At 41.1% G+C, this 116973-nt stretch overlaps 4 protein-coding genes across 6 annotated transcripts; 3 read left to right on the forward strand and 1 right to left on the reverse strand.

Moving 5' to 3' along the window:
- Window positions 1–4409: 4409 nt before the first annotated feature.
- Window positions 4410–22113, forward strand: nt5dc3 (5'-nucleotidase domain containing 3). Its single transcript, XM_061720977.1, has 14 exons — window positions 4410–4732; window positions 7210–7382; window positions 7494–7568; window positions 7670–7725; window positions 10276–10366; window positions 10465–10602; window positions 11332–11392; window positions 14088–14190; window positions 16857–16958; window positions 17074–17155; window positions 17237–17323; window positions 19398–19538; window positions 19662–19726; window positions 20867–22113. The coding sequence occupies exons 1-14, from the start codon at window positions 4510–4512 to the stop codon at window positions 21123–21125; spliced, it is 1656 nt and encodes a 551-aa protein (XP_061576961.1). The 5' UTR covers window positions 4410–4509; the 3' UTR covers window positions 21126–22113.
- Window positions 22114–25206: 3093 nt separating this feature from the next.
- Window positions 25207–28848, forward strand: parietopsin. Its single transcript, XM_061722746.1, is given in 8 exon segments — window positions 25207–25312; window positions 26097–26278; window positions 26281–26305; window positions 27874–27983; window positions 27985–28206; window positions 28350–28597; window positions 28670–28730; window positions 28732–28848. Coding segments are annotated over 8 exon segments (1071 nt in total).
- A 4606-nt stretch (window positions 28849–33454) lies between these two features.
- Window positions 33455–35815, forward strand: LOC133444846 (tyramine/octopamine receptor-like). Its single transcript, XM_061722747.1, has 2 exons — window positions 33455–34915; window positions 35660–35815. Exons 1-2 carry the CDS (start codon window positions 33455–33457, stop codon window positions 35813–35815), a joined length of 1617 nt encoding a protein of 538 aa, XP_061578731.1.
- A 3717-nt stretch (window positions 35816–39532) lies between these two features.
- On the reverse strand, window positions 39533–107716 carry LOC133443771 (potassium voltage-gated channel subfamily D member 2-like). 3 transcript variants are annotated; one of them, XM_061720978.1, is made up of 7 exons: window positions 107367–107716; window positions 105899–107071; window positions 45753–45915; window positions 45200–45298; window positions 44166–44264; window positions 42850–43070; window positions 39533–41117 (listed from the first exon to the last, which is right to left on the reverse strand). In XM_061720978.1, exons 2-7 carry the CDS (start codon window positions 107008–107010, stop codon window positions 40943–40945), a joined length of 1869 nt encoding a protein of 622 aa, XP_061576962.1. In that variant the 5' UTR covers window positions 107011–107071; window positions 107367–107716; the 3' UTR covers window positions 39533–40942. The 3 variants fall into 3 exon arrangements, with proteins under 3 accessions (XP_061576962.1, XP_061576963.1, XP_061576964.1); XM_061720979.1 differs by lacking the exon at window positions 45200–45298; XM_061720980.1 differs by lacking the exons at window positions 45200–45298; window positions 45753–45915 and having other exon boundaries at window positions 106162–107071.
- Window positions 107717–116973: the final 9257 nt, after the last annotated feature.

A 116973-nucleotide genomic window follows, 5' to 3' on the forward strand; every position in this document is an offset into this window, starting at 1 on the left:
TAGCACAATTCAACACAAGGTAATTCAAAATGCTTTACATCACCTTTAAAAGCAGCAAGACACAATTAAAAAGTAAATAACAAATAAAATGAAATGATAGGAAAAGAGATAAAATAAGAAAAAGCACAAGTTGTTAAAAAGTAAGGGCAGTACAGTACAGCAGGTAAGTATTTAATTTAACAGTACGCTTCAGTAAACAGTAATGTTTTTATCCTGATTTAAAGGAGCTGACAGTTGGAGCAGACCTCAGGTCTACAGGAAGTTTGTTCCACCGGTGAGGAGCAGAATAACTGAACGCTGCCTCACCTTGCTTGGTTCTGGTTCTTGGAACCACAACAAACCAGATCCAGATGAACCTCAGGGGTCTGGGAGCTTCATAGGAACTAACAGATCCAGCATGTATTTTGGTCCAAGACCATTCAGGTCTTTGTAGACCAGCAGTAAGATTTTAAACTCTATCCTTTGACTCACTGGAAGCCAGTGTAGTGATTTCATGACAGGTGTAATATGGTCCAGTTTCCTGGTGTTTGTTAGGACTCTGGCAGCAGCGTTCTGGATCAGCTGCAGCTGCCTGATAGATTTCTTGTTAAGGCCTGTAAAGATGCCATTGCAATAATCCAACCTACTGAAAATGAATGCATGCAATTTTTATATGTCTTGTTTAGACAGAAACCCCTTAATTCTAGCAATGTTTTTCAGGTGGTATACTTCAGTGTGACATGAATGTATGGGTATCATTCTTGTACTGCATGCTGTCTCAACCCCAATATAGCAAACACACAGGTAAACACAGATCCATGCCAAAACCGCCAACACTATCCTTATGAACAACACTACTCTAGAGGAGGTACAATCTTTTACCTATCTTTCACATGCTGACATCAAAAGCAGAACCAACAAGGCTACAGTGGTGTTCAACATGCTCAGGAAGATCTGGAGCTCAAATAACATCTCCTTAAACACCAAAATGCGCGTGCAAAATGCAAAGTGTGAAACAGGTGCTGCTGTATGGAGCCGAGACCTGGAGGACAACAACACTCACAACACACAAGTTGCAGACTTTTATAAACACCTGCCTCAGGAGAATCCTCCACATCTGGTGGAGGGACAAAGTAAGCAAATATGGACCTGTGGAAAAGAACAAGCCAGGATCCCACTGACTTACAAATCCGAAAGAGAAAGTGGAATTGGATTGGCCACACCTTCAGAAAACCGGCGACAAACACCACCAGACAAGCCTTGACGTGTAGCCCCCAAGGAAAGAGGAAACAAGGTCGCCCCAGCAACAGCTGGAGAAGAAGCACCGAGGCAGAAATGGTAGAGAGCACGCTCAAATGGGGAGATCTCAAAAGAACAGCTACAAGCCGAGTGAAATGGAAGACATTTGTCAATGGCCTTTGCACTCTAGAGGAGCAAAGGGCTTAAGTCCAAGTAAGTCATGCTGTCTTTCCTTTATAGGCGAGGATGAATACTGTATCCACATGGATGTATATGTGTATCTCCCTGGAGTCTGTCTGTCCAGGGTGCAACCTTTCCAGCTGATATATTTACTCTGGCTCTTGCCCCTACAACTCTTAATAAAACTGTAAAACAACTGCAAACCCATACCAAAACTCTACAACAACCCTTAACACTAGAAACCCAAAAGAGTGTAAACCTACTGTAATCTATTCAAGTGTAAAATCTATTAAAAAAAAGGTAAGGACTAGATGAATGGGGTCGTCTCAAGTGCAAGTCTCATATTTCTCCACAAGGGGGCAGCATTTATCTGATAGTGCGTTTATAAACGGAATGATGACAGCAGTTCCTTTTCTCTCCCAAAATAACACCGCAGGATTACGTCAAAAGGTAGGGTTGTTGTTATTATAACCTGTATGGGTGAATACATACATGCAAGGTTGTCATACAATTATGCATGTTAATGTATCTTTGTTTTAACTCATTTCATGGATGTGTATGAAAAACACATTAATATGAATTACTATTGGCTTGTTACGTGTGTGTGTGTGTGTGTGTGTGTGTGTGTGTGTGTGTGTGTGTGTGTGTGTGTGTGTGTGTGTGTGTGTGTGTGTGTGTGTGTGTGTGTGTGTGTGTGTGTGTGTGTGTGTGTGTGTGTGTGTGTGAGCTTTAATACTCTACTATAATATTACAGCAGACAGACTAAACACAGTATTCACCATCACGACTCAATCATCTATAGTATTTTTCTGTCTTGAAATCAGTCCCTGAATATGTGGATGTGCAAATACCACTGGGAATTCCTCAACTGCAGGTCAGTGGGAGAAATTGTTTGCGCTCCTACTGGAAGGTCTGCCGTTCAGTCCCGATCCCCATGTGTCAAAGTGCCCTTTGGCAGGATACACTCTAAAGTGCTTTGTAGAACCAAAACAACATTAAAAAGGCACTAGTCCAAACTCACTTACTATATCCAGTTAAAAGGTCTGGAGCGCTCCTATTGGAGCTGACATTTAACATGAGGCAAGGTGACCTATGGACGGGTCACGCGCCACCACAGGACTGCATATGTGTCCACCCGTCTTGAATCTACACCTGCTTATATTCAGGGTCATGAGGGTCTGCAGGAGGCTATCCCAGCGTTCTCTGGGCAAAAGGCAGGGGTCATTTCTGCTGCACCTGTTACTGCAGTATTTTCTATTCATTTAAAAGTTTGGACTCATTTCCTTTTGCCTGAATCCAGTTTTTACTGAAAGCACCAGTTCTGATGCTTTTATTTCCCCCTATAAAAAAATTTGAATTATCTCTATGTTTGAGCTACTGTATAATTAAAGTTGCCTCATCTTTAACCTTTTTGGAGCATCAACTTTGTAAATTACATAATTTCAAGCAAGTTCCCCTGCGTGTAGATGAAAAATCAAATAGAATTAAGAGTGTTAAGATGCTGTATCGAGGGTTAGATTCACTGAGTCGGAGTTATGAGACTGTCAGTACAGTTTTTAGTTGTTTATGTTCTTTAGGGGACAAAAGCATCAAGAGGTGCAGTAAACCTTGGATAGGTCACCAGTCAACCAATGTTGTTATTTTTACTTTTATCTGATTTTAACATTCTAACTTCATTTATTTATTGAAGGGAATTCATATTGATGTTGCAATGTCAAGTTGTTTAAATGTTTATTTTCTGCTGCAGCACTTTGTAATAATATTATAAATGATTTTTTAAAAGTATTATCATTAGTATTACTATTGCAGGGCCCCATATAGAGAAACCACCACACACCCTCACACATCTATAAGATAAATGCACAGCTATAATAGCTTTATAAAACATGCAAAGGCTCCAGCTGAGCTTAAAACCTTCCTGTTACTGTGTAGTAATAGTGACAGTGCTAATACAAGTAGTTTCTTGTGTTTTTATATTCTTTATTTTCTGTTTATGTATTCATTTATTCATTGTGAGTTTTTTGTCCTGCTAAGGATCTTGAGTTCCTGATTGATATACAGTATAAGGTGCTATGTAGTTTAGTTAGTTTTAATCTATCTATCTATCTATCTATCTATCTATCTATCTATCTATCTATCTATCTATCTATCTATCTATCTATCTATCTATCTATCTATCTATCTATCTATCTATCTATCTATCTATCTATCTATCTATCTATATATATATATATATATATATATATATATATATATATATATATATATATATATATACATATATATAAAAAATATATATATTAATGTGCAATATCATTCTCTGCAACGTGCAATTATGCAAATAACATCTGTAAATATTCATCTGTTATTTTTTTATATACTAGTATTTCTTATTACTTATTTTTATTCTCCTTCTTCTTATTATTATTATTGTATATACTGTTTATAGTGTTTTTATTATTATTGTGTGATATTGATGCCTCTTGTGTTTTGCTGTAATCTGGAAATTTCCCTTCTGTGGGACTATTAAAGGATTTCTTATCTTATCTTCTTATCTTATCTTATCTTATCTTATCTTATCTTATCTTATCTTATCTTATCTTATCTTATCTTATCTTATCTTATCTTATCGATATAGATATAGATATACATATATAGATATAGATATAGATATACATAGATGGCTAGATAAAGCTGTGGGCTAGATATGCATAGATATGTATATCTATGCATATTTTAATGTGTGATTTGTTTCTTATCCTTTATCTTTTATCTCTTATCTTTTTTATCCTGTAGTTTTTCATTTTAATTTTCTTGCTCTCGATGTTTTATCTTTGTGCCTGTGAAGCGTCTTTGAGATCTTTTAAAAGCGCTATATAAATACAATGGATTATTATTATCATTTAGTAATAACACCACATGGGCGGGGCTCGGGACCGGAGCAGCAGACGCACCGCCCTCCGATTGGCTGGTCGTTCGGGACCCTTCCCAGACGCGGAAGTGACGTCAGCGCCAGCAGAGGGCAGTTTACAGTTTCATTTTTTTCATTCTGGTATTTGCAGCCGTGCCTGAGACGCGTGCTGGTGCCGGGACTCCGCACAGACCAGAGCCATGGCGGCTCTGCTGAGACACCGGGGCTGTCTGCAGAGGGCCGGGGCCCTCTGCAAGGTCTTACCCCGCCTCACGGCCAGGGACTTCAGGGCGACACCCGGGGGACCCTGGTCCCGGTCCCGGGGCTGGGCGCTCCGCTCCGGAACCACTAACTACAGCTCCTCCTCAGACGTCACAGAGAGACTCTGGTCTGTTTACAATCACACCAAAAACCAGATTGACGGTAGGAACATTTGTGTTTGTTTTTTTTAAACAGAAAAATCCAGAACCCTGCTTTAAAAAAAAAAACATTAAATGGTTTTCTCACATTTTCAGCAGGTTATTATTGTACAGAACCGCAGAGGCGGGGGGGTTTGGGGGGAGAAAACGATGACGATAATGACGATGAAGCTGATGAAATGATGACATGGAAAGGAAATAATCAATAATTTATCATTGGAAAAGGATGGAAGTTAACCATTGGCATATATTTTGGGAATGTCCAGTAATTGTGGGTTTCTGGTTAGAGATGCACAAAATATTAGAAAACATGTTTCATATGAAAATACCATATCATTTCAAAACTTTTATTCTGGGAGAAACTAATTTTCTCAACAAATATCTATTTGGTGCTCTGATTTCTGCTGGCAAGAAAACCATCACACGTCACTGGCTGCATCCTGACTCCCCCACAATAGAGGAATGGACTGATATTGTTAATGAAATATATAAAATGGAAAGGATTACTTTACTCACTTTGGCTACAAATGGATAAATTCACAAGGTCATGGTCAAAATGGGTCTCCTATATACAAAAGTCACAATTGGCTAGAAACTAAATCACTTGTCTCCACTCACTTACTTTCTCGGTCATTTCCCTGTTGGTTTGAAGGACTGCCAGGTTTTATGCGTTTTATACGTACATAATTTTATGTGTGTGTATATCCAAACCCTTATAATATTGTAGTTTGGTCTCCCTACAACTGAATGTAGTCGCTGTTACAAGCCCGTACATCCCGTTTTGGTTCATCATTTTTTTTTTGTTTGTCTTTAGTTAGTTCTGTTTGTTCATCTTTCCTTAAAAAATATAAATGTACGCAGGTTTTGTTTCTTTCAACATTACACAACTATAGGGCAACAGCTATGTTTTGACATGCTGATGTTTTTCTTTCTCCCTGACAATAATTGTAATCCAATTGTACACCACCTGTGTAATGTAAGATGTGAGGATAATAATAATAATAAAGAAAACTAAAAAAAAAGAAAAAGGATGGAAGTTGACCCAACGTTAGTGGAATTCAAAGATGCTCCTGTCATGTTGTCCTCTGATTAGTCGAAGGCAAGGCAAGTTTATTTATATAGCACCATTCAACACAAGGTGCTTTACATCGACATTAAAAGCGGCAAGACATAATTAGACAGTAAATAACAAATAAAATGAAATAAAATTATGAGAAAAGAAGGTAAAATAATAAAAAGCACAAGTTGTTGATTTAAGAGTATGCTTAAATAACAAATAAATGGAATAAAATGATAAGAAAAGAGGTAAAATGATAAAAATCCCAAGTTGTTAAAAATAAGGGCAGTAGAGTACAGCAGGTAAGTATTTAATTTAGGAGTACGCTTGAGTAAACAGTAATGTTTTTAGGCCTGATTTAAGGAGTTGACAGTTGGAGCAGACCTCAGGTCTACAGGAAGTTTGTTCCACCGGTGAGGAGCAGAAATCCAAGTGCATCAGTTTTGGTGTCTAGAAAATGTGTTTATGAGAATACTCTGTTAGATCCAACTTGAAGTACCATTAATATCTATTTGTCATATGCATTTTTCCCATATGGTGTCAGAAATATAACAAGCATGTAGTCTCTATAATGGTGCATACTTGCACAAACTTAAATGAAGGCCATTTCTACATTATTTTGGAGGTTTATTATCAGAGTCCTCTGTCTTATGATGCTTTGTTTTCTCAGAAACATATACGTTCAAGTTCAAGTTTATTAATAAAGCGGTTTAAAAACAACAACAGCCGACCAAAGTGCTGGACAAGCGAAAGGAAAATAAAAACAAAACAGGACGACGTAAAACATAAAATGGATAAATAAAATAAAACAATCATCGTGAGTTAAATGCTGGTGAATAAAAAAAGAGTTTTAAGATGAGATTTAAAAACAGCCAAAGAAGGAACCAGGAGCAGTTACTGCAAAGGCCCGGTCACCCCTGCTCTTTAACCTGGAGGGGGAACTATTAGGCGGAGTTGGTCAGCTGACCGTAGAGCCCGAGAAAGGTTTATGGACATTTAAAGGACCTGAGATGTAAGAAGGTGCAAGACCATGAAAAGATTAAAAACAAATTAAATAATTTAAAAATTGATTCTATAACGAACGGGGAGCCAATTAAGAGCACAGGTGTAATATGGTCTCGCCTTCGCGTTCTGGCGAGGAGGCGAGCTGCAGACGGGACGGGGAGGAACAGCTAAGGCCTGCATACAGTGCATTGCAGTAGTCTAGGCGGGATGAAACAAAGGAGTGTATAACTTTCTCAAAGTTTTCGAAAAATAAAAAGGGTTTAAGATCGGACAAAAGCTTCAACTGGAAAAAACTAGATTTTACAACTGTGTTAATTTGTTTCTCCATTTCAAAGTAAGTATATATATGTAAGTAGATAGAGATAAGAGAAATACTCTGTAACCTTTGGCGTTTTTTGTCTCTTCAAATTTGATCCCAGTTACATTATCCAACTCCATGGACCCCGACACCATCTTTGCGAACAACGAGATGTGCCTGAAAGACATCGAGATCTACGGCTTCGACTATGACTACACCCTGGCCTTCTACTCCAGCCACCTCCACACACTCATCTTCAACATCGCACGCGACATCCTCATCACCAAACACCGGGTGGGAGCCGCTTTTACCTGCATGCCATTCATGGACCAGCCTTATGCTGAACTGTTGTAAGGTTCGGTTGATGAAAACTTCATGTCCTTCCTGCTTTTATTTTGTTACTAGTATCCAGAGGGCCTGCGGAAATACGAGTATATCCCAGATTTTGCTGTAAGGGGACTTCACTATGATGTCCAGAAGGTGAGAGTCTTTTCTTTTTGTTTTTAACTTTGAATCCACATTTGGCATACGTTCTAGTATACGATCAGTGTTGTCTTTTGAAAAAAAAAAAAAAACTTTAGGCACTGCTGATGAAGATAGATGCTTTTCACTACATCCAGTTGGGAACTGTATACAGGTACTGTGTTACTTCTCACATGAAGGTACTTAGAAATTTTAAAATGATCTCAACCTCCAGTACCTGCTCTTTTAATCCTGAATAATGTTTTTTAAGTGTAAAAAACATAGTTAAATATCATCTTATTATTGTGGGTTTAGGTATTAGCCAAATGCAACCAGTGCTAAGTACTCCCTTACTGCTCCAATGTTACTCTAGGCAGTATATTATTATCAGCAGGCGTGAAAACATCTAAAGAAAGGCAGACGCATTGGCAGTTTGCCGGTCTGGAATATTCAGGTTAGTTTTAACACAATGGCAAGAGGGAAAGACATAAGTAGGGGTCTAAGAGTAGCGATTGTTGCTGCAAATCAATCTGGGAAGAAAGTTCAGCGTCCGCTGGTGAGGAAAATTACTTGCATTAAGTCACTTGCCAGTAAAGTTGCTTTCGTCAACGAAAATTATGACTAAATATCGTCGTCAACGAACCTTTATCACTTGAGGAAGACGAGACAAGACGCAACAAAAATGCAGGTCATGTGTTGATAACGATAATTAAATATATAATGCAATATTGTAGACGGATAAAAACGAGACTACAATGTAGATTACAAAATAAAAACTATGCTAAAATGTGTCTTCATTTTCGTTGACCAAAACGAGACGAAATGTTCTAACAAAGATCTTTAATGTTCATGTTTTCAGTAGTTTCCTCTGGTTTAGTCGCTGCTACTGGGTGACGTCACGTCCTCCATCCCAGTCGCTGCCACAAAATCACAGGAATAAATAAATATAATGTAAACTCAAATTAGATACTTCTGTATCTGGAATGAATGTATTCTTGAGTCTATAAGGTAACAATAATATAATAATAGGATTTGAATTGTAAAATGGGTTTGGCTAAATACAATCTTTGACTAAAACTAAACTAAAATGTCATCAGTTTTCGTCGACTAAAACTAGACTAAAATGGTCCTGGACAAATCTGACTAAAATAAGACTAAAATGCTCAGACTTTTAGTCGACTGAAACTTGAAATGACTAAAAGGAGTATGAACGTCACTTAAACTACTAAAAACTAAAATGATAGCTTGATCCAAAGACTAGACTAAAACTAAAATTGAAACAGACTGCCAAAAACAACACTATTTGCCAGTGTTTGCAGGACAGCACCATTAAAAGACGGCCAAGTAAGTACAGTTTGTTTGAAAGGTTTTCTAGGAAAAGTGTCTTCTGTCAAAAAAAAAAAAAAGAAAGTCATATGAGACAAAATTGGAGTTGTTTGAAGAAACCCAAATACAGCACTTCAGCAGAGACGCGGTGGGGATTTTTGGGTTGTTTTGCAGCCGCAGGACCTGAGGTCCTTGAAGTCGCTGAGTTAACAATGAACTCTTTTGTATACCGGAGTGATTGAGGCAAGTGTCAGGCGATCTTTCTAAGAGTTACAGCGTTGGTGAATGTGGGTCATGCAACAGCACGGCGATTCAAAGCACACCAGCGAATCTGCATCAGAATGACTGAAAAAACGACAGGTTGGAAAGGCTTTCCCAGAGTCCAGACCTCAACCCCATTGAAATGCTGTGGCGAGACCTTGAGAGAGTGGATAAACCCAAAAACATCAGTGAACTAAAGCAGTGACGATGGGCCCAAACTCCCAAATCTCAAGTTATTGCTCCTAAAGCAGATTTTTATTAAGTTTTTGCAGAAAAACTAAAGTTTTATATATCATTGATTAGGGATGGGCGGTATGGACTAAAAAATGTATCACAATAATTTCTGGCATTTATCCCCATAACGATAAAAATGACGACAGAAAAAATACCAATTCAACTCCATCTTTTAACTATAAATCAATCACCACATTCAGTCTTTGGAGCCAAAACACTGCTCTAAATGCTACTAAACTACACCAATTAAATTGAATTGATAAAAACCAATTAAATGAGTTACACCTGTACTGCAAAACTGTAATGACTCAGATCCACCATGTTTGTTACACAAACACGTATCAACGGGAATTTTTCTTTCTTTCTTTCTTTCTTTCTTTCTTTCTTTCTTTCTTTCTTTCTTTCTTTCTTTCTTTCTTTCTTTCTTTCTTTCTTTCTTTCTTTCTTTCTTTCTTTCTTTCTTTCTTTCTTTCTTTCTTTCTTTCTTTCTTTCTTTCTTTCTTTCTTTCTTTCTTTCTTTCTTTCTTTCTTTCTTTCCTTCCTTCCTTCAGGCTCATTTCTTTCTTTCTTACTTTCTTGCTCATTTCCTTCCTTCCTTCCTTCCTTCCTTCCTTCCTTCCTTCCTTCCTTCCTTCCTTCCTTCCTTCCTTCCTTCCTTCCTTCACACGTACGTTGTGCGTCGATTTAACGCACTACCATAAATCAGGCTTTACAGAAAAATGTCATCAACGGGAATTGATGGTTTTTACCGCGAGATGACAAATTCTTAGCGTGGGGAATTTTTTTGAGGGTCTATCGTGAACGGTAAAATATCACCCATCCCTATCATTGATGCATATCTTTGTTTAGGCGAGTGCACCTGCTACAAATTAAACACTATAAATGAATTCTGTTTGTGGTGCAGAGGCCTCCATCCAGTTTCTGATGAAGAGGTCATTGCCATGTACGAAGGGACTCATGTTCCACTGGAGATCATGAGTGACTTCTACGGCAAGGTAACGTTTCATTCCTTTATTTTGTCCCCACATACACATCTATTTGTGCTCATTTGCTGCATAAACAAGACATAACAAGAACTATCGCTGTCCTGCAGAGTTCACACGGCCTCAGCATGAAGCAGTTCATGGACATCTTCTCCCTGCCTGAGATGACCCTCCTGTCGTGCGTCAACGACTTCTTCATGAGCCACAACATCGACTACGAGCCCGTGCATCTCTACAAGGACGTGAAGGTGAGGCTGCCGTGTTGTTATCCTGCTCATTTCCCCTGCCTTTGTCTACTAATGTGCGTGTCTGATTGAACCAAATGTCTTCATGATCCAGCCGTTCATTCCCATTTTAATTTTAGCTCCCAAACACGGCGTCTAATTTTAGCCGAACAAGCCCACCCCCCCGCCCCCCCCCAGCCATGTGGCTCTGCTACTTCACAGGAAGAGTGGCAAGAAACCGGCGCTGTGTCTTTCCCTTTGAGGCCAGCTGTCATGCTGCTCCTGTCTGTTCTGCGTGACGCCGCCGTGTTTTTTGACAGATAGCTGACTTCAAAAGCTCTGACGAGTGCTCTGTTTGAAAAATTCCTTTCATATCTTTTCAAGGACACCCTCCTTTATCTTTTTTTTTTTTTTTTTTCTGCTGTTCCTGCTTTGTAATTCAGCATTGACCTTAATATTTTAAAACTTTGTATTCCCTTTTGAAATGTTCCCTTTTAAATGTTCAGGTTTTTACGGGGGAACGTGTTTATTGGCTTCATTGGTTCCCTCGATTCAAAAGTTTTCTCACTTCGTCAGCAAAGGAACTAAGCTCCTGCTATCTTCACATTTCATTTGTTTTCTTTTGGAGATTCTTTTGTGGCTCCAAATCCGCTGTTTTCATTCGGAGCGACGTTGCGGCTAATATTGTGCTAGTTTGGCTCAGTGATGTCGTGACTTCCTGCCTGAGACCTGTTTGCTTTTTTCTTTTCGCAGGAGGCTATCAGAGATGTTCACGTTAAGGGCATCATGTATCGGGCGGTGGAAGCAGATATCGGTAACTTTCTTTCAATTATTTTGTTCAGCTTTAAGTTATTGGGGAGAAATATTTCCAGTGACGAGAGAAAATATATGAGCCACTTGGAATTTAGTGGTTTTCAGGATTCATTTACCAAAAAACTGATCTGATCTCCATCTAAGTAAGAACAACAGACGAGTGCTATGTGCTTACATCTAATAAACCTTCCTTGAACTCCAGGAGAAAAAGAACATGAACCTCTGGAGTGTAAATGGCTGTTTGAGTCTCCAGCAGCAGGGAGTTCAATCGGCTCTGCATCAGACCTGCAACCTGTTCAAAAGGAATTCTTTACCTTTCCTCTTCACAGCGCCGCTCCAGCTTAGACACGTTAGAAGGATGTCTGGCGTGAAAGGGTCTCTCGAGATGCCTCCACAGCATTTTCGAGGTCTGGGCTTTGATTTGGCTGTTCCAAAAGGCGGATTCTTCTTTTTCCAAAACAAATCTGTGTGGTTTATTGGGTTGGGCACTTGTGATCATCGTCCTGCTGCTTCACCCAACGTCCACCGAGCTGCAGCTGGCTGACAGCAACGTTGGGAGTATCTTGTGGGTTATTTTGGGTAATTTGGGTATTCAAGTTCCTCGCCGACTCGTGAACACGGATGTTTGCCGGTTCCTGGGACGTCTTCCAGCCGTCACCTGTTACTTGTGGTTTTCTTCTTCACCTTATTGGGGATTCTGCATCGTGCCTTTTTGGGGTCGTCTTGGCTTTACACCCACTAAACTAGGGCTGGGCGATATGGACCAAAAGTCATATCTCGATATTTTCTAGCTGAATGGCGATACTCGGTATATATCGATATTTCTTCTGTGCCATAATTGGGGTTTCCCCCAAAGCATTATAGCATAGCATCTCTGTTAGCATCTCTGTTAGCATCTCTGTTTTTGCTTTATCTTTTTCTGTGGCAAACCCTTAAAAAAACAGTCAGTTTTAATACAAAGCCTTGTGCCAAATGTCACACAGGTTCCTTTATTAACAGAGGTCTGCACAATATCAAAATGTATAAAACAAATGAAATAAAAATAAACTGCCTGCATATATAGAATAAAAATGCTTCTTGAATAAAATAAAACAAATATCCCTTTCCTGCATAACAATTAAATTAAAATACACTGTGCAATTAATACAATGTAGACAGTAACAGGCAGACTTTTCCCCTGAGGTTGACAGTTGTGCAAATAACAAAACATTTGTGCAAATCTCAAGTAAAACATTCAAGTCAATTTGTCACAAAATAAGCTATATCAAAATCATATATATATATATATTTTTTTAAATCGATATAAACGATATTGTCTCGTACCATATCACGTTTGAAAATATATCAATATACGGTATATTAAAATCTCGATATATCGCCCAGCCCTACACTAAACCCTTGGAGATGGTTTGCATCCGTCCCCAGCCTCGTGCAGATACATGCTCTTGGCCGTGCGTCTCCTCCTTGAGAGGCAGGGATCCCGTCAAGCTCCTTCTGAACACCAAACTTCACATATTTGAGTGTATTTCATCACCCAGAGTAGCTCAAAACCACACTGCTAAACTCATTAATGGAACTCCCGCTGTGCAAACTAATCACTCTAATTAGCTTTCATTCAAATATTTAGACACTTAATTTTGACTCCAGCGCTGAGAGTGTCTAGTGGGGATGTTCAATACAGAAACAGAATTATAACAGTGTTCATGTTGTTGGCTTCTTTTCGTAATTATTTTGACTTAAATGAAGATTTGATGAGATTTTAAATCGAATTAATGCGGTTTGATATGTATTGATGCCGTAATTGGTTACTGCACATCGATGAAGTGCGTTCCTTGTGCTGGTCCCACGTCTGGATAAATGCAGAGCAAAACCTGCACCAAATAAACAATGGTGCCCAGTTTGGACATGTACGGAGGAGGGATGGAGAGTTTATTGGGAAAAGGATGCTGAGGTGGGAACTGCCGGGCAGGAGGCCTGGAGGAAGAGCTAGAGGAGAGATATGGATGAGTTAAGGAGGTCGTGAGGTTGGCTGGTGTGAGAGAAGATGACGAGGGGATGGGGGCAGGTGGAGACGGATGACTAGCTGTGGCGACCCCTGAAGGGAGAAGAAGATGAGAGGATTTTTATGAAATATTCGCTATTATCCATTCATAAACTAAATGTTTTTTACTCATGCTTGTTTGTGCATAAGTTTATCAATAGAAAACATGTCACTTCCTGTCACTTTCCAGCTGTTTTTACTTCTTCATCTGATTTTAATTCATATCCAACTAGACACAGTGGCAATCTCCATTTACCCTTCTGTTGAACATCTGGTCATCGATTTAAAATTACATTTAGATCCAAAACTCTGGAATGACTTGAATGTGTCGCTGAAGTCAACGTTATCTTTTACCTCCTTCAGAAAGTTAAAAAAAATAAAATCTTATTCTGTCTTAACCTTCAATGTCTTTATCTTTAATGTAATCCAGACCTTGCATCCATGTTCTCTTTTACGTTTATATTTATATTTTTTTTAATTTGTTTTACATTATGTTTGTTATTTCATCACAGTTGTTGATGGGAGTGTACAAGCCCTTCAGGCTTCATTACCTCCATGCACTGTTTTAAAAAGAATTGTGCTAAATAATTAAATGAAATGAAATGTCATCAACATCAGACCAGCATGAACCTTCTCTCCTCCTTCCTGTTTCCAGGGAAATACATTTGCTACGGTGAGCAAAGTCACGCCGTGCTGAAGAAGCTGTCAGCATTAGGAAAGAAGATGTTCCTGATCACCAACAGCCCTTTTGATTTTGTGTGAGTGAGAGCAAACAGAGAGTTTGTTTGTTTGATTCTTTGTTGACTAGATTAATTAACAGTGTCATGTTTTGGAGGACTCGCATTAAACTGCTGCGCAATTTAAAACATCCCAGATTTAATGACGGGCAAGTGCGCATCAACCCGCTAATATTCGCAGCTCTGTACAATAAATCACTGACGGCGAGGTCTTTTGAAGTCGGGGTTGTTTGCACAAATTACCCAGCTTGCATTTTCAACATCAGACGATTTCCCAGAGCCTTAAATCCTGCAGTCGGACTTGTTTTACACCGAGTTACCACTTAAAGGAGGGCCTGACATTAACTGCTGCTCCAGTTTTTAATGAAGTATTAACCAAGGCAATGTCAGACAAGCGATAATGTAAGACTTTTTTTAACTATTATTTATTTAATAAAAGTGAAAGCAAGAAGAAAAAGCTTGGTAGGATTAGAGAGCATCAGGTACATTCATGTGCTGCTGATCATCCGCTGGTGTTTAAAGCTCTAGAAAAGCAGACGTGGCGGCAGTTTGCTGTCTGGAGCATTCATGTGTTTGTTAACATACTGCTAAAAGGGAACGATAGAGGAAAATGGTCTTAAAGAAGCATTTGTTCATCTCCTCGAGTTGTGACAAATTTACCGTAATCCCTCGTTTTTCGCGGGGGTTACGTTCCTAAAAGAACCCGTGATAGGTGAAATCCAGGAAGTAGTAACCTTTATGTTTTTTACAATTATTATACAAGGCTTCAAATTGCAGAGATCAGCCCCGCCCCACCGCGACCCGAGTAATTAGATTTGAACGGGAGAAAATGAAAAGAATTAATGAAAAAAAAAAAATACAATAAGTACAGTAGGACAAATTGTGACGTATTTCACTGCTCTTCTGACTGCCGCTGCATCCTGACTCGCTCTGTAGCGTCTTTCTTCTAAAGCCCCCCTTCTAAAGGTGCAGGTGTGTTTTTTGGAGAGAAGAACGTAGTTATGGGTAGTTGTTGTCGCTCTTTTTTCTTCTGGGCAATAAGATTCTTATAAACCAACATGTCACCATCGATTATATTTGAGAACCGTAGAGACTGTTGAGCCAATCAGAATGCAGAACACGATGCACAATCCAAATCTGTGAAGCAGCGAGACGTGAAAGGAGAACCGCGTTATAGCGAGGGATTACTGTACACCAAAGTCAGACGATGCAAAGCTTAGAAAAATTAACTGGTTTACATTTAAAGTGGTTCAAAAAGACATTTGAATGTTATGCCAGGACATTGAACGATATCCGTTCTTTGATGACATGTTTTGATGCACTACTGTAGAAAAGAACGCAGGAGACAGATGTGAGATGGACTTGGTTAAGCATGTTGCCTGTGCTTGGAAGGGCTGCCGAGAGAAATTCTCTGCTGTCCAAAAAGAGCATGAAAGCATGACTGATATCCACATCCGAACAAATCACCAGTCTTCTCCAGCAATGTCCTGACACCTCGGCAGATCGCCATCTACCACGTCGTGCAAATGTTATGGCGATTTCTGCCCGCCTGCACAGACTTGTCGGCAAGTGTTTGCCGCGTTCAGGAGTTAAATGTCACCAGTAAAACAGCAGCTTCCTTTCTGAACTGTTTGTATCCTGCTAATCAGATTTTCTGCATCGAGCTGGTCTCACAATTACTGAGTGTTCTGCCACTGATGCATGCGACGCATGCTGAGAGGTATCGCTCGTGGTTCTGAATGTGAACCATCTAATCAGAACCGTTATCTGACTGTCGAGCGCTTTGGTTGATAAGAAAAGTATTCTGTAAAATGCCTCTGATTCTCTGTTTCACAAGCTGAAATGGAGCCAAACATTGCTCTTTAGCCCGTTACCAGTGTGCAGTAACGTCTAGGGCTGGGGATCGATTCAAATATCAAGAATCGATTTGATTCCGATTCTTAAGATTCAGAATCGATTATCAAGATTTGATTCGATCCGATTCGATTCGATTCCGATATTGATTTGGGTTAGTGTTATTATATAATATAATAATATATAACTGTTTTTTGAGCTGTTGCATGAATTATATGACTGTAGTTATGCAAAATATTACTACTAGTATTATATTGAGATTAAACAGTAAGTATTGGCAGCTAATGATGACTGTAAGGACCAATCAGCTCCCAGAATGCTGATAGAACTGCTTTCAGAAACATCATGTGGGTCAGAATTACCAAACAGATCCAGGGAGGAAACAGAAACGGATGAAATCGGTTTTATCTTTTCCCACATTCCGTTTTTATTTCCATTTTCGGTCTATTTTGGTTTTTAATTTTTGAGCATTTGGTTTTTAGCATTTTTTGCAAATGTAACCCCAAGACAGTATATAAAGTAATGAAATATAGACAATTTATGCAATTATAAACTAACACTTTAATGTTTTCATACCTTTAAGCATATTTAAAGGCAAAAACATGGCACCAGTTATTCTCGTGTCCAACAAAACATTCCTTTTTTGGGGATAAAGAAAAAAAAAACAACTTGTAATGTAATGATGAAAAAAAATAATACAAAATAAATAACATTTTTAAAAAAATCGATCTTTAGACCTATGAATCGATTTTTAGGAATTAATATGAGAATCGATTTAGAATTGGGAAATCGATTTTTTTCAACACAGGCCTAGTAACGTCTGTCCTCCCCAGGGACCGGGGCATGAGCTTCATCGTAGGACGGGACTGGAGGGACCTGTTTGATATTGTGATCGTCCAGGCGGACAAACCTAGTTTCTTCAATGACAGGAGGAAGTAAGTGCACGTTTGTGTTCATCTTTGCTTCAGGAACAGAAGCCTCGCATCAGCTGCATCTGTGTTTTGGAGCTGTTAGAGGAGGCAAGGGTTCACCGTCCGTGTTTCACCGCAGGCCTTTCAGGCGCGTGACGGACAAAGGAGCGTTGCTGTGGGACAGGATTCACCGGCTGGAAAAGGGGCAGATCTACAAGCAGGTGCCGAGACGGGGGGGTTTGTCATGACCCTTCTTTTGAATTACCGTCATCTATCTTTCCTGACGTACGTTTGATCTACAGGGAAATCTGTACGAGTTCCTCCGGCTCACCGGCTGGAGGGGAAACAAAGTGCTCTACTTCGGAGATCACATCTACAGTGACCTGGCGGTGAGTAGCATCCAGGCGCATTTACAACAGCAGATTCATTATAACTACTTTGTGATTCTGTGATATCCTCACGAACAAATTATGGGAGGGGTGAAGTTACGAGCCGATCCTGACTGGATTAATCTTTTACAGGCGTGCAAATCTCCCTGCTGTGCGTAAAGATGCCCCAAAAGTGAGACACTAAGTGAATATTTAAAACAGAATAATGGCTAGAAAATGAACTGAAGTGAGAATTTAATCCAACTAATTGAATCACTGCAGCGGCTTCGACACATTTTAATCAGAGTACGTGGGCACGTTACACCTGCTGTAAACCTGTAAGGTAGCAAGTGAGGAGCGTCCTTCCCGTTGTAACTGACGGGAGCTGGACCGGTTTTACCGGCCTGGTATAAGTGACTGAACTCTAATTTGAAATGCTTAAAACACAAAGAAACAAAATGACCCTGATGCGTTGCAGTTAAGTTTGACCAGAATCTAAGTAACGTCTTTATCACAAGGAGTCGTGCAGCCCGGTGCCAAAGTCTTAGGCACTCCCCCAGGGTGGCTTTATTACATTTTGATAAACTGATAATGAACAAATGAAATAATCCTGATTTAATATCGCTGCACACGTCAATAGGACTGCCTCCTTCAAAGTCTGAGTTTGGTTCTGAAGGACGTGACTAAATACTGGTTTAAGTTTGTGTACATAATATCTTGTAGACCAGTTTAAAAGTAGTCAATAGTCGATCGGTTTCCCTCTAATATTACAGTTATTGAGCTTTAGATGTAACTGTGTTAAACTAGAGCTTGGATGGACCGGTATCTTAAAGGTTTGGATTTGAATTAAATCTTTTTTGTTTGTTTGTTTTCATCAGTGTTCTCTGATTTGATCCCCCGATGACGATATTGGATTGTGTCGGTCCCATCTCAGATTCACACGGGGCGCATCGGCCCATCGCTCGGTTTGAATCAAATATGGTTTACTCACATGTTCGCAGAGGTGTCAAGTAACAAAGTACAAATACTTCGTTACCTTACTTAAGTAGAAATTTTGGTTATCTATACTTCACTGGAGTAATTATTTTTCAGACGACTTTATACTTTTACTCCTTACATTTTCACGCAATTATCTGTACTTTTTACTCCTTACATTTTAAAAACAGCCTTGTTACTCTATTTCATTTCGGCCTTTAAAAAAAAACTATCCAGTTAAATTGCTCCATCCGGATAGAGTGAATTAGGTTGTGGTTGTTTCAGATGTTCTTGTCCAGTTTTGTTCTTACATCCGTTACCCTCAGATTCCTGCAACTAAACTTGGATGTACATTCCAATAAAGGTTAGGATAAATGATAACATGCCTCTGAAGTTTGACTTTTTGCACCATTAAAATACTTATAGGCAACTAGTCATCATATCTCCTGCTCTCTGAAACACATGTTAATGCTCAATAGTACACATATATGGTTCTTTAATATATTTGCATTATACTAAGATGCATTCATTTTCAATGGCTTTTGTCCTTAATGGCTTTTTTCCCCCTTACATTACTTTTACTTTTATACTTTAAGTAGTTTTGAAACCAGTACTTTTATACTTTTACTTAAGTAAAAAACTTGAGTTGATACTTCAACTTCTACAGGAGTATTTTTAAACTCTAGTATCTATACTTCTACCTGAGTAATGAATGTGAATACTTTTGACACCTCTGCATGTTGGTATCGACAGGAAATAAAGCCTCTGGAGGTCAAAATGCAACTAAACATTAGGCATATAGCATGACCTCAGTCCTGGGGAGGGGCTGTGTAACGGGGATTTCCTTGTGGCGATGCTGCTTTCTTTAAAAAGGCTCGGTGGCCACAGAGTTGAGGGTGAAGGTGAAGTACACCCACAGTGAGGATGAAAGTGGTGAATCCACAGTGGTCCATTCATCTTTGAACTGCACTCTTGACAGAAACTGACTTTAACGTTGTACCTGGCACCTCGTCTTTGTGTTAAGTACCTCTCCTCCTCCTCCTCAGACAGAGCATGAAAATCCCTTAATCATTCACGGTACTCGCTTACATCAAGGATCTTGCGGCTCTTTGTTCACCAGGATCTAACGCTGAAACACGGCTGGAGGACAGGCGCCATCATCCCAGAGCTGCGAAAGGAGATCAAGATCATGAACACCCCGGAGTATGTGCACATGATGACGTGGCTACAGGCCCTGACGGGGCTTATCGAGCACATGCAGGTGGGAGACAACATCAAACGTTGTTGTGACTCTCTTTTTTAGATGTTTTTTTACGTGATTCTTACACAAATTGCTCCTTTTTCCCCTCTCTCCATCTTGACATCCCCGTGCTCAACCGCTCAGGTTCACAGGGACCCGGCGTCTCAAGCTGTAGTTGAGGAATGGATCGAGGAGCGAGAAGCCATGAGGTAATGACGGGAGCTCCTACGTTATATGAAACGTTATCCGGATGCTTTGTTCACGTGTGTTTGCAACGGACAATCAGGTCTGCAGAGAGGATAGTTGGGACTAACCTCCCATCTATCGATGACCTGTACCGGTCCAGGACCAGGAAACGGGCAGGTAGCATCTCTGCAGACCCCTCACACCCGGGACACAGTCTGTTCCAACTCCTCCCCTCTGGACGGCGCTACAGAGCTCTGTAGTCAAAACCTCCAGACATAGGGACAGTTTCTTCCCGCAAGCTGTTGCTCTGATGAACTCCCACAAATAACAGTCTCAGAGTAACCAAACACGTGCAATAAAAATCATCTAGCACAGGGGTCAGCCACCTGCGGCTCTAGAGCCGCATGCGGCTCTTTAGCACCGCCCTAATGGCTCCCGGAGCTTTTTCAAAAATGTTTGACCTTTTTTTCCTTTTTTTTCCCTTTTTTTTCTTCTGTTTTTCCTTTTTATCTCTTTTATTCTTTTTTTTTTCTTTTTTTTCTTTTTTTCTTCCCTTTTCCTTTTTTAATCTCGACATTTTAAATTTTTTCGCTGAAATTTCGACTTTTTTCTCGACATTTCAACTTTTTTCTCGACATTTCAACCTTTTTCTCGACATTTCAACTTTTTTTCTCGAAGTGCATAATGAAAACAAAAATCTTCCCCCAGTTATAACTAATATAGAAACATGCAGCATGTGTTGCCTTCATTCTAAGGCTTATACAAGACATACATTTTTTGCGGCTCCAGACATATTTGTTTTTTGTGTTTTTGGTCCAATACGGCTCTTTCAACATTTTGGGTTGCCGACCCCTGATCTAGCACCTTCTTTAATAATCATGTCTGCCTCACTCTGCTGCACCTCTCACTTTTGTATTTCTTTTTGTATAATTTGTATAATCTTTTTTGTATTTTTAGTATAATTTGTCATGTAAAATTGTAAATAGGTTATTTTTATTTTATTCAGAACTGTCCCTTTTCTTTTCTCTACCTCAAACTGCTGCACCTTTTAAATGTTTATTCTGTACATAGAAATAACACATTTGTTTGGAGTCAAATTCCTTTTTGGACAATGTCCTGGCCAATAAAGCTGATTCTGATTCTGATTGTGTTTTACGCGTCAGGCCGCAGACGAAGGACATCTTCAACGCTCAGTTCGGGAGCCTCTTCCGCACGTACCACAACCCCACCTACTTCTCCCGCCGACTCTCGCGCTTCGCCGACATCTACATGGCGTCCATCAGCTGCATGCTGAACTACAGCCTGCAGCACACCTTCTTCCCCCGCCGCACCCCTCTGCAGCACGAGTCCCCGATCTGGCCCGAGCCCAGCTCCTCCGGCGCCGCTGCTGCCGCAGCTCAGCAGGACCAAAGCAACGTCTGATGCACGCAGATAAGAGACGGACTTCAGCAAGTTTAAAAAAGAAAACAATTTCCAAACCATTTGCTGTTTTAGAAAGCGTATTTTAGACTAGACCGGGTGGTTTTTAAATGATGTATACTTTTAGCGGTAGCGGTCCTGGAGGCGGTTGATGTTTATGATCTTTTAAAACTGTTATTTATGTTTGGCCTTTCAAAGAATTCAGTCTTAAGAGAACAACAGTGGATATAGTGATATTTAAACCAAACGCATGTGATTGTGTCGCTTACTGTAGGAAAGGTTAGGTTTCATTTTTAAAAAGACATGCAGTACACAGTTTTAACTCTAGGTGGCAGACAAGCGCCGTGTGTAACATGTACGTGCCGTTGTGTCCTTTTGTTGTTACTGGTGAAATGGGAATTTTAAATTCTCATAACATACTCTGTTGCCTTAATCTGCCGTTCACATAACTGCAGGGTGTACATTTTTCTAATAGGCGAATATAATTCGTGCAGGTCAAGTTGCTCTAATTTATTTTCCTTTTTTTTTTCTTTTTTGTTTTCCTTCAAATTTCACCAGGCTGCATCTTCATTTTTATTACGTACTTGACATCAACACAGATTGCATCTTTGTGTTAAATAGTTGTACTCATTTTCAGCCTGTACGTTTCATTTCAGGGGAGGAGGAGTGTTAATATTTCTCAGGAAGAGCAGAGCGTCTTTGCTATATTTGGTGTGAATACTGTTATTTGATCTGTGAGAAAAGCCACGTTGAGCTTCTCAGCATTCTGATGGTTTCACTGAGAGGGTGAAATATTTCTACGTGGTCTGATATGATGCTCACAAAGAGAATATATATATACAGGGGGATATAAAAGGGAAAAATAACAGTGGCCATAACCAAAAGCTCAGTTTGTTTCTTCAGTATGAAATATGTGCTGATGAAGTGTATTTTTATGTGTCATTTCACAATTAAAATGTAAGCAGACTGATTCCCTCCCAGTGTTTATGTATTTATTTATAGGCACCTAACAGTTGTTCCAATCACATGTAAAATAGCATATATGTTGAAAAAGTAGGTGAATATCTAGGAATTAACTGGTTTTCTGCATTATTTGACCATAAAATTTGATCCCATTTTTGTCTAAGTCATGGTAATAGATGCATTTGTTGGGCTGAAGCTGATAAAACACAAACATGTTTGTTTCTTGATTAAACAAACCCACGTTAACAGTTCTGGAGGGACAAATAAGTGAGTTAATGGCTGGATGAACCTTTCAGTAGCACTGGCTTTGGATCAGATCTGCTCAACGTTCAGGACGTTTTTTTTTATCAAAGTCTTTTTATTAAAGGTTTTGCATATCACACAAAAAAAACCAAAACAAGTAGAACACGAAACCCACTACCCACCCCAGCCCACCAGACCTAAACCTCTCAAGAGTAGGTGTTTCTTGAGAGGAGAAACAATCAGACAGTGCAAAAGTACACAGATACATGCAAAATGAGATAAATAATGCTACATATTATGGGGTTACATTCTTCGATTCCATACTGTTAACAAATGTCATGAAAGGTTGCCAAATTGCATCGAACTTCGAGAGAGATCCTTGAAGAGAATATCTTATCTTCTCTAACTTGAGATGTTCATTACCTCCTTGATCCACTGGGAATGTGTAGGGGGGAGAGGATCCACTTGAAAAGTACAAGTCGCCTGGCCAACAAAGTGCAAAAAGCCAGCATGTTGCACCCATAAGTGTCCAGGTGCACATTATCTGGTGTAACACCAAAAATGGCAATGAAAGGGGATGGATGGATCGGCTCCTCAAGCACCTTAGAAAAGGTATCAAAAATAGACTTCCAGAATGTATATAAACTTGGACATGTCCAGAACATGTGAAACAGGCTAGCCGGGGCTTGCTTACATCTATCACATGTAGGGTCCAGCTCTGGTCTAATTTTGGAATTCAGGACGTTTTTGACCGTCGGCTCAGACTCTTGTGCGATGTCGGCTGTGAAGGACTCGAGGTCATTTCACTGCATCTGTTCGGGGTAAAGGTCTGAGCTCTGACTGGGACCTTCCAAGAGGTGGATTTACTTCAGGGTTTAAGGTTATTTTATCGTCCTGCGGCATCACTCAACTTCTGCACTTCAGCCCTGAAATGATCCAGTAGGATATTTTTGCAAATCGGTGGTGAAATGGTTGAGACAGTAAAGCAACCCCACATCATGAGGCGCCCTCTGCCGTGCCTTTTGTATGCCATGCTGAGTTCTTCGTGAACAATTAAACCTTTGTCTCATCAGTCTCTGCAGACTTGCAGAATGCCAAGGTGTCTTTTGACAGCCTTCATAAAAGGTCATCTTTTTATTCCCCCTGTGTGCTGATGCTGATGCTGATGCAGGAGGGACACCTTGCCTGCAGCAAACCCTGCACATGGATGGCTGCCAGCTCCGGTGACGTCTTCAGCTGTTTCTCGTGGGTTCCTCTTCCCCTCGTTACGCATTCTGCGTCGTGTCTTTGAAGTGATCTTGGCTGGGCGCCCACTTCCAGGAAGAGTACCCGCAGCACTAAAGTGTCTCCATTTGTAGGCAATTTGTCAGTGGACTGATGTGTGCGTAAACATCCAGAGATGACTTTGTTTACCTTCTCGGATTTCTGCAGATAAACTCCTTTTGATCAATAGTGTTCTAATTTTTTTTTTTGCAAAGCACACTTCACATCAGCAGGTGCTTCAGGAATGAGAAATGTTAAATATCTATGTGTCTTTAATCCATCAAAGTAGCTCCGAACCATCTCTAAACATTTCATTACCTGGGGTTCATGTGAGAAAACTACTGATCAGTGATCAGTGATGACTGCGTGGGTTTACTTTCTTACTCCAGCACTGCGAGGGCTTGATGAGAGCATTTAATGAGGACACAAAAAATAATATATGTTTGTGTCTTATCAACTTAAGCACTTTGTTTTTGTCATTTGTTGTGACTTATGGATTAGATCACACTTTATTGCAAGTTAAGGGGGTTCCCGCACTCTCTCTTGACACTGTTCATAACGGTTTAGGACGGAAATTAATTACGGGGACTAACCGTTGCTGCTGCTGTTATTTGTCAAACTCAACTTTCTAATTAAGGTTTATCAGGTTTAATCCCATCGAATCATGTTACAGACCAATTTCCCATATTGCTTTTAAGGATTTTCTAAGGACAGGGGCACCAACCTAGATCTCAGACATCTAGATAAGCTGATGGGGATCAGAAAATGATGAAGTTGCAGGCACTGGTCCAAGTGTCAGGGGGGTTCAGAGGAGCTTCAATTCAATTCCATTCAATTTTATTTATATAGCGTCTAATACGACAAAAGTTGTCTCCAGACGCTTTCCAGAGACCTAGAACATGACCCCCGAGCAATTATTACATAAACAAAGGCAGGTAAAAACTCCCATAGTGGGAGAAAAGCCTTAAGCCAAACAGTGGCAAGAAAAAACTCCCCTTTAGGAGGGAAGAAACCTTGAGCAGGACCAGGCTCATAAGGGGGGACCCTCCTGCCGAAGGCCAGACTGGGGGTCGGGGACGTCAGCAGCACAGCAGGCAGGTGGAAGCAGCAACGGGGTGACTAGGGGTGAGGACCACAGGCAGGTGGAAGCAGCAACGGGATGACCGGGGGTGAGGACCACAGGCAGGTGGAAGCAGCAATGGGATGACCGGGGGTGGGGACCGCAGGCAGGTGGAAGCAGCAATGGGATGACCGGGGGTGGGGACCGCAGGCAGGTGGAAGCAGCAACGGGATGACCAGGAGTGGGGACCGCAGGCAGGTGGAAGCAGCAACGGGATGACCGGGAGTGGGGACCGCAGGCAGGTGGAAGCAGCAACGGGATGACCGGGAGTGGGGACCGCAGGCAGGTGGAAGCAGCAACGGGATGACTAGGGGTGAGGACCACAGGCCAGCACGCAGCTCCCGAAGCTCAAGCCCAATCAGCAAGCCCTCAGGTTAGGTTCAGGGTCGGGGAAAGGTTGAGAAGGGGCAGGGCCAGGGAGAGGTGTTTTGACGGACAATCCACAAACACCACCACAAACAGGAGCTTCACCACAAACAGGAGAGTTTGAGCATCATGGCAGTCCACATCACGCCGTCTGCCACCTTCCACGGAGAGGTGAGGACCGCTGCAGCCCCCACCGTCTCCCCTGGATTGGATACAGCATCCTCTCCTTGCTCAAGTCCCTCATCACGGTGTTATCAGTTTTTTTTTCTCTCTTTCATAGTTTTTCATATTTTTTATTGATTTTCACTTTCACATAAACAAAACATTAAACATTCCCTCCCCACAGCAAACTTCCCTTACTCAATCAATTAGGCTTACTACTCTGCTTACTGAAATTTTACAACATACAACATACATTACAACATATGTTTGTATAGCAAAAATGTGAGGAAAAAGCCAGTGTGAAACCAATTGCTACCATGCACTTAGTGAAACACAGTATAGTTGAAAACTAAAACGGATTGTAGAAGCAGCATGACAAGGCCTGAGACGTCTAACCCTTGTGTGGAGGGTTTATCAAAAAATGTGTCCACACTTTAAAAAACTTCTTTTCAGAGCCCTGTAGTGTACACCTGATTTTCTCCAGTTTCAAATTTGACAACACATCCCTTATCCAGTGGGAAACTGAGGGTGGGACAGCCTCCTTCCACCCCAAAAGTTACAGGCGTGCCAGAACGGTGGTAAAAGCGATTACTTTCTGTCCCCCTACAGGTACTGTAGCTTCATCCCGTCAGGAATAATCCCAAACATAGACATCAGAGGGTTTGGGTCGATTTTAACTGTTAACACCATGGAGAGAGCTTGGAAGATAGCCCTCCAATACCCCTTTATCTTCGGACAGAGCCAAAACATGTGGATTAATGTTGCGTCCTCCAATTTACATCTGTCCCATATGGGGTTAATTTGTGGATATATTTTAGACAATTTTGCTTTTGAAAGGTGCACCCTGGTGTTATCAGTTTCTAACAATGGCCTCGTCATCGCCGTGATGCTGAGGAACCCTTCTCTCCTCCAGCCCACGACTGCTTTGCTCCTCAGCCTGGCGGTGTCTGACCTCATGATCGCCCTGTGGGGCTCGCTGGCCGCCACCACCACTAACTATCGGGGCTCTTACTTCACTGGCCACACAGGAGGAATTTTCAACAAGGATTTTCAATGAACTATTTTGGTAAGGGTGGACTTTTTTATGTCGGTATGAGATCAATGTAATAATGGGACTTAAAAGGGGACCTATTATGGCATCTAATACCTATTTTAAACAGGACTTGAATGTCTTAAAAACAAGCTTTTGATTGTTTTTGCTAAATAAATTAGAAATTCAGCCTCTGAGCCATGTCTTTATCTTCCCATTCTCTAACCTCATTATCTATGCGGGATTCTGAGTGGGCGGGACTATGATAATGAGGCTCTGTGCTGATTGGCTGCCTGAATGACGTTGGCGGAAGCTCCGGCCGGCGGAGTTAGTTGTGGGCGTGGTTTGATTGATTTGATTTGAGTTTTTTTATTTCGGTCCATTTGGATACAACATAGTACAACATAAAAAAAAGGTCCAATATTTTAAGTGGCACCGAAAAGGTATAGGCTGAAGCCAATTCTTATTATGCCTACCCTTTTATAAACCTCAACTCAGGAGGTTTTATACAAAATAAAACTAATAATTTGGGTTCAAACATTGAAAAAGAATGGATATATTGGACAAGTAACAAGTAAGCAAAGACAAAAAAACAAAGACGAAAACAAAACTAAAAAACATACTATAAATTACAAGAAGTGATAAATTAAGCGGTTCTTGGCAAGAGACTGTACAGCGCGAAGAGCAGAGGTTAAGAGTAGGGTGTGTAAAAAAAAAATAAAAAATTTTAACATACCAAGTGGCTTACAGGGCACCTGGTATGATGTGGTGCTGCTTCACCAACTCCTCAGCTAAACGGCCGCGGAGAGCGGTCATGCAAACACTTGCTTCGATTTGCTACTATCATGGTATTATTATAATATTATGTGTGTGTGTGTGTGTGTGTGTGAGATTGGGAGTGACGTGAGGAAAGAAATGTGCAATAATGTGTAGGTTTTTCTGTGTGGGTCAGTGCAATAATGTGGACATTTGTGCAATATGTTTAGTCGGGCTTTGCAACAATGTGTAGGTTCTTTTGTGTAGGTCAGTGCAATAATGTGGACATCCGTGCAATTAGTTCAGTCGGGCTCTGTGCAATAAGTTTCTTCTTCTATTGTGTAATGGGTTTTCTGGGAGTGGGAACTGATGTGGGTTAATTATAGTGTGGTTGATTCTATGTTTGGGCAAAGACTTCAGGGTTGTTTATATGTTTGTTGGAGTATGATTGTCGCCGTGCCTCGTGTCCAAGACAGATTTCTCCTAAGGGAGACAATAAAGATCCATCTTATCTTATCTTATCTTATTATCATATCAATGTTTTATATTTATTTAATATTTTACGCATCGGAGGCCAACCGATGCAAATTGCATTTTGGTTACGTAATGACGGGAGCAGAATCTGAACGGCTCGTAGAAGCCACTTCACACTGGACGGCTCATCCGGGCGGCTGTACAGACACTGCAGAATTTGGTTGCTTTCCTCCTCCTCTGAGTTGGCAGGCTGAGGGGAGGCCACTTTATATATGTTAAAGCAAGAAAAAAATGTGTTTTTCATAATAGGTCCCCTTTAAATGTTGACCGTATACATGTTCTTATAATCTTTCACTTTCACAGCTCTTGTCCAGGTCTGGTGTCTCTCTGCAGTCTAACTCTTCTTGCCTATGAGCGGTACAACGTGGTGTGTAACCCACAAGCTGGCTCTAAACTGTGCACATGACGAAGCTTCACCGGGGCGGCTGCTCGTCTGGCTCTTGTGCTTGTTGCGGGCCGTCACTCCGTTATCTGGCTGGAGCTCCTCCGCACCCGGAGGGGTCCGGACCTCCTGCTCTCCGGCGTGGGAGGAGAGGTCATGGAGCAGCTACAGCGATCTCATCTTCTACACACTGCTCCGCTTCATCCTCCCAGTTGCCATCATCATCATCTACTGCTACTTCAAAGTGCTGAAATCCCTGACTAAGGTGGGCTCATAATGGTTTTTGAATATTCATCACACCACTCAGACGCTATTTAAAATTCATCCCACTATCCCTGTCTGTTTGTGCTCCATCACATCCATACTAAAAAATAGCTTTTAATAGAGCTCAAATGTGCTTCCCCCCAGCTGAACAGGAGTCTGGAGCGGCAGGGTGGGCGTTCCAGGCGCAGTGAGGATGATCATGCCATCTGCATGGTCCTGGCAACGACTGTAGCTTTTTTGGTTAGCTGGCCGCCCTACACGGCGTTGTCAGTGGCGGTAGTTGTGGCTCCAGAGCCGCTCATTCCTCCGCTGCTCGCCACCAGGCCCGTGCACTTTGCCAAGACTCCATCCTCTACTGCCTTTCCAACAAACAAGGTAAACAACCAGAATGTGTGTCAAATGTGTCATGATACAACCGGGGTAAGAGGAGCACATATTTAAATCGCTTTTAAGCTTCCTGGCAGCGGGTTCATTTACATCCACCGGTTCCGTGACAGCGCTGTGGAGGCGTTATCGTGCGGGGAGCTACATCCCCCAGGGGCCCGGCAGCGCCGGCGTCTCCACGGACCCCCTGAACGGCGGGAGCCGTCAGTTTCCCAAAGACAGGAGCACCGGCACACAAAGCAAAGTGTTGCCTTTGTGAGCGCTGCCAGCCTAAACAAACAAGCTGCCACGGGTGTTTGTTCAACCCGTGTTTCCTCCACACAGGCACGCGCAAGTTAGTACACCCTCTTTAAAATCTTTTTTGTGTGTGTATAAGCCAAAATACAAAAGAAAAGAAAAAACTGATCACTATGCAATTTTATATTTAACAAAAATGAAGTAAAAAACAAAACACGTTGGTAATCTACCTCTCTTTAAGGAATTTTGGTCCACTCTTGTTGAAAACATTTCTTTGAGGTTTTGGGGCGTTCCCTCACATGCCGCTCTCTTAAAGGGGACCTATTATGGCATCTATTACCTATTTTAAACAGGCCTTGAATGTCTTAAAAACAAGCTTTTGATTGTTTTTGCTAAATAAATTAGAAATTCAGCCTCTAAACCATGTCTTTATCTTCCCATTTTCTAACCTCATTATCTATGCAGGATTCTGAGTGGGCGGGGCTATGATAATGAGGCTCTGTGCTGATTGGCTGCCTGAATGACGCGATACACCGCTACGGAAAAATGGCGGAAGCTCCGGCCGGCGGAGTTAGTTGTGGGCGTGGTTTCACACATCGGAGGCCAACCGATCGCATTTTCGTTACATAACGAAAGGGAGCAGAATCCAGGCTCATCCGGGCGGCTGTACAGACACTGCAGAATGTGGTTGCTTTCCTCCTTCTCTGAGTTGGCAGGCTGAGGGGAGACCACTTTATATATGTTAAAGCAAGAGAAAACGTGTTTTTCATAATAGGTCCCCTTCAAGGTCTCGCCACAGCATTTCCATAAGGTTGCTGAGTGGATGTTGACTAACCCACTCCAAAACCTTGATCCTATTATTTCTAAGCCATTCTGATTTAGATTTGCTGCAGTTCTTCAGATCGTTGGTTCGTTGTAGGACTCAGCTTCGACCACGCTTCAGCTGTGGGACCTGAAAGATAGATGATGTTGCATTTTCCCTCTAGACTTCAATGGGACACCGAGAAACTCGTGGTTGACTCAGTGGCTAAAAGATGTCCAGGTCCCAGGTCCCACAAGATAACCTCAAATCATCACCATGTTTGAGAATGAATTTGAAGTGTTTCTGCTTAAATGTTGTCTGGTTTTCATCAGACATGACAAGGCCAAATATTCCATCCATCCATCCATCCATCTTCAATACCCGCTTTATCCTTTGCAGGGTCACGGGGGTCTGCTGGAGCCTATCCCAGCTCATTTCAGGTGAGAGGTTACACCGATGCACACTCACGCTCACACCTATGGGCAATTTAGAATCACCAATTAATCTAATATGCATGTCTTTGGACTGTGGGAGGAAGCCAGAGTACCCGGAGAGAACCCACGCAAGCACGGGGAGAACATGCAAACTCCACACACTCCACACTGGGAGTCAAACCGGGGACCTTCTTGCTGTGAGGCAACAGTGCTAACCACTAAGCCACCGTGCTGCCACAAGGCCAAATATTTACAGTTAAGTCTCACCTGTCCTTAAAACATTGTTCTAAAAGGTCTTGGGGACTGTTTATGTGAAAGTTGAGGTTTCATGTTTCTTTAATAGATAAATGCATAAAAATGTATCAGTTTATTAATAAAACAACCTCACTTTTCAGTTTGACCATGCAGTAAATTTGCTGGGCTTTTAATCCTCTAAGCAGATTTGGATGTTTTCTACTTGTGAAAAATGTTTCTCGCTTTAACGCCACATTGTTTGGAAGCTCTTTCCAGATTGATGCAAAAGCACTTTCTCCAAGACTGCTGCTTGTATCTTCCTCTTTTGGCACTGTGTTAACCCATACCTGAAGGCGCCAAACCCCCCCGACGTTTACTTTTTTGTAGATGTTTCCACATCTGCTGATGATCAGTTTATCCATCCCTGATGGTGATCAGCGCCTGGCTACAAATAACCAGCTTACATCTTATGGAAGCAGAAATCAGGTACTTAGGTGTTGCCTAAATGGTTTTATTTTTGTTAAATAAGAAGTGGCTAGGTGAAAAAAGGAATATGTTTTTCATCTGAGGCTGTGAGCAATATGTTTGAATGAGACTCTTGGTTTCTACGGACAGGTAAATTCTGTAGGACGGTGGGATGACTTTACTACCATTGGTGCAACAGCAGGAGGACGGCTGCAGCTGTCCATACCTCCGCGTCAAGTCATTGTGCTGGAAAACTGACATAAAGGGGCTCCTTGGCCAAACATTAGTGCATAAGGAGTCGGAAATGAGAAAGTGTTGGTTTATTGGTGCCTCAAGGAGGATAGAAACCTCTGCAAGTACGTGTCTTTAACAGTTTCTCCCTGAATAGAGAGTCAATGTCCAGGAGGTGGACTAAATTACAAGGAAACGTTAAGCTATCCAACTAATGCAGCACAACATAAAATAACCATTAAAAAAAAGTATTTTATTTCAGTTTTGCTTTTTTCTATTCATTGCAGCGACCGGTTTGTTTTGCCATTCATCTGAATAACATATTCCAGGGTCTTCTTCTTTTCTTCTTTCATCTCTTTCTTTCTCTGAGAATAACCAATGAGGCAATTTCATTTCTGTGATTTGCTCAGTCATCTTTTATCTTTTTTTTTTTTTTTTTTGATGTTTGGAGGTGCGTATAGATCTGAGCAATTCTCCAGAAAAAGGGAAGATCGTAAATAGGATAGCAAGCCTTCAATCAAAAGAAAGCTTTTTGAGAACTGCAGCTCACATTCAAAATGTTCCATTTGTATGAATATTTAACAAGAATAGACAAAGTCACGGCCACACTACAAAGACAAACAGTGAGGATGTGAAGCCTCTTTTGTTCATAAATTAAATGCAGTGGACCAGATTTCATGCAGTGCTTGAAGACATCTCATTTAAGAGTGTGTATATCTAATATTTCCTGCTATGAACGCATACAGCAGATATTACAAGCCATTTTCTGGAAACAATTGCTCTGATTTTATATAATGAATGTTCAGCAGTGTCTCAATATAATTTAATAGTCTAATCTTAAAAGTGTATGCAAAAAAAGTAATTAAAATCAACAGGGTTCTGCCTCATTGTCCAATCAATACTGTAAGGCCAAATATTGGGTTTCCTGTGGATTATGCAGTACGTCTGATCCTTTCCCAACGTATAAATGCTGCAGATGTCTGCAGGAAAATGTTGCTGCAGCGTCTCATAGATAATAAACAAACATTTCTTGGCTTGATTCAAAAGCAGAAAAATCCTGTCTTACAAGGCACACGCCAGAAAGCCAGAGAGTCACGAGGATTAATGCATCAGAAGATAAAGTCAAAGCCAAGTTTGGGTTTGTTTTTATTATTTTTTCCTGATTCACTGTAAGCAGATGGGATAAATTCCTTTCCCTCTGTGAAACTGAACACGTAGTGTTCTTTTTCAGTATTACATCATTTATTTTTTATCATGTTAAAGTCTCCAGGTAGCCCTCATTGGTTCCCCGCTTGTGCACAGCGGCTCATTCTCTCGTTGTTGATGCTGAAATCTGTATGAGTTTATCCTCAGGCAGTTATCAAGTTCCCACCGCTTTTGATGAATTGGACTTTGACTAATGAACTGTAACTCTGCTGTTAGATGAATCTGGCTTTTTTTTCATTGACATCAGCCTTTTTTTTTCATTACTGTAGTATTTGCAAGTAAAAATAGTCATACTGTATGTTTGTGTTGCTTCGTTGCTGAAATTGCTCCCTCCCATCACTCTTCCTGCAGATACTGTAAATGGGAATCTGCTGCTAAATAAAGTGTTTGCAACTGCTTTCCCTTCAAGGTGCATCTATTTGTCTTATCGTTTTGCAGTGATTTTTGCTCGGCTACAGACCTTTAAGTCAGCCTGCGGAGCTGGCCGAGGCGAAGACGGATGGAAACGGGGAAGAGAGCCCATCTTTCTGTGATTTTCTTCTCCAGAACTTCCAGATTTAATCCAAATTACTTTCGGGAGACGTTTCCTCAGAGTTAAAAATGTAGGATGGTCAGGAATACAATTTATTGTGTTGATCTAATCCTAGATTTGGCGTAGTCCGTAAGCTTGCACATTTAAGCAAAGAGCATTTCACACTTTATCTCCAAACAGGATTACACAATGTCATACTATAATCCTGCAGCACTGCTCCTATCATTCCCTGAGCCAATTCAAGAACTCCCAACTCATCCATCAGGCAAGCCCAGTGCCAAGCTTTTAACCTTTCTGAGGTGCTGTATTAAATGATGCGGACACCTGCTCACATGCATCACAGCACCATGCCGTCGTCATTATTGCCAACCTCTGCTTGGTTTCATAAAGGCGTATAAACCAGGGTTGAGATAACCGTGACATAACAGCTATTCAATTACCGCCATTGCATGTCCCTGCAGTTGCCTCTGCTGTGAACACACTTCTGAGTTTTTAATGAATGTGAACTGTGAGGACTCCCAGGTGGCCCGCTGGTGGTGTGGAGTGTTAATGAAATGGGCGGGTACTTTTTGCACTACTTGTCTAAGCTGCAGCGTTACCCATGATTCATTCATTCATTGGAGATGTGCGGCGACGCGAGCAGAGGGCTCGGTCTGCTTCTGCTCAATCTCTACAGTCAGACTGAAGACAGAAAACTGAGCATGTTGACTCTTTGAGCCTGGAGATGAAAGGCGAGCCCGCACCTGCATGGGACTCTGGGAACGTCACCGTTTGGGAGGAACGCGTCAACATCGCCCTTGCTGCGGCGAACAGCTTGGTTCTCTTAATCACTTCCGTTGTGGGAATCGCGGCAAATGTTTTTGTCATGCTGGCAGTTTATCACCAAAGGTCACTGCAAACGTCTGTTAACGCGCTGGTGGTGAATCTCGCCATCATTGACTTCCTGCGCTGCATCATCGACTGCCCCGTTCTCCTAACTATCATCATGACGGTGAATCAAAGAGGACGTGTGGACGAGCTGATCTGCGATGCACAGACGGCGTCTTTCTCCTTCAGCTGCTGCATCCAGCTGCTGACGCTGGCGTGCATAAGTGCCGAGAGGTACAAGGCGATTGCACAACCCTTCAAAACCGGCCAGCGAAAGGGACGGGTCATGGTGCTAATTCCTCTCATGTGGATATTGGCCATTCTGGTGGCTGTCTTTTGCTTGTTATTTTTGAAGAACTCCCCGGTGTACGTGAGGTGCCGCGGGCCACCGAGAGGGTCGTTGCTTTCCTACGACACCATTGGGCTGTACGTGCTGCTCCCACTGTGGGCAGCTTGCTTCGCCGTCATCATCGGGTTCTACACTGGCATATTTGCCGTTTTGCGGTCTCACAATCGCAAAATATTTGATGAAGGTACTTCAGTCGCACCAAAAGGCTCTGCAGAAGATAAGCAAAAAGAAGAGGAAAATGGAAACCAGGCATCGGAGCAAAAGCAGGTCCCGAGCATAAACGTTGCTCAAACACAGGCTGAACCGAATCCATTTGAGAAATTGACCTCGGGAGAAGCTCCATGCTGTGTTTCTATCAGCTCTGAGAAGAAATCTGAATATAAAAATACAGAGGAGAGAAGTCCCTTAGAGAGCGAACGGCCTCACCCTGTTGCAGTCCAAGCTGGGGAGAAAGCCTTCAAATCTGAGCAATGCAGTCTCTCTTCCCAGAAAATTGAAGCCAGAGCATCAAATCGAGATGCAGCTGCTGGTGTTGACATTTCAAACACGACGGAGAAAAAGGTGTCGAGCAATTTAAACACAGCAGAGCTATCCAGAGAAGGACTGAAACCCGACAAAACGGCCAAAGAGACAACTCTGCCTGCGCCGTTAGACGAGCCCGACTCTAAACCCGTCTTGACTGATCAAAAACAATCTGAGCAAAGACAAACAAAGGATGTTACTCCACCAGATCAAGCGACTTCACTGGCTCCAGTCTCGGCCAATGACCCCATAAAACCGTCTGTAGAGTTGGAAGGTGCCGTTTGCATGATGCCGTCGAAAACAAGTAAAGAGAGAGCGAGGAAAAAGAAAGAAAGTAAAATGGCCAAGCGTGCTGGCTACATAATTCTAACCTTCCTCTTATTCTGGTTTCCGCTGATCACAACAATCCTGGTGAATTTTATTGTTTGGAAAAACAAGAACACACAGGTAAGTCTTCACCCCAAGACCTCAAATATTTGGAAAACTGTCAAAAAGCAAGTTTGAGTGTGGATTTCAAAAGCATGTGGGTGTTTGGTGTAAACTAGTACGTCTATCTTATGGAGCCAAATCAAGGCCAAAAGTTTTGCTAATTTGAAAATAAAATTTGAACCTGAAAATTCTTTTTTACAGTTTCAATTATTTTTTTTTCAGTATCAGATCTTTTTTTCAGTTTCAGAACTTTTTATTTCAGTTTAAAATCTTTAAAATCTTTTAAAACAGCTTTTTAAACAGAAACGTGTCACTAATATCAGTTTTTTCCACTGCCAATCACGTCAATATGGTGTATATACAGTGTTGAATCATACGTCTACTGATAACTTCGGCAACCTACGTTTCCTGAAGGCAACATGACTGAGGAACGTCCTCCGCCTACTCTGTTCTGCTGTCACTCATGATGCCACGCCCCCACGCCAGATCGGGGCCAAAAGTCTGAACCTGAAAAAAAAATTTAAACTGAAAAAAACAGATGTGAAACTGAAAAAAAAAAAGATCTGAAACTGAAAAAAAGATTTGAAACTGAAATAAAAAGTTCTGAAACTGAAAAAAAGATCTGATACTGAAAAAAAAAGATTTGAGACTGTAAAAAATAATTTTCAGGTTCAAATTTTATTTTCAAATTAGCAAAACTTTTGGCCTTGATATGGCTCCATACTATCTGAGGGTCTCTCACAATTCTCTGATTTTCTTCAGACGCTGTTCATTCTGGATGCGGAGATCCTGTCGGTGTCCATCGCCTGCATCACTTCCCTGAGTGACCCGATCATTTACGCCGCAGTAAACCCTCAGTTCCGATCAGAGTTCTATCGGATGAAGAACTGGGTAAAGTCCAGGTTCAATAGGAAATGATCATATCTGACACTTTATATGGACAATATTTGTATTCACTATGCAAAAAGCAATAAACACCACCTTCAAATATTTAACTCATCCGAAGCCTGCTTTTCTGAGAGTGAATTTTCATCTGGGAATAAGAAGCCTATTATTTTCTATGCTGCTGTGCTGCCTCAGATTTGACTCGGGCTGGCGTCTCATAATTTGCTGAGAACTGCGAAGCGGAGAAGTCGCTTGCTGTGAGGAGCTGCCTGGACGAACGCTGTCAGCTCAGCAGGGTGGTGCTCCGGAGCTCCAGGTCCTCGTCTCTGATGCCCGTGTGTGTAAATCTCCAGAGAGCCGGCTACCAGGACCCCCGCTGGGCCGGTCAGGTCCTCACACGCTCTCCGGCAGCTCCTCCTTGTTCCACAATCATGTTATAAGTGAAGCTCCCTCAATCATTAGGAAAATATGATGCAATATTCCCACTTATACAACCACCAATTCAGAAAAGAATTATGATGTGTAAAATGTAAATAAAAAAAAACAAAACAATGCAGTTATTTACAAATATTTCAAACCCATATTTTATGCACAATAAAAGATAAAAAATAAATTGAAAGTTTAAAGTGAGGAAATACACAATTGTAAGAAAAAAAAAACAAAAGAAAAAAAGGTTGTTCTGAATGTGATGATAGACAAAAAGAAAAAAAAAGGCTGGAGGAGGGAAATGTTTACCACTCTGTAACACCCAGGTCATTTTAAAGGAGCATGAGGCAGGATTGAGGCAGAATTTATGAAAAAAATGTGTATACGTTTTAAGTTTTCTAGTAATAATGTCAGATGAAGCGTTCCAAACCAAAAACAATGAGCCCTCTAGTGCAGGGGTCGGCAACCCAAAATGTTGAAAGAGCCATATTGGACCAAAAACACAAAAAACAAATATGTCTGGAGCCGCAAAAAATGAAAAGTCTTGTATCAGCCTTAGAAGAAAGGCAAATGGTGAAAGGCGAAATGTCGAGAAAAAAGTTGAAATGTTGAGAAAAAAGTCGAAATGTCGAGAAAAAAGTCGAAATGTCGAGGAAATAGTCAAAATTTCGAGAAAAAAGTCGAAACGTCGAGAATAAAGTCGAAATGCCGAGAAAAAAGTCGAAAAGGCGAGATTAATGTTGAAGTACAATCTCACAAAAAAGTCAAAATGTTTGAGATTAAAAAGGAAAGGAAAAAGGAAGAAAAAGAGAAAAAAAGGAAAAAAAGAAGAAAAGAAGAAAAAAGAAGAAAAAAAAGAAAAAAGAAGAAAAAAAGAGAAAAAAGGAAAAAAAGAGAAAAAAGAAAAAAGGAAAAAAAGAGAAAAAACAGGTCAAACATTTTTGAAAAAGCTCCAGGGAGCCACTAGGGCAGCGCTAAAGAGCCGCATGCGGCTCTAGAGCCGCGGGTTGCCGACCCCTGCTCTAGTGTATCTCTCCGTTGCCTTGAACAGGCTGTGTGCTGCAAAATGTGCTGCAATTGTGGGGCCGAATTTCCCGCGCTGTCCTGCGGATGTGACGTCACATGACGCTGCATGCGCGTTCTCCCCGTTCTCCCGTGCCGGCTTCACTGTTGGCTGCAGTACCCCCGACGGCCGTCGTGGCGAAGGGTGGCGCTAATGAGTCTCATTTCTTAAAAGGAGCCTCATGCTCCTTTAACAACAGTCTTTCTACATGTGAGAACTGAGGAGACCACTTGGGTTTTGGGAGATAAATGTCCCAGTCGGGTCTGGTATGTGAGTCAAGCTTCTGAGTCCCGGTCTCAGTTCTCTTTTTCAGACAAGATTCATCTGGACCATGACAGAACCAGTTTAATTCTCCAGCTATGAATCCATACTTCTGTAAGCATCGTCTTGTTGAAATATACAAGGCATTGAAGGACGGGAATATATACTGCTCTAAAACCTGCAATTACCTTTCAGCGTCGATGTTTCATTTCCAGATGCGAAAGCCGCCTGGTCCAATGACACTAATACCTCCATACCATCAGACATGAAGGTGCTTTGAGGTGCTGATAACAAGCTGGATGATCCCTCTCCTCTTTAGTCCAGACCAAATTGATGCATCCGGCTTTATAAAAAGAATTCCTGAGTGTAATTTGTCTGACTACAGGACATCTTTCTGCTTTGCCTTGGTTCATTTTTAATGAGATTTGGCCCTAATGAAGATGTTTCTGGATCACGTCCACATGTAGGGCTTTTAGACAAACTCAAAATTGGTGCTGGTGCTAGCGCTGGTGCGAGAGCCAGTTTTCCACTGGCCGGAGGGCACCGGAGACGATCTAGGATCCTACGGCATTCATTACGTCACCAAGGCGGAAGCAGGAAATCCATAAAAGGAACGCAAAATCCCTCCGAATAACAGCAACAGCAAACACATTTTGGGGTGTGCAGACGATGAGCCAGGCCCTAAAAATTTTGATTGGAGTCTGGAATTTACTTCATGCAACTGTCCGGCATCTGCATTGTCTGCATTTACGTTTCAGGACAAAAGTAAGTCTTTTTAGAGTCACATCTTTTCTGTACAGTATTTATATTTTTGATTGCATGGTTAAATAAGTAAGAATGAATCCAGAATTTCCCAGTAAATGTTTTAAACTCCCAGAAGTTGTTTAAGCGGTCCTTGCCTCTGCTACAGTGAGATTTTGAGGCCAGCATAGCACCAGTTATTTTGGTACAAAGTTGGTGCTTTCCTCACAGCCCCCAGTTGAAAAGCATGAACCTAGAGCTAAGGCTAGCATAGCTTCAACTTCAGTTCAGTGTTCATGTGCAAGACACAACACGGTGCACCTTAAGTGGGACAAAGTGGAATTACAAGACTTTTGATTATCAAGTCTACATACCCTTATGTGGTCAGAAGTGGCTTCAACCTGCATTCATTGTGTATGGCACTGCAAAATGTGCTTTTAGCAGGTATTTCCTGAGGTGTTTCCAGGCCCATGCAGTCATTTCCATACAGAGTGCCTGTTTTAATGCACAGCGCGCCGAGGGAACAGATAACACGGGCATCCAATAGGGATTTCAGACCGTGTCCCCTGTGTACAGAGATTTCACCACGTTCCCAAATATTTCTAATGAAATAAGAAGATTCATTATAGTTAGTGAGTATAGTTTCATTAAAGTTAAGGTCTTCACAAGTTTATGCTGAGAATCATTATTCTAAAGTTGTTCCACTATTTTTCCCAGATTGGTGAACCTCCACCAACCTTTACTTTTGTGTAATCCCGTACCTCTAAAGTGGACTTTATTCAATTCAAATTAAAATTCAAAGACACTTTATCCCTGCAGGGAAATGAATTAATATATAACAAACTATCTCACTGACCTGTTGCCAATTATTGCAATTAGTTTCAAAATGTCCCCTCAGGTGTTTCGTTTTAGCTTCAATCACTTTTGCTGCCCATCCCCCAACTTTTTTTTGACAGGAGTTGCTGATATCAAATTCAAAATGAACTTATATTTTTACTAAAATGGCAAGTTGTCTCATTTTCAGTAATTATGTTTCTATGTTCTATTGTGAATAAAATATGGGTATGTGAAATTTGCTGTTAGCAACATTTTTTTATGATATATAATAATATGTACATGTATGTATGTATATATATATATATATATATATATATATATATATATATATATATATATATATATATATATATATATGTGTATATATTAGCTAAAAAAAAAGGACAGGGGCCATTTAATGGATGCTTCAGTAGAGCTACACTGTTTATTCTATCCACTGCACCAAAAAATGCACAATGTGTGATTATTTGCCCCCGTTTCCTTACCCTTTATATATATATATATGCAGCCCATGACAAAATTTGCATTTTATTAAAAGCAACGTGTTGCAGAACTTACATCAGAACACCAGCCTCACTGTGTTTCCCTCCATTGGTCTCGTTTGAACTGACAAACCTCCAACAAGAAGCAGAGACATACTTGAATAAAACAGAATTCGGCAATGATGGCATGCAAATCCTTAATTCAACCAGATAACAGACAGAAAAAAGTTTGCCAACAACTGTTCAGCTAAATCTAGAAATAAGAGGACCCAACGTTGAATGCATTGATAAAAGTTCTGAGATATTTACAATATGAAAAATATACAAAATGGCCCTTTAACACAACAATTCTTGATCTTGAATCTAATCTTTTGTGAGGAAGTCAATGGGAGCGATGTTCAACACTCTTCCATAAGGTTTTCCAGGTCAGTACTACAGTTTGTGTCCACATTAGGGTTAGTATTAGTTAAGTGTTGCCAAGAACATTCACTTAATGCTTCTACTTTGTGCCCTAACTAATATATACCCTGTAAAGTTCTCTGTATCAGTTGTTCACTAACAATTGTGGCTTTCACACAGGTCCAAAATGTAAAGTATGTAAGCTGACACAGAGTTTGTCATTTGACTTTCACTTGTACATTTCACAAACATGTCAGGATGCGTCATATATTTTACTCATCAAGCGATGACATCAACCAGGTAATGAGTCAGTTCATGAATATTCACAATAGTTATCCATTCCACTGGATTTAAACTTTTTTTTTGGGGGGGTGGGGTGGGGGGGGATTAACAACAGTGAGGATAAGATACAACAGCATTTAATTCAGGGGTCTCAAAACAATCTATGCAACTGAGCGGTGAGTGATGTGAATGTCAAACGTGTAAGCAGAGTGATTTAATATTGACAAAGATGGCCATCAGGTAATGAGTACGTGTGCTTTGTCAACAGAGACCATTAAAAATGGCCTCTAAACATCTGCCTTCCCAAGTCTGAATCAGAGACAACAAATACAACAACATTACATATTCAAAAATAAAGTTTTTTCCTCGGTATACATAGGCAACGATGACGATCACGCATTCCCAACACCTCCTCGCTCTGCTGTGCTTAATGACGCAAGATCTGCTGATGCGTTTCTACTTCCAAAGCAGCTGTCCACATCACTTTTTTTTTTTTTTAATACCATGCAGAGTTTGACATCAGATGAGATCACTACTTAGAAAAACCCCAACCTCTGTTAATCTTATAATCCCTCTAGATTATGGCAGGTTGATGCTCGGTGGTCCCTCTCCTCAGCATCTGGTGCTTTCTGAGACCAGTCAGCTGATCAGATCAGATAGGCGTGACATCTACAAGGCAGATACTCGGACAATGTTGCTCTGAGAGTACACTGTGGTGGTGGAGGTGTCCTCGTCTGATGAGGCCACCACCGGGGCAGATAGGCTGACCATGGACGGGCAGATGTAAGGTTCATCACATTTCAAGGGCACAGTCTCATCGAGTTTGGCATTCAGGCTGGAGCGGCTGTGAGGGAAAATAAGGATGAAAGAGGATGAAAGGTCTGACCTTGTTAATACAGTGCACAAAGCTTGTATCAAATAGAGCCCTCTTATATATGCATAGATCCTTCAACTGTTCTGAATTAAAATACACCAAATAAGAACACCAGCATTCATGAAAGCAGGGCTGAATGCAGAGACTTCATAAAGAATAGCTTCGATAGCATTTTATTTATATGCAGCTAATCCTGTGTGTAAAATTTATCTCACTCCGCAATATTTCGACACTGAATTTAAAAAAAAGTTGGGATATTATAAAATGCATATAAACAGAGAGCAAAACCCTCTTATTCAATGAATACAGTAGAGAAACATGTGAAAATGTTATAATCATAAGCATATTTCAAGAATATTGAAGCAGGGCCACATATGTGTTACACTTTATCCTTTAACACACAGAACCAGAAGGAAGGCATTAAAGGGGACATATTATGAAAAAGATAAGAAAAGAAATCTCCTTTTCTGCACGTAACTATTTATAGAATCAATGAAACGCCTGCTTTGTAAAAATATCCACCCCGGATGGTTACGGTCGAATATTACATTATTTCAGATTTTGTCACTTTGTTTTGATCCCGTCGTGAAAAATATGTGAAAATACATCATTTAGAGAGCTGTTCAAATCTGCAGTGTCCTGTGACATCACAGACCCCAGCTGGAGTAGAATTTCCAGCATCTTTAGGTCCACCCACAACACTGCATCATGCTACGTTTCCTGCACCTCTGAACTTGTTAATGCAAAGCTGTAAATGCAATTTCAAAAGATGGAAACCCCCCCAAAGAAGGGGAGGACTCTGTCCCTTATAGGCAAGGTAAGTTATTTCTGGACGATATCTGTTGATGTTTGACAGAAAACAAAACACAAACAGCCACCCCCTCAAAGTTTGTTATATTTTGGTGGGGAGTCGTTTGCCCTGCCTTTAAAGCCATTTGCAATAACCCGGGCTGTGAACCCAGGGCTAAAAAGAAGCTGCCGGACTGCATCTCTGTGGTATTTTTTAACAAAACATCTTAAAGATATATATATCATTAAGACGTCTAGAGCCTGTGGTAATTTTGAGAAAGGTCATAATTTGTCTCCTTTAAGCCAGTGCACTCTTTAACTAAAGAATCACGCTCTCTTGCAATACCTGCAGAATGTAATTTATCATTTAGGCCTTTCCTAAAAAAAGATGACATTTTGGCTGCAAACCAAACCTGGAAGTGAGAACTTTATTTGCATGGTAGAATTTGAAGTTGCACTTGTGGATGCAGCTAATGAAGTGTGTTCAACAACAGTGCCTGTCAGATATGTTTTCCTGAACCTCCAAGCACACAGCTATTAAATTACATTTTTCCTTGAAAAGTTACTCTATAAAGATCCAAATGCGGATATGAGATATGAGAATAAACGCCTAAAACTGTAAATTTATATTTCAGATAGCATTTGAATAATTTCATTTTATGTGTATCTTCTTCAACATTTAATAAGGTAAACACAATTCTCTTTGTATCATTTGTCTGTGTCAAAGAAGAGATACCATCATGCATATGCGCTATCTGCAGATTCTCTTACAATAAATCAATCACTTAATTTCCCCACATGGAATCAATGAGATTTAGCTTATCTTAAAGGCTTACAGCATTCAATGCCTGAATGCGTTTCTTTAATGTGTGTCAAGAGAAACAGAGATAAAGCAGAAACTCAGACAGACTACCTGTTGGCCATAGGCCTCTCTCTTATCTGTATGGTGCTCAGCTCCTGGTTGTTTGTGCTGGGGAGGCTGAAGCTGCTCTTCTTCCTGTGGCGCCGGGAGCAGCATGAGCTGAGGCCCCGCGGAGACGAGGACAGCGAGGATGTGCGAGAGCCGGCCTTGTTCACCACGGAGATCTCCATGCAGTTGGCCTGAAACGTCTGCTCGTCCACAAACTCGTGATTCTGCAGAGGTGAAACGGGCGGAAATGTGGATTCAGTGTCGCTGATGGATCACTCAGTTTCACGAGAGCTCAACTACGCTAAATAATGAGTGAAGATGTTTCTCAGTGAAGATTAAGCAAACTGAACAGAGTCTGTTGCAAAATTGTTGGGTAATTAGAAGATTAATCTTCAAAGGAACAGAACTATATTGGCCCAGATGTCCATGTTAAGTGCCATCTGTGAAAACACAACTGTTATCCCTGTGACGAATGAGCAGGACTTGAAGGTCAGGCTGGGAGCGTGTTTCCAGCCCTGCCAGCAGGTGGCAGAGCGAATCTGTGCAGGATCTGAGGCCAGGGCTTGAATCACGCCTCTGTTCTCACATATCCCCCCGTCAATCCCCCTCAACTCTCCCTCCGTTATCTATAATGCACACCGTGAGAGGCCTGGTGTCAACAATTGTGTTGCCATGTGAATGGTACGCAACCTTTACTGAGATTTCCCCGGACAAGCAGCCAGTCTTTTACTGGTGGAAGATCATCTGGAGTATGAGGACTCACACTGATTCGCTGTGTCTCCATGTCCCTGCACGGGGTTTAGAGCTGCTGGTATAAAAAATGATGCCGCGGCCAGTCAAAGCAGCTTTTACATCTCTAAAATTGTAGACGGCGTTAAATACTGTCGACTGGTTTGTTTAAAGATAATAAAACAAAAGTAATGTAACAGGCAGGGAGGGTCGCGTTATCTTTAGAACGTTGCTGGCAAGGGGGCTCAACATTTCCCAGCTGTATTTGCAGCTATCTTTAACTCGTACTGAATATGAAATAGACTCCACGGTCTGAGCATGGAGGGAGAAGTCACTTCATTTCTATCTGCAGCTTAGTGTAACAGGTTGGCTCTAGTGATGATGCAGCGCCGACTCCAGCAGTGATGCAATTATACATAAAAGGAACTTGTTTTTTTGGTTGTTTTTTTTTTTCTTTTTTATGGGTAGCTATTTTAAACTGTGTGGAGTCTGCACCTAAGATAGTAAAAATGAAAGATGCCTAAGTGATTTATTTTCCACTTTAAAACCCAGGGAGAATAAAAAGAAGAAGAAGAGAAAGGGGGATTTACCGTGGTCTTCTCCAGGCAGTGCAGCAGATGATTATGTTGACACTCGAAAGGAGGGGTCGCGGCCTTGGCCACCAGGGCTTGTCCTGCCTCCTTGGAGGCCTTGGAAGACGTGAAAACAGACAAAGACAAGAGCAAAGCTGCAGTGAGGTTGAACAGGTTTCGGACTGTGAACAGAAACGGTCTCAGGCAAACGGCTGGGAGCTCGGTGATGTGGTGGACAGTCGGCAAAAGCACTGAGTTGGAATGCTGGTCTGTAGCAACAGCGGCCTACTGAACCTAGCGAGATGGCGATGTTTCAGAGATGCATGGAGACTGTGGCTGACTACAACGTGTTTGACTGATAGAATCGGTTCTGCCACTCAGTTACTGTTTTGGTGCGAAGGACCAGGAAAAAGTCCAATTCAAGCTGAGCTGGTTTCAGCACAACAGCAGTGGCAACACCTGGACACAGATCGAACAGATTGTACCAAACACAGCACAAGTTCCGGACTTTGACAACACTACACACACGCTTGATGAAGCTCTGCACAACTCTGGGATGGAGCTGATGTCGTATTAGTCGGCACTACGACCTGGATGCTCTAGAAATCACCCACGAAACACACAGCAGATCAGACAGAGTTTAGAGGAGATGCAGGCTGAGCAGGCAGCCTAAATGGGGGACCTACTCCCCAGTAAGCCTCTGGTTCCCTCCTTCCCCTCCAAACCCTGTTGGACAGACATGCAGAGGTTGGTTATGAGTCAAGAGTGACTGTAATGGCTGCACTCCACCAGACCGGCGTGCCGGCCTGGTCTTCCCGCTGTATGGACAGAGAAAGAGCGTCAATGCTGCGGCTGAGAGGTGTGATGTAAGAGAGAGAGGACGATCACACTGAAGCACTGGGATGACAGCAGCCCCCCCGCGTCACCCGCCCCGCCCGGCCCCGCCCAACCTCCCGTGTGCGTGGTGCCATGGTTCCCACGAGCAGTGTGGCATGCAAGCGTCAGCGAGGCCCAGGTCAATCAGCCCCCGAGCTGCTGCTTGGCCCCGTTACCTCCTCCAGCGAGTCGATCAGGAGCCCATTTTGTTTGAAGCGCAAAAACGCATTAGTGCCTCGAATCTTCGTAGCGCGGATTCTAGCAAGGCGAGTTTTCTGTTTGAACAAACAGACCCCTGTTTTAGCCTCTGATGGTTTGCCTGTCACACTAATTGGCTCTGTATCTTTCTGGCAGTCACAGTATTTAGTAGGAAGAAGCTATCCTTAAATCTACGATTGGAAAATTCTGCCCGAGCAAACACTTTTAGGGGGGGGAATAAATGCACATTTCGCTACTGAAAAGCTGCTGACACAATACTCTGAAGATCATCTGTTCGGCTATTGTCATTCCCCTTTCTTATTTCTTTCTCCCACTGAAATATACTCCAGCAAGTTTAGCCCACCCAATACACACATACACACAAGCACAGTAAAAGATTAATAATATGGAAGATAGTGTTTGCCCTGTCATTCTGTTAGGTGTGGATAAGACAGAGACAGAGAGAAAAGGGCAGAGAGAAGCAAAATGAAGGGACTGGGAGACGGGGGGAGACGGGGGGGGGGTCATTACCCTCTGGGCTCGTCGTTTCTCCGCCCGCTGGCTTTGGTGGTAGATACGGCTGAAGTTTGACACAATGACAGGGACGGGTAAGGCAATGACCAGCACCCCACTCAGAGAGCATATGGACCCAAATACCTTCCCCACAATTGTTTTTGGCACCATGTCACCGTACCTGAAACACAGAAGACAGATAACAGTGAGCACACCGAGTCGGTGGAGGAGTAGAAAAAGACTTTTCTTGAAAAGAAATCCGCCCCTGAGGCTTGTTTTAGCATGATAAACTGTCGTGTGTTTAATGTTATTTTTAATCATCTTGAAATAGTTACACTGACCTCGGAATATTTCACAACTTCAAATAAGAAATCACACGTTTAAAGTGGGCGAGGAATAAATAGGACTTGTTTGAAGACTATGCTTCTTGGCCTACTTTCTACATGCCATCGCGTTGTTCCTCTTTTATAGCCCTGTTTCATATATAATTACACACCTGCTGGCGATGGCTAATGCTTTCACGTCGTGACCAAATGCGCTACATATCCTCTGTGACCTCTGTTTTCCAAACAGCTTGCGAGAGATACGGGGAGCAGTTTCACATCGACTCACATCCAAAGACTGGAGGCGAGCGGTGCGGGGCCGAGTTCTGGAGAAATCGTCCAAGACTGCAGTTGTTCTTTTTGCCCACATAAAGGGATATTCCCCTTTTTTTTCCCCATATTAGTGTTTTTTGTGAAAACATATCAATAGTTATTGCCTTGACTACATAGAAAGTGCGTATAGTATTCTTAGTTTGGAATATAAACCAACTTAAGGCCAACACACAAACAAAGTTCAGGGGGGCTGTCCTTGGGGCCTGGCAGACCGGCCAGACGGGTCGGAGGGCCGTTCTCGGGACCGAGCTGACGGAACCTGAGGGGCCGGTTTCGGGGGACTAAGAATCCGAGGGGCCGGCTTCGGGGGACTAAGAATCCGAGGGGCCGGCTTTGGGGGACACCGGGTCCTCGGCACTGGCTGAGGTGCGTCCAGTATCCCCCCCTCAACGAACGCCACTCGGCGTTCTACCCGGCCTGTCGGGGAAACGGCGTTGGCGGGGTGACCAACGATGAGTCGGTGGGGTGAGAGGGTTGAGCCCACAGATCTCAGCAGGGAAACATGGGGAGGAGTGTCCGGAACCACCTCGGGAACAGGAACAGGGGCTGATGCATCCGGAACCACCTCGGGAACAGGAACAGGGGCCGATGCGTCCGGGACCATCGCTGAAACAGGAACAGGGGCTGATGCGTCCGGAACCACCTCGGGGACAGGAACAGGGGCTGATGCGTCCGGAACCACCTCGGGAACAGGAACAGGGGCCGATGCGTCCGGGACCACCGCTGAAACAGGAACAGGGGCTGATGCGTCTTGAACCACCTCGGGAACAAGAACAGGGGCCGATGCGTCCGGGACCACCGCTGAAACAGGAACAGGGGCTGATGCGTCCGGAACCACCTCAGGGACAGGAACAGGGGCTGGTGCGTCCGGAACCACCGCTGGAACAGGAACAGGGGCTGATGCGTCCGGAACCACCGCTGGAACAGGAACAGGGGCCGATGCGTCCGGGACCACCGCTAGAACAGGAAGAGGTGCGTCCAGGACCCCAACTAGGACAGGCTGGGGCTGGCGCCGCCCTTCGTTTCCCCTGGGGTTGAACACACCTGGGCCGCCCTCGAGCCAGGCGTATTCCCCAGAAGGGGGGAAGAGGCTGGGGTGCGTCAGGAACCACCTCGGCAAAAGGAAGAGGTGCGTCCAGGACCCCCACCGGAACAGGCTGGGGTTGGCGGCAGGTCCCTGTCCTCTTCACCATACGATGGTAGAACTCCACTTGGTCACCGTAGAAGAACTCCCACAGATCCACACTCTTTCCTGGTGGGTCCATGCTGGCTGGTCCGTTCTGTTGGGCCGGAGGGTGCGCTCGGTCCATGACTGGCCAGACTGTACTGTAACGGAGTGAGGTTTTGGACCCAAATGCAGCACACAGACCCCACGGCGGTAGCTTGTCTGGTTTGCTTTATTTCCCACAACAGGGACGAAGAGCAGGCAGGAATGCAGGACAAGGATCAGGCAGCAATCAGCGTCAGGATCGGAAGACAAGGTTGGGCACCGGAGAACAGGAGACAAGGCAGAGTCCAGGAACAGGCAGGGTCGGCAACGGGAAGTCAGGACAGGGGATGCTGGAGGGTCTTGCATCTAGATGCATAGAGACGATCTGGCAGTGGGCAAAGAGGAGAGTGGAGCTCTTATACTGTCCTGATTGCTGAGGAGCTGCAGCTGGGAGAGCAGGTGAAGGGAGTGACTGACGAGGTGGGTGTGGCTGGCAGATGGGGTGAGCAGGAGAGAGGTGAGTGGAAAAGTACTGAAGGCCGGAGGACCAACCATGACAAACAATCAATCAATCTATCTATCTAATTAGAAATATTTAAACCTCGTCACTTGTACATTAATTTTGTCATTACTTTTTCTTCAGCGTAGAATATGCATATATCCATGCTAACGTGCACTGCGTTACACAAATCCAGTCCATTTATAGACTATTACAACGTTAAAGTACAACGCAATTTATGAGGTTTGAGTCATTTTATATGGTGAAAATTCACTCGTCTATAGACCTCATTCAGAGTAGCTGTTAGCTGTTAGCCCATAACCATAATTTCCTCCAAAATGTCCAAATTGACAGAGCTGTGTCCGCCGTCTACTGCAAATGTCACATTTCTGCAGGAATAAAAGCCAAAAATATCTATGTGAGAGAAGCCTTGGACGTGGAAAGCAGAAACGTGAGACTATGAAGAGACAAAAGACAAAGGCTCCTGAGAAATCATGCGTGAGGTTGATTTGCTGTACCTTGGCACAAATAGGCTGATTTTAAAAGGAGCAGGCATGTCAGATGGAATGGCCTCATCCCATCACATTAATGTGTCTCTCCTCCATTACAAAGTCAGACGTGCCTATGCTCAAGGTAAAACTGACGCTCAATCTGACCTCTGGTTTCTTCTCTTTTTTTAAACACACACATTAAGACCCCAAGGAATACAATATCAAACATTTATCTGCGCGCGGAGTGGCATGTTGGCAGAGAGAGGGCTCACCCGCATTCACCACCATTACACGGGAAAGGAGGAAATTCAAATTCCTTCAAGGCAAATCACTAAATGAGACACAAACCTGGAAACTCTTCACACAAATCATTTGGAGACGTGCTGCGACTTCACAAACAGCCCTCCGCTGACACGCTCGGCCACAGGCATCTCTGAGAACCAAACTGCAGTGCACAGGAAGTGCTGAGGTTGTGTATTATTGTGTATGTTTTCCTTTTCCCCTGAACATCCTTCCATGCACCGCAGATGACCACCGGTTAGTAGGACTGCAGGTGGGTGAGATGAATGATCGAGCCCTTAATGCGCAAATGACCTGAGCCGACATTACCTCCCGGGAGAAAGATGGATGCAGGCTGGAGGGGACATCAGCATTGCTCAGCGTCTGTGACAGCAGTGCGCCTCTCAAGTGAGGCAGGGTAATGTGAATGTATCGCTACACGGGAGGTTGACTATTTCATAAATGAAGTTGTCTAAAACCCTCAGCCGTCTGCTGGAGTCATTAGCCTCAGGTTTGCTTTCGCGTTGGGCCCCGCAGCCCGGGCTTCTGCAGAGCTTGGGGCGGAAAGATGTAAAAGTGGACATTTTAATATCACGCTTGATGGCGCCCCCTGTACAACAGTTTGCTCCCAAGTTGAATAATTTCGCACAGATGTCATTAGTTTTACACATCATTAGAGGTCAAGTCATTTTCCAACGTAAGCACAGACGACGCCTGGACACAAGCCTGGCCTTGTACTGGACAGCAGTCCCCCATGTGAACGTTACTGTTCACATGTGTTTTACTTCGATGGGAGGAAGAGGAGGACGATGCCGCAGCAACGGTGGAATTGAATATATTCCAGTGCTGGAGTATTCTCCTTTAAAAACAAAGCACAGAGGTGAGCAGGTGTGAAAAGAAAGGAGCAAGCACAGTCGTACAGAAGCGCTAACGGTGATGGATTGTTCATACGGGGGGGAAGCTGAGACACGCAAAGCTGTGCTCCTGGATGATGGCAGAGGTAAGAATTAACAACGGCGACAGATTAAAGTAATGTTCCTGCTTTGTTCTTGTCGTCGCTGACTGCCATGTGCCCACATTTGCTACCCCAGGCTGACATGGGCGGGACATGAAGATGGATGGCCAGATTCTTATCCTCACTGCAGAGGAGGAAGAGGAATGTCGCAATGACTGAGTATCAATTTCCCAGTTCCACCCACCTGAAACCACACTGTGCTCGCTCTTGCACCAGTCTCAAAAACAGCGCATTCTTTATGATTGTCTCAGACCGAGGTGCCGGCATTGCAGATGAAACCCGGCGCCACAAGAGTCGGACCGCCTCAGTCAGAGTGGGAGAAATGTCACTCTAAGAGACATATTTGAATTCCTGAAGTGAGGCATGGCAGTCCCCGTCTGAGAAGGAATAATAAACCAATCAAACATTCATGAGCCCTTGTATCAACTGGTGTGGCAGGGTTCGCACAGTTGACCCCCCTTCAGAGGTGCTCTGAAACACATTCCTGTACACGACTTCGCCGCCTCACAGCGAGCGCTGCCAACACCTAAACGCAGACACGATGGAACCCACAGACTGTACGCAGTCACGAGAACAAGCCTCTTTGCATGTTCCTGTGTGTGGAAAGGCCTTTAATTTGACATCTATTTAAGCCAATCCCCTTTCCTAAGAAAGCAATCTTGTTCCTTGATTGTCTTCCAGAACCCTGTGTCTGAAATCTGACTGCCATCTGGTTTGTGGGAAGTGAGGAAAAAAAAAAGATATGGATGGTTTTACAGGAACGTCATTTGTGTATCTCTCTCGTCCAGGAGAGGGAAGGTAGTTGCTTTCTGAAACTGAAGAAATTTAAGCAAAATCTCTTCAATCACAGTGATGTTTTTGTTGATGTTCTGTACTGCAGGTTGTGTCTGATGCCCATAAATAAGTCTGAGAGTTTGGTGGAAGAAAAGTAAGTCACACACGTTGCTAATAAAAGGACAGAGGGTCAAAGCAAGTCCTGCAGTCCCACCGATCCACATTCCAGCTGTGATCATTGCAGCAGCTTAGCAATGCTGACAAAAGGATTGCGGCTGATCTTCCAGCGGGGAGGGTTTTGTCAGAAGCATTAAAATCCAATCATCCTCTGGCACCTCTATCACACGTCCAGCTTCCATCTCTTGGGTTTTCATGTGTAACCAGCCCGCTTCCTTCAGGCGTGGGTGTAAAATACAGAAACAAGAGCAAGGAGAGTGAAGTAGAGGTGTGCTGGCCAGGATGAAACTCATTCATAAAACACTACGAGAAAATTAAAAATGTACTGTTAGTAGGGTGGGGACAACAATTTCTTGCTGTCTTTGGACTGAAACTCCAGTGTACGGTTGGAAGTTAAGCGGGAAATTCTGGAAACATTTCAATCTGAAATCAAATGAAATATGTGATAGCCTATTGGTCTGAGCCAAATTGGTCTGAAAGATTACTAAAAATTGATCAGTTGAGATTTATTTGGCAAAGTGAATAGTTGAAGACAAACTACCGGTCAGCCTGCATTCTTCCACAAACAGAAAAGAAAACACAGGTAACCGGTTGAGGGCAAAAGAAACTGCATCAAAACGCTGAGACAGCCAGTATGGTGGTTGGTAGACTCCTGAATGGTCATTAAAATGGTTTTAGTTTACATTCAGGCAGCACAGGGGCTTAAGGCCTGATTATGGTTCTGCCTTAAATCGACGCCGAGCGTGCGCCGCAGGTTGTGCTGCAGTGAGCACCCCACGGTGCACGCCACGCTGTGCCTGACGCGCACCTCCCAAAAATTGTAACTACGCGTCAAGAGGTTGCAGACCCAACGCAGACCAAGAGGGCTGTGATTGGTTCGCTTGGTAGCGAACCAATTCCGGTTCGTGAAGCAGTCGTGAACTTTCAGCGCTCTTTTTTCGTGTGTGTGATTTTTTTTGTTTTGTTTTTTTGCACAATAGTTGTCCTTATCTCTTTGATTCACTGGGACCGGAAAAGTCAGATAAACCATTCAGGATAAGAACGCACCCCCCTAGCGCTCGCGGGGGGTATTGCACCGCGGCAAAATGGAGTGACAGAGAAGTCCGAAGGGTTCACGAAGGCGTCACGGCAGCCGCGTGTGCTCTGCGGTGGTGTGACGCAGAACCATAATCCTGGCTTTACTCATTCACACTGCTGGCTCACAGCAAGACGGTTCCCGGCTTGAGTCTTTCTGTGTGGAGTTGGTGAGTTCACCTTGTGGTTTTTTGGGAACTCCGGCTTCCTCCCATAGTCCCAAAACATTTTTAAGTTGTGCGTAGGTGTGAATGTGTGTGTATTGCCCGTGGTTGCAAGGTTGTGTCATGCAGGACATCCAGCACCAAATCAATTGCGTCGATCCACTGTGGTGCTCCACTTAGAAGGCCCGAGAGAGTTAGTTTACATCTAGCATTTGATTGGCTGGCAGCTCGCCACTGTAAAAAAATACATTTTAATTTGTTGGCTAAACTTGAACACGACAGATCAAATATAGTTAGTTGGTGCAGAAATATCACAACTTAAGACTCAATAGTGAGGTTTCAACTGTCCTGATGTAGTGTGGACAACTCCAGAAACTATCCACGAACGTGACGGAGGAATGCGCAGGGGGGCAAGCTCAACTCAGTATGCATTCAATCTGATTTTTTTAACCAAATTATGCGGAGAGCTGCTTTTTTCAAACTACATTTAAGTTTCAATATAGACCCACCTGCAGCTTTGCAAAGTTTATTCTCATTAATTCCAATATAATTTGATCATTTTTTGATTAACTTCCATAGAATGTTTCCTTATTGAAAAACTAACAGACTTTTGAAGCCCTACGCCAGTACCTGGAAATAAATCAATGTCACTTTGTGAAAATCTTACACCGAGGAAGGAGAGAGGATTCAATTAGAAAGGACCCCCAACTTGTGTATTTTATGTTTTTCCTCCAAAAGGCATCGTACCGCCGCACTGGTTTGCTTAACTGGTTTAGAGGGCTCCCTGCGTGTGGCTTTGAGTTGTTGTTGCAGCACGCCTGGATTTGAACCTCAGCTTGTACCCGTCTGCGACATCTCTTCCAACTCTCTCTGCCAGCCTTTCCTTCTCTCTTCACAAAAAAAACAAACGCCCATAAAAGTACTGAATGTCAACTGTTCTTGGGTGCAGATCAATCAAGGAGCCACATCTTACAAAACGCTGCAGGAGTCCAGAAGTTTTGATACCTGCAGTTCCTTGAATGATCACTAGCTATTGTTCCAAAAGCAAGTCCATTGACACCCATGGTAAATGTTCGGTTTCAAAAGAATAAATAAACATATTTACAGTGTGGTTTAGGAATGGGTGATATTTTACCGTACACGATAAACCGTCAAAAAAATTCCCCACGGTAAGAATTTGTCATCTCGCGGTAAAAACGATAAATTCCCATTGATGACGTTTTTGTGTAAAGCTGATTTATGGTTCTGCTCTAAATCCACGCACAACGTACTTGAAGGAAGGAAGGAAGGAAGGAAGGAAGGAAGGAAGGAAGGAAGGAAGGAAGGAAGGAAGGAAGGAAGGAAGGAAGGAAGGAAGGAAGGAAGGAAGGAAGGAAGGAAGGAAGGAAGGATGGATATGAGCCTGAAAGAAAGAAAGAAAGAAAGAAAGAAAGAAAGAAAGAAAGAAAGAAAGAAAGAAAGAAAGAAAGAAAGAAAGAAAGAAAGAAAGAAAGAAAGAAAGAAAGAAAGAAAGAAAGAAGGATAAATTCCCGTTGATACGTGTTTGTGTAACAAACATGGCGGATCTGAGTCATTACAGTTTTGCAGTACAGGTGTAACTCATTTAATTGGTTTTTATCAATTCAATTTAATTGGTGTAGTTTAGTAGCATTTAGTATCTTTTAGAGCAGTGTTTTGGGGGCTCCAAAGACTGAATGTGGTGATAGATTTATAGTTACAAAGGTGGAGTTGAATTGGTATTTTTTTTATCGTCATTTTTATCGTTATCGGATAAATGCCAGAAATTATCATGATAAATCTTTTAGTCCATACCGCCCATCCCTAGTCTGCTTAAAACAAAAATAAACAAACAAAAAAAAAGACTTCTATAGACAGATTTCCCATCCATGAGAAGTGCAAGTGCTACCTCTTAAGGTAGAATTGTATAAAGCCACATCTGCATTGCAGTCAAACAGCGAGTCGTTATGTCATTAGTGGCTTAGTGTTGTCAAGTGCACCGAGTATAATCACTCTGATTTAAAAGGTAACAAGGCCTGTTGTGCTGCCTGTAGCACAAACAAACCACAATCGGCTCTGAGTTGGCCTGGACGAGTGCAGCGGCGACGACGGCTCGCCTGCAGGCTGTAGGCTCAACCGGAGCAGTCGGCAGCAGCTCAGCAGCCTTCAGGCAGGTGAAACCTCCACTGACTGGTTTTGTGTGTCTGACCGGGGACCCAGAACTGGCAGCTGGACAGCCTTGGGCTTAGCCGGGAGCTGCCATCCATCCAAGCCATACTCCAGGGTCGTGACGGAGGACGACAGCATCCCTGGGAAAGCTCAGCAGGGGCCCTGGCAGTGCTCGTTTCAGCTCCGGTACCCGGCCTCCTCTCAGATGTCATTTTGGTGGCGACATCTGAAATGAGGATGGGTGGCTGGATTCAAGCACAATGGATGCACGGCAGCGCCAGTCAGCACGGATTCAAACTAAGGTAGGCTGGGCGTGTTCCTGCCGGCCCCCAGGTTCGTTCGTCCCGTCCGTTTGGCCACAGACGCTTCGTCCAGCTCAGTTTACTGTGTTTTCTACTCTGTGTATCAAATTTATTATTTTTCGGATATGTCATTTTTGTTGTGTGTTTCTTTTCAATAATTTACATTAAACTCTGCATGACTTGATGAAATGTTGTCCTCTGAAATCTCTTTCTTTTGAAATGGAGCAATGTTTTTCCCTTTGCCGGCATGTGTTTGGTTTAGTTGTTGCATTTTGCACCGGGAGGGCCACTGTGGAAGATGTCTTGCAGTATTTGATTTCACTGCAAAGTGATGAAGGTCAAGGTTTTCAGATGAATAAACAGATTGTAAAATAAATAAATAAATAAAATGACTCTGCCGGAAACACACAAAGCTGCTTAACTATGAAGGACATCCAACAGACATCCTTTTAAATCACTCATGGTATAGATATTGAATCTCAATTTCATCGGACGGCATTGGATCCATACCACTTTGATCCTTGATGAAGCAGCAGAATGACACCACTTAAATGAATACATTAACTACTTTGATTAGTCAGGTGATTAAAAAGAGGATGAACGGAGCACACCGCCTCTCATGCACCGTCTATGCATGTCGCTTCATGGCAGTAATTACTGAAGGGCCTGCAATCTTCATCTGAATCTCAAATTAATTTTAATACCACCCTCTTCCATCACCCCGATTCAACTTCACATCGCCTGCAGCGTTTGTCTCCTGTTCTGGAGAAGGAAAAGTGATCATGCAGAGTTACATTTGTTGCTCTTGTTTAACCGCAGTGAACGGAGCTAAAACAAGATGAGCAATTGAACGAGAAGTATTTCATGAAGAAAACGTTTGCTCTGACTCTTTTTTCCAACATATCAGAAAGTTGAAAGCAGTATATAAACTGTCCTCTGCCTGTCTTTGATAATTCTGTAAATGCATGATTTTGTGTTTGACCTTCAGCAACCATCCCACTGCACACGCCTCCTTATCATGCTTCCAGGGGTAATTTTCTAGCCCAGTTTCACAGCTCGGTGGTTTCCACGGCACACAAGTCCCCCCCAAAACCTGTCCCACCAAAAGCTGTCAAATATTCTGATCCTTCGATACTGTCAGCAACTGTACAAGACGTTGATAGCAACAGGGAGAGGCATAACAACTGTGCAGAGACAGCAGGATGGTGAAACGGCTGGAAAGCGCTGGCGAGTAAAGCTACTGCAGAAGATCAAAGAGCGTCAGAGTGGACATAACATTAATATTTTTTCTACAAATACTCTTCTAGGCATTTCTCTGACCAACTGATAGGGGCTCCATTTTTTTAACAAGTCCTGACAAGGAGCAAATGGAGCAATGCTGCAAAACAATCCAATTCTCTGTACCTTCTCCACGAGGCTGAAGGAGCACAATATTCATCCTTGCTGACAGTTAAATAATAGATGTAGCAAAAGGAAAAAAAAAAAAGTAATTTTCCTTCTGAACTCCATCATGCTATGAACTATGAATTCAGAATTTGAGCAAAATGGATTACACCGCCAGCATGCCACGGAGTCGTACGAACATGAGTGAGAAGAAGATGTACGTGTTCCGCGGTTGTATTTGTGAAGACTGCAAGATTTATGGAGTGCTACTGAGAGAGGTTGTGAGGGTGGCTTTGTCATAAAAAATTCACTTTTGAAAAGTTCATGACAAAAAAAAAAAATCTGACCTTGGATTGATAAAAGAGAAATAGAATAAAATGGTATACTGGTAAAAGCGCACTTTGGTGTATCATAGTTTCATATTTGAGAAAATGCTGCGGCATGCTATCATCAGCATGAAAAAAAAAAACATCAAGCACATTCTGTATTGGTCTCAACTGCAAAGATATGCATCAAAAATCGTAGTGGAAGCACCCTGCAACCGTTTTTCATCGCAGTTTTTCATCGCAGGATATAACTCTGCAGCTCTGGGAAATGTACCACCGCGTTTCCAGAATCTGAAACACAATTAGTGAACATGACCTGCAACATGATCCCAAAACACAAAGAACCATAGCTTATGTCCTGCCCTGGGTGTCTACCTTCAGGCTGGGAGCAACACACCGGCCCGTCTTAGGTCTGGACACCAAAGACTGATGGGATTAGGAGTGTGATAGGATGCCGCGCTGATGCCATCCCCTCAGATATACATCATTACAAAGTGGGGAATCCCACCGGCGCCGGGATTAGCCCGCTAGATTTTCACTCCAGGTGATAAGGGAGAGGCTGGCAGAACTACACAACATAATGGGGAGATGGGAGGGCTGAGATAGGAGGCAGCCAGAGGGCCGGATTGCCTGGCGTAACACATGCAAAGGAAAAAAAAAAAGAAAAAAACGAGCGCTCAAGTGTGAGTAACTGTGTGCAATAGAGGAAGGACTACCTTAAGATAGCTGTGCATCACAGTCTCTGTGGGCAGGAACGCATCTTGCTCTGACTGAATGTTGAACTGCGGCAGAATCAAGGGAGGAACAGATGTGAGACATCTTGGTGAGGGATTTTTCTTTTTTCTTTTTCCGAGTTTCATAATACAGCTGAGCTCCAGTTGCTGCTGTTTCACGAGTTCGGGCCGAGTTGAGCTGGGGTCAGCACGTGAGGTTCCCGGACAACGCTACGGAGCACATGCCAGTCAGTGTAACTGTAAATAAAAAGCAAAACGAAGACGTCACGGTGCAGCTACCCTTGCGGAGGCTTTGATCTCAAGCTTAATGTTCACCTTGAAGTCTTAGAAACCACACAAACTCAATAATCACTCGCTTTTAGCCACGCAGACACCGTTAAACCATCTTAAATAATCCCTCAAATATAGTCCTGGCAAAGGCACCTCAGCTCAAATATCAAACTTGTATTCCCTAACTCTCTAAATCCCAGCTTAACCCTAACCCTGCGAAACCAGACTGCTAGTTATCACCGTGGCTTTGACATTAGCATGCACACCCGCTCTCATTTGGGAGATCTTCTTAAGAGTCAGGGATGATAAAAAGCCTTTTCTCTCCTGCGCTCTCCTGCTCCTGACTTTGGCTCACCCTTCCTCTGCATGGACCTGCCTGCCTCTAACTATGAGCTGGAGATGAAACACTTCATTCCCCTTTTTTTCTCCCCTCTCTTTTTTTTCTATTATCATGCAATGCTAGCACAGCCCTGCTTGACATTTTTCTTTTATTCTGCACCTCTCCAGTCTCTCAGGCTGACAGTTGGGAAACAACTGCTGCCCTATGCAGAAAGAAGAAGAATGAGAAAAAGAAAAAAAAAAGTCCCTTTTCCCATGATATTTTATGCCAAGTCACCTTTTCTTTCAGATGCTCATCATTATGACTAAAACCATTTCTCGGGTCACTTTCTTTTAAAGTCAAAATGAATTATGGAAGTTTTACAAGTTTTTAGGGGGAAATATTGTAAAAAAAGATATATTTTTAAATACTTGATGTGACTACCAAATGAAAAAAGACATAAAACAGTCCTTTAACTTACTTTTTGGCGGGTGGAATATGAAAATGTCAGGGAGCTGTTCAGATTTGAAGCGTTCTGACATTACAGACTCACATCAGAAGAGAATTATTCAGCTTTCCCAAATTTTACTCTACCCAACCTGTTATCATGCTGCATGCCCTGATCCTCTGTTGAAGCTAGTGAAAAGCCGTAACATTTTCCACTCATGCACAACCTGTGGACGATGGTTGGAATCGGCCGGTTGACTTGAGTCCACCCTCAAAAACCGTCTGCCATAAACACAACTGTAAAAAGCGCCAAGAGTTTCAATAACCCTATCTGACAAATCTCCCGCTAGCCTCGCTCAGTGTTGTTCCTGGAAGTATCTATAAACCTACCGTAAAGGTCAAGATAATAAACAGCCCAAAATGTTCTTATTTATACATTGAGATTATTACATTTGTGTGGCGCAAACATCTATCTATCTATCTATCTATCTATCTATCTATCTATCTATCTATCTATCTATCTATCTATCTATATATATATATATATATATATATATATATATATATATTAGGGATGGGCGGTATGGACTAAAAAATGTATCATGATAATTTCTGGCATTTATCCCGATAACGATAAAAATGAAGATAAAAAAAAATACCAATTCAACTCCACCTTTGTAACTATAAATCAATCTCGCTCTCAGATCCGCCATGTTTGTTACACAAAAACGTCATCAACGGGAATTTATCCTTCTTTCTTTCTTTCTTTCTTTCTTTCTTTCTTTCTTTCTTTCTTTCTTTCTTTCTTTCTTTCTTTCTTTCTTTCTTTCTTTCTTTCTTTCTTTCTTTCTTTCTTTCAGGCTCATTTCCTTCCTTCCTTCCTTCCTTCCTTCCTTCCTTCCTTCCTTCCTTCCTTCCTTCCTTCCTTCCTTCCTTCCTTCCTTCCTTCCTTCCTTCCTTCCTTCCCTCCCTCCCTCCCTCCCTCCCTCCCTCCTTCCTTCCTTCCTTCCTTCCTTCCTTCTTCCCTTCCTTCCTTCCTCCTGCTCTCTCCTTCCTTCTTCCCTTCCTCTTTTCTCCCTTCCTTCCTCCTTTCCTTGTTTTCTCCCTTCCTTCTCCCCTTCCTTCCTTCCTTCCTTCCTTCCTTCCTTCCTTCCTTCCTTCCTTCCTTCCTTCCTTCCTTCCTTCCTTCCTTCCTTCCTTCCTTCCTTCCTCCTGCTCTATCCTTCCTTCTTCACCTTCCTCTTTTCTCCCTTCCTTCCTCCTTTCCTTGTTTTCTCCCTTCCTTCCTTCCTTCCTTCCTTCCTTCCTTCCTTCCTTCCTTCCTTCCTTCCTTCCTTCCTTCCTTCCTTCCTTCCTCCTGCTCTCTCCTTCCTTCTTCCCTTCCTCTTTTCTCCCTTCCTTCCTTCCTTCCTTCCTTCCTTCCTTCCTTCCTTCCTTCCTTCCTTCCTTCCTTCCTTCCATCCTTCCTTCCTTCCTTCCTTCCTTCCTTCCTTCCTTCCTTCCTTCCTTCCTTCCTTCCTTCCTTCCTTCCTTCCTTCCTTCCTTCCTTCCTTCCTTCCCTCCTTCCTTCCTGTACGTTGTGCGTGGATTTAACGCAGAACCATAAATCAGCTTTACACAAAAACATCATAAACGGGAATTTATCGTTTTTATCGCGAGATGACAAATTCTTATCGCAAGGAATTTTTTTGACGGTAAAATATCGCCCATTCCTAATATATATATATATATATATATATATATATATATACATATATATATATATATATATATATATATACACAGTATATATGTATATAAATATATACGTAGATAGATAGATAGATAGATAGATAGATAGATAGATAGATAGATAGATAGATAGATAGATAGATAGATAGATAGATAGATAGATAGATAGATAGATAGATAGATAGATAGATAGATAGATAGATAGATAGATAGATAGATAGATAGATAGATAGTGATTGGCTGATCATTTCAATACATAATAGTCAAACAGACTTTCTTAGTTATACATTATGATGACTATAATAATCACTTGAGTGAGTAGGTCTACTTGGCGTGAGGAATATATAATTATCCATTATATTTTATCACACTGGGATGCAAGTCGTGTTAGAGCTCGTCCATCACATGGTCAGACATTCAATTTACACAACAACACGCTGAAGCTGTGGCTCACAGCACGCTCAGACTTGGATTAAATCATCTTTTAGATAGTAAAGTATCTATCAAAGACAACCTGTGGTTTTGAAGATTTTATTCTTTTAGTGAAAGACAGGTGGTGAAAAAAAGGTGATTAATAGTAACATGCATTAACTTCCTTTCTCACAGTGTAAACGAGGAGTTTTCCATCAAGCTGCCGACAGAAACGGAGGGAAACAGGCTCCGCCGTTGATGGCAAGGCTTGGCATATCCGGAAAAGTGCAAACTCTCTCTGACACAACCCCCGAAAGATTATCAAATACATCCTGCATCCCTGCATGTGTGATAACATATGTTGAGAGGGGAAAAAAAACACGCCAAATGGACCTAATCGAGTAAGTAATTATAATAGCCAGCGCAATGCATGACCCACAAAGTCTATTAAACTCTATTACATATTAAACTCTCTGGTCACGCATAACAGTGCTGCTGCAGGCAATCACTGCACCCATAGTGTTGCTACGCCAAAACATAGTTCCCGCTGTGTATGGTCATAAGATTGTTGCAAACAAGTAAGTAGCCCCAAAATGTTGAGGAGCCCTGAACATTTGTAGGAAAAAAACTTAAATGTCCCCTATAAGTGTCTTCTATGACTGTATGAGATACGATGTTAAGCAGCAATCATGGAGAGGTGAGACTATCTGCCTGTATGAGTGAGAGGTATGAAATCAAGGTAAACGGACTCCAACGCTGCTCAGACTCCGGTGTACCGTACCATGTTTAGATTTCTGCCCATGTTCCTTTCAATAATTCAGAAATCCGGAGCTAAAAATACATCCACACAACATTGCTATAATCCTTTGATAAAGCAATTACACTGCTTTGTTATCTGAATGGGGAGGGCAAAGAAACATGAAAGAGAGGATGGAGGCATGAAAGGGTGCCGAAGCTTTGGATTATACCAGAAAATGATAATAAAATGAAATCATCAGACACTCAAGCGATTATGCTAATGGATTCATTACGTATTCATCGTAGGTTAATCGGCATGCGGGCGAGAGAGCGCTGACATTTTCTTGAACACGGAAAGCTTTGATTTAGCAGAAATCAACTAGCTTCCCCTGCGGAGTGTAAAGGCCTGAAGCAGGGCCAAAGGTGAAAACAGGGTTTTAGATATGATCAATTATGAACGAAATGAGTAATAACAATAGTGGACATAATAACTGCAACATTAACAGTATCATTCATTTAGTTTCCTGTCTTTTAAATATCAAATACACACTTGGAAAAAAGGTGCATCACGATGCGGCTCAGAGAGGCAACATAAAGAAAATAATATGTACAGAAAAAGCTGTTCTGATGCACAATTATTCCAGACCAGCTGAGTATTCAAGGTCAAGCCTGTGACTGTTGTCTGGATAAGAGAAAAATATGTGAAAGGTCTTGTGGATTAGTGGCTGTGCTGGAAAGAGGAGCTGGTCCAGGAGCCTCATCACACTGACAGCAGATTAGTGCTCTGCAGCGCCAGAGCAGACGGTGCAAGATTAACTTTGATGTGCGATTCCACACAGAGCAGCCGCTGGATATCAGCATCCTCAACCAAATGGCCCCTTAACTCCGAGTCTGCAGAGTGTGCATTCATGAGCTGCTGCTGTATCTGAAAATCTGTCTTTTTTTCTTTTTTTTTTCTTTTTGAACGTCTGGACAGATTTCAGCCTATAAGTGTTTGTAACATTAACCTACCATAAAGAAACATTTGTGCGGTTTTTAACTGAAGTATGCCGCTGACAGATGTTCGCCCACGCTTTATGGTTTTCATTGCAACATCTTTACAGATCAAGATCGGTTTCATTTCAAACGGGAGTGAAATTTAAATGCAGCTCTTAAAGACAGTTTCACAAGGACTTTAGTGGATCTTGAGGAGCTTGAGGAGTACAACTCCAGATTATGTCACACTGTTGTCATCGGGGTTATCTGTTCTCAGGCTTGGAAACTTCACATTTATAAGATAAAGCTGAGGAATGTGACATTTGAAAGAACCAGGAATTTACCAAAGAGGGATTAATGAAAGAGGCTTTCAAGCAGAGTTGTAAATCAGGCAAATTTTATCACTCTCTTTTTTTGAAACTCTCCAGACTGGATAAAAATGTAATACATAAAGTGAAAATGTCCTTCACCACACATGGAGCTGGAGACTGACCTTTTCATCTATAAGGTCCCTTAATATCCTATTACAGAAGACAAAGACCAGGGACACTCTCCATGAGTTGAAATCTGCAAAAGTTCTGATATGAAAACCTTGTGTAGGTGCATTTCATTCTCCCATCCAGATAAATGCAATCAAAATATCTTTTGTTGCTTCTTTTCTGATGTTTTTCAGTAAATTATACACTAGCTCTAACCTTTTAAATGATAGAAGATGGTGCCATCCCATTTTTTTTTATGGCTGCAACATTCAAATGAATATTAATTTACTTTCATACGGTTGTACGAATTTGGACACAATAATGAGGATAAACAGGAGTTTTATGTATCAGGACATAATAAAAAATCATTAGCGCAATGATTTCAAACCACTGTGTGCCGTGAGAGACAATCAGGTGTGTCGTGGGAAATTATCCAGTTTAACTTAATTAGTCCAAACATTTATTATTCAGGTTTTAGAAATAATTTGTCATTGCTGAGTGCCTGTGCCAAAAGTTCAGTGGCTCGCAGAGAAATTAAATACTCTTGTCTTAATCAGTCGTTAGTTTTATTTTGTTTAATCATTTCAAATGTCCATTAGTTTTATTTGGTTTTATTAGCTTTATCATTTTATTGGTTCATTTTAAGGGTTTCCCTTTCTCTGCATGTGTATATATATATATATATATATATATATATATATATATATATATATATATATATATATATATATATGTAGTTGATACTAGATTTGGTAAAACCTAAAAACCACATATATATGCATTTTAATCTTAAAAACAGAGGGTTTTTTGTTGTTTTTTTGTGTGTGTGTGCATGTGTGTGTGTGTGTGTGTTTCCTTCACCAGCCCTCCTGACAGTCTACCATATTTTATTGATCCCTTAATAAAAAAGAAAAAGATTCTGCCAAAGAGGACTAAGATCACTGACGGTGGGACAGGAAAGAGTGGGGCATGAAAAAGAAAAGACAAGACAGTGATGGGTGCAGTTCGGTGACTTTGTGATGTGTTGCAGTGCATGTGAATGAGTGTGTTACATGTTATGTTGGAATAAAAGGATTTAAACAGGACAAGCAGGTAATTACAAAGAGAAGAGGACAGAGAGAAGGGGAGGATGATTCCCTTTTCAGTTATTTAATTTTAGTGTGTGTGCTGTGTGTGTAGTGTGTTTGGGTGCATGTAGGCCTGTGAGTATGTTTAAGTGTCTGTAACAAAGCTGGGAGGGCAACATTGATCCATATAAATGACAGAAACACAAAACATAAAAATTGCTTTATGTTTAATTTTCATTTTTTATACCTGTACATTTTCTTAAGAATTTAAAATTGAAAAGTGCATATAAAAATAGGAATAAAAAAAAAGAATACTGCTTAAATCTATTACAAGTCCTTGAATATATAAAATATTTTCAAATCAAACAACATATAAAACATGTGTTTAAAACCTGTGTTCTGTTTCCACTAGCAGGAGTTCAGGGTTAATCTGGTGGAGAGGATCTCTACAGGCCCGACCGTTTTCTCTGCCCCTTCAGCGAGTGTGTTTCCATTAACTGTAGCGCCACACAAGAACATTTCACTGAAAAAAAGAGCCGCAGACCACGTGAATTTTTTTCAGTTCACGAAACCGCTAACAGAAGAATGAAAAGAAGGAAAAACATGTAAACAACGGACGGAACTTGCTTCTTTTTTTTTTTAAACATACACCTAGCTATTGAGATTAAAAGTAACCCCCTGCCGGACCTCTATATTGGTGTAATATGACAGCAAAACTGAACCAACTCAATCCACCGTTTTTTTTCATGTAATATATAACTGCATCAAATGCACTCGTAGCAAAATGTCTCTGATCAAAATAATTTGACATGATCCTGCTTCTTGAATCAGCAGAGTCCACCCATCAGGTAGCCCCGCTGGGCCGAAAAACTGACCTCTCCCACTACAGGGCCGTTTTTTGGCTCCATAAAGCTTCCTGAAGGCCACATTACAGGGCTGTTCTTGGTAATGGAAACACGCGCAACTGGCCCGCCCCAAAAAATCTACCCAGAATCCCGCCAGTGGAAACGCACCAATGGCATTAGATCTGAATTACTGGCAAAAGTCTGTTTAGATGCCAAAGGTAGCTGCGTTGACACGGTGCTGGTTTCTGGCCCTGCAGCGATATTCACATTTGCGTGGAGCCGTTTCCAATGTGTTATGAGGTTTGGCGTGTTGCCAGAAACATGCCCGATTGTTGGTGAACAATGTCAGCACATGGCTCTTCTCTTATCTACTTGTCTTTGTCCGTTGTTGCTTTTATCCGGGAAACCGAAGTGTTCCCAAACAGGAGACCTTAAAGATAAGGGTCTTCAAGCTCCGGCTTCTTGTTTGCGTCAGCCATGACGTCTGCTAGCGGGGGAAAAACAACTCACGCCAGTCTGCCACTTAAAGCTAGGGTCTACGATCTTGAGTTTAAATAAAAAAAAATACACCTACTCCCCACTAGGGATGGGCGGTATTGACTAAAAAATGTATCACGATAATTTCTGGCATTTATCCCGATAACGATAAAAATGACGATAAAAAAATACCAATTCAACTCCACCTTTTCAACTATAAATCTATCACGCTCTCAGATCCGCCATGTTTGTTACACAAAAACGTCATCAACTGGAATTTATTTATTCTTTCTTTCTTTCTTTCTTTCTTTCTTTCTTTCTTTCTTTCTTTCTTTCTTTCTTTCTTTCTTTCTTTCTTTCTTTCTTTCTTTCTTCTTCTTTCTTTCTTTCTTTCTTTCTTTCTTTCTTTCTTTCTTTCTTTCTTTCTTTCTTTCTTTCTTCCTTCCTTCCTTCCTTCCTTCCTTCCTTCCTTCCTTCCTTCCTTCTCTTCTTTCAGGCTCATTTCCTTCCTTCTTTCCTTGTTTCCTTCCTTCCTTACTTCCTTCCTTCCTTCCTTCCTTCCTTCCTTCCTTCCTTCCTTCCTTCCTTCCTTCCTTCCTTCCTTCCTTCCTTCCTTCCTTCCTTCACGTACGTTGTGCGTGGATTTAACGCAGAACTATAAATCAGCTTTACACAAAAATGTCATCAACGGGAATTTATCGTTTTTACCGCGAGATGATAAATTCTTATCGTGAGGAATTGTTTTGACGGTATATCGTGAACGGTAAAATATCGCCCATTCCTACTCCCCACACAAACTCCCTCCCCCCTGTGCTCTGCCTCACATAAAGCTCCCGCCTCCGACACACCCCCTCTGGTACGGGAGCCAGCAGGACCAAAAACAAGTGGCGCCTTTGCCGAAGCGCTGCTTCGGCAAATACTCTCTCTCAAAATGTCCTTCGTGTTGCCGTACTTCCGGAGGCGGGGAGTAGGGTGAGGACTGTCCAATCACTGACATTCAAGCAGATTGACCAATAGGCGCCGTTCGGGCCAATGGCACCTATTGGTTGACTTCTTTGCAAGATTACAGCAGATAGAAGAAATATACACTAAAAAAAACACTATTGGGCCATAACAACCTTATAAATGATTTTGATAAAAATGTACAATATGTAAAATCGTAAACCCTAGCTTTAAGATGTCCGTGTGGGAACTCAGATTCGGAAGTATGCTCTGTGGCAAAACAAGTCCGTTAACTAGCTACTGTTAAACATTCTATTCGAATTGGTACACATGTGCACCGTACCGATGGCCCTGTACCAGAATGGTTCGGTACGAATGCGTGTACACCCCTAAAATATACTGATATAAAGTTGTATACATGCAGTCAGCTAGTACTGTACATAAACATATTAATTGTCTGAGAGAAAAAAAAAAGTTCTTAATAAAGACCCACGTGTAAACATCTATTTGAGAACACATAATCATCCTACGTTTATCATATTTCAACCAACCCTATCGCAACTTTAACCGCAAAATTTGATCACACAAAATAATCACCGACCCGCTACGAGACCCACATTTTTTTCTTACAGAAAAAAAAAATGAAGATAAGGTCTTGATTAATCATTGCTGTAAGGTTATATGAACAGCAAACACAAGTGTTGATATGTTAATGTGCAATTAGTCTATAGGCTACTGTATGTCAGTCCGGGACTGACTACATACGACATTAAGTCTTGCCCCAGCATTATCATAAGGCTGTTCACTGCTGTTCCCCTTTTAAAATTCAAACAGACCAGAGGCAGCATGGCGCTGATAGAGCTTGTAGATGGTATCACAACAAGTACAAATAACAAAGCCAGCACATGAATCATCTTGATTCACAATTTTTTCAGATTTTTCCCAGACTTTTGTTTTTCTATGCGTGCATCGTTTTGTTTTCAATTCCCACCGTCTTCAACTTTTCCCTGACAACGATCTGCCTTGTGTGTATATATATATATATATATATATATATATATATATACATACATACATACATATAAAAAAGTATATAAATATATATATATATATATATATATATATATATATATATATATATATATATATATATATATATATATATATATATATATATATATATACATACATACATACATACATACATACATATAAAAAAGTATATAAATATATATATATATATATACATACATACATACATATAAAAAAGTATATAAATATATATATGTATATATATATATATATATATATATATATATATATATATATATATATATATATATATATATATATATATATATACATACATACATACATATAAAAAAAGTACAAATGCACACACATATGTCACACACACATATGGGTCAAAGACGCGGCATGTCAATTCTGGTGTCCGAAGCATATTTATAATGTTAAAAATATATAAAAATTTTAAAACACTACATTTTGTTACTCAACTCTACCCACTTTACTTATTCACAGGAGTATTTACTATAAGAAATGAAAATTCAAGGAGCTATTTAGCTCAAAAGTACAAAACTGTCCCTCCTGGATAACGTCCGGGCTTAAAATCTATGTACAAAAATATGATAAAAATGTCAAAAATCTTAATAAAAACATTAATTATGCACTGGGGCATAATTGTGTTGATGTTTGTAATGACACCTACAAATATAGTAACAACACTAAGCTTATTCACATTTTTATTCAAGAAATACTTTTGTCCCTACTTTTGGATTCCCAAATGTCCCTCCTGGGTAACACACTTAAAGCGGCAATATATGACCATATTTGGATGTGGATAGTCATATTGCAGGGTGTTGCATCAGCCAACAGACCCCGAAGGACCCCCAAGACAGAGCACAAGGTCAGTAAGTCTCTCTTAAAATGTTGATATTTTACCTTTTCGGTCGGTCGTACCTGACGTCCTCAAATCATTTGTCTTTCTGGATAACGCTAATAAAATATTTTTTATTTTTTTTATTTTTTAAATGACCTATTTCATGTGAAATATGACATTGATGTGTTGAAGATTAAGCTAATATTTTATATAGTAGACCCAGTTAGTGCCTGATTATAAAGGAAATGTTGTTTTTTTGTCCCCCCTGGATAACGATATGTCCTCCCTGGATAACAAAGATATTCTGTTACCCAGGACATGTCCTCTGTTATCCAGGATGGACATGCAAATCAATTCAGATTTTTATCAGTATCTGTAGCTTTTTAGGCATTGACTGATGTTGTAATGTTATATTTTTATTATTATTAATCATTAATTAAACGATTAATGAGGCAATATTATGTATTTTGGAACTTTTATGACATTTTTTGTTATCTTTTTCAATGATAGCACCACAGGACATTACCCGTTTCCTGTCTCTCTCAACTGTGCTATCTAATAAATATCTTTTACATATATATATATATACTGAACTAATCTTTATGTTTTTTAATAAAGTTTTAGTATAGCTTATGATGTTTAAGGGTCAGTTTTGTCCTTGCAGATGCCACTGTCTAATAAAGAAAGGCAGAGACTTTTCAGGGCCAGGAAGAATGCTGAGCCACAAGCTAGGGCTGAGTATCTTGAGAAAAAGAGAGAAAGGTATTGTGATTTAGTAAAGTGATTATGCAGATCAGTTAAAAAAGGAATTAGAAAATAGGTTTACACTTGTTCGCAAAATATGTTAGTTAAGCAATGTGATGTGATGTTTATGGTAGGGCACATTTCTTCTGGAGCATCGGCATCTTGGTAATTTATCAAACCTGTATACCATGTCATTTGTTTTATTTCTAGGTACTACAAAGATAAATCCAAATCAAAGCCCCAGACACCTATACAGCTGATGACTCCTTCTGCTGCAAAAAAGAAAAGAGAACAGTGGAGGATTAAAAAGAAGAGACAGAGGGAAAGACTGAGGCAGATTACCGTAATCAATTAATGGAAGACACACCAGAATCTATCAACGAATCTGCTCTTGAAGATCCTCAACTTGAACCTCAATCCAGTGAGCCAAATGAACCTGAAACACACTCATTCAGTGAGCCAAATGCTCCTACAACACACACACCCCAATCCAGTATGGGGAACAAAAAGAAGACCCCCACAACCAGTGAAACAGCCCAACAACTGTCACCTGACCTGGTTGGCAGGTTTGTAGTTGTAAAATACGATGCAATGCCATTCATTGGTCAAGTTGTCAAATTAGCTGGCAATGAACTTGAGGTGAGCTGCATGCGACAGCTAATGGGGAAAAATTCATTTGCCTGGCCAACAACCCCTGATGTGATTTTCTATTATGCATCTGACATGCAAGCCATCCTGTCAGAACCTGAGCCGGATACGAATCGCTCATCGAAATTATGTCCCCAAGACTGGAAAACCTTCCAAAGTTTTTGGTAGCTCACCTCACCTGCTCCGCTCCCTCAGGCTGTGATAAAAGAAAAGATATCCAAGAAAAAAAATGCAGTTTCAATTGTTTGCTTTAAAGTTTAATTCATTAACAGGTTTATGAAAAGAAAAGTTTGGTTTACTGTATTAGACTAAAAATGTAGTTGTTATAAATAACTCAGTTACTTAACTGAAACTTTGAAAGATTTGTTGTTTTTAGGTGAGTTTATTGTGAAATCAAATCCATGGCATTTTAAGTGATTATCTATTGTTACATTCAGAAAAATCAACTCTAGTTTTTTAACATTTTAATATTTTAACATTGCAAATTACTTGGTCACTTGGTGACTTTAACGCTGACATTGTTGAACAAAAAGCTTGTTTGAATGTTTTGATGCTATGCTGTTACAAACAACTGAACGTGTTTTCTTATAGTTACGTCGCTGTTACATTGTTGCATGAAATTAAAGAAGAAGAAAAAAAAAAGAAGAAATCACTTTTTCAGATCTTTTAACAGTTCTCAGTTTCTTTGTATTATGTTGGTTACAAATTATGTTCCTGAAACAGCCTTTAATGAAATACTTGACACTGAAATCGTGCAGTGGTCATTCCTGGCTAACAGCATGTCATTCTGGGTAACAATGACACAGTCAAATAATTCAACCCAAATTTCATATTATATTACAGTATTGTGTTTTTTTTAGGTGAGGATACAATAACAACCCTTTTACTTACACTGTGAAAAATCTTTAAGACATTTTCCATCTTTTTTCTCTTTTTGGCACTAAATATTGTGTGACAAACAGGAACGAATGAAGCCATTTCACTATAAATGTCCAAATATATTACATTAATTCTGATAAAAATGTTGTTTTCTGAGAAGTAATTATTTGTTGAGCTCTAACTATAATTATCTAAAAACATTTAAATGCCAACAATGATAGAAATTTTAATTAATTTTGAAAACCATTTACGTTACCCAGGGGGGACATTTCCCACGGGAGAAATCATATAATTCACTGAAAAATGTTTATTGCATTCTTAAAACAAATTCCTGTTGTTGAGTGATATACAAAACACTCTGATAAAGATAGAAAGTGACTTAATGGGTATTTTTAGCCAATTTCATTTTTTTCCATTTTTAAAATCCTTATTCGTCTTTGACCCATATACACACGTATATATATATATACAGTATATATATGAATACATAAATACATATATACATACACATTTACGGATTTCGTTTCATTACCGCGTTCAGTTCAATAAATTGAATGCATAATTGGTGCAACCAATTAACTTCAGAAATCACATATTTAGTGAAATGATCTCCACCTATGTGCAATCTAAGTGTCACATGATCAGTACACATACAAACCTTTCCACAGGCTGCAACACCTAAGAAAGAGGCACCACTAACCAAACTGCCATGAAGACCAATGAAGTCTCCAAACAAAGTGAGGGACAAAGTTGTTGAGAAGTACTAGTCAGAGTTAGGTTCTAGAAAAATATCAAAATCTTTGATGATCCCCAGGAGCATCATCAATCCTTACCAAGTGGAAAGAACATGGCTGGTGTCTCATCACCAGCAAGGGTGAGCAGGTCTATAAAAGGAGACGTTTTGCCAGTTTGCTGGTCTGGAGCATTCAGGTGGCTGACAGCATAATGCCAGCATTACTTCCCACCAGTCCAAGATGGTTTATAAGGCTATTTACAAAAAATGTGGACTCCATTTTTCTACAGTGGGAACGATGCATTCAGAAATCAAACAGATAACAATCCACACAGAAGTGGCCATGGCAGCAAGTTTACCCCAAGATCAGACTATGAAATGCTCAGTGAAACTACAAAAAAACCCAAGAGTCAGACTTTCCAGGCCTTCAAATGTTAATTTGTTAAATTCAATGAGACTGAACGAGTGTCCTGTTTGGGAGCTTTGGATTGACCATGTTGTTTTCTTACTGAGGATGCTTTCAGACCTGTGGCCCGTTTCTTTTGTTCCAATTCAGGGGCTAAATCAATTCAATCCAGTTGTTTCGTTTTTCGTTTGTGGCGTTTGTGTTCACAAGGCAAACGTCTGTAGCGGTTCAAAGCTGTTAACAAATGCCATGCGCAAACCAACTGTTCTCTCATTGGTCAGAAATGAACGCAGAAGGAGTTTCCTCTTCCCCGGGAAAAACAACTATGGAGCATCGTTATGAGTGAGTTGTGTCGGTGGCTGTGTGGATTATGTTCTCACTGCAAACGAACCGCTCCAGGTCTCGAATGGAAGCGAGCCGAGACCAACTCTCCTAGAAGATCTCGGCTCGCTGGTTTTGTCCTGCATCGGAGTGCGATTGCTGTGTTCAGATATACCAAACGAACCGATCTTTAGGGGGAAACGCTCCCTGTTTCGGAACAACTGCTCCAAACGGGACAGGTGTGAAAGCACCCGAAAACACAAGACACCTGGAACAATGTAATTTGACCAGAGTGAAGATCTTCAACTCTAAACCCATTTGCAATAAACTTGAAGAAGAAATTATGTCCACCCATCAATCTGAGATAGATTATGAGGTCATTTTGAAACAATTTGGAGTCAATAACTCGACAGTGAGAACTACAGACAGTTATTGGCCTGGCAGTCGAGCCAGACAAGAACGTCTCCATATACCACTGTATTCTAGAGGGAAATGTGAGACCATCTGTCTGACAGTTAAAGCTCAGTTTAAACTGGATCCTGCAGCTGGACAATGAACAAAACATACCAGCAAATCTACAACAGAACGGATGAAAAATAAAAGAATTAAGGTTTTATAAAGAACTAAGTCAGAGTCCAGATGTCCAGCTGATTAAAATGCTGCAGTGGGACATCGGGAGAGCTGTGCATAAGAAATGTCTGAAAACTTTTGTTAAATTAAGCAATGTTGTAAAGAAGAATGGGCTAAAACTACTCCATTACAATGTGAAAGACTGATAATGCCTTACATGAAATCACTGCTTCAAGTTATTGCTGCTAACAGTGGATCTACAAGTAATAATGAATAAGTGTGATACTTAGTATTGTTCACGTGATCTTTTCATTCAAAACACAGTGTTGAATATCTGAAATTTAATTAGGGTCAAATTAAATCCCAGTACTATCAGAGGCTTTTTATTATGTTTTTACCCAAAAGAAATATAAGATTAAAAGAGGGGTACTAATTACCAAAGTATTCTGGTCAGATGTGAGGCCATCTGTCCAACAGCTAAAGCTTAGTCAAAAGTGGGTCATGCAACAGGACAATGATCCCAAGCGGACCAGCAAATCGAAAACAGAAAAGCATCAAGGTGCTGCAGAGGCCCGGTCGGAGTCCTTGCCTCAACCCCGTAGAAATGCTGCGCACAAATTAATGGCCACAAACCTCACTGAGCTGGAAGAACATTTGGGGTCAAAACTCCTCGATGACGACACGAGAGTCTGTTAACCTGATAAGGAAGACAAATACTTCAAGTTACTGCTGCTATGTGGTTCTAAAAGCTCCAAAAGCAGTTGTGGGATCTACATAATTTTTCCACATACAGCCTCTCCATATGACATTGCCATAGCGTAATTTTATGTGGTTGTACCTAATTTTGGGACCTGGTAAGGACAAGATGATTTATTCACGTCCTCTGAGACATCTGGATGTAGATTGTTTGGTCAAGGGATCATTTCATTCGTGACTAATCAGGTGTCAACATGTGAATGATTAGGAAATTAGTGTAAGTTAAGACAGAGTATACACATCTAAAAACATGCAGGATTCTGAGGGAGGCAAAGGTCTCGGGATAATATATTTTGGGGAAAAGAGTAATTTATTCCACATATTAACCACCTAAGAACTTCAAAATTCCATCTAAACTGCAACTTCAAATGATCAATATCAGCTTTTTACACCCAACACTTTCTAATAGTTTGCTTCCTGGACATAGAAAAGCGAAGAAATATGCAGATTTATAACTCAGTGCAAAATACTTGTAATTCCAGTGAAGCATTTCAAATTACTCAGAGTTCCCATGAGACAAGCAGCAAACTTTCTGCCTTTAAGAAAAGAAAGTATGACAGTTGGAAACTCAAACGGACATTTCACAATCTCACAGTCACACTGGGGGAAGAGAAGAGGTTGGGATGAGACGGAAAGCGTTGGTGAAGCGTAAAGATGTACTCAACACCCTCTGAGAAAGTGTGGACGGACCGGCGGCAGCAGCGAGCCTCCATAACAGCCGCCAGTCTCACAAACCAGTGAGAACTGGTGGGGAAGTGCTGGGGAGAACTATCGCCCCTTTAATAGCTGCTGGGCGCCCCCATTGGCAAGGCTGCTGCCTCGGTCCCCCCCCCCGCCACCAACTAGGCATGGGACAATATGAAAATTTCATATCACGATATTAGTGGACAAAAATATCACGATTACGATATTATCACGATATTAGCGTATCGCTTATAAAATTCTTAAAATGCAAGGAAAAACACTAACCGTGGATCCACTGGTTCCTTCAGAACATTTATTTTCAAATCATTCTCAACACAGTGACACTTGAGGTAGAGAACAAATAGTGTACTGTAAATGTTATGCATTACAAAGTGTAAACTATAGTACCGGTACTTATTTGAACTTTCTTTTTTTGTAAGAAAATACTTCCCTGAGAGTCGAAAGAAATAAGTGACAAATAGAAATAAAGTGACAAAGTAGAGCCAAATGCACACTGATTGTATTACTCTCTGAAACTTTAACAGTGGCTGGCTGCCTGCTACTTAGTACGGCTCTCTGGAAAAATAATAAAATAAAGGCACTGCTCTGTAGTATACAAAACAAAAGCTGCATGGCCAACACGAAGATTGAGTGACAATAAAGTGCCACAGTAGTCAAATGCACACGGATTGTACTACTCTCTGAAAAAATATTAAATAAATAATAATAATAAATAATATTAATAAAATACATGAAAAAAAAATAACACTGGCTTCTACCTGGCTGGTAGCCTTGTGTGACCAAAAAAAAAAAAAAAAATTGGCGATAATTACAGTACCCCACGATAACGTTATCGCGGCCGTTTTTTATCGCGATATACGATAATATCGTATATTGCCCCATGCCTACCACCAACCCACCTGCAACACACCACTTCACCTGCATGGGAACATCATTAGTTTTCTCTTTTCACTCCATGAGACTTCTCCTGTCAAATCAAAAAAAAGGACAAGGAAAATAATAACTTAAGGCTATGGCGATAACGGCAACAACAACAACACAATGAAAAGGTCATTTTGCCCATGAAAATTGGTCTTGCTTCCACACAATCTATCCGTCATCATAGGCTTTACTGCTGTGTCTGCTTTCACAGCGGGGGGAGGCTGGAGCTTGAATTAAACTGACCCAGGGTCAATGTACTTAATGACACAACTCCCATCATTTATAACTTCAACATCTTTGTCAGTGCAGAGGACAGGCCTCCTGATGAATAATGTTGTTAAAACTTTGAGGACGGGCGAGCCAAGGCCCCCACCCCTGACAGCACATGCGAATGTACCGTTAACAATTGTGACTGAATGAAGGTTATTCGTTGTAATCACACTACAGCACGCCCTTCTTTCTACTGTCCCACGGGGTTGCTATATTTAAGCACTTTTTCATCCCTTTTTTTTTGGGTCCAGGCTGATGGCGAAGAAATTGCTTTGTGGGACGTCTGCCCTTGAAGAACCACACCACAAAGGAAAATATTTATGTACGATGGAGATGTGGAGGGAGCGGATTGTGTCATGTCTGGTGTCTTGTTTTATGATCACGTAGTATAACAAAATCAAATGGCTCCTCTTTTGTTAGCTTTATCCTTATTGTTTTTAATGTTTAACAGACTTAAATTTGATTTCAAACATTCTTTTGCAAGGCTAAACATAAAACAAATGTGTATTTCTGTTACAGGTGTAAAAATATGGCATAGACAAAGCAAGGAACTGAAAAGTTGCACAAGTTTGTGTCAGCTTAAGAAAATGTTTAAAAAGGAAAAGATAAGTGCCTACAAAAAAGAAGAAGGAGAAAGAGGAAAAAATAGATAGAAGAGTGGTATTTTTGTTTGTTTTCTTGTTTATATATGTATAGATAGATAGGTGTTCAGCAAGTCAATGTAATTGTATTTACAGAGAGGGGCAGGTATCATAAGTTTTCTTCTTCCTGCTCCTTTTCTTCATGGTGATAATGTGTACTTCTTGGAATATTGTACAAAATTGTTAAGAAGATATACCATGAATGGAATAAATGAAATGAAATGAAATGAAATGTTCTGCCTCCAAATCATGCGATAACCCCCCTTTACTCCAGGATTAGCTGTGCATCCTTAGAGATCCAGAGAGTTGGTGCGTTTGTCTTCCGTTTCTCCCATTTCATTTGCCTACTGTCTAATTGGACTTCTCCATCTGTTGAGGTCCACAAATTGTCCTCTGGGAATGCTACAGCTAAAACATCCTATCAAACACACAAACCCATCAGGGACAACGCTCTTGGAGTTCTGCTGTACAAGGCACTGAAACCGGGCTCTGCTTGTGTGTGTAGGTGTGTGTGTGTGTTTGTGTGGTCCTGGTAATACTCATGTTGTGGGGGCTTTAATCTGCTGAGGACCAGTGCCAGGGAGGGCAGTTACGGTACATGTCACACTTTCAGAGAAAAAGAAATACATCTCTAATTAGATTACATGTTACTGATCTAAATTTTAATGAACGCTGAGGTGTAAGTGAATACCATTTTCTCATGTTTTGCATCTTTTTGCACAGCTTTTGGACATAGCAGGTGCATTAAGGAACAAATCTGTGTGAAACGCCGTCAACACTGAGAAGTTATTGCCAGGAGCTGCCTCTGTGTCTAGGAAAACTAGAACCTTTTTGGCAGTTGAGCCTTATTTTTATGTTCTCTAAGTTGAAAATGTGTCACCATAGCCTCTGCAGTGTGGTCAAATTAACAAAGAAATGCTGGATATAAAACCGGAGGAAATGTATGGGTGAGTTAAATTACCAGTCGTGTCACAGTCATAACCTTTAAAGAAAGCACCTTCAGCTCATCGTGATATTTATGTGCCTTCAAGATGTAATTTTAATCCCAGTGCCCATGTGTAGACTGCTACATAAATACATTTAATCGCCATTCATGACATATTGATTGCGGATTTGTATTTGCACAGCCGAAGCTCCAATGTCATCTCAATACTTTTGATTTGCTTTTGGGTCTGTGCGTAAAATCAAAACAGCTTGATCCAAATCTAAGGAGTTTCAATCAATCTCAGTTTTTAGACACGGATTAAGGGAGTCCTAAAGGATTCCTTGATCACTGGCATTCTTAAGTGGAGCTCATCATTGATTTATTTATTCATTTATTTATTTATTTATTTATTTTTACTTTAGTCCACAGAACCAATCTTTAAATGAGGATGCAGCTTCTTTATGGGGAGAAAACACAAACCCATCTATAGCATCTATTGGGGCCAATCCAATCCTGCAAGAGCATGTGAAGACAATGACATTCTTATAGTAACAATTCTCGTCGTCTACATGTCCCACATGACACCTGACTCATGATGGTACCTATCAACTGGATGTCAAGGTCTTAAATTAAGTCATTCAGTGCAGGTGTTTCGTGGTCAAGTGATGGATTTAGGAGGAAAACACCCATGAAAAGAAAACATTACGGAGAGAGAAGACAGTTTAAGGAGAGCAGGGAAGCAAAAGTATGTGTCTGTTTAACAGAACAAGCAAGGATGTTTTCATTGCCATAAAGAGTACAGTTTTAAGTCGACACTTCCCCGCTAAACATCGAGTGAAGTAGGCTAACCTCAGTCACAAAAAAAAAAAAAAAAATCACTAAAAAGGTCCAAGAATTGAAAAGAAGCCTGCATTCCCAGTCAAGTGTTTTGCAAAAGTTGCAGCAAAAAGTGATGGAGCGGTGAAAGCCACTGTGTTGTGGCTGAATAAATTCTAAGCATCCAAGTTTCCTCTGGAATACAGACTTTTAAATCTTTTTAAACATTTTATTGAATGCAGAACGTGCATGAGCACGTTGGACCTGACCAGAAACAGGCTCTTAATGTCATCTTGACAAGAAACCTTTAAAGACCAAGTGGGGGAACGTGCAGGAAATCTGACAACACAGTTGGTCAAGAAAGCAAAGTATAACCTCATAGTTACCTTTGATGGTAACCACAATGCTGATGCGGCCCGGGGGAAAACGGAGCTCGTCACACCTTAGAGACATTAGATTTCAAGATGTATAACTACATTTTAAGGTTAGGACACGCTTTAAGCTTGAATCATGTCTCGATCATTATCTGAATCTAATTTGAATCCCTGCTCCTGCCAAAGTAAAATTTTCCCCAGAATAAGTCCAAAACCTTGTAAAGACTCCTGAATGAAAAAGACAGAAGGGCGGAAAGCAGAGCCACCTTCTGAAAACAAGCAGATTTGACTGAAGTGGCTTCTGCTTGGTTGATTCTTGGAGGCTTTGATGGGCAGAGCTTAGGGCTGGGAGATATATCGAGATTTTAATATATATCGATATATTTTCAAACGCGATATGGTACGAGACAATATCGTTTATATCGATTTTTTTTTCAATTTTTTTCAATTCTTTTTTCATTTTTTTTTTAATGATTTTGATATAGCTTATTTTGTGACAAATTGACTTGAATGTTTTATTTGAGATTTGCACAAATGTTTTGTTATTTGCACAACTGTCAACCTCAGTGGAAAAGTCTGCCTGTTACTGTCTACATTGTATTAATTGCACAGTGTTTTTGAATTTAATTATTATGCAGGAAAGGTATATTTGTTTTATTTTATTCAAGAAGCATTTTTATTCTATATATGCAGGCAGTTTATTTTTATTTCATTTGTTTTATACATTTTGATATTGTGCAGACCTCTGTTAATAAAGGAACCTGTGTGACATTTGGCACGAGGCTTTGTATTAAAACTGACTTTTTTTAAGGGTTTGCCTCAGAAAAAAATGAAGCTAACAAAGATGCTATGCTGTAATGCTTTGGGGGAAACCCCAATTATGGCACAGAAAAAATATCAATATATATCGAGTATCGCCATTTAGCTAGGAAATATCGAGATATGACTTTTGGTCCATATCGCCCAGCACTAGCTGAGCTAGTGGCTCATGAGAACAGAATACTTCTGTCACTGGTCAGTAACACATGTTTTCAACATACCAAAACATTATAAATATTATATGTTCAACATTTGTCCTCTAAATTACCTCAGTATTTTAAAATCACCCACACATTTCAACCAGATTATGAAAGTGGGCAGCATGACCAACTGTGACGGCAAGATTTCAGCTAGATGTCTCTGTATGGTAAATGTTGTGCTCATAACCTGCTCTTCTGCTCCATTGTGGATTATGTCACCTTTACATCGAGCGTGTTTTTCTGTACATGCTTGTGTTAATAGATGCAGATGAAGGGAGTGCATAAAACACAAAATGCTATCACCAATACTTTCGCCTCCATCATCCACTCCTATCATCAATTGAGGCTGTTGACACTCATCACTTTTTTGAATGAGATCAATCGCAATGAATCGATTTCTTTTCTCGTGCTAGCAAGAAACACAGCATTAAAGTATGAGTCTTCACAACTTTGTCCCCTTGATGAGGGCATTGAATTGCACATACGCACCGATTGCCAACATATCAAAGTAAATTCACTTATTCCCTGCGCGTCAGACTCACAAACTTCTAGCACTGACAATGAAATTAGTTTTTGCTTTAGTCACACAAGGCTTTGTTCATAAAACAGCGCTCTGTCAACTGCCACAAAAAAACAAATTCAAAAACAGACTGCCTCATCAGAACCACGGCTGACCAACTTTTCCTCAAAGACAAGAGACATCTCCTCTGAGACTTCTTGGAAACAAAGGTAAAATACTAAGTAAGACGTAGTAGCAGATCCACCATGATTGCAAACACACTTAATCCTTCTTGCACAGTTGTAAACTCCCCTTTTAAAATACTGCTTCTACTCTTGGTTTATAAAGAAATCCGTGCCTCTGTGATGTCATAAAGAGCCACTGTTAGATAAGACATTCTCATCACCTGATTTTAGAAAACATAGTTACCTCATTCTTAGAGGTTCTGCTCATCAAAATGACACTCTGGGGAGGTAATACGGCCACTTTAAGGTACGTTTAATTCTAGTTTAATCTCCTAGAGCGACGGTTAGCCTAAGAGATACCGGACAGGTGTTTTTGTGTGTTGAATTGGCTGCTTAGAAAATGAATCCATCCACCAGACAGCGGCGCCGTTATTAGTGGGATGCTTTAATTAGAATTATTTCAAGGTGACAGTGTTGATCGCTGCCTTGAACACAGTCAGAAGTATTGACGTTAAGTCATGTGGACATCTTATGACTGTCTCTCCTTGACTTTTCCCAAAGACGTCAATACAAAATCAAGAACATGAAAAAAAAGACAACATTTCTGGAATTTATTATTATCATTTCACTTAATTTATCACGTAGAGAGATCTCTGGTATGGGGAACTGTGCTCCTTCACATCACACTGGCTGGGAAGGGAATACTCTGCAGCAAAGCAGTCAGACTTGTGACGGAGTATTCGTGGCGATGATTGCAGCCCATTAACTTTGATGGATGCTGTTTTGTGGTAAAGATGATAAGAGGTGGAACAACGGTTAGGTCGCTTGTTTTCTGTCACCTACACAAGTATACGAACCGTACACAAGTAAAGTCCATGCAAGATCGAGATATTTGATACAAATGACCAAATCAATTTTTGGCGGTGATGAGTGTCACAGTGGAAGTAAAGCAGACATGAGATCAGCCTCTCTGGAAACTCAGAGATGATCCCATGACCCCCATTACATCAGGAACGTACTGTAAACAGAGTGTGTCGAGTGTGTTTCCACGCATTTAAGAGTGAATTCTTTAACTAAGCTAGTCCTGAAATTGATTGCGGTTCCCCATTTTATTAACGTCAAGTGTCTGGAGAGCTTTTTTTTTTCTCTCCTAAGCTGACTTGCGTGCCTTTGCCTGCTGGCCAAACTCAAAATGAGACACATTTCATTTGCCACTGTGTAAAGATGAGGCCATGTATGCCAGGAATCAAACCCTTAAGCTTCTTCACAGGGATTACAGACAATTGGCTGAGGGGAAAAATACAAATAATCATCAACTGTTTACGGTTTTCTGCTAATACGTAGAGAAAAAAAAAAGCAAAAAATCCTAAAGGAAATGAAGTCCTTAAGCAGCTGAGATAGCCCTGTGTAGGATACCTGCAGTGAGGCACACAGGGAGGAAATCCTCTAGATGAGAGCTGAAGCCACAACAACAGTGAGGCAAACATTTAATACCAGTGTGGCTATCCTCTTCAAAATAGTGATTTTAAACTGTTGCCTTTTAAAATTAGCTGTATTTATAACCAGCTCGGCATTAGAAGGGACAGATAAGAAAGGAACAGGATTAATTTGGTTGTGGTGTCTTGCTCTCAGTTTTAATACGCTTAGCTGGTGTGGATTTGTTAGTTGGTAGTTAAACTAAAAGTCCGGGGTTTATGTATTCAAAAGCATGTAAATCGCTTCAACTTGACATATTACATATAAAGTCTCATTGAACATTGAAAAGGTTAATGGAAATTAGCTACAAGTGGTGGCATAATCATTTGAAGTCTGAGCCTTAAAATAGACTTTTCAGTTATTCTGGCCCAAGATAATCCAGCCCCAACAGTGTGAAACCAAGATACATGATCGTCATACCATGTTTTTAACATGACAACTTTACATTTTTGCATTTCACATCTGCAACACATAAAACACCAAAAAAACACACAAAAAAACGTCAATGGATGATTTGGTGCAAGAACAGTATCCATGAGTTTTTGAGGAAATTCAAAGACGAGTATACAGTGCCTTGCGAAAGTATTTGGCCCCCTTGAACTTTGTGAACTTTTGCCACATTTCAGGCTTCAAACATAAAGATATAAAACTGTAATCTTTTGTGAAGAATCAACAACAAGTGGGACACAATCATGAAGTGGAACGAAATTTATTGGATATTTCAAACTTTTTTAACAAATAAAAAACTGAAAAATTGGGCGTGCAAAATTATTCAGCCCCCTTAAGTTAATACTTTGTAGCACCACCTTTTGCAGCGATTACAGCTGCACACGCCCACTTTTTCAGGTTTTTATTTGTTAAAAAAGTTTGAAATATCCAATACATTTTGTTCCACTTCATGATCGTGTCCCACTTGTTGTTGATTCTTCACAAAAAATTACAGTTTTATATCTTTATGTTTGAAGCCTGAAATGTGGCAAAAGGTCACAAAGTTCAAGGGGGCCAAATACTTTCGCAAGGCACTGTATATCCACATTTCCTAGAAGCTAGGGGTACACCTTGTTTTTGTGTCAATCCTCTCTATTCCCGCTATTTTCGCTGGTGCAGCATGTACCGCACCAATCACAACAGGGCCATGGTGGGATTCATGCAGTGATTTATACACTTCCAATTTGTGTCCAATAAGTAAATGTAAGCATTAAATTATTTTCTTTTATTTGCACGTTCCATGTCGTGCAAACCTTTTAGAGAAATCTGTGAAGACACAGATTTGGGGTGAAGAAAGAAGAAATTTTCTGGCTTTATCAGGCTTGCACGTTACCATGTTGAATTTTTGCAGGTAAACCAAGGCGTTGGTCGTGGTAAACAAGATAAGCGCCATGTGCTGATGGCGATTGATTCTTCATGTCTTTATAAAATGTCATGGTATTCTGGCCTTTGTTGTCATGTTGTTTCAGCCTGGGCTAAATTGTTAGAATGGGAATGGCTTTGCCCTTCATAAAGTAACATTATTAAAGTGGCTTGGTAGTTGTTTCTACACCTGGGGTAAGATGGAACAGTTTATCACAGTGGTAGTCTGCATTTTACTGAAATAAGGACAAGAGTAAATGCTGGCTTCCACCTGTGATGTAAATAAAAAAAGAGTTTACTGTGTGTGGCCACAATAAAACCATCATCACCATTCCACTTTGTGAAGACTGAATGCTGTATTTTTCACTCTGATTTTTGTGGTGTGACAACCACACTCGTAAAATCAGAATGTTTATTTTTGTGTGATTATTACAGATTTATGGTATGACTTAAATGGTTTGAATGACTAATATTAACTGGGTAAACCATCCATATAGCCTAATAGTACTGTAAGTTCTCCGTGCTACTTGTGGTTTAGATTTTATTTTCTAATGATCAAGTAAGGAAGAAGTGAATATGCGTTCTGAGTTTGTAATGTCTAACTTTTTTTTTTTTTAATTCTCAGCCAGCTGGCCGATCAAAGCATTGTATAGGTAAATAACATTGCTTTCCAGTGTTATAAGCACTGTTCTCTGCTCTGGGAATGCTGGAAATGTTGGGGATACGTCTGCTGATGAGGCTGACTGACAGATCTCAGTCCAGCTCCAATGAGCTGCACAGACGGGGGGCAAATGGTGTGCAGATCATTAAAGGGATGTTCTGGGCTTTTTTTGTTGTTGTTGTGAAACACATACTGTATGAGTAGTTATTGTTTTACCTGTAGGAGAGAATCTGGGAGGAATTCTGATGAGGAACTGGGAGAGCTGCTGCTCAGAAATGTCATTTTTTCCTCTTTTTTCTTTTACACCACAGATCCTTGTAACAGACAGTTACGTTATCACTTAATTCTCTTCATTGCTCCATTGTGTTGCAAAACAGGCCGTGTGGCACAGAACTAGACCATGTAACTTATGCAAAAGTGGTGTAAAATATATGTTTGCTCGTATTGCTGTGAAATTGGATGTCTTACCGGCATTAAACATGCCAGTGTATGCTAATATACCGTATACTTACTACATTCATATACCGTATAACTATATATCCAGTCAGTAATTAGTCTTAATGCTTTTCTTTGAAATGCTGTACACAGAAAGATGGGAGAAAAGACGATGAATCATTTCTCTCAGCTCAAGAAACATAATTGCTCGTGCGTTTACAGCCTCCACAGCTGACAGATGTTTTTCAAATTAATCTTAGAACACATATTAAAGATTTAACCAATAAAAATAAAAATGCTTCTTGAAATGATCCCCCATACTCCAACTGTTACCAAATGCATATAATATCCTTACATGCATGTGTCAGTGAATTTGCTTTATTCGGACTTTAAAGTAGTAGATCAAACATGACCAGAATAATCGCAAAATATTCATGCCATTTTCTTTATAGAATCAATCACTTCTTAAATCAGCTGAAGTTGTCTGAAGCTGTAAACTAATGACCTTATAGGATCACAATTTAATATACCATCAATCTACTGTATATGAAACAGGGCTGAGACACAAAGAGGAGAAAAAAATAAGACTGTGAACTTCATGCACCTGTGCACGAGGAATTAGTATGAAAGGAAAGAAATATAGCCCAGAGACACATGCCCTGTTTAGTCTCTGTTTGACCAAATGGCCTACATTAGGTGATATATTTTGCTATTTATAGAAGATGGGGCAGGCAGGAAACAGCTGCCATGCATCAGGGCGACAGGCTGACATCCCTCATCTCAGCAGGACCTCCCTGCCAGGCAGACAGGAGGAAGCTCTTTATACCTAAACCTAAACGGGACATTGGCTCTTATCATTCAAACCACATACAGAAAATGAATGTTAAAGGGAGCCTGTGGCAGAGTCAGCGTTGAAACTAGGTTAACTATGACTTGTATGGGCAGCGCGATTCAAAGCTTTTGAAATTTACCAGGCTCTGCATACTTTTCTCGGGTGACCATTGAGGATTTTGTTCAAGTGGATCATGAGAGGCTTTTATTGTGGTGTCCTGGAGCTGTGAACTGGCACACAAACCCTAGACTCATCCCCCCCTCAAAATTAACAGTGAAATAGCGCTTAGGTTTACAAAAACCTGAAATCAATATTTAAGACTTGACCATGAGTCAGCTCATGTTTGAGCAATATGAATGGTTGTAAACAAAAGTTCTGTTAATTAGCTGGCTTAAAGTATCATTGACTTTGTGAAATTAATGACAAGCAATGCATCATGTTGAAAGTGATTTAAACAACTGCAATCGACAGCAAAGGTTGAACTTTCATCATCTAGAAGTTATAACATCTCCAAATGAAGGACTGGACTAGAGGGCTTCATTGGGATTGGTTCCCGCCGGGTCCAACGGGTCCCAACGCAAATCTCGCAGGAGCGGGCGGTTTGAACTCTCCTGCGGGTGGGAACGGGCGGCCAAAAAAAAACAATGCAGGATCGGGATGTAGTCTAGCGACAAGGTGGAAATCAATGACGTGGAAAATAACCCTCAAACAAGGTCTTTACAAAACAAAGACGAAACAAGGCAAGTCCGATATTTGGAGAAACTGCGTTTAGTGTCTGTGGCGCATCTTGGAAGAGAGACGCACAGGACCGCAGTCGGTCAGCAGCCTTCTCTTCCTCCACAGCCATAGAAAGGCCAAGTGATTCATTTGTTTAATCAATTTGTTTTGTTCGTTATTTATTAGTGTTTGGGCCACTCACAGCCTACTCTCGTTGCTATAACCCCAATCACATAATTGATGCGTGCGCGGAAGGCAAAAAAGCATGCGATGATGACAATGATGGATTTGCATCTAACTTTCGGTCAGGTGGCCTATGAACTGTCAATTATCAGAGTTTTGCGGGAGTGGATGTAAACACTGCAGGAGCAGGCGGGAGTGGAACACAGACGTTGGGGGTGCGGGCGGTAATGGTCAGAAATTCAGCGGGATGAAATAAACTGTCCCGCGCAGGGCTCTAGACTGGACTCTGTAAATAGGAAATACATTGTAAAATGCAAGAATCAGCGCCTCTTTTTCTGTGACCATGGTTCTTAAGTCTGGAACGCGGTATTTGGGTTGGGAGCAAGGTGCCGCCTCAAGCGTCGGAGTTCAAGCATCTCTGGATCTTGTTCGTGAGTGAGGGAAGACCGGACTGGGAGACTGACAGGCAGATCGATACGGCATCTCCAGTTATGTCAAATCTGTATTCAATTTAATTCAATTCAATTTTATTTATATAGCGTCTAATACAACAAAGGTTGTCTCTAGACGCTTTCCAGAGACCTATACCCAGAACATGACCCCCAAGCAATTATTACATAAACAATGGCAGGTAAAAACTCCCCTAGTGGGAGAAAACCCTTAAGCCAAACAGTGGCAAGGAAAAACTCCCCTTTAGGAGGGAAGAAACCTTGAGCAGGACCTGGATCATAAGGGGGGACCCTCCTGTCGAAGGCCAGACTGGTGGGTTAGGGACGGCAACAGCACAGCAGGCAGGTGGAAGCAGCAACGGGATGACCAGGGGTGGGGACCGCAGGCCAGCATGCAGCTCCTATAGTAGTAGTAGTCTGTAGTGGACTGTTGTGGTGAAGACAGAGTTAAACCAAAAAGTAATGCTTTCTGGTACTGGTCAATCTATGTCCCTACTAACCTCACCTATGGTCAAGAAAACTGTAGGAACGAGGCTGTGGGTACAAGCGCCACAGGGTGGCTGGACTCTCCATTAGAGATAGGGTGAGAAGTTCTGTCATTCAAGAAAATTTGGCGTAGAGGCACCACTCTAGCATTTCTGATAAACCCGGTGTATTCACACTGCTTAAAGAAGCTTGAGGCCGGATTGTGGCAAGATTTATGAAAAAAAATCTGTATACATTTTAAGTTTTCTAGTAATAATGTCAGATGAAGCGTTCCAAACTCAAAAGAATGAGCCCTCTAGTGTATCTCTCCTTTGCCTTGAGCAGGCTGTGGGCTGCAAAATGTGCTGCAATTCGGTCCCAAATTTCCCGAGCTGGGCTGCGGATGTGACGTCACATGACGCTGCATGCACGTTCTCCCCGTTCTCCCGTGCCGGCTTCGCTGTTGGCTGCAGTACCCCCAACGACCGTCGTGGTGAAGGGTGGCGCTAGAGAGTCTCATTTCTTAAAAGGAGCCTCAAGCTCCTTTAATGTAGTGTGCATTAATATGCATTGTCCCGTCTAAATAAACTTTGAAACTCCTCCATCTCAAAAAGAGCCAATTGAGATGGTTCAGGCATATTTTGGTGGTTTAGGATATTACCAGGTGTCCAGCAAGGACACGTCAACAAGACATGTTGGAGATATTATATCCCTTGGCTGGCATCACAATACCTTAGTATTTCCCCCGAACGGTGAGAGGAGGTGGTTGGGGAGAGGGAGGTCTGGTCCTTCCTGACTAGGTTGCTTCCCCCGTGACCCAGACTCAGATAAGTGGTAGCTAAAGGATGGATGTATACATTAAAACATCACTGTCCGCATTACCAATTTCTTTCATTGCACCGCAGTTTAATGTTTAATTGCTATGAGGCCTTAAAATGTACTTGTAAGTTCTTATCTACAGTGATATCTTATCACTCCTCAGATGAAGAGACAAACACAAGTTACATAACTGAATTCTTTTGTTTCTGCTTGCTCACACAGCAGACTGATTATTGCTGTTAGCTATAATCTCTGAAGCTCTGCTGATCACAGATGTTGGTGTGTTGGCTGAGGGGTGTTTTTGATAAAGAGACAAATGTCAGGGGGAGGGATATTCACGCTCTGGCATTATAAAAGCTGGCGTCATTTCAAGAGATTGTCTCTGCTATGCTGTCCCATGTGTCTGAGATATATAATCGGTGCAAACAGCAACATACCCCTCCCAAACTCCTAGAAGAGATGGGGGAGATTAGCACAACTTTCAAGACCAATATGTGTGCTGTGAAGCTGCACTTTGTGATAAAGAAAGGGGACAAGAAGGCTGCTTGCGCTTTGGGAAAACACAGTATAATGATGGGTAGTTTAGTATAATGACAGTGGCATCTAAAAATAAAAGAACAACTGTTTCTCCTTCAACTGGCACTCATTACATGCCACTGTGGGGAGTAGTGCAATGTTCACATGGGCATGCCGGAAATTAGAAATGTTACAGTGCACCCTGAAAACTAACACAGCTTGTGTTTTCAGTGCTGATTAGCTTAGGAATTACATGAAAGCAACAATTGTAAGGGGAATCAACACTGTTGAGCTGGTTATTATGTTACTGACAGTAGTGTTAAGACTCAGCTTAATAGTTTAAACAAGTGAGTGGCACTCACTGTTTTTCTACAAGGGAACTTTTAAAGGCTGTAATCACAGGGAAATAAAAGCCTTCGACACTAAAGAGTCTTTAAAATTAAAAGGACAATACTGCAGCTAAATGGGCTCAGTGCACTTCAGCTTAAAAGAACTGCATCATCCTTTCCTCGGTGCTTTATAAATAAATCTGTTTTAAGACGAGAGAGTTCTAGAGTTGAGGCTGTATTTGGGGACAAAAGTATTTGGTGAGATGGGGAAATATCAAAACTTTGCCAAAATAAGAACAGTATTCTGCGAACAACAGGGAATCGCTGTGGTTTAGGCAAGAAGAGCTATTTTATTACAGTTGGTAGATGATTGTGGGCACAAAGGGAAAAGAAAACACTCAACTCACTTGTCTAACAGCACTCAATGAAAAATGTTGTCCTTATTCTTGGGAGGACAATCACAGATGAGAAGGTTGTAGCAACCAGTTACCTCTGTCAAGTACATCTCTTTCCAAGAAAATTGAAATGCTGTAAAATGTAAGAACACTTTGCAAACGTTGGCGAACAGAGGTAAGCACCTGCTGTTTTGAAAGAGAAATGTTTTGTGTTATTGTTGGATGTAGGATTTTAGTTCGGTTTTACATCATGTCAATTCATAATGAGAGTCAGCTCAGGGAAGGAAATACTCTTTCAGTAAGTACTTAGGGAGGTTTCGTAACACACCAAATGTTTTGAGTAGATGACAGGTCTGGCTCTTAGAATACCAGGCTGACATCGAAAGTCTTATAATAAAGAATCATGTAGTTGTAATAGGTCTAAAATGTATTCTGATGTTTTCCCACTAACCTTCCTAAGAAAGGAAAGGCATTGTTTGTACAAACCCTGTGCACTACTGTATGTGCTGTAAATTCAACCTTTACAGATATACAAGCTTTCTATGCAATATGCGCAGATAATGCAATATGTATGATTTCTGGTATTATTTTGTCCCACTCTTCCTGGCAGGAGTGTTGTTGAATTTTTTGTCCAATATCCATATATTTACTGCTGACAGGTCAGGACGCTGGCATGTCAGTCAAGTACCTGTATCCTCCTCTTCCTCAGCCATGCTTTTGTAAAATGTGCAGAATGTGATTTTACCTTTTTCTTAATTGAGAAAAAAATGAGAGAAAAAAATCGTACCCCTGGAAAAGATGTCGTCTTAAAGGCAGCAAATGTTGCTTTAAAATCTCATTGCACTTAATGCCATTACAGATATTTTAACAACTCTGATACAACCCCGCACCATCACAAACCTGTTGCTAATAACAGTCTGGATGGTCCTTTTCATCTTTGGCTCATGCAAAACCTGGGAGCCTCTTTCCCTGCATTATGTGGCACAATCATACCGAAACATTCCCAGGCCAGCCGCGAAATATCATTTCTCCAACGTCCGCAAATCACATCAACTGGTTGGGCAAACTCCCATGTCCCTCTGCCACATCCTAAGGGTAAAGAGCTGGGCCAGTGTTCCACGGCCAGGACAGGACCCACACTGTTCCTCCTGACTTCGAGATTTGAAGATCAATCGGACTCTCTTCTCCACCACCCTGGTATAGACCCTACCGGGAGGCTGAGGAGGTTAATTCTCCTCCAGTGTCCTTTCTTGAAAAAGGCTACCACCACTCCAGTCTGCCAATCCACAGGTACTAGCCCTGATTCTTCTGACCACAGTGATGACGGCCCTTACCAGATGCCTCTAAGCACATGTTCCAACTTTTTTAGAACAGGGCTGTATAAAGACGAAGAAAGTGTAAACTACATGGAGGGGTCTTTTTAAATGTATCAAAATATCTGTACAAGTTTTCCAGAAAACAGATCATATAACACCTGTTCTCTTTGTCTACTTTTAAACCAAACTGTAAATTGACATGTTGGGGTTTTATGAAGATTACTGGGCAGATATAATGACAAAAAACACTCCAATTAAGAGAGGGCTTTCAATATTCTGACATACCGTTAAAACCAGAAGTTTACTTACATTGTGCAAAAAGACACATACAATTTATTTGTCTCCCTGTCTGAAATTAAATCAGACTGAACCTCTCCTGTTTCAGGTCAGTCAGGATTACCAAAATTATTTCATTTTGCTTAAAGCAGCACAACGGAACTTTCAGCTTTGTTGAGTTTGGCGCCTCCTTTGGACAAAAATCGGTAGTGCTTTACCAGAAAGAACACTCCATTTCCCATGAGCACCAGCGCGTACTGCCGGAAAACCCCCGTCCCCGCCGCTGCATTTGTTTTGATGATAGAAGACAAGACGGACTTTCAAAACGACTTTTCTGTTTTCAGCGGTCGTTTGCAGGATGGATAATGAAGAGGTAATGTATCTATTTTTGGCTAAACAATATAATATGACGATGTTGAAAAACACTAAGTTCAAATTGGTTTTATTAAGTTGTTTCAGCGAGATAATGCGCCCTACAAACTCATACGCTCTGCACATTTTTCCTGTCACGTTTTTTAGAGGGACTTCGTCATAAATTAGTAGTCCAACATACATACTGACAAAATGAAAAAATACTTTATAACCTGTGAATAACTGAATTCCCATTCCTTATATTTTGCAGATGAGCCCTGCACAATTTTACAGTTCTCAGGAAAAATACTAGAAATGTTCTATACATTTTCTTCGCATTGCATTATTTCCTCTAGTGCTGTAATTCTATTCAATTGTATTATTATTTTATAAAGCTTCCTCATTGCGAATTACACATTTTTATGATCACTATTATCTCTCTGTCTGTTGTTGATATTGTCAGTAATTTTAGAATGACCAAAACCCAAGACGAATCCCCAGTATGTGAAAACATTCTAATTTTGATTCTTATTGATCATAGAATTCTACATTTACATTTGTATCATAACAATTCTGTCTCTTGTTTTATCAGGAATCTGCTGTTCGTGAGAACCTCTGCATCATCAGAGTTTGAACCCCCACAAAGACAGAACCGACACGCAGCATATATATCATATATATATGCATATATATACATATCGCCAGTTTGTGCTCTGGCAGCATGATGTTTGGAAAATAAGAGACACCATTCCAGACCCAATGGGACAGTACACTGGTTTCAGGGCTCCCCGTCTTCTGTAGAATGGAACCTTTATGAGGATTACTGCAAATATTTTGATATTGTTTTTTTTTTGTTCCATTTTTTCCTGTACAGTTGTTTTTGTGTGTTTAAAATAAAGACATTTGTGCAAAACAAGACAGACTTTTATTTACACACCTTTCAGAAAATAGAACATTCTTGAACTTTGTCATTTGCATAGTGACAGCAGTTATCCCATACATACTTATTATAAACAATAAGTAATCTGTATCACAGTAGCAGTAATGAACAACTGTATGACAGGATAAATTACTGTGAATAAAGTAAACAAGTCTAAATAGAGTAGTAGAAAAATAAACTAAAAATAATGAACTCATAATAAAAACTGAACTATGAAACAGTGTAAGAAGTTACTGTAAATAAATACAATGACTATAGTAGCAGTAGCATCTTGTGTCCATCCTTGTTTCGTGCTGGGAAGGTCCGCGTGCGATTCACTGCTGGAGTGTAGGAGAACCCTTCCCTGCATGAGGATGTGATTCTGGAAGTTTTCCAGATCTGATGTAGTCCTGCAGAGTGTGAGAATAAAGACATTATGTCTTTCTGATAATTACTGACCTATAAATCATTCAACATATTTTGTTGATCACAAGTTTGAATTTTTTTCTTTGTTGAAGTCACTGTAATTATGCAGAAAGTAAAAGCAAGTAATGTATAGCTATAGAAAAATTAGAGAAATGTATATATTTATACACTCACAAGATAAAACGACACATTATAAACACCATATAAGGTTTCTTTTACTACTCTTGTTATTATTTTAATATAATTCCAACAAAGTAAATTTATTTTATATGCTTATATGGTGTTTATATTGTATTATTTTTATCTGGAAGTGTATACTTTGCCTATATATTTCATTTTTCTGGCTATATTTTACTATATCTACAAATTTGTTGCTTTTACCATCAGTGTATAAATATCTGTATATACAGACCTGAAGAGTCAAAAGGTTTACATAGAAATTGACATTTGATACAGTAGCAACACTTACACCAGCTGTAGTAGTTTTAGGATAATTGTTTTTGTAAAACACTGACATAGGTGTTGACAAAAGTGCATACCTGAAGGTGATGAACGTCTTTACATCCTTCAACCATCTCGTCCAAGACGACGGCTGCAAGGGCTTGTAGCGAGAGAACGCCGGGCCAATGTTTATTCTCCACCGGGCATTTAGCTTGTTACTCTCCCGCTTTCTTTTTTTCGCCTCCTCCGCTCCGTTAAAACTTTTATTTTCTTCGTTTTTTTCGCTGCTTCGGCCATGATACCAGCTCCTCGTTTAGCTCAACACCAGCTTCTGCTGAGCTCAGCCTCTGCGCTCCAAGCCCCGCCCATTTTTGTCTCGACTACGAATCGGGAAGGAGGGGGAAGTGACGTATGTGCCGTAAAGCAGTCAAAGTCGTAAAATTTGTAGTTTTTTAGTGTGGCAGGGTTCCTACCATGCTCCTCAAAGTTACATAGTGCCAGTGAAGGCGATACAGACCCCCTCAGATCATGACAGAGGTTCATTAAACCTGTTGGAAGTTGATGTACCATCACAATGACTCTGGAAATATGATATTAAGGTGGAAAAGTTACGTAGTGTCGCTTTAATGCCCAAATAATGAGAGAGAGAATTTGTTATATTTTTATATTACTTTCTCAACGTTAAAAGTTTACATACATTTCCTTAGTATTTAGTAGCATTGCCTTTGAACTGCATGACTTGGCCAGACATTTTGAGTAACCTTTCTGACGGTACTCTACTGGAATTTTGGTCCGTTCCTCCTGACAGAACTGGTGGAACTGAGTCCGGTTTGTTGGTCGCCTTGCTCGCACAAGCCTTTTCAGATCTGCCCACAAATTTTCGTTGGGATTCTGATCAGGGCTTTAAGGCCACTCCAAAACATCGACTTTGTTGTCCTCAAGCCACTTTTTAACCGTTTTGGCAGTATGCTTATGGTCAATGTCCATCTGGAAGACCCATTTGCACCTACGTTTTAGCTTCCTGGGTGATGTCTTGAGATGTTGCCGTAATATTTCCATATAAAGTTCTTTCTTCATGATGCTATCTATTTTATGAAGAGCCCCAGTTCCTGCTGGAACAAAACAGCCCCACAACATGATGTTGCCACCTCTGTGCTTCACAGTTGGTATGGTGTTCTCAGATCTACAAGCTTCTCCCTTCTTCCTCCAAATGTAACATTGGTCATTATAGCCAAACAGCCCCATTTTAGATTCATCAGACCTCAGGACATGTCTCCAGAAGTTACGGTCTTTGTCTTGGTGTCTTTTCTAATCTAGTAATTTGTAATCTAGTCATCTGTCTTTTTTATGTTTCTGCAAGAGTAATGGCTTCTTTCATGCTGAGTGGCCTTTCAGCCCATGTTAGTGCAGGACTGGTTTCTCTGTGGATAATAACTCTCATAATAGCTTCATCCAGCACCTTCAAAAGGTCTTTATCTTTTGTTCTGGGGTTGATTTTCACATTCACGACCAAAACACATTAATCTCTGGGACACAAAGTCCGCCTCCTTCCTGAGTGGTATGATGACTAGACATTTCCATGGTGTTTATACGTGCGTATAATTGTTTGAACAGACGAATGTGGCACCTTCAAACATCTGGAAATTGCACTAAGGAATGAACCAGACTTGTGGAGCGTTTCTCCCCGATTTTTTGGGTGATTTCTTTTGATTTTCCCATGATTTCAAAGGAGGAAGCAGAGTGTTTGAGGTGTGGCTTTAAAATACATTCCCAGGTGTGCCTTCAATAAACTCAAATGTTGCCAGTTAACTTAATTAGTTAGTTAGTTAGTTAGTTAGTTAGTTAGTTAGTTAGTTAGTTAGTTAGTTAGTTAGTTAGTTAGTTAGTTAGTTAGTTAGTTAGTTAACTCCAAACCCATGACATCATCATCTGGGTCATTTAAAGACGTAGTATTTTTTGTTTATGTAAACTTTTGACCTCAAAGAAAGTGATATAGAATTATCTAAGAAATTATCTTTCTCATTGAAAATGAAATAATTTTGGTAATCCTGACTGAACTGAAAGAGGAGAAGTTTAGTCTGATTTAACTTCAGACAGTGAGACAAAAAATGCTATGTCCTTTTGCACAATGCATGTACATTTCTGGTTTTAACTATAGGTGGTATCCAGAAAGTGTTATACTGATGAATGATGAAGAAAGGAAAAAATTAGACCAATTACTTACATGACTATGATTTGGGTACCAATATTTGCATCAATGGATCAATACACAAACAAAATGGTCTTCCTAATGCAATGTTTATGTGCATCTTCAGATCTCTTTAGCAATTCACAAACTACAGTATTTGTTGTCTACGATTTAAACTGTCTTGCATTTTAACATGTTTGTAGTTAAGAGTAATAAAAAGAGCCTTTTATTGTAGGTGATCAATATTTCAGAGGTGCATTTGCCTCATGCAGTATGTTGTGCCACATTTTGACACTTGACTTTATCTTTGCAGAAAACATATTGTTTGATCCTGACATGATAGTCCAATTGATTGAGAGGTAAATGCAGTGTAAACAAGCAGACTGAACCTAAAGAGAATCCATTTAGAAATACTCTTGCACATTTCAACAAAGTGATGATGGGGCATTATGTGAGTCTGCATACCAATCTCAATGACCAGACGAGCCATTTTCATCTGTATGTAAATGCTGAGTATGTAAATAAGCCATGCGGCACCAGAAGAGCAAAGAGCTGTTAGGTTTAGATTTATCACCTCCCTGCTATTTGATCCACTGATCTCCTAGCATACACTCTGCATCCGATATCTTTTACATCATCTTTGAAGATATGACACACTAATATAATAGGCAATATTTTCCTTTTTCATTCATTCACTGGCTGGGTCAGGGTTTCCAGGCTGTGAGAGTGGATGAAAGTGGAACTAGGGAAAGCAAATGCTGTCTAACAACAATGAAATCAAGGTGATGTGTTTTCGCACATATCTGCTCAGTCACTAATGCAGTGATGCCGCATTCATTTGGACTAACTTTAATCTTGTTCCGGAAAATTCCATTAATCTTGAGTGTTGCTTGCAATACAAAGAGGACTAAAATGCTGAGCAGTGGAAAACACACTGATGCCATACTTCACATCCTCACACTACGTTACCCAGGCCCAAGTGCAAATTGTGGGAGCCTCTTCCCCTGCATAATGCAGCACATTCAGGGGGAATTAATGAAAATCCTTCGCGTGGAATGCGTGTTGTGGGTGCTGCCTCGAGGATGGGTCGTCAAACAAATCGAATCAAATGGCAGGACAGCCATTTTGTCCTTGCTATATGGATTATTTATCAATCTGACCATCTGCAGTGATGCATGTCTGCTTTTAGAGTCAGTTCACATTCACTGTAACCTCAAATCAACACAGCAGCGAACCATAATCTGTTTTTCAGTTCAGAGTCGAGTGACCACAAACACACGTCCATCTATCCATCTATGTATGGATTAGAAATAAAATAATGGAGATGTGATCAACAGGTACAATTTCAGTTTAATTCAAGAAATTTCACAAAAACATGGTACTTACCATTTAATAAAAAACTGTCACTCTAAAAAAGAATACTTTCAGGGATGCAAACAATTGGCGACAAAAGAGAAATAACTGGCCAGGTGTCGTCCAGTCCTTCGTTAATTCAAGACAAATGAAGCGGATGAAAGGTCTGGAGTTGATATTGAGCTGGCATTTGGCAGCTGTTTGACTGGAGACATCAAAATGAATTTCAATGAAATCTCAATGCAAGTTAAGGAGGTTGAAAAAACAACATGAATCTATAAGAGAGAAAGCAAAAATGTTGGTGTGGCCAAATCAACAGTTTGGTACATTCTTAAAAAGGCAGACAGCACTGGTAAGTTCAACACTCTAAAAAAGGCCTGGAAGACCACAGGAGATAATGAAAGGGGATCAAGCAGACACCTTTCCTTGATGAAGAAAAACCTCTGCAAAACATTAGAGTCAAGAATAGTCTGGACACAGTCTGCATATCATTGTCAAAATCTACTGACCTTCAGAAGAAGGTTTACAACAAGGTACAAACCCTTCGTAACATTCAAGAACAGGGAAGTCAGACTAGACTTTACCAGAAAACATCTCTTTAGACAGATGAAATGAAGATAAACTTGTATCAGAATGATGGGAAGAGAAACTTCTGTAGAAGGAAAGGAACAGCTCCTGATCCAAAGCATGGCGGGGGCGGTGTTATGGTATGGGTATGCATGGCTACCAGTGGAATGGGCTCACTGATGTTTATTTATGATGTGACTGCTTACAGAAGTAACAAGATGAATTCTGAGGTGTTTAGCGGAATATTCTCTGCTCACATTTGGCCAAATGTTCATGTTCATCCACAATCCAGATGGAGAAAGAACATAAAAGTGCTACAAAAGCAACTCAAGACTCAGTTACTGAAGACAAATCTGAAGGCAGAGACGCCCCCGAACAAGCAGCAACCCGAAGGTAGCTCGGGTGAAGGCTTGACAAAGCATCGAGGGAAGGAGCTCTGAATTTGGTGACTTCCATGGACAGACAGGTAATCACTGATGGCAAAAGACCTTTATCTGAGCACTAAAAATGACAGTTATATTTACGATGATGTCACTCTTACCAAATATTTTGAGCCCCTGGAAATGAAAGTAATTTATGTCTATAATCCCTAAATGGTAGATGCCATATCTCTGTGAATCCTATTAAATTGAAGCTGTAAGGCTACACTTTGATCACGCATTGTCTGTTTTACTTAAAATCCACTGCAGTATATATTTATGGATGTACATATGTAAACAATATTTACATTTATGAACTTTGTGCCAATGAAATATGATGTAAATCTGAAAAACAAAATGTAGTTCAAACTGTGAACCATTCCAACAAACAGGATGAAGGAAACTGGCCTTGGTACTGTCAATTCACCAGAGAAACAGAAGGTCTGTATCTTTCCCTTTTACTAGATTGCGTCTTTCACAATGATCTTAATCTCCTCGGAGGATGGCTGTGTGTTTCCGCCCCTCGCTCTCACTCCTCCATTTCGCAGTCATTTGCTTGGGCAGAGAGGAGCTGGTGCAGAACACATTTCAGAGCCTGGTTTCTCTCATTAAGTCACCTGTCACATCAGGACCATTATACCAGCCTCACATTAGCATCACGTCTCCTCCCAAATAAAGCACCTGGGGGTGAAGGAGGGGTGAGGAGGCGAGGGGATGGTGGAGCCTATGGGCGAATGGCAGCCTACACATCTCACATCCGCCACTTTTGTTTTACACCGTAGGCACATCGCTTCACTCATAATGGATAGCTGATTTTCATAATATGCATAATATACACAAGGCAAAGTGGTGTAATGTGTTCTACTGAACTTGAAAATTACATCCATTGCAGTACATAATCAAACGCACCGAATGTTCTCGGTGACTGTCGTGCTTCATGAGGGGGGAGGAAAGAGAAAAAAAAAGGAGTGAAAATTCTCTCGCCTGCGGCATAGTAACGTATCCAACCACAAGAGTACAAAATTGAGAATGCATTTGTTATCTCATGGGTACAGAAACAGTGAAAAAGCCTCCAGATTGTTTCTGTACATTTCAGTTACATTTGACATGCAGAGAGGAATTTGGACTTGAAAATCTTGGCTCTGCACCACACTGAAGCATGAAGCTAATGCTCTGCATTGTAGGCTTGGAGTGCCATGAGGCTGAGGTGTCAAAACTGGCAAGCATGATAATGGTTATACTTGTGATGCTTTATGGGCCCTACAGTGACCCTCGTGCGTGTTAACCTTGCTTCCTGCGTCTTATAAATCCTATCCTGAGAGGTTTATGGGCCTCACTTGTCAAGCCTTCCCACTTGTATTTGGTGGGTGGAGTTGCAGCACAGACGACTCGGTGATAAATTCGGACTCTGATGAGCAACTGTGTGCAGCCATGTTTGTTGCAGCGTGGGACAATGCACGGAGTAAATGTCACAACAAATCAGTAATTAGTATGGCTGTTCCCCTCAGTATCATATTTACTGTAAAAATAATTTACACTGACATTTAGACAGCATTCTATTATATTGTTCTCAGACCATAAACTGATGAACTCTGGGAGGCAAAAAAACCCATGTTACATCCAATTTTCTAAACATTTCTTGAAGTGTACTTAGGGCTGGGCGATATATCGAGATTTTAATATATATCGATATATTTTCAAACGCGATATGGTACGAGACAATATCGTTTATATCGAATTAAAAAAAAAAATATATATATATATATATATATATATATATATTTTTTTTTTTATAGCTTATTTTGTGACAAATTGACTTGAATGTTTTATTTGAGATTTTCACAAATGATTTGTTATTTGCACTGTCAACCTCAGTGGAAAAGTCTGCCTATTACTGTCTACATTGTATTAATTGCACAGTGTACTTTAATTTAATTGTTATGCAGGAAAGGGATATTTGTTTTATTTTATTCAAGAAGCATTTTTATTCTATATATGCAGGAAGTTTATTTTTATTTCATTTGTTTTATACATTTTGATATTGTGCAGACCTCTGTTAATAAATGTACCTGTGTGACATTTTGCACGAGGCTTTGTATTAAAACTGACTGTTTTTTTAAGGGTTTGCCTCAGAAAAAAATGAAGCTTAACAGAGATGCTATGCTATAATGCTTTGGGGGAAACCCCAATTATGGCACAGAAAAAATATTGATATATATCGAGTATCGCCATTTAGCTAGAAAATATCGAGATATGACTTTTGGTCCATATCGCCCAGCCCTAAGTGTACTATAAAAATATTTATGTGAACAGTTGTGCATCTTAAAAAGGTGAAACAAAAGTGGCACCACAGACTTAAAGGTTAACTGGCCTAACGAGAGCTTTCGATTGTCCTGGAGAAGTTTGGTAATGCAGCTTGGAGGTTCTTTTAATTGTTAATTCCAACTTGTGATGATCACTGTGGCCTTACACCTGACAAGAAAATCGAAAAACCTCGGTCAGCTGGGGGCTTTCGGTGCGGAGTTCACGCTGTGCCTGGATTTTGTCCAAGTACTCCTGCTTCCTCCTACACTCCACAGAAAATGCAACTGATTATTTTAAATTGGTTGTGGATGCGACTGACGGCTTAGTGGTATCCCTCTGTTTCAGCTGTGTTGGCTTGTGACCTGTCCACAGTTTAGGAAGTCTCTACCTACAGTATGTTAGTAGAAGAAGCAGCGGCAGTACACGTAGTAGTGTGATGATGTAGTTTTAGATATGATGTATATTCTCTTTGCTGTGCTATAAATGAGCAAGAACGTAATGATAAACTTATTATGAGTAAGGCAGAATAATTCAAAATGAAATAAGAAAGAAGTAACAAATTAAAATATAACTCCAACTTTAAAAAAAAGACGGCTTAGACAGTGTAAAAATTAAATAAAAGCAGGTTTCAATGATTTGCAAATCTCATGATTATTTTATTAACAATAGATCATAGAAAACATATGGCATATTTAAAATTAAGAAATGTAACATCTTGAGTAAAAAAATAAAGTCATTTTAAATTTCGTAGCAACAACATATTTGGAAAAAGTTGGGACGGGGATATTTACCACTGTGTAGCTTCCACTTTTCTTTTAATAACATTCAATATACCTGTAAATCTGGGAACTGAGAAAACCAGTTGCTGGAGTTGTGAGAAAATAATGTTGTTTCAATCTTGTTTGACATAAAAGTCGAGACCTTCAACGGTCCTGCTTCCTCTCTGTTATTGTTTTCTATTTCATGATGCATTGAATTGGTGAGCCGTATGGCCTGCTCGAAGGACACTCCCCCACCCAGAATCTGCTACTACAAAACCATGCTTTTGTAAAGGATGTGCAATGCATTGTCTTGCTGAAAAATGCAAAGCCTTCCAATGATAAAGAAACTGCTTGGCTGGAGAGTATATTTTGCTGTAAAACTTGCTGTAAAATTGTGCTTTGGCATTGATGTTTCCTTTCCAGGTGTGCAACTGCCTGTAGGCAGTAGTGTAATGGATGCAGCATCCATCGTTTCTAAAAAAAATAATTTGATGTTTTGATCCATTTTACGATTTTTCACTTTGCTTCAGTCCATTTTAAAATGGTTTTGGTCCAGAGAAGACAGACGTGTTTCTGGATTATGTTCACATACATCTTCATTGCATTACTGAGCTTTAACCTGCATCTATGGATGGCAGAGTTGACTTTGTTCTAAGAGTGAGTTCTAGAGGTGTTCCTGAGTTCATGCAGTGATTTCATTTCGCAGAATCATGCATGTCTTAAATGCAGAGCTACCTGTGCGCCCAAGGATAACAAGGATGCAACAGTGATTTTCAGCACTGTCCATGCACATAGCAACTTCTCAAGATTATCTGAATGGCCTGATGACATTTTGTACTCCACATAATGAAATATTCCAAATATTTTCAATTTTAGCTTGTGGAACATTATTCTAAAATTGCTTCATAATTTGTAAACGCAGCGTTCCACAGACTGGCGAATTTCAATATTTACTTCTAAGATGCCCTTTTGGTATACAATCATGTCACTGACCCGTTACCAATTAACCCCATTAGTTATAAAATGTTACTCAAGGTGTTTCCCTTCAGTACCAATTACTTTACAAGCCATTTGTGGTCTTGTCCAAGTTTTGCTAGATGTCGATCACTTTAAATTCAAAATGAGGTAATATTTTCCATGAAGCAGTAAAAAGACTCGCTTTGAGCATCTGAGATGTTTTGTGTTTTCTATAGAGTCCCACATTCATAAATGCAAATTTACAATGAAATCTGCAATCAGGCAGAACACAGAGGCAGTGTGCTTGTTTCCAGTGAGTGTGTTCTTGTCAGGAGCTGAGATGTGTCCTGCCTATCAAAGGTAACGTTTATCTGTGTCCAGAGGAACGAGTGTCTCCTTGTTGCAGACAAAACTGTCCTCCTCACTCCGCTTCCCATGTGGGTTGCGCTTGACTTCCACCGTTTTCACAGCTGCTCTCGACAGTGCACTCCATTACACCTTAAATCGCTTAAAAGATCTGAAGCACCAAAAAAGTCCCTCTGCAGCTAATTCAGCCCTGACCCACTGCAACACTGCAACATCTGACTCCCGCCTATTGAATTGCTGTGCTATATTTTCAATTAAGAGTATCTGCCTGCCAAGAGCGGCCAGTGTTAAATCAACTCACAAAATTAAACTTTAGCAAAGCATAGAGCCACGGATAAAAATCTTGTATTTAACAGCCAGTCAGCAAGTTATTGAAAATTTCCACACGTTTTTCCTCTGACAAAGGCAAATTCTTCCTTGTTGGGTATCCAGAAGCAGCCACAGATATTAGGCTCAATAAATAAGGAGGGATAAGTGGGTCTTATCCTGTGTTTGGTGGCAGAGCAGAAGACACGCAGAGGCATGACACGCAGCTGCACAGAGCTATTGATTTTCCGCTGGTCTCCAGGCATCCTTCCCTTTCATTCAGGCTGCCTGCCAAGTGACTCTGAACAGAAGCCCCTGCTCTCCCAATGTCTGCACGTCTGCTTAAGCACAATCAATGGGCCATCAGCAGGGGAGAGAACGCCGCTATTGTCTTTACTTCCACAGGGTGTGAGTCAGGGAAATTGAAAATATATGTGCTGGAAAAGCATCGGCTACCACGCAGTCAAAAAGCATCATTGACTATCAGAATTAAATCATATGCTCTGCCTTCAAGTGCAGATTCCAGCCAGCAGCACCCCTGCTAGCGTTTGGAGAGTTTATTTGCCACTAAATGAAAAGACCAATTCATTCACATCTGGCTAAATAACAATTTGTTAGACATAGATCAATTTCTCTGCATGCTGGGCTTGAACAAAACAAAATATCAGAACAGCTCGTTTCCTCTGATCAGATCAGCATCTGAAGGTTGCTGGAGGATACTGCAACAGATATTTTCCTCACTCTAGTGGCTGTAGAGTAAATGACAACACATCTGAGCTCTACAAATTGAAATATATTCTTATAAAAACACTTCAGGAAAATGATGGATCATCAGAAAGAGTCGCTCAGTGATGAGTTGGGCCTCTCCACCAGTGGTCCACTATGCAGCTTCCTGACGGCTTCATTTCACGTTCACGTCTGTCAGCCAGCTTGTCATGTCTCACAATGGAGAGACAGATTACAGAACTCTCCATTACCAAAGACATTTCTTTTTGTCGTGGTTTTTTTTTACAAATCCGCCTGGAGCCACACAAAAGGGAGCTCCAAGCCGAATCCGGCAACAAAAAAATGAAATCATCTTTCATCTGCACTTTCTCATGATAATCCTCAAAGGCTTGGATCAAAGGTAACTGGACTTCTTTTTCTTGCTTCCTGAAGATGTTTCATTTTCGTACGGATGAAGCTTTCTCAATGGCACGTGAAGTGTTTTCAAGAGCCAAGGAGAAAAAATTGCCTTGGATTGAACCCTTTTGAGCAGTGTACTTTGAATCTAAATGAAAGGCATGTCCGGCGCAGCGGCGCAATGGAAATGTCATCTGAACATGCATATTAATAGGCATGTGCTCAGTCGTGATTTCAAGGGTGAGTTGTAGTTCGACTGGTATTGAGTGAACGCTGAGGGGGAGATTTGTATCTGCCATTAAGGAGAAAGGACATCCGCTAACTCAGTGGCAACCGATGAAAAGAAGTGGGCGTGACAGTGGACATTTTAAATGATAGTATAGCAGTAACTTTAACGCTACAAATGCCGCCTGCAGAGCTGAGGAAGCTGATCTGCGTCAATGCAGTTCTAAGGACTGACAAACATAAAAACGGTTGTCGGATCTGTCGTAGCAAATCAGTTTAACCAAAAAGAGAAAGAATAAAACAAAAGCTTTCAATTCACAAAATGTTTTGCCTTGCACCTGTCAAGCACACACTTGTTCACATCTTTCCATTTACCCATGCACACACGCAGAAGATGAGCATGCACAAGCCTGTGGCTATGTGTTTTGCGTGTTTGAATTGCGATGTTAAGACTTTGAAATTAAACCTATTTCAACATGACCTCGTTTCTGTCATCGTGTGTGAGGACGGCGGTTTAGTATAAACACTGTCGGAGCAGCTGCATTTAGTTTCTGCTGCAGCAGCGAGGGAAGGAGCAGCCTCTATTTCACAGGAATCTGCAACTGCTTGCTTATCATATCCTTTCATTTACACTTAAACTTCCATTGGTTTTATTAAAAAGGTATATGTTCTCACTCATAAAAGTTTGCAGCACATTGAAAAACACAATGCCCAGGAGGATGAGCTGGATTGAATAATGGTAATAATAACCCAAGAGTAACAGACTAATAATTACCCACACCGAGCAGCGGAGCGGTTGACTGCGCTCATCAATACGAATTAATGTGATGTAATCGTCTTAACAGTGTTTAATTATTTTATGCTACATCAGCACATGCAGCAGCTGACGTTGTTCATGGGCATGAAATTAGCATTCACATATTTACTGTACCTCAGTGAAAGGAAGATGAGCTGAGAGGATGAATAAGATGCACAGACGAGGTGGTGCAGAGAGAGGAACGATGTGTGTTTATGTGTGTGTGTGTGTGCTTTAGTGCACAAGTCTACCTTTAATTTAATCTCTGAGCTTGCTTCTGTTTGGCCTCTAAATGCAGAATGCTGGATCTTGGCCAGTTTGGAGTCTGGCTTTGTTTGACACTAAGAGCTCTCTGGGATTTTCATTTCTTTTTATTTTGTCTGTCTATATATTTTTTCTTTCTTCTTTTTCCCCCAAGAGCGTGGAATGTTCATTCCAGTAACCTTTGCAAACGATCCACTAAAGACCTTGAAAACGGGCATGAACAGGGCCTGACCTTCAACATAATAAGGAGTGTTGGAGAGGTGCAGACTCACTGATGCGCAGCGGCTCCTGCAGCTCTGCTCGCTGATTCGCTGAGAAAGAGCCTGATGCCTTTAAAATGCCCAAATAAGCGCACACCTGTAGCAGCCCATCAATTAGGTCGAAAAGAATTTGGGCCAAATTATGCGAACTGCCATCAACTTTTTTTTTTTAAGATTTTTTTTTTAAAAGCAAGATCAGGAAATTATTCATGTGTTCAACCCCTTCAAAACAAGACAATTTTAAAAATTCCTGTTAAAAAATAACATACAGAGTATATATTTTTTTACAAATACAGGTGTTGAATGCGTAATCAAAATAAAGGTAACACATATGAGATTACAGCAGAGTGTAAAAGGAAGTACGACAGGCCAGAGTAAATGAAGATGGAACACACCAAAAAAAAAAAATATTGTCTGAGTGACAAAATAATACACTTTCAGTGTGCAGGTCTCTTTGCATTCATGCAGTGACATCCTAAACACTCCATTTTACAATAACTCACCATACACTGTACCAAGACGGGTTTTCCGATAAGAAAAAGAATTAGGCTTTTGAAGAGGAATGGACTTACTAAGCTGGCCATTTTAGCACATTTAGGTGCACATTCAGGTAGAGCTCTTGCACTGCGGCTTTCCAGGTGCCAAACTTTATCCACTAACTAGCTATATTAGATACATGTGTCACTACATCAATTCCTTTCAAATATAACTGTTTTTGGTTTGTATCAGTTGACAGCTTAAGTATGTGTGCTTTGCTGTGCCATGTGGTACACTTGCTCGCCCAGGTTGTTTTGTAAGGCCGTATCTTAGGAACGGCTTGACGGATTTCAGCAATCAACTCCTCTATGGAATCGTCATGGCCAACAAAATCAATAGACAGGTCACAAATCAACAAACAGTCCTACTGCAGATCCCTCTCCTCACAGTGACCATGTCCCTGTTTGATTACAAATGCTCTTAAACTACAGGTGGCAAGTCGGAAACAGAGCAGTATCACGCCTAGAAGCTGCTGTATAGCATTTTGTTAATCAACTTATTTTTTTTAAATCCCAGTTTACTTCCACGAATCGGAAATACAATAAAGTAAGAGATTTATGGCTTTGGGTAATCCACAAAGAGGATGGAAATGGAAAACAGTGAGACCTGGCCAAGTATTATGTATATCTTTGAGATGTTAAAAGTCATTGTAGTCATATGTGATGCATCATTGAAAGGACAGCGTGAGATGGATATGCCAAAGGGTTATAAACATTGGGATATGATATACTGTATCTGTGCACTTGGAAGCATTGTTCGTCCACTTTGACAGAGCTGGAATGAATGGACATTCCTCCATCACAGGGAATTTTCTATAAAACACTGGTAATTGTGGTTTGGCAACAACATAGCTTACCTGACATGTGATATGATTTGGGCACAAAATAGCTACAAAGCAACACTAGTCATTAAGCATGTCTATATCACCAAACACCTCAAATATTGTATCTAAATTTGATGGATTTTTACTCAAAAAGGGGCGGGGACATAAAGCAGAGAAATTTACCTTGATGTGATGTTTTTCTATCAGAAGCTTAGATCACAACAACAAAAAAAGATTGTATGTACCCAAGATGTTTGCTCTATATTGTCTAATGCAGTCCCTCCTAGAGTTTACAGAAACTAGCTTGGATGGATTTTTTTCTCTTAAATATGATTTATGATGGCAAAACATCAAAGGTAAAACTGGATTTAGTTAGCAGTTTTTGTATTTTATTTTTAGCTCTGAGTTTAGTCTCAGAGTGGTCATTCTTATATTTGCAATCTGTCTATATTGTGTCAGTTTTTCAGATTAGTAGCTTGTGGTGTTTTCACAAAGTCCCTTCGTATAAATATTGTGTTGTGTTTATATGAATGTGGTCTTTTAAGAAGCATACAATTTCACATTATATACGAATATTATAATATTAATATTATATAATAATATTATATACTTAATATTATACTTATGACATATAAGTATCTGCGCAGCACTTAGCAACCAAACACCGCTGCATTGCATTGTGGGAAGTTTCTGCTTAGCTAGTGTCCATCATCATCATTTCTCCAGAATGAGTATGGATAGCGCATACTATTGTGTACGTACTAATGTTTCGGACGTACTAAAAAATCTCACATACTGTATTTGCATACTCATTAAGGTGAAAGTATGCAATTTCGGACGCAGCCCCTAGTATTAATATTGTGTTGTGTTTATATGAATGTGGTCTTCTATGAACCATACAATTTCACATTATATACGAATATTATAATATTAATATTATATAATAATATTATTATACTTAATATTATACTTATGACATATCCGTATCTGCGCAGCACTTAGCAACCAAACACCGCTGCATTGCATTGTGGGAAGTTTCTTCTTAGCTAGTGTCCATCAATCCACACTAATACATTTCTCCGGAATGAGTATGGATAGCGCATACTATTGTGTACGTACTAATGTTTCGGACGCACTAAAAAATCTCACATACTGTTTTTGCATACTCATTAGGGTGGAAGTATGGAATTTCGGACGCAGCCCCTTAGTATTAATATTGTGTTGTGTTTATATGAATGTGGTCTTTTATGAACCATATACAATTTTCACATTTTCAGGGACTCATGCAGCCACCTACCCCAGTGTTGTCATGGTGACAATGGTGTACCAAAACGCCGCGGGGATACTGGTGAACTTGCTTGCCGTGGAGCCTTTCTCTGCATAAAACATGACAGTGGCAAAGATAATGATGGCCATGGTAAGGGAGAAGAGCAGGAAGCCCAGCTCGGAGGCGCAGCTCTTCAAGGTGTAGCCCAGGATGCGAAGCCCCGCCGAGTGCCGGGAGAACTTGAAAATCCGAAAGACCCTGAAGACCCTGAGCGTCACGAACGCGCCGCTCACCTGGTCGTTGTCGGTCATGACCAGGCCGATGTAGTAGGGCATGATCGCCACCACGTCGATGACGCTCATCACACTTTTCATGAACTTATAGCGGCTGGGAGCAGCGATCAGGCGCAGCAGATACTCGACCGTGAATATCATGACGCACGCCGTGTCCAGGCAGAAGAAGGCCAGCGCGTAACGCTCTCCGCAGGACGCCTCCTTGGACCTGTTGGGCAGCGTCCCGCACGGAACCGTCTCCACCACGTTGGCCATCACCGAGATGGCGATGAAAAATCCCGTCACATAGTAGAAAACCAGCGCCAGCGTGCTGGTGTGCGGGTTCTCAAACGCGCGCCACAGGTACTCCCGCACGGTGAGGTTGACCGGCGCCACCTCGTTGCTCATGTCCATCTCCTCGTCGTCCTGCAGCCGCTCCGCGTTCTCGCGCCGGCGGTCCTTGTACTCCTCGTAGCAGCAGTCGCCGATGATCTCCGGGATGATGCCGAAGAAGGTGAGCTCTTCGTCGTAGGCGGAGATGCACTCCTGGCGCGGGTAGTGCAGCTTGCCCGTGCGGTAGAAATTGAGGATGTGCCTGAAGATGTCCGGGTCGCGGTCGAAGAAGTACTCGCTGGTCTCCTCGTGGAAGAAGAAGTCGCGCTCCGTGCTGCCCAGCAGCGTGTCCGGGTAGCGCTCCAGCGTGGTGCGCCACGTCTGGAACTTGGTGCCGCTCACGTTGAGGACGATGAGTCCGTCCTGGCCCTTCCTGCGGTCGTGAGGGGGCACGGGCATCGGCGTGCTCGCCACGGGCATCCACCCGATGGCCGCCGCGCGGGCGAAGGGCAGCCACGCCGCCACACCTGCTGCCATGCTTGACCTGGTAACTGCTTCAGAATACGACCCTGCTCCCGGCTGTCACGATGAATCGCATCTGCGAACAGAGACACTGATGTGATCAAGAGAGCAAAAAAAAAAAACACACACAAAAAAACGCGTAAAAACACATTGACTTATTGTGCGCATCGCATGGTAAATCGACGCGCGTAGTCTAGGGCGCACGGTGCGCGTCGCCGCGTACCCTACGCCGTAGGCTCTGCGTTGGTGTAACGCGGAACCATAAATCAGCCTTAAGTATCACAGTGTGTGACTTGCTCAGTTGTGGAAGCTTACTTTGCGGCAGAATATGGAAAATCAATACAATTACTAAGTGAAAGCCAAACACCCACCTTATTAGAGAAGATTGCCCATTAAACTGCATCCACGGTCAGTTCAGTCAAAATACCTATGCTCGGAGGAGAGTACTTGCAGTTCCAACACCCATCTATTTGTCACTGACTGCAGACTACCAGACGATGGAAGAAAGAAAGAAAAAAAAACAGAGCAATGATGTTGCATCAACAAGTTAAACAATTGGAGCCGCGGTCTCTCTGCGTAAAGTGGTCATTAGTCCCGTTTCTTCCCTCACCATCCGCAGGGCTCATGCAGAGGGGTTTTTTTTCTCCCCCTCTCGTTGCAGCTTCAATAAACTCCTGTTCCTCTCGTGGACTGCAAGACCACCCTCCCCCTTCCTCACCACCCAGCTCCGGCTGTGGAGAGAGGAGAGAAACTGCAGAGAGAGAGGCGAGTGAGTGAGAGAGAGACGGAGAGAGAGAGGAGTGGTATCTGCACCCAGAAATTCCTATGCTGCTTCACTCGGAGTGTGTGTGAAGAGGAGGGGAGGGGGTTCTCGGTGTGTAACGGCAGTCAAAGTAGGCGCCACCTCTACAACCTTAAGTGAAACCCCGAGCTTGCGATGCTGTGTTTTCTCCACTTGCACAGTGGCTTGTTTTTCTTTTTCTGCGAGACTCGTACTTGATGGAATTTGTGCTTTTTAAAAGAAAAAAAAAAGAATGAACTCAATAGGTCTTCCCTGACTATTTTAGAAACAATATGTGTACACTGTAAGAAAAAAAACGTTGTTTTTACGGAAAAAAACTGGCAGCTGTGGTTGCCAGAATAATACTATAAAAGATACAGCGGATTGTAAAACACATTACAGAACAACTTGTACATTTTACAATTTCAATCTGTAATCCTTTACAAAAAACATCATACAATTTACATACAAAACTGGTAAATTCAACATCCATTTTCAGCCAAATTAGCATTACTATACGTACCTTTATTAAAGCTAATTTCGCCTGTACAACTTACGTGCAGCCATTGCTTATTTTACATCTAATCCCATTAAATTTCAATGTAAAACAATCAAAATAGAGGCATTATTAATCGGTAAAAGCCTCATTATAAGACAGTAATTTGACTGAATTTTTCCGCTTATTTTATTAAAAGATTGTGTGTTGTGTAATATAGTAGTATTAATAGCGGGGTTTTGTTGTGAAATAAACATCTACATACTATCATAGAATTCTTTGAGTAATGTCTTCATTAAATTAGTTATTACCAGTTAGACAGACAAACTCTGACACAATGTCAACAAAGATTTTCATCTGTAACATTTACGGTCCTTCACCATTGCTATTTCACAGTTTTTTACGGTAATTTCTACGGGCTTTTCTTACAGTGTATTTACCTTTTCAAGTGTACAGTCACAGAGGCACAAACGTGACATTTATCATACAGGCACATGTGTATATGCGTACACTGTACACATACATGTATATTACACACATTTTACATATTGTTTTGAGATCCACCAATACTGTTTTTTTCTATGACCAAAGGCAGTTATTGAAAAATGGTCAGTCCACTAATCAGCCAAGCAATTAACTGGTCATAATCTTGTTTTTTCATGAGTTTTCAGGGCATTTTCTTATTTTTTCTTCTTTTTTTTTATTTGTGTGTGTGTGCGCCCCTGTGTCTCTTTTTAGGAATTGCACACACTACTGTGGATCATCATTTCCCTATGGTTTGGCATGCTTTTTAAAAAAATCAGATGCCCTTTGTGACACAATGCTTCCCGTTAATCTGGGTTTGGGTCCAGCACAACGACAACACTGGTGTGACCCCTATAATAGCTGGATTCAATTTTTTTAACTACAATCCATATTTATTTTCCAGCCTCTTAAAGATGTAAACAGAAAATGGAGGAACCTGGCTCATATAAACTAGATAAAAAGGGATCCTAATTAATATATTTGTAAACATCTGTATGTAGCAGTCTCGTTATAAGGTTATCTGTGCTTGATTCTGTGAAAGGCTACACTTAGTGCATAATTTTGCGTGTACAGCAATTTAATTCTGCTTATGGTATGACTTTATTTTGATTTCAAATTATTATTATGAAAAAATGAACACTAGTCAGCCAATGTTTGTTTTTAAAGACTAAAAATATTAGTTATTAAATCTAGAAAAAACAAAACGGGGCTGCCTAAGACTTTTGAAACCCACAGATACACACACAACATATATATTTATTTGTGTGTGTGTTTGTGTGTGTGTGTCTGTGTGCAGAGATAGATTTCAGATCCACAATAAATCACAATCAATATTATTTCTGGACTGCCTTGTTCTGTAATTCTGTTGAACAGCTTTAAAGGTCAACATCATTGGGTTACACAGCGCTGACATTTTCCCAAATAACCGTGAATCAATTAAATGCATATGTACCCTACCGTAATGCTACGGGCATCTCTGTGGATATTTAAAACACGTGTGACCAATGTGAAGCATGACTCATAGCATGGACTACATTTGGTTTTGTCCCCACATGTTAGAGCATGTTCTCACTGAGGCTGGGTCCCTGTTTAAGCTGCGTTTTGGCTTTCAGCACCACGGACAGCTCAATGGCTGTCAACGCCGCAGTTGCTTTGTGCCTCTTCTCTACGCCAAATACTCAGTATCTGCTGTCTAATTTCAGCCAAACTCGCAGGGTTTCAGAGTCACGGTTGACTACACACAGACACGGAGCCTCGTCATAATGGATGCCCAGTCAACATGAGGTGTAGAAAATGTGCTGCAGCTGTTGCTCTTATTTAAGGCTCTGTAATTTGCAACAGATAAGTAGGAAGCGGCGCACTGTCTTGCCAAAGGATGGTTTGACAGAATAAATGGCTGGCAATGGACGCATTAAATGCGGCACCAGTCAGACCTTTGGCCTTTCGCACTCCAGATCCTCAGCCAGCATCCCACCCAGCTTCTGGCCTCCTCTGGCACAGCGCTCGGTTTTTGCAGAAAGGCTGAACAGGACTTTCAGAAGTTCCATTTAGTGTATGCTGCATACACTCAGTGCTCAGTTGTTTGAGCAGTCGGGCCCAGGGGCAATGTATTCATCTGGGCATTTAAATAATCCAGCAGTTGCCAGTTGGCCCAAAACACAAGCATCCCTGCTGAGCTGGATGGCAGACTAAATGGAAGCTTTTATGACCAAAGACAGACACTGTTTTAATTAAAAAGGTAGGAAAATGGGTTATACTTCATATCTGTTACATTTACATATCTTCTAATCTCACTACAGAAATGTACGTGATTTTTTTAAAATCATGAGCCTTTTGAAGCCTTTTAAAACTCTCAAAAATATTCTTTCTTCATATATTATATATATATATATATATATATATATATATATATATATATATATATATATATATATATATATATATATATATATATATATATATATATATATACTGTATATATATATATATATAAATATATAACCCATTTTCTTCTTGAAAAGGCAGCGCTGGCTTGTGATCCAATGGCTTGGACAGAGTCCTATGAGGTGCTGGCATGGCCTACTTTATGAACACACAGACTACCAGAGTTTCAAGGTCATTTCAGATGATCAGGGTTGATGCAGAGCTGTGCAGATGATTTAATTGCGTCCTGTGTGTTTATGGATTTAGAATTTGGATCAAGTAATTACCGTGTCCTTAACAAGGTTGAACACCTCATCTGAGCTTTTTTTGTTATATTTTGTCTGGACACTGGCTCAGAGATGGAACTCAGCGGTCTTGGGCCTAACATGCATCCATAGGTCTAAAACAATTACAGTGGCGTGTGGTTATCATACTAATACAATCCAGATAGTGATGGCTTGCATGCTGAACTGTCTCTGAAGCCTTTGGGATTTGGTTGTGTAAGAGGATGAATTTTCTAAACAGGTTTTTAAGTGTAGTCAGTGTTGTAAGGCAAAGACAAGCACCCAAAACAAACAAGCAAACAAACTTTCACACGCATGCACCCAGAGACAGTCTGATGCAGTAAACCTTTAAAGATTCATGTGGGCTCACACACACGCAGCCATATTTTTGCACTTGATCCGTTGACGGTAACAGACTGTCCACTGTGTACACTAATGCAGCCCACTCTGCAGCCTGTTTTCTGTATGCTATATTTAGTCAAGCCCAGCACGGTGATTGAGATGATTAAGGAAATGAGTCCCCATCACTGGAGATGTGCCAGAGCTTGTTAAGGAATAAGCGAATGAGCAGCCGCCTTTTGATTCCCGTCATGCGTTAAAAATAAATAGAATAAAATCAAAATTCCCAGAATCATTGAGTTTAAGTTGAACACAAATATGGCCATAATGTAACTTTTTTAGTCCCACTTCAAAAACAAGATGCTAGTTTATTACAGCTCATATTTTATTTGTCATAGAACAAAGTATATTGGATGTTTAAAATGAAGAAATGTACAATCTTCAGAAAAAAAATAAGGTAATCTTAAATTTAATGCACAACAACAAACGTATGTCAAAAATCTTGGCACTGGTTCCCCTTTTCCACCAAACCGGTTCCAGGGCTGGTTTGGCCCAGTGCTGAGTTTGGAACCGGGCTCTCTGTTCCTACGGACAAAGAACTGGCTCCGGTCCAGAAAAAATGGTTCCAAAGTAGCACCAACTCTTAGAGGAAAGAACCACTTACATAAGCAGAGGAAGATGCCAAGACCAACGGCAATAGCGAGACGCCAACATTTTCAAATAAGCGACCAATTAATTTAGATGCAGCAAAGCAGCGGTTTGTTGAGGAGACAACTTGTCTTTTAGCGATATGGTCCACGGAGGGTGCTACGCCGGCCGAGTTCGTATTAGAGCAAATACGTTGTTGTCGCTTCAACTTTTCCGCCAATACCAACGCAGCGACGTAACTGACGTTTGCAGCGACGTAACTGATGTTTGCAGCGACGTAACTGATGTTTGCAGCGACGTAACTGGCGTGTGCAGCGACGTAACTGACGTTTGCAGCGACGTAGCTGACGTTTGCAGCGACGTAACTGACGTTTGCAGTGATGTAACTGGATGAATTATAATGACGTGGCTCCCCTTAGCACCCGAGCTGTGAAAAAGCAAACCGGTTTTAAGCTAGTTCGCATGTTGAACGAGTTGTGAACGAGCACCAGCACTGGCCCAGAACCAGCACTGGACCAGAACCAGTCCTGGAACCGGTTTGGTGGAAAAGGGGTATGGGTGATGTCTACCACCGTGTAGCTAAAAAAATTTACAATGTTTGTCACTTAAAAAAGAACACATTTTAAACCTTATCCAGTTCTACAAAGTCCTTCTATATACAGCAGTGTTTGTTGTTTTTTTTTCAAATGTCTGCATATCCTTATAATATAACTTGGGGATCAATGTTCTGCCCTAGGACCCTCAGAATCGATGCAACAACTGCAGTTTAAGGACAAAAATCTCTACCTACTGCTAAGCAACAGGTCATATCTGCTTTGGAAGTGAAGAGACCAGTTCCTGGATAACATAGGAGTGGAATGTCATGCTCGACTTTCCAGCCTCTTCTTATTCATATTTTTCCATTTCATGAGGCACCAAATGTTTTGAGTGTGGGTGAAAGATCTGGTCTGCAGGCAGGCCTGTTCAGTACCTGGACTCTTCTAGTAAGAAGCCATGCTTTTGTAATGGATGCTTATACCCATATGTGTCTTACAGTGTAGATTATTTCCTTTCCAGATGTGAAGAAGAAATATTCCACAGTGCTAAACAGCACAACAGCACTAATTCTATTTTAAATGAGTATTTGCTTTGAGAAGATGTTGGTATTTCTGGATCACATTCACATATTGCTCCTTCTTTGGATTATAGAGCTTTAACCTGTTTTGTAGATGGCATGAGGAACTGTTCTTAGAGTGCATGCAGTGATTTCTATTATAGAATCGTGGGCAGCTATTTCTCCAGGTTCTCAGAATCTTTGAATTAAATTATGTAGTGTAGACGATGAGATATTCAAAGCCTTTGCAATTCTCCACTGAGGAACATTATTCTGAAATTGTTTTGCAGAGTTTTTCAAAGATCGGTAAATCTGCCCATCTTTGCATGTAAAAGACTGCCTCTCTAGGATATTCCTTTTACACGTAATCATGTCATAGACCTTATGCCAATTAACCTCATCAGTTGCAAGATGTTCCTCCAGATGTTTCTTTTCAGCACAAGTTCCTTTTCCATCCATTTGTTGCCCGTGTTTCAACATTTTGAGATACAGGCTACATGTAGATAACATGCAGAACATAGAAAATGCCTTGTATGTTTTCAAAGTTCCAATAAAAAATAGATTTTGAGAGATTTGCAGATCATTCCCTTCTGTTGTCATTTACATTTTAAACAGCTTCCCAATATTTTTGGATTAAGGGTTGTATTAAAAACCTAATGAGAAAAGATTGAAACAGGCAAATTCCATGATGAACCCCATTTCAGGCTTGCAAACACCTAGTGTGTTTTCTGAAATGCTGCTAATGAACTCATGAATTGTCCTCATGACCTCCAGGCAGAGAGGCATGCTGCTATCCGCAGGTGAACGGCCCGCAGCCCACCTCCCACCACGTCATCTCCCTCAGCTGCCGTTGCCTTTCCTTGGCTCTAATGAGTTATTGACCCCCTGCGGATGTGTAAAATAGAGTAGGTCTTCATGGCTCTTCATTGCACGCGGCAGCTGGTGTGTTCGGGGCTCTGCGTGTCCGTGTGTGACACACACACACACACACATGTGTAAAGATATTTATATGTGAGTCAGTGTGCTGGAGGGAAGGGAGTTTTTCCAGAGTGGGAGGCTGTTGCTTGAGAGCTGGGTGACTGGTTTCTTTCCTGTCAGGACGGCTAGAATAATGTGTAATTTCACCACTGTTGATTGTCAGAAAGCTGCAAATAGAAAATGTAGGCAACAGTATGGACAACATGCTGTGTGACAAACAATACCTGTAATGATGCCTGTACTTCCACCCTTGAAAGCAAGCTCATTTATGTAGCTTATATCTCTGGTGGCACTAGAGGCAATCCCGTATGTAAAAACATGCACCATTATGACCATTACTGACTGATGAAAACATAGATCTCCTGTTAAATGGGCTCATTAAATCAGCCTATCCTATACGTACAGTATTTTCTCAAGGGGACACAATGAGAGGGACAAATGTTCCACCCACTCGTGCTTTTTTTAATTGTTTTTCACCCAGCTCCTTCTCAGTGTGTCAATAGGGAGAGTCGATCTTGTCAGCTGGTGAAGAGGTGTAGAAGGGAAAAAGAAGTGTTTGTCGTTGCGAGTGCTTGTGCATATATAGCACATGCACTGCAGCTTTGAGACGTACACTCCACAACGTGCAGCGAGTCCCTGAGCTGCAGCTGCACAAGGGCACGTCAGCTGGAACGTCTCGAGCACGGCCATTAAAACCAAACTGATCTTCCCTTCACTTGTCTCTTCTTATCCTCACAACCTTGCTGCAGAAAATTACAGTGTGTCTGTTTGTTGCGCAATGTGTAATTAAAAGCTAAAGGCAGCAAGGAACCCAACTGGCAACCCTTTTAGCTTCAGTAGTAATTCTTTTCAGGGACATTGAATTGTTTACAACTGTTGCCCACATTTGCCAAGGCAAGGGGTGCAGTGCAGATGCTAGATGAACATCTAAACACTAGGCTTTTAACACCTTCCCACACTCTCTCTGCAGCTGCAGCGCCAAAATGACATGAGGCTTTTTTTTTTTTTTTTTACATTTGGCAAGGGTTGAAGGTTTTTACGCCTCAGCTGTGTGTGTGCAGCAAAGTGATAGATGAGAAAGAAACAGAAACAGATCAGGTATTAGCCAGAGTATTCAGAGTTCATTGTTCATCTCCAGGGCACATAAATCTGTGTGATGTTTATGTTGGAGTAAAAGGAATTGGATCCAAGGTATTAGAGAAAAAATATTATCTAATCTACTTACTAAATAATATTTGTCTGGCAGATGTGAGGCACCATTTCACTAGATCATGGGAATTTCATTGACATTTCGACTGATTGATACTTGAATCCTACAGGCTTTAATACCGTTGGCACACACATGCAGCAGTTACTCAATCTGGATTTTGGATCGGCTCTCTGTTGTCTCTTCAGATAATCTGAGAGCGGTAGTCTTAAAAAGTCTCCACACTCATACACAAACATACAGTATATTTTTCTTGTTTTCTGTTGCACAGCTCATTTCCAGAGGGACTATCATCAAGAGCCACTTCACAATAAGCGTTTACCTCCTTTTTGTGTTCCCATTATAAAGAACAAGCAACTGTGAGTTGAAAGAAGAGTCGCGCGGGGATGGGACTTTGTGTAGGGTTGTTTGTTTGGGCAGTGACAGTGTGGGCTTCTCCTGACGTCATTTGTCAGGACTTGGCATTGGCTGGCCTGGCCGGTGACATTTGCTTTCCCACCATGTGGCCCCTGTACTTTGAGGCCAGATGGCAGATGATGCCTCTGACACACAAACACTCACTCTTTCTGCACACTCACCATTAACTTTTCCTTTTCTCCGCACACAGAGAGAGGCAGAGAGAGCGAGGGGCAGCAGATCGATTTGTCAGCTAAAATAATTTATAAAGTCCTGATAGAATGCAAGAAAGTAAACTTGGGGAAAAGTGGATGTATTATGATTAGAGCTTGCTAGATCGATGCTATCTTCTTTCTGTGAAGCTCACCTTGTTTGTTCAAGGTGAAATATCTTCACGAAGGCTCAGAGCACAGCTATTACACTTCCCCTTTATGTGGACTGCAAAATTGGGTTGTGTTTTGCTCACTTTCGTACATCTGCTCCTCTTCTTGTATCTCTACATCCATCCATCCATCCATCCATCACCTATCCCCTCTGTCTTCCTCTTCAGGGCCACAAGTAGGAATGGGCGATATTTTACCGTTCACGATATACCGTCAAAAAAATTCCTCATGATAAGAATTTGTCATCTCGCGGTAAAAATGATAAATTCCCATTGATGACGTTTTTGTGTAAAGCTGATTTTTGGAAAGAACAAGCAAGGAAGGAAGGAAGGAAGGAAGGAAGGAAGGAAGGAAGGAAGGAAGGAAGGAAGGAAGGAAGGAAGGAAGGAAGGAAGGAAGGAAGGAAAGAAAGAGGATGGGAAAAAGGAAGGAGAGAGCAGGAGGAAAGAAGGAAGGAAGGGGAAAAAGAAGGAAGGAAGGAAGGAAGGAAGGAAGGAAGGAAGGAAGGAAGGAAGGAAGGAAGGAAGGAAGGAAGGAAGGAAGGAAGGAAGGGGAAAAAGAAGGAAGGAAAAAGAAGGAAGGAAGGAAGGAAGGAAGGAAGGAAGGAAGGAAGGAAGGAAGGAAGGAAGGAAGGAAGGAAGGAAGGAAGGAAGGAAGGAAGGAAGGAAGGAAGGAAAGAAAGGGGAGAAGGAAGGGAGAAAACAAGGAAAGGAGGAAGGAAGGGAGAAAAGAGGAAGGGAAGAAGGAAGGAGAGAGCAGGAGGAAAGAAGGAACGAAGGGAAAAAAGAAGGAAGGAGGGAAGGAAGGAAGGAAGGAAGGAAGGAAGGAAGGAAGGAAGGAAGGAAGGAAGGAAGGAAGGAAGGAAGGAAGGAAGGAAGGAAGGAAGGAAGGAAGGAAGGAAGGAAGGAAGGAAGGAAGGAAGGAA

This window comes from Cololabis saira, chromosome 5 (assembly GCF_033807715.1).
Source record: "Cololabis saira isolate AMF1-May2022 chromosome 5, fColSai1.1, whole genome shotgun sequence".
Taxonomy (NCBI): Eukaryota; Metazoa; Chordata; class Actinopteri; order Beloniformes; family Belonidae; genus Cololabis; species Cololabis saira.

What these genes read in the sequence shown, in the direction of transcription:
- LOC133443771 (XM_061720978.1), bottom strand. Translation starts at nt 107,010, where the DNA reads ATGGCAGCAGGTGTGGCGGCGTGGCTGCCCTTCGCCCGCGCGGCGGCC. An exon ending in GTCACCATGACAACACTGGG is followed by an intron (nt 45,916 to 105,898) that starts GTAGGTGGCTGC and finishes TCTGTGTTTCAG; the next exon opens with GTACGGTGACATGGTGCCAA. An exon ending in ACTGCCTGGAGAAGACCACG is followed by an intron (nt 43,071 to 44,165) that starts GTAAATCCCCCT and finishes TCACCTCTGCAG; the next exon opens with AATCACGAGTTTGTGGACGA.
- nt5dc3 (XM_061720977.1), top strand. Translation starts at nt 4,510, where the DNA reads ATGGCGGCTCTGCTGAGACACCGGGGCTGTCTGCAGAGGGCCGGGGCC. An exon ending in CACCAAAAACCAGATTGACG is followed by an intron (nt 4,733 to 7,209) that starts GTAGGAACATTT and finishes ATTTGATCCCAG; the next exon opens with TTACATTATCCAACTCCATG. An exon ending in TTCTTCAATGACAGGAGGAA is followed by an intron (nt 16,959 to 17,073) that starts GTAAGTGCACGT and finishes GTTTCACCGCAG; the next exon opens with GCCTTTCAGGCGCGTGACGG.
- LOC133444846 (XM_061722747.1), top strand. Translation starts at nt 33,455, where the DNA reads ATGAAAGGCGAGCCCGCACCTGCATGGGACTCTGGGAACGTCACCGTT. An exon ending in GGAAAAACAAGAACACACAG is followed by an intron (nt 34,916 to 35,659) that starts GTAAGTCTTCAC and finishes GATTTTCTTCAG; the next exon opens with ACGCTGTTCATTCTGGATGC.